General features: G+C 38.6%; 3 protein-coding genes across 4 annotated transcripts; all 3 read right to left on the bottom strand.

The window, feature by feature from the left end:
• Positions 1-32,486: 32,486 nt before the first annotated feature.
• Positions 32,487-86,698, bottom strand: cdh16 (cadherin 16, KSP-cadherin). The gene is made up of 18 exons (XM_079810886.1): positions 86,646-86,698; positions 84,873-84,931; positions 84,687-84,782; positions 74,258-74,392; positions 73,374-73,503; positions 70,518-70,676; positions 67,609-67,805; positions 59,871-59,996; positions 57,863-58,013; positions 57,556-57,768; positions 57,046-57,122; positions 51,486-51,677; positions 44,507-44,748; positions 43,855-43,985; positions 40,828-41,067; positions 35,338-35,454; positions 33,747-33,863; positions 32,487-33,639 (listed from the first exon to the last, which is right to left on the bottom strand). The coding sequence occupies exons 2-18, from the start codon at positions 84,927-84,929 to the stop codon at positions 33,539-33,541; spliced, it is 2,481 nt and encodes an 826-aa protein (XP_079667012.1). The 5' UTR covers positions 84,930-84,931; positions 86,646-86,698; the 3' UTR covers positions 32,487-33,538.
• Positions 86,699-86,901: 203 nt separating this feature from the next.
• rrad (Ras-related associated with diabetes) lies at positions 86,902-89,599 on the bottom strand. 2 transcript variants are annotated; one of them, XM_079810884.1, is made up of 5 exons: positions 89,461-89,599; positions 88,970-89,338; positions 88,553-88,626; positions 88,127-88,331; positions 86,902-87,923 (listed from the first exon to the last, which is right to left on the bottom strand). In XM_079810884.1, exons 2-5 carry the CDS (start codon positions 89,322-89,324, stop codon positions 87,646-87,648), a joined length of 912 nt encoding a protein of 303 aa, XP_079667010.1. In that variant the 5' UTR covers positions 89,325-89,338; positions 89,461-89,599; the 3' UTR covers positions 86,902-87,645. The 2 variants fall into 2 exon arrangements, with proteins under 2 accessions (XP_079667010.1, XP_079667011.1); XM_079810885.1 differs by having other exon boundaries at positions 88,970-89,334; positions 89,461-89,585.
• Positions 89,600-91,027: 1,428 nt separating this feature from the next.
• On the bottom strand, positions 91,028-101,297 carry ciao2b (cytosolic iron-sulfur assembly component 2B). Its single transcript, XM_079839395.1, has 5 exons — positions 101,037-101,297; positions 99,355-99,434; positions 99,034-99,159; positions 98,902-98,947; positions 91,028-92,156 (listed from the first exon to the last, which is right to left on the bottom strand). Exons 1-5 carry the CDS (start codon positions 101,161-101,163, stop codon positions 92,056-92,058), a joined length of 480 nt encoding a protein of 159 aa, XP_079695521.1. The 5' UTR covers positions 101,164-101,297; the 3' UTR covers positions 91,028-92,055.
• Positions 101,298-120,332: the final 19,035 nt, after the last annotated feature.

Here is a 120,332-nt window from a genome sequence, read left to right as displayed (position 1 = left end):
CTTCCATTTATTTGTTTTACTTGCATTGTATGGAGTTCACTTTTAGCTCTATCCTCATAGGTGCCACTGTCCATGTGTACAAGGACATTATATTTTTGTGAATTTCTCTGAATCCTGTAAAGAGCACATTCAGGGCTTTTCTCCTTGGTCTTTAAAAATGACTGAATTATCAAATTTAGCAGTCTTACGCAATTTTTTTGTAATAGTTTGTAATTATCATTTAAAAGTCTAATTTTCAAATGGTTTATTATAAATAAACATCTCAGGAAAATGTAATGGGGTTTCTAATCAAAATATTACTTTATGTTACAAAACAGGGCATTTATTTCATACATGTCCACTGTTTATCGGGCATTTTAGGAGACACAACAAGAGAATAGGGAAAGAAATTACATATCAACATTCCTATAAAATATATAATATTATTATAAAAATGTTGCCAACTATTACTCCCATTATTACCCTTCTTTTTTTTATTACATGTTGCTCCAAGAACACATTAATCTGCAAAGTAGAGACGGTGTATATACATGCATTGAACGGGAAAGTACAGCCATTTTACCCACATATTGCATAAAGTAAAATGGAAAATCAATGAATTCCGTTATACTGTATCTTTCATAACATAGTTGAGAATCTTCTTTAAACAAAGTTTGGTTAAATAAATCCTGAAACCTAAAATCTGATTTGTGAAAGAAAAACAAAAATCCCATTTATTTTTTGCCTATATCATTTCATTTCATGTATTTTTTCCTGGTGTCCACTTACGAGGACATAGCATAACATATGAATAAAATATCAAAATTAATCAAAAAAATTTTCTCCATTTGTTTATTATTCACTTAACAATGTAATGGCATGAAAAAAATACTAAATTTAAAAATATACATTCCTGGGTAATAAAGTGAATATAAAACATACTGCAACTACAACTGTAAGGTTACTGGTGTTTTTTGTTTTTGAAAAGAAAAGAAAAAACATTTTACTTTAAAGGTTAAAAACTAATTTGCACAACACTTCTTATTCCTGAAGGGTGTGTAATTATCATTAACCAGCAGATGGCAGCATATCCATAGCGAACATGTTTTAACCAAGCGCCATAAGAAGCTCTCAGTGCACGTCATTTTTACAACTGGAGACCTAGACTCAAATTACTTTTTTCATCAATCAGTAAAATTATCTCTATGCCATTCTAATGTACTATATTCCATTATTTAATTGCATTAATAAACAATGAACAAACCTGTGGATTGTCTATTTATAACACACCATCATACACGCTTCCTTTCTCCAAGGTCATGCATTTCCTGATGACATCATAGTATCTGATTCTTCACATGAAGTGATGATATCATGCTTTTGGTGGCTAAGTAATCCCAGGTGGAGTCATATCTCTGTTGTCTGTTGTCATTTGAGCAGTCTGATTCATGGAAATTTTTCTGTTTGTAGCTTCATTAAGAATTAATGAGGCTGGATGTCTAGTATATATTTAACATATTTGCAGAGATAGGATTCCCAGAATAGTCACTGTGCCGCTGTGTACAGATCAGTGATACCTGAGCAAGCACAAAATGTATGGCTGCAATCAATGTTGCATGTAATGTAAACTGCATCTGGATGTTGTAAAAATAGAAGCAAGCTGATATTTTTGGCAACATGGATATCAATAATACCAACCACTGTCTCAATATGAGATATAACCAATATCACCCAAGGGAAAGCAAAGCTGACTCTAGATAGAATCACTTGCTGTTGCTCCTTTGTTGATCATCAAATAAGAGACACGGTCGCAAAACAAAATTTAATGAAATGTTATGGTGGTTTTAGAAGCAGCCTCACGGTCCTGATCCTGTTTATTTGACAGGCTAAGAATACACCATCAGACAACCATACACTGACGATTAGTCATATAATAGCAGATTTTGTTTGTAATTCACAGCTATTTACAAAGCTTTATTTAGCTGCAATATAGCAAGACTGTGATAGGTTAATGTGATTTCACCAAGTAGAACATGTTTCTGGATCCACATCCTTGTTGATCCTGGGACAACATTCCAATCAACCAATCCAATTTGAGGGATAGTTTTTAAAATGTCAAGTTTAGGCTTACAACAAGGGTAAGGGGCTTCTACACCATTCTCATTCACATAATTTTCCTCTGATTTTAAGGATATATTATGGGAATGGTTGGGTTTAGGGAAAGGGTTAGGACTATGTTTTTGGACAGGAATATTGTTTCAGGATCAACAATAATAGATGTTGATCCAGGAACATTATCTTTCTTGGCAAAATCACAGCAACTAAATGTGATATCAAAAACTACTGTCAATCTGTCAATTTAGTTTAAATTTAAGGGGACTATTCACCCAAAAATGTAAATTCTGTCATCGTTTGCTCATCCTCATGTCAAACCTGTTTGACTTTCTGTCTTCCATGGAACATAAAAGGAGGATAGATACACTGCCCTGCAAACAAACAAAATAAAAAAAACTCTGTTTGGATTTCAATAGGCAAATGCTTAAAGGGGTACATCAGCACTGGGAAGATGAATGTGTATTTAAACTGGGTCATTTATGTAGTAGAAATGTGAAATTATTTTTGAATTTGGTGCCTTCTAGACCGAGAAAAGACAGAAAATGTATTTTTGTCTCGTGTTGATGAAAGACAACAACTTCCAGAATGCACTTGTTTCGCTGCTCAACGAGGCCATTCCCAAAGCCACGGCTACTGGTTATCACTTGCCCACTGCGGCACCGCCCCCACTGTTGTTTTGATTTTCATAGTAATAAAATAATTTTGTTCAGTTATAGACACTACAATTAAAAACTGAATGTGTCTTTTCAATAAAGTGTGAGTGAGCCGAACGAAAGTCACGTCACAGATGCAGCAGGAGTCAGATTTCATTCATCACGAGAGAAGAGCTGAGCAGAGCTGAGGTAAGTGCGGCAGTCATTCTCAGCGCGTGTCCAGTCTGGCGCGTTATCATATCATGCCTATGGAAGCTAAACTTTCATAGGAATTCATTGAAAAGTTGAAACACTCACTTTACTCCGCACCGCACTGTTATTAATACCCGAGCCGAGCGGCCGTACGCATTTACATTCTGTGAGTGAGATCCCTTGGTTGATCCCCCGGGTTGAAAACATGCGGCACTAGCTCCTGTAGTCTCTGGCCAAAAAATCCTCAGATGACGCAAAATGACGATATTTGCATCATCGGAGGATTTTTTCCAAAAACAAAATGCATAATTCTCTCGTCTCAGGGGGATATGAGGGGGAAAGTACGATAATTTGAATATACTACCGGGTTTCTACTAATACAAAGCTTAATGCTAAACCACTGAAGTAACCCTTTAAGAGTCAATGATTGGATCATGTTTATTATGTTTCTAGCATTTTATGTGTTTGGCATATATTTGGCAATCGATGGAGTGTGTAGCTTTTCATTCCTTAAATGACCATTATTTCAAATTGTGAAAGAATGGTTGGGAGGGAGCATGAAGAATCATTTTCACTCATGAATTGGCACCTCTGAGACCAGACCTTAAATTCATTGAAAGTCTTTGGGATGTGCTGGAGGAGACTTGACAGAGTGCTGGACTCTTGCATTGTCAATACAAGATCTGGACCAAAAATTGAAGCACCTCTTGATGGAAATAAGATCACAGCATTTATACTTTTGGAATTGTTTTTCAAAAGACCTTCAATGAAAGTGCCGATTCATGGTCTCTCTCAACCATTCTTTCACAATTTGAGCCTGATGAATTGTCATCCTGGAATATGGCCATGATGTCTCTACATGGTTGTTTAAGAAATGAAAAGCTACACACACACACACACCATCAATTAGGTTTAGAATAACTGTTGCCAAACAGCGACTAATCCTTTAAATCCAAACAGCGACTTTTTTATTTTTGGCTGGGCAGGATGGATGGATGGATGGATGGATGGATCAAAATTGGGATAAAACTACTGTATTGTCCTCATATAATAGGACACTTTCTGAAAAACTTTGTAGAAAATCCAACCAAAATCTGCTGTAGGCCTATTTAATCTTAAACCTGTGTTTAGAGTGTGTGTTTAAAAATACATACAATTATAAACTGTAAGAGACTAACTGTAACAAACCGATTATCTTCTTTTTCATCCAGCTTTTTGCAGGCTAGAGTGAAGAGATGCTACGTTTGAGTCTTTTAACTGCAGGGGGCAGCATGTAGGTCAGCTTAAATGCACAATACCACATCGCTTCACACGCGGATGTTGCCATGGTTACAAACAAACAGTCCCGCCACTTCACATCAATATACCTCTGAACAAGCAATCTTTTGTCTTTGTACATCAGAAAATAAAAGGACACAGACATATTTTCTCCGTTTCTGTGATGTGATGCTGCCACACATTTGTTTGCAAGTACACATCATGGAGAGACTGTTGAAATTCCCAATCCTTGAGACCAATGGGAGTTCTCTTCTCAACCTTGATCTTATTCATTGCCTGTCAAATCAGAGTTCATTGTGACAGTCACCATTAGTCACACCAGTGAAGCTACACACGCACGAAGCATGTATGATTACTATCAATAACTCATCATCGTGCTCCCTATGTTGGGGGTCAGGGACGATCCACGTATACTCTCAGACATGACTGACTGGGTCAGGTTACAGGCTTGACGGGGTTAATGCGAGTCTGTCCTGCTGAAATAGCAAAGCTGAGAAGTGAGAAGAGAATCTCAGCAGAACCACAGGCATGCCTGTTTCATGCACAGTAACATTGGCAGGGTTTCTAAGAGGGAGTGTTGATTCCCACACACAATCTTCATTGATGAGGATTACTTTATTACAGTCCTGGAAGCCATCATCGGTCATAAGATTCTGTCAGTCCGGTGGTTTTCCCAGTGATGATGAGGACGGTGAAATGGCTTGGCTGGCACATAGACCAAATGCTACTGATTCATAGTCGAGTCATTTGAATCAGCATCATCATAGCAACTCTGAACAGCAAAGCCGGTCATATTCCATGCATTGCGGTGTAGATACTGGCAAGGTGTAAGGGATATTTAAGGCTGTACTGTCATGGCATGGCTAGCAATATTTTGTAAAGGACACAACCAGGGTGTTCCCCAAGCCTTAGTGGGACATTTATACATTTGGAAAGATTTTTTTTTAATTTTTCAAATAATCTTATACCAGCACTAACCGGAAATATTCAAAGCCTTCTCACCATCCTCCCTTCTCTGTTCATTAGACAGGCAGTGTCATCTCACTTTTAAACCCACTGACTATATCTATATATATGATTTCCTCTCCCCCACACATTTGAAAATATCTGCATGTACAGTACATGTCATACACTGAGATAGAGAATATAGTTTATTTCTATAATTCTGTTGAATTCACTCATGCTGATCTAAAGATGCAGAATAAGTGACCACCATGTCTGCTTTCTGTCAGTTGAAAAGCCGCCCTCTTGAACATGCCATCACATTAACCTTTCTCCCAAAGAACAACACTCAGATGTGTCTCCCACCCGCACAGGTCACTTGTCCATTACACTCTGTGCTCACGTTCTCAACTGCTAATGAAACGTGTTTTGATGTTTTAAAGGTCACTAAGAGCTTCAACCTTGTGTGTCAAATATATAATGTCTTCCTGCAGATGAAACAGTAGAGCAACACCAAGGTCATGGGTTCAATTCCCAAGGAAAACTGATCAAATATATACCTTGAATGCAATGTAGGTCGCTTCGCAAGTGTCTGCCAATGTAAATTAGAAATACATTTTATAATTAAATATACAAAATAATTATTTAAATGGCTGGGCAATTAATTGCAGTTTATTAAGCAGTTATTAATTTATTATCAAGTAGTTGTTATTATTATAGTTCATCATGAAATATTGTACATTCATTGAGTATTGCTTCACCCTTTAGTGGTTTTATGTAATGTATTCAATTTAATACTTTTGGTAAATCGGGGCATTTTTATTTTATAAATAACTAATTATTGAGCATATTTTATGATATCTTGTCTAGTAAATCTATAAGCCTCACACTTCATCTTATAAATCCCAATGTACTCCAATGTAAGCCATTTTGGAAATATTACATTTAATAAATTACATGTAATAAATATCAATATAATTAAATGGCTGGGCAAATCATTAAATAATAAATAGTTATTATTATAGTTATATAATACTTTTAATAATAATTACTTTTAATCCTGATTATTTTAACTAAGCAAAAGGGGCCATCCTCTAATTTATAGATAACTAATTACTAAGCATATTTAAAGATATTTTGGCAATTAAATCAATAAGCATCACACCTCATATTAGAAATCCAGAAGACAATACCATATAAGTACACTGCCGTGGGTTAGTTAACTATAACTAAAATCATTAAGTTTTTATTGTTTTAGTTTTAGTTAACTTATATACAGTGCATATTCACAGCGCTTCACTTTTTCCAAAAAATTGAGCTCATGTGCATCCTGTTTCCACTGATCATCCTTGAGATGTTTCTACAACTTGGAGTCCACATGTGGTAAATTCAGTTGATTGGACATGATTCGTCTTATCTCTCAGGTAGGTCCTTCAGGGTGTCACGGAGAGGTGAAGTGTCTGAGTCACATCATCTAGCTACTGGAGTTCCCCAGGGCTCAGTGCTTGGACCACTTCTCTTCTCCATCTACATGTCATCACTAGGATCTGTCATTCAGAAACATGGCTTTTCCTATCACTGCTATGCCGACAACACTCAACTCTACTTCTCATTTCAACCAGATGATCCCACGGTTGGTGTTCGTATCGCTGCCTGCCTAACAGACATTTCTGCCTGGATGAAGGAACATCACCTGCAACTCAACCTTGCAAAGACAGAACTGCTTGTGGTCTCAGCCAACCCAGCACTTCACCACAATCTCTCCATTCAGCTAGGATCATCAACCATAACTCCGTCCAGGACAGCCAGAAACCTTGGAGTTTTTTTGATTGATTTAGTTGATTGATGATCAGCTAAAATTCACTGACCCCATTATTGCAACAACCCGGTCCTTCAGATTTGCGCTATACAACATTAGGAAGATTAGACCCTTCCTATCAGAGCAGGCCACACAACTCCTGGTCCAAGCTCTTGTTCTCTCCAGACTGGACTACTGTAATGCTCTTTTAGCGGGTCTTCCAGCATGCACTATCAAACCCTTGCAACTGATCCAGAATGCAGCGGCGAGGGTGGTCTTTAACGAGCCGAAGAGAGCGCACGTCACGCCTCTCTTCATCAGTCTGCACTGGCTACCAATAGCCGCTCGCATCAAATTCAAGGCACTGGTGCTCGCCTACAAAGCAACCACTGGCTCTGCACCAATATATCTAAATTCGCTTGTTCAGACTTACACACCCTCCAGGAGCTTACGTTCTGTGTTCTTATGTTACGCCTTGTGGTGCCATCCCAAAGAGGCATGAAATCACACTCACAGACCTTTTCCTGGACCGTTCCCACCTGGTGGAATGATCTCAATTCGAGCGGCCGAGTCTGTAGCCATTTTCAAGAAACATCTAAAAACACATATTTTCCAGAAGCACCTGACCTATCAAGAATAGCACTTATCACTCTATTCATTTTCTGTTTGCCAAATAAATACAAAATAAATAATGTGTTCTGTTCTAGATTATTTGAGACTTGTTACAGCACTTGCATATTGTTGCCCTTGACTGTCCTAGTTGCTTCTATTGCACTCATTTGTAAGTCGCTTTGGATAAAAGCGTCTGCTAAATGACTCAATGTAAATGTAAATGATTCGGAAAGGCACACACCTGTCTATATAAGGTTCCACAATTAAAATTGTATGTCAGAGCACAAACCAAGCCATGAAGTCCAAGGAATTGTCTGTAGACCTCCGAGACAGGATTGTATCGAGGTACAGATCTGGGGATGGATCCCGAAAAATTTCTGCAACAAAGGTCCCAATGAGAACAATGGCGTCCATCATCAGTAAATGGAAGAAGTTTGGAACCATCAGGACTCTTCTGGCCGTCCGGCCAAACTGAGCGATTGGGGAAGAAGGGCCTTAGTCAGGGAGGTGACCAAGAACCCAATGGTCACTCTGACAGAGCTCCAGCGTTTCTCTATGGAGAGAGGAGAACCTTTCAGAAGAACAACCATCTCTGCAGCACTCCACCAATCCGGCCTGTGTGGTAGAGTGGCCAGAAGGCACATGACGCCTTGAATTTGCCAAAAGGCACCTGAAGGACTCTCAGACCATATATCCGGTACTGCAAAGAAGTATGGGAGAAACTGCCCTAAAAAAGGGGTGCAAAGCTTGTCGTGTCATACTCAAAAAAAGCTTGAGGCTGGAATTGGTGTCAAAGGTGCTTCAACAAAGTATGGAGCAAAGGCTGTGAATACTTATGTACATGTGATTATTATTATTTTTTTGTTTAATAAATGTGCAAAGATTTCAATCAAACTTTTTTCACATTGTCATTATGGGATATTGTTTGTAGAATTCTGAGGAAAATAATGAATTTAATCCATTTTGGAATAAGGCTGTAACAAGAAAAAGTGGAAAAAGTGAAGCGCAGTGAATACTTTCTGGATGTACTGTATATACAAATGGTATTGTCTTTGGATTCTATGAGTTAATAAAAAATAAATAACCTATAAAATAACCTACATTAATCAAAAAATAAAAAGCCTTAAATACATTTAAAATATGAATTAAAAAATACTAAATAATACTTAAATAACACTGCCTTACAAGGGTGAAAGTCATTCTGTACAACAAAATATTTGTACCTTAAAAAATATATGTATGTATTTTTCCCATGAACTCGGTGGAAAGGAAACTCATGCTTGTCACTGTCATCTTACTTCTCATACTGAGCACTGTGAGGTTTTCCTTGAGGAACTCCACCGCAGGAGTCCATTACTGCAATAACATTTCTTCCTGGACGGCCTCCAGGACATACAGACTTTGACTGCTGTGTCACTCACTCTGCACTAAGCACTATCTCCCAAAAGCCCAGCCACACTCAGGCCATGGGGGTCAGTCATGCAACCATCACAAGTTTCCACCAGAAGACCGGTCAGTCAAAAAATAGACCCCTCTGCTTTTTATAAATCAAAGCATCCCTATAAAAAGCGTATAGCTGGTTGGTGGCGATGGTGGTGTGGCCCTATCTTTAGCTTTTTTTATGCACTAGTGTTGACAGTAGCACTTGCATGCTTTCCAGTCACCATTCAATGGGTCACATGTCTGCTAGGGCTTTGTCGCTGGAAAGCACCATCTTGAGAGAATAGCCTTTGCACGTGGGTTTCGCCAACAGTCGTAACCGTAACAGCACCATTTTTAACTTAACGACAAATCAGCTGCTCACATTCTTTCCATTCAAATACTGCTTACTTAAAAATGCAATGCAGATACAAAAACAATGTTGTATTGTTTGGACAAATAGTGGCAAACATTAGTAGTGTAGAATCTGAGTTATGTGGTTTATATACTAGAGTAAAATATGTGAATAAAAAAAAATACATCACTTAAAAATTCATATCACAGAGAGATCTATAAGGATAAATAATAAAATAATATAAAACCAAAATACAATCATTATAAATGTCAAACAAAGTGACACTAAGCTGTTTGTGAACTAGAGGAATGGATTCTGGTTGATTCCATCAGGCTCTCTCTATCAACTTTCGCTTTAGCTGTGTAGGCAACGCAATCCATTTTCAAGTTTCCAGAGAATTTTCTCAACAAAATGCCACCATCTTATCACCTGGTCATTTGGCAGCCGAGCTAACATGATACAGGAGTCCATGGCAATTTACAGCAGGTGAAATCAAGGGAACTGAGTAGGGTTACTCCTGGCTCTTATTCTGTTTTTCAACTCCAGTGTTTTCTTGGTAATGGCGGAAATAAACAGGTGACCTGAAACCAATATGCACAGGATGCAGGGTGGCCAATCAAAAGGTATTATACAGGATTGAGAAACAGCTGATCTTACAGAAGACAGACACGGCCTATAGTTTAACCTCCTGCAGAACCAGAAACAATATTATATTATAGTATATAACTTTGTATAAGGATGATTCTCAACTATGTTATGAATAACTGTTTTACTTTATGCAATATGTGTAAAAATGTCCATAACTGTTTTTCTCTATCCATCTTCAATGTTCTCGGTGCAATATGTGTTGGAAAAAGAAGTGTAAAATCTCATATTTCATAGGAGTAGAGTAGATTCACTTGTCCAAGTCCTGATATCTTCTAGAGAGGACATGTATGAAATTGATGTTCTGTTTCGTAACAGAAAGTCACATTCTTGAGATGTTTCTTTATGACAAGCGTTTAAAATTAGATAAAATATTCTCATATTTCCATATGCTAAATTTGATCATTCAGTCAATGTCAGTCGTTTTTTAAAGACCAAGGAGAGGGAATTGTCATAGTTAAACCTCCAAACATTTGGTATCTCTGAAGACTGTGACATGTTCTCAGAGAAATTTGCTAAAATATAATGTCATATACGAGGACAAAAGTGTATACTTGGGTCTCTGGAGGATTAGGGAGCAGTTTACCAATCATAATTATGAATCCACCGGAGCCTATTTGTGCTACTGAGTGATGAAACTGAACGGAAAAAAATGATCAAATCAACTGACAAATTAATATATTAAACCAGTCAAGTAATTATTAATGAACACGGATGAATAGATAAACAGTCAATAAAAACAAATACTTAAACAGAAAATTATTTTAGGAAATGTGTTGTTGTTGTTGTTTTTAAATATATATGAAGTTGAGTTTTCAATCATTTTTCTATTTTGACCTATTGATTTCCTACTGAACCATGAGGTGGCACTCAATCTGTGGCCCTTCATTTCTTTATAGATGTCATTGGTCAACACTTTTTAATGCCATGTGCTGTGGAATACAGAAGGCTATTTTACAAGTATTACAATAGTCTATATAACATTCTCTTTATTCATTATAATTTCTTTTTGGAATGAACTTATTTACAGTGGAAGTTTAGCTTCGGATTCAGCAACTAATACACCACCATTTGTTTTTTAAATATTGTATAATCTTAAAGGGATTTACACAATACATAGTGCAGTCCCTGAAGTTCATGTGTAGAAAATTTCACCGCTGTCCATGTGGATGAGCAACCCCATGTAGATGACAGCAGGACGTCTGCTGGTCTCCAGGCTTTAGGGGGGAACGGCAGGGGTCGGGCAGGCTTTCCAGGAGATCTAAGCTGAGCAGCTGTCCCACTGGCCTGTCTAAACTTTAATGCAGCCATATGGGGCTGTTGTTCCTGGAAGAGCACAGCAAGATTAAAACCACTGATAATTCTCTCACAGTGGGAGACAAAACAAAACTTTCAAATTGGGCTCTCTGCCATGCCTGCTCATAAAAGAAAGGGTCAGAGGTCAACTGTTTAAAGGGAGGGCCTGAGCAAATGGAAAAACTTCAAGCCCTCTACACATTTAAGAGCTATAAGGTTCAAGGCCTCTCATTGGGGACGGAGAGATGATCATTAACGGTCCCATGGCATGGCATTTTTCTATTATTTTATAATGTTTCCTGAGGTGTACTTATATTGTTAGTATGATTTTTACATCATAAAATGTCATAATTTAAAAATAAAAGGCATTTTTTCTCTACTGATGTTTGCCCTCTGGCTTGAGTGCTCTGATTCAAGGGGTGTGTCTGCTGTGAGACTTCAGTAAAAACGCCCACTGTTGTGATTGGCTGACATCTTTGCATTTGAAATGAGTATCAGATCTTGTAGCGGAGGGGGCGTGGTTTAACGAGGTCTATTAGGCACCCATGCACGAGCCTGCTGCTAGAGAGACGGATGGACCTGAGTTCACTTCTCATCAGTTTCTCTCAGCACGTCTCAGTGAATGAACCTTTATTGCCCCAAGGGGAATTTGTCTTGCACTCAGTGGAGCCACATTGAACATTTAAGCACAAACAACAATAAATAACAATAGATAAATAGTAAAGAAAAGACACAACAAACATCTAACCGCATTGAGGACGCCACACACTCCGGGCGGATAGAACATTAGATGGCTCTGGGAAGAGCAGAGGGGGTGGATTGTGCATTTATATTAACAAAGCTTGGTGCACAAACTCTGCTATTGTTGGGAGTCATTGTTCAGCTAACCTGGAGTTTCTCATGGTTAAATGTAGACCGTTTTATCTACCGCGGGAGTTCACCTCCACTATTATCACAGCAGCTTATATTCCACCCGATGCTGATGCCAAGCTTGCTATGAAAGAACTTCACGCAGCCATCAGTAAACAACAGACTGATCACCCGGAAGCTGCGTTTATTGTTGCAGGTGACTTTAATCACTCAAACTTAAAGTCAGTGCTACCCAAGTTTCACCAGCATGTTTCCTGCCACACCAGAGGAAACAAAACCTTAGACCATGTCTACACAAACATGGCCGGAGCTTACGTTGCGACACCCCTCCCCCACCTGGGACAGTCAGACCACCTCTCTTTGTTTCTCAGACCCAAATATTCACCCCTCATCAACCGCGTGAAGCCATCAATGAAAACCATCAAGGTGTGGCCTGCGGGGGCAGACTCCACACTCCAGGAAAGGTTTCTAAACACAGACTGGAGTATGTTTGCTTCTCAAGCCACCAGTGGCGCTCACACGGACATTGACTCCTACACCTCCTCAGTATTGGATCATATCAATACCACCATCGACAGTGTTACAACCCAGAAACAGATCACCACATACCCAAATCAGAAGCCTTGGATGAACAGGGAAGTACGACTCCTGCTGAAGTCACGCAATACTGCCTTCAGATCAGGAGATGCACAAGCCTACAGCGCATCCAGGGCAAACCTGAAGAGGGGCATCAAAAAGGCCAAGCACTGCTACAAGCTTAAGATTGAGGGTCACTTTTCCAACTCTGACCCTCGACGCATGTGGCAGGGCATCCAGGCCATCAGTGACTACAAACCCCCCCACTCCACCCCCGCAGCCACTGATGTCAACTTCCTGAATGAGCTAAATTACTTTTATGCTCGTTTTGAAAGAGACAACAGAGAAACTGCCACCAAGCTCAAACCCTCAGCTGACCACCCACCAATCACACTCTCCACCACAGATGTCTGCAAGGCACTGAGCCGGATCAGCGCGCACAAGGCTGCTGGACCAGACAACATCCCTGGACGTGTGCTCAGGGCATGTGCGGAGCAGCTCGCTGGGGTTTTTACAGACATTTTCAACCTGTCTCTCGTCCAAGCAGCTGTACCATCATGCTTTAAACGCACTTCCATTGTGCCAGTGCCGAAACACTCCAGCCCGAGGTGCCCTAATGACTACCGCCCTGTAGCACTCACACCCATCATTATGAAGTGCTTTGAGCGGCTGGTCCTGGAACACCTAAAAGACTCTATACCATCCACATTGGACTCACACCAGTTTGCCTACCGCAGCAATAGGAGCACAGAGGATGCCGTTTCCATGGCACTGCACTCTGTGCTCACCCATCTGGACAGTAAAAACACTTATGCACGCATGCTGTTTGTTGACTTCAGCTCAGCATTCAACACTGTCATCCCATCCAAGTTAATTGCCAAACTTGGAGACCTGGGCATCAACACTTCAATGTGTAACTGGATTTTGGACTTCCTAACTGACAGACCCCAGAATGTTCGATCAGGATCCACCTGCTCCACATCCATCACACTCAACACTGGTGTACCACAGGGCTGTGTGCTAAGTCCGTTTCTCTACTCCCTCTTCACCTCCGACTGCAAGCCTGTGTATGGAACTAATTCCATCGTCAAGTTTGCGGACGACACTACGGTGATTGGTCTCATCAGCAACAACGATGAGACTGCCTACAGGGAAGAGATCCAGCACCTGGCCACATGGTGCGCTGATAATAACCTGCTCCTCAACACCACCAAAACGAAGGAGCTCATCGTGGACTTCAGGAAGGAGTCAAGAGGCACACACGACACCATCCACATCAATGGAATGGCTGTTGAGCGTGTCTCCAGTTTCAAGTTCCTGGGGATCCACATCTCGGCGGACATGTCGTGGACGACCAACACCTCCAGCCTGGTCAAGAAGGCTCACCAGCGCCTCTTCTTCCTGAGGACACTGAGGAAGAATCAGCTCTCCTCGGCCATCCTGGTGAACTTCTACCGCTGCGCAATAGAAAGCATCCTGACCAACTGTGTGGCAGTGTGGTATGGGAGCTGCTCTGTTGCGGAGCGCAAGGCACTGCAGCGGGTGGTGAAAACTGCCCAGCGCATCACAGGGACTCCACTGCCTGCCATCGAACACATCCAGAGGAAACGCTGCCTGCATCGAGCTCGCAGCATCCTCAAGGACTCCTCTCACCCAGCCCACAGACTGTTTTCTCTCCTGCCCTCCGGCAGGCGTTTCAGGATCCTCCGGACCAGGACCAGCAGACTAAAGAACAGTTTTTTCCCCAGAGCTGTCTCTTTATTGAACTCAAACCCCCGTTGATCCACTTCCCTCATAAACTGATAACTCTCCTACCTCACATCTGCCTTCACTTTGTTATTTGCACTACTGACTGTTTATTACAGTAACAACTGTTTACTTATGCATTCTGCACCACCATACCGTAACTGGATAATGCTCATCTGCACTGCCGACTGTATTTACAGTAACAATGTTTACATTTGCATTTTGCACCGTACTTCTAACTGGAATATGCAACCACTTTCCACTGCACTTTTACACTTTCTTTCGGATAGCTCTGTCCATAATTTATTGTACTAACTTAATCCACTGCTATATTCCTCATATTAGCCTAACATATTATTGTATACCTCTAACTGTAAATTCTGTTCAAGTAATAACCGTCTGTATATTTATTCATAGTACATAGTCACCTGTAAATTCTGTTTATAGTAATAGCCATCTGTATATTTATTCATAGTACATATTCACCTGTAAATTCTGTTTATAGTAATAGCCATCTGTATATTTATTCACTGTATATATTCATCTGTAAATTCAGTTCTACTTATAGTAATAACCATCTCTCTACTTATACATATTTATATATATTCAGAACATTTTTATGTCCTGCACTTACGCAACCATTGTATATATCCTGCACTTGCTGCTATTGCACTTCTGGTTAGACCTAAACTGCATTTCGTTGCCTTGTACTTGTACTTGTGTAATGACAATAAAGTTGAATCTAATCTAATCTAATCTAAAGAATACAGAACATTGACATCAACAACAACAAGATCAACACAGTAATGACAGCGCATCAGTCCAGTAGCTAAAAATGCATAAAATTAAGTAAATAATAAATGGTAAAAGGTGCACATTTAAAATATCTATGTGCCTGAGCTTGATTTGTTCAGTAACTGTATGCTCCTTGGCACAAAAGATATAATGGCACGTTTGGTTTTAGTCCGGGGCATTCTGAATCTACGTCCAGAGGGCAGGGGGGAAAACTCTGAAAAAAGTGGGTGGGATGGATCATCCAGTATCCTCAGGGCTAGATTGAGGGTATATTGTTCGGTGAGAGTAGTTATGTTTTTTATTTCGGATCCAGTGATCTTCCTGCCCATCTTAGTCACCCTGTCCAGCATGTTTCTGTTTTGGACAGAAAGAGCACCCCCCCAGCACTGGATGGCGAAAGTCACCACACTCTGAATAAAAGTTAAATAAAACAATGTCAGAGTTGTGGTGTCTGCATTAAAACTGCGCAAGTTCCTTAAAAAATGAAGCCTTTGCTGTGCTTTTGAGTATCGTGCCAATGTGTTAGAAGACCAGGTGAGTTTGTGATCAATAATAGTGTCCAGATACTTATACTCCTCCACTGTCTCAATGAGTGTCCCATGAATAGTGATAGGTTGCAATGGACGGGGCCTTTTCCTAAAATCAATCACCATTTCTTTTGTTTTAGACACGTTTAAAATAAGTGAATTTTGATTGCACCAATCATGGAAATGGTCAACCTCAGACCTGTAGTCTTGATCACTGTCTGTTAAAAAACCAACTAGTGCAGCATCATCTGCAAACTTAATTAGTGAGCAGTTGGAGTTGTGGCTAACACAATCATTAGTATATAAAATAAATAACAATGGTGATAAAACACATCCTTGTGGCACACCCGTGTTTGTAATGATGGTTCTAGAATGACTGTAACCCGCCCTCACATACTGTTGTCTGCCTGTTAAAAAGTTCTGAATCCACTGCACCAAAATGAGGTTTACACCCATTTGGGTCAGCTTCTCTATCAACATGTGTGACTGAATGGTGTTGAAAGCTGAAGAGAAGTCTGCAAACAGAATGCGTACATGAGAGGCAGGTGTTTCCAGATGTTTATAAATTCCATTCAGGAGGGTTGTGACAGCATCTTCCACTCCCCTCCTCTCTCTGTACGCAAACTGTAATGTGTCCATGTGTGCATGAGTTTGTATTTTAAGACGTGTTAAAATGATCCGCTCAAAGCACTTCATGGCAACAGAAGTGAGTGCCACTGGTCTAAAGTCATTTAGTCCAACTGGTTTGGGTTTCTTAGGAAGTGGTACAATTTCCGCTGTTTTCCATATCACTGGTATTGTGTGCGTGTCAATTGATTTCTGAAACAGTCCTCTGAACACCGGGCTCAGTTGTTCTTTGCAGCTCTTTAGGATGATGCCTTCCAGCCTGTCAGGGCCGGCAGCTTTCCTTGTCCTTATATGGGAGAAGATCCGCCCCACTTCCTCACAGCTTACCGTGATTGGTGCGCTTGGAGCACTTCCACTAAGGCTGATTGGAGTGACTGGCTCGTCACTCTCCCATCTCGCAAAGTGATCATTCAGAGCATTCGCCTGCTCGACTGTATGTACCGGGGTGTTAGAGTGTTGATTTTGGCCGATAATAGTTTTAATACCCCTCCACGCCAAACGCGAGTTGTTTTCCTTGAGTTGTTGTTCAACTTTGTCTTTATATTGTCTCTTGCCCTGTTTGATTTTGGTCTGTATTTCCCGCTGAATCAGCTTCCCCCCACGTCTGTCATTTGCTTTAAATGCTCTTTCTTTATCCGCCAACAGTTTCTTAATGTCAGTCGTAATCCAAGGTTTAGAATTAGCAAACTGTTTTACACGTTTTGTCGGGATCACATTATCCACGCAGAAGTTAATATAAGACGTGATGACATCTGCATGGTAGTTGAGGTCCGCACAGTCAAAGACACTCCACTCCGTGCAGTCAAAACAGCCCTGCAGCGCTGTCATACTGTCATCCTCCCACACCCTCACTGATGTAGATTTTGGTTTTTCCCTTTTCAATTTTTGACGGTACGAGGGCAGTAAAAAGACAGTGTTGTGATCTGACCCGCCTATTGGTGGTTTGTTGATGGCTTTGTATGCGTTTTTTATGTTGCCATAACATAGATCAATTGTTTTTGATCCACGCGTGGCGCACTTCACATATTGCTGATAGTGGGGTAGTGCTGATGACAAGGAGCAGCCATTAAAGTCACCCAGAATAAGTTTGGGGGTGTCTGGGGACACCGCCTCAAGCTCTTGTATGTGGCGATAAATCTCATCTGCTGCCTCTTTGTAGTTTGCGTCTGGAGGAATATACACTAGACACACGAATAGTTGCCCAAACTCTCGTGGTAGATATGTGGGTCTAAGGGAAACCGACAGAAGTTCTAGGTGTGGGGAATTGAAGGTGTGTCTGATTATATAATGTTTACACCACTTGGTGTTAATGTACATGCAAAGTCCTCCACCAATCGATTTCCCGGTGGCTTGTCGTTCTCTGTCAAGTCTTAACGGTGTGCCAAAGCCAGGCAGGGAGAGGCTGTCATCGGTCACTGTTCGATTTAACCAAGTCTCACTGAAGCATAGCAGACAACTATCTCTGTATTCATACTGGTATTGCGTAGATGCATGAAGTTCATCTATCTTGTTCCTTAGCGATCTCACATTAGAGAGGACTATTGTTGGTAGTGGTGGTTTAGATCCCCTTGCCCGAACTCGGCGTTTAATTCCTCCTCTCGATCCACGCTTTCTCTTGATCCTGACAAGTCGCTGTTCAGTTGGACGTAGGCATTCCAAAGGAAAGTCTGTTGGAGGTGTCCACTGCAGCTGTGTTGTTAGGCCCAGCTGAAGTAGTTGATGTCTGCCGTAGGTTATCCTGGATGGCTCGGCGTTTGTCAGGAGTAGGGTGATCGCCAGACAGAGTTCCAGGTAAATCATGTTACAATCCATTGTTTGCATCCGATTGCTGACGTTTATATTCGAGACAAACAAAACGTGTGGACTAGACACTGGCACGTAATTAACAAACAGAAACGACGGATAGTAACTAACAAACACACTTTAAACAAACAGAGCTCCGCCGTGCGTGTCGGCCGCTGAGCAGCGCCACTTCCCCGGGTAATGTCAGTTCAGTGAACTGTTGAAGTTACTAGCATATACTTCAGGTTATTAGTTTATTTTTAGTCGGAGGGACTGTCACTCATGTCAGAAAGTTAGTAACTTTAGTCAAATGGATCAGCGCTGACTCGAGACGCGAACTGTTTAGAACGATTCAGTCCGATTTGGTGAACTGGTTCGATCGGTTCACTAAAAAGAACCGGTTCAAAAGAATGATTCGTTCGCAAACCGGACATCACGGACCAGAGACGGAGCGATTGCTAACAAAGTTATATTGTACAGTTGTGAAAGCGCTGTCAGCGCGAGTTTATTCTGTTTGTATCTGCGAGTTCTGAATAAACACGAGTCCCAGTCTCACCGAGCCCGTCTTCCTCCTTATTCTACCAACTTTGTAACACGTGTAATGTACCATTACAGCTGTCGAGATGAACGAGTTGCGGTCATTTTTGCAGTCATTTTCTCAAAGGCAGAGAAAGACACCCAGAACTCGGTTTATACTGATCAAAATGTCTAGCCACTTGGGGACAATATTCAGGCTAGGGGAACTCATATTAACGTTGGAAAACCTCATAAAATCAAAATGTAATGCCATGCGACCTTTAAAATTGTTGAATGGTGTTGTGGATATTAGTATTTATTAAAATTCTGAAATAGCTTAATCAGTTTTTTAAACTTATTCTTGTTTTTTTAAGTTTAAGTTTTTCATCTAATATTTATGTTCCATTTTATTTCAGCTGCATTTCAATTAAATGAAAATGATTAAATCGTTTTAGTTTCAGTTTTAGGTAAAGGCACAATATGTAAGATTTTTTTTATTAAAATATCCAAAAACCACAAGAACAATGTTATATATTTTGTTGACTTTTATAGTTACATTATCCCAAATGTTTCCAAGAATGTTTAAGTCCAGAGAAATAAGCGATTTTAACCAGGACACAGACCGTGTCCGTGCATTGCCTATTAATGACATCATACCCGCGTTACCCTCGATTTTTATTTTGTCGAAACCATGGTGTTACATATCTGTGTTTCTGTCGTGTTGTTTGCTTTGGTCACATGTTCCTTTGTCTATTTTCCCGCCACTTTCTCTGTTTCCTTGGTTACCCTCGTTAGTCTAGTTCTGTTCAGCTGTGTTATGTTATCCTCATCTGTATCACCTGTGCTCCTCGTTAGTCAGTCATCAGTGTTTGTATTTAGTTCCCTCTTGTTCATTCATTCCTTGTCTGGTCTCCGTTATGTTTACACATCATGTGTATGCAGTGTGGTGTTCTGTCTGATGTTGATTCTGAATAAACCTATCTTTGTGGAAGTCCCAACTCTCCTCTTCACTACTGCACTGTACTACCGTAACACATGGAAACACCAAAGACCCTTTAACTTGTCTTTTTATTAGACATGTGAGCAACTGTTTGGATACAGTCATTGACAGAAAACTAATCATTGTTATATACAGTGGTGTCCAAAATGATTAGAACACTTGGCATCTGGGAGTCGTCTTATTGGGCCTGGATTTATTTTCCAAGTGGACAATGACCGGAAACATTCTTCTAACTATTTCCGGAACTACCTGCGATGGAAGGAATCTGCTGGAACATTGAAAATGATGGACTGGCCCCCTCAAAGTCCGGACCTCAACCCCATCGAGCACATTTGGGGCGAGTTGAAAAATAAACTGGACAGAATATTTGTATATTCAAAGGAAAGCCTTTGGCTTCAGTTGCAGACGGCATGGGATAACATTAGTGTTGAAGTTCTCAGAAGAAATATATTGACACTATGCCAGAGAGATGTGCTGCTGTAATTGCTGCAAAAGTTGGACATACCAAATATTAAAGTTAAAAGTGGATACAAACAGCATGACTTACTTAAATCTGATATTTGATGGTCAGAGCAACCATCTGCATGTTTTGATTATGAAACATTATGAAACGAAATCATGTTTTGGAGGCAAAAAAAGGTCAATATTTTCAGATCTGTCAGGAGTAATAATTTTGGCCACCACTGTAGTCAACACTAGCCTGATGTTGTCATACTCAATTCTAGTCAGAATATGAGTCTGATGCTGCTCCATTGGGCTGTGATTATGGGGCGTGTTCCAACCAAACCAGGAAAGACCTCAATGGGATAGATCTACAACCAATCAGAGCAACGGAGCGACGCATAACGTTAGTTGTCAAATGTCAACAGAACTCAACTGCACACAGTGTTGCCAAGTTCACGGTTTTCCCGCAGCCTTTTTTTCAATGTCCGCGGGTTGAAGCGACCCCAATTATGTGATATTTAGACCCAGGAATGCGAATTTTAGCAGGCAACTCTGCCAAAAAAACACATATCCCCCCGGAAAGCTATTGGGCTTGTTTTGGGCTAGTTTTGAGTAGCAATTGGGCGGGTTTTGTTGTGAAAACTTGGCAAACCTGTCTGCACGCACGCTGGAAGAAGTAGAATTTTTACGATCTTTGCCAGTGTTGTAAAAAAGAATTTAAGGATACACAGAGTACTTACCAACACGATGATCATTTCTGAGAGAAATAGTGAAGGTGAATGCATATACGAACAAGTTCTCCGTTTAGGATTAGAACAAATTTAACCCAAGCGCTCAAGTGACGTGGATGATTATGTTGCTGTTTATCATCTGTCCATCATCGTCTAAAGCCCACCCTGACAATTTAATTGGTCTGAACAGCTTCTGTTCGAGCATAATTGCTCCACAACGGATCAAGTCCAGACCAAACTTCCCGACGTCAAATGTTATGGGCAGGGCTAAGTTCGGCTGGCATCCAGGCTAGCTCAACACAGTCTTATTGTTTAAATCTGGTTTTCTTGATTTACTGTGAGTATCATGTTTTACCATGCCTAATATCGATCTAGCTCACTACAGTGTGCAACAAGTGTATCATAGTAGCTGCTGAGCCAATGCACGGAGCATCATTATAACTTTCAACACACTCAAATACGATAAAACAGCGCTGCGTTACCCTACATACGCATGAGCTGAAGAAGCAGAAGCGGTCGTCTGTGGCATAATAAAAACTCAGCGAAATCAAGGCGTCAAGCTACGCCTTTGTTTTGAAGCGACCTCTAGCGGTGAAAAATTACATTTATGTGGCTTTAACAATAACAACAGCAACAACAGGATGTTAGAATTAAAGCAACAGTTCACCTGAAAAATACACATTATCTGATCATTTACTCATGATAATGTTATTTCAAACCTGACTTTATTCCTTCTTTGGAACACAAAAGAAGATATTATGAAGAATAAACTGTTTTTGTCAATACAATGAAAGTCTGTGGGGTCCAAAACAATATTAGTCCCCATTGATTTTCATTGTGGAGGGTGACACAAAGGTGAGTAAATTATACAGTTTTAAAGGTACAGTTTTGGGTGAACTATCCCTTAATGTTTTCTATAAGATATTCAGATGTATGCAGTATGGCATAATTAACTGTAAATGGACCGCTTTATACTGCTCAATTTTGAATAATTTAGAAAGCCAAATCACACAGAATAATAAAGAGTGAATCATTGTGGTGTTGGCACTCAATAGTCAGTGTGGAACATATCACAATGATAATGCACTTGGCCCACATGCATTCAGTGTAGTGGATGTAATCCCACACATAATGCCTACAAGTCTGCTCGTGATGGCCTGTGTTCACACCATCTAGTAAAGACTCAGACAGTGGGCGGCTCGTGTGGGCGACTGGGCATATGACTGTAGTAAGACTGAGCTCAGTGAGCTCCACTACCACCGGCAAGACAGAGCGGCCAGTATGTGTAGGCGGGTTATGCTGTCACTGGCTCGCTCAGGAAAGAGTGTTAAAAAAGAGATATAAAGTGACAAATACACATATTGATCTGAGCTGTATTTGTACTGAACATTTTGTCACAAGGTGCATGTAATAATTGAGCAGTGGCTCTTCATGTCTGGCCTTATCTGGAACAAATCTTTTCATTTTGCAGAAGGACACTTTGTGAGAGCACTGTCAAAGGTGTAGATAAACGCAGTTATTTAAGTGCTAGTTTTGCTCAGCAGGATATCGTCAACACAAAAGAGAATGACATACTAAATTGTATGTCGTTCAAAAGGGAAAAGAAAGAGAATCAATCTGAATTAAAGCCTCAGAATTGGGCTGTTTCTATGACAACCGAGACAATGCAGCGGATGTGCGCACTGAAAAATCAAACTTTCTATTCAAGGTACAGAAGAATAGCATAATTTCACTTGTATAACATTAAGATCACCCCTTGAGTTGGGGTATTCACTGTGCAGTACTGCCTATAAAAAGGGTGAAACTAAAATAATGTCTGCCTCCTAATGTGAAATACAACATGCAATGGTGTTTTTATGATTGGGCAGTGTTGTGTTCTCACATATATCCATGATTCACTTCTTCAGCCAGAATGTGAATCACAGCAAACCATTTCTCCAGCTGTGTGATCACGTCTCTATGTTAGAATCAAGCCAATCCCAACAGCCACACTGTCTTTGGCGCTTATGTCATCAATCTTAATAGAAAAAGAATAAACCGCTTTTAACTAAAGCTGAACGTCACTGAGCTAGAGTTCTGTGAAATATTTTTTACTTTGAATATCCATTAAAGAGTAACTCAGTCATATATTTTGATGATGCATTAGAGAGAAGACGCTTTAGTGCCATACCAGCATTGGCCATAAAGTTAAGGGTCACACTTTAGATTAGGGTCAAATTCTCAACTGACATACAAAATTCAATGCTATCTCACGACCAATTCGTATGTATTTGTACAAGATGGCTAATTCATACAAATTCGTACGACCTCACTGGTATGAATTTGTACGATTTGTCTACACTCCAGTGATGCCGTTTTAGGGTTGGGGTTAGGGGTAGGTAATTCCTAGGAAATCATACAAATTGACCAACTCGTTATTCGTATGAGTGTGGTCGTACAAATTTGTACAAATTGGCCACCTCGTAAAATATGTACAAATTGCTGTGAGATCGGGTTGACAAAATTATGTGTCGTTCAAAAGGGGAATGAAGACTATTAACTATGACTTTTGCCTCAGCAAACTCATAATCACTCTTTGTTAATAAACTGTAAAATCCAACAGCTGTTCTAACACATTTTTTAGTTAACTTTACTAAATGTCTTAACTCAATTGTAAAAATCTAGCAATCTGCACTATTCACATAATATGTTGTTTACTCAGAAAACCCAAGTTAAGATTAATTGTTTGGTTTAAGTGCCATTTTGTCTCCACTTCTGCAGTTGAAAAATCTGAGAAAACATCACATAAGCTTCATGAATTGATGCTGATTTTCCTAAAATGTTTTTGTTTGACCACCATTATGGTGATCAGTGTTTCCTTTGGTTGGGCACTTGGAACTTATATTCTTGTAATTATCTTTCTATTGATGCAGCGATACAACAAGAAATCACAGTTATTTGGTTTCAAAGGAAGGGAAGTAATACATAGGTTGCTTTAAAAAGGGGACTATATCATTAAAGGGATAGTTCACCCAAAAATGAAAATTCTGTCATCATTTTCTCACCCTCAAGTTGTTCCAAACCTGTATGAGCTTCTTTCTTCTGCTGAACACAAAGGAAGATATTTGGAAGAATGTTTGTAACCAAGCAGATCTTGGCAGTCAATGTCAATGACTGCCGAGATCTGCTTTGTTTTTGTTGTGCTACTACCGACACAAGACAGCAAATAAAATAGGCAAAAAAACAAACAAACCCGTAAAACAAAGTAATTGCATATTGCCGCAATGCACTCTGGGAGTCTGAGTACCTATACTCAGTCAAGAGTAAATCTAGTGTAAATGATCAAGTAATCTCTACAGTTATTTTGTTAGTTAGCCTACTAGAACTCCTTTGTAAGTGAACTATACTAACTATGCATTTGTCAGTACAACACACTATTCCTATTTCACTTTACTTAGTTTTTGCATGCTTTTTTAAAGTAAGTACATTTTACAGTGTAGTAAATAGAATTTGTTAAGTTTAGGTATTGGGTATGATTAAGCATGTAGAATGGTCATGCAGAAAAAGGCATTAATATGTGCTTTGTAAGTACCAAGTCAATATCCTAGTAATATGCATACTAATAAGCAACAAGTTAATAGTAAGAATTGGACTAAAGTGTTACCAAAGGGTTACTATATAAGGGATAATGTACATTCAGGTGGTCATTAACAGAAAAAAAACAAAGACAGACAGGGTGATCAGCAGTGTTATTTTAGTATGAGCGATCTGATATACAGCATTGTCATGGACAACAATGAATAAAAAAATATCTGACCGCTCAATGCCAAAACTGACCAATCAGAATAAAGTATTCCAGAGAGCTGTGTAATAAATGTAAACAACAATTTTCAAAGTCTGTATGAATGTTAGGTACTGTTGCTGCATAGGCGGGACTGATACAGTCAACCCTTCTGTTCAACATGCTGGCATTTAGAGATCTTGACAAAGACAGACCATCTGATATGTAAAGCATGTTGCATTCTCCACAGTGTAAAACTCACTTTAATGCAGTTAGCATGACCAGGCACCATTTTCACTGAGCAGCAACTAGCCAGCATCATAATGCAATAACAGAAAGGTCTATTCTATTAGCCCCAAGTCTGTAGCTTTCTTTGAGAGATAACTAGGGCCATTAGCTGGCAGGCATTTTTAAGCAACAGGACCTCTTTCTGAAAATAGCAAATCACGCGGCCACCTAAATCACAGTAAATGCCAACTACAATATGATCATTTTAATGACAAAGTCTGCCATGTTGTTATGACACAAATAATAATAGAGGTGCACATACTGAAGATCTGGCTGAAGAGACAAGAAAAAATTTCATTTTATTTTATTTTTTAAATAGGGAAAAGGAAATTACAAACTAATGCAGGGGTTCCTAGTCATGGCTCTTGTCCCATAATGTCCCTCAAACCCTCAGTTTATTCAAGCACTTGCACCTGTGGCTAAACAAATAATGGCTGAAGTGGCTCTGAAGTGAGTCTTTTTAACTGTAGTATATTAATAGCCACTGCTAAGGACCTCTATGCAATGACAGAAGTCAACACCCGATAGCTGCAACATCAAAACACACACACACACACACACACACACACACACACACACACACACACACACACACACACACACACACACACATGTTGGTGCAACAGCATTATGAGGACTCTCCATAGGCGTAATGGTTTTTATACTGTATAAACTGTATATTCTATCCCCCTACACTGCCCCTGCCCCTAAACCTAACCCTCACAGGAGACATTCTGCATTTTTACATTTTTAATAAAACATTGTTTAATATGTTTTTAAAGCGATTTGATTTACGGGGACATTTGAAATGTCCTCATAAACCACCTTGATGTTGTAATACCAGTGTAATACCCATGTCATTATACAAATTTGTGTCCTCATAAATCACATAAACAAGCACACACACACACACACACACACACACACACACACACACACACACACACACACACACTGAACACAACCACATATTAGTGTCACTGTCACTGGTAAAGTTCTGGGTAAGAATCTGTCAGCGATCAAAATATTGATTTTGAAAATGTTAGTTTTAAGATTTTGTTTGAGATGGTGAATATGAGCCAGGACAGTGATGATCAGGAGATGTTTATATTATCATGACAGGTAGAGATCCATCCGTGTTATGGGTTGCTAAAGACGCGGATATGTAATTATGATGGGAAAAACATTCACACATTTAAGGGTTAAGTGAATGATTCACTGACTCACTAATAAAGAGAGGCTTTGTCCAAAATTGTATACTAGGTACTTTATTTTTGCGCTTGCAAAGCAAATACTTATTCTGGAGTAGGGGAGCGTGGGGCACAACCTAACGCGGGGTTAGTTGTAACACACATGGTTTAAAACTTTCCACACATGTCAGGATGACCAAACTTAGTTTATTTATACTAGTTGCCATATCAACATTATTTAGAGAAAATTGCACCAAAATGTTAAAAATCTTTGGAAGATATCACTGAATATTTAACCATTGCAAAAGTACATTTCTTACTTAAGTTTATTTTGCATCTCTATTTTTTTGTGTTTATTTAAAATGAGACAAATCTGATATTATTTTAATCTTATATCTGTTATTTAACAGTTGAGAAAGTTATTTAATGCTGGTTTAACCAGCAGAATACACGAGCCGGGTTTAAATCTCAGTTGTGCAGGTGGGATGCTTTGTAACACTGCGTTACAATGAGCCCCTATAAGAACTACACTATTATATTCTATACTTTTATGAATTCTTTTGAGAAACCATGAGAAAAAGGGGAATAATGACTGAGAGTCAATGTTCTAAAATGATTCATTATTATGTTTTGAACTATGCCGCATAGCTGTATTTATATTTTAATGATTAAAAAATGCCATTATTTTATTTAAAAAAAGTGAATTTTATTGACAAAATATTTTAGTTTGTCTTGGATATTTTTTATATCTCAACATTTTAAGCTGTCCTTTGGTCATGTTACAATGTACTCCATAAATGGGGCATGTTGTCACATTTCACTTCCATTCCTTCAGAATACATTCTGATATGAGGATTTGATGCTCAAGAAACATTTATGATTATTATCCATGGTGAAAACAGCTGTGTACAATATTTTTAGGATTTTTTGAAAGCTTTCTATTTCAGAGAATTGCTGTTCTTTTGAACCTCCTATTCATCAAAGAATCCTGGGGAAAAGTGAGCATATTCAGCATAAGATACTACTTACATTTTTTTTTTAAGTACATATCCCAGTCTGAACTGTAGTACAGTAAGGCTTTGAATATTAACACCTGACCACTCCTGTGGGTTTGCTACTGTTACAATTAAAAACCGTATAAGGGTAAAACCATTACAGGCAGACATGATGAAAGCAACACAGCTACAACTACTAAAATTGATACTGGGTGTGCGAATTATCAAGAATTGACAATAGTCAATCGTATTGGTGGCACCGAGGGGCCCCCCCAAAAAATATGCTTAGGGCCCCATAAGGGCTTGGGACAGCCCTGTCTTCTAGCGTCAGTTGCATCGCAAATTCTCTCCATGGCCTTAATGGATAATAAAGTGAATGCACACTTCAGAATCTTGCCAGAAGTAGTAAGTCATCCGGGTACTTTTTGCCTACTCTTTTATGTGTACTGTGAATTCGGACATACATCTTTTGTATAGGAAAGCATGCGATTTCGGACACAGCCAAAGTTACCGTTCCTAAATGAATCAGTATTTTGTTTTATTGCAAATTGTGATTATATGACTCACTCACAGGTGTAATGATTAAAAAAACATTGAGGATCGTAACCGGTTGTTGCAAAATGAGTGTGACAGTTCCTAAATTATTAACATTTCTAGAATTGGTGTGACAGAGCTCTACATCTACACAAAACAAGTCCACTCTGGACTTGCAGAAAACTAAAGCCACATCAAAAGAATGTGATGTAAATTCCTCACTATACTTTATTATTTAAAAAAAAAAGGTGCTATAAGGCACTACAAGTGGTTCTTGGCCCGTACTCATCGGGGAACCACCTTTGGTGCTATATAGCACCATATCTTAACATGTTCTGTATATGGTAGCGGTGCTATATAGCACCTCAGTCATCCCAAAGAACCTGTAAAGAACCACTGAAGCACCATGATTGGTGCTATACATCACTTAAAGAGGTTCCCCTATGATTACTAGCCAAGAACCACTTTTAGTGCTATATAGCACCATTTTATTTTAGAGTGTATGGCAACAATCATAAAACCTGTGTACACATCACATGTAAGCTACTGACAATATTGTATTAAAAATGGTCACATTTCTGTGGTTGCCACGAAATGTCAATGATCATTCAGTGCAAGGTTAGAGCATTATGCGTAGTTCATCTGTATTGTAACACAATACAGGTCGACCCACATTTATTTTAAGGACCCAAAACTCCTAGTGAGCAAATGCCAGTAATCACAAGTTGTGTCACTACTCAAACTGCCCGGTAAGGTGGTTCAATTTAGATCTGGCATTCATGTAGTTGCTTAGTCTAAAAGTCTGGAAGCTTAAAGGTACACGCCTCACAAATGTGACAACGGATTGTATGGAGGCAACAGATGTAAGCACACAATGTGTTCCCAAAGAATGAAACTATTATTGGGTAATGAAAATGTAAATGTTGAAGAGGACAACTGGATGAATATGCCACGCTACAGGGTAGGGTGATCTGATTCTGAATCACTGACTAAATTGGATTTCATGCTTGTCCCTCTCCAAAAAGCTCCACAGGAGATTGCATCACTCAATGTGGTGAGATTAATTAAATATGCATCAGATAAAGTCAATTACAGGTTTTTCGGGTTGAAGAAGGCCTCTTTGATTTAGATGGCTAACCTTCACTCACCTTTTCCAATCTCAGCTGTGCTAAACAAGACAGGTCAACAGGAAGAAGTGGAGAGAGGCTAAGTGCCCGGGGTCCTATTAAATTAATCAGGCAGGCGAACACTTGGCTCATTTTGGATAGATTAAATAGGATTATAAATAGAAAGATGCAGAGCGTTGCTAATGTTGAATCCCGCCCAAGTGTGAACGCACGGCCTGTGTGGCTGCTGAAACTGGCAGGAGCAAGGATGCCCAATCTCTTATGCTGGCCTGCCCACTGTGGCATCGCTTTCAGGTCACCAGCCCCTGCCTCCACATGTGTAAACAGCAAACGATAAGGGCTGCCGATGCCCCGCGCACATTATGTTCTCTGGAAAAGCAGTGAAGAGTGAAGAGACAGTTAACAGAAAGAGGACAGTGTCCAGCTTTGGAAATGACGAATATTTTCCACAAAGTCATTTTCACTAAACCAACAGCATCATGGGTACTTCATCACCCTGAAACGTGTTTATATGTCACACACAGAGTTCACGGCTGCACTCTTCCTGGCCAAGAATAGAAACAGGACTTCATTCTGACTGAGACATTTGGCAAAAAAAAGAAAAGAAAAATACACACTACATGACTCTTACAGAAAGACAGATATTTTCAACCCAGGCTCATTGGGAAAACGTGCCTGTGGACATTTCTGCAGAATTATACAATACTTTATACAACTTTATTTGGACGGGTTCGTGTTAACCGCTAACATATAACGTTAATCTATTCACATGTTTTCTCTCTTAAAATGTAAGCGCATGTAGGCCTGTATGTCAGCATTATCATATACGTGTAAAGAATTAATGTCTGTTATGTAAAACAAGAGCGTATTGATGCAGTTCGGTCTGCCTGCTATTCTATCTTACTCCTGATTGGAGGCTTCCTTAAATATTTAGTATATATATAGATTTAACTAAGTTTAATGGTGCAACGCAAAAATATTTAGTAGTGCATAAGTTGTAACTTAGTGCCCATTTACGTCAAAACTAGGCTAGTTGTAACTTGCACACACAGCTGTTGCAACAGGTGTCCTGACAGGAAAGCTATCCGTTCCTTTATCGATACACGTGAAAAGCACCCCGGGGGCATTATAGGGATCTGTTATGTTTAATCTATTAAGTTTTGCCACGTACAAGTTTATGTCTTTTCAATTAAAGTGCGCAGTGAACTCTGTTGCCTTGAAACTCATGCTGGCACCGCCTGTTCCTGCCTGCCAAAATGGCGTCGTAAACAGAATGGCCCACGTGACCTTCGGAGCTCTATATAGGACCTAAATGGTTTTATAAATAACCTTTAAAAATAACAGTTTATTTTCATTAATACTACTAACCTTAATATTATGAGGATACTTATTTTAATGTTATTTTTTATATATTATTTAAATCTTATATCTTATTTAAAACTCTATCTTCCTGGTCTTATAATATCTTGTTGCCTCTATTTGGGTTTTAGGCCTACATAAAATAAAATAAAATCCCCAGCATGTTGTGTCAATTAATACATTTTGTAAAATTAAAATAGAAAGAAATAATTTACCTGTCAAGTGTGTTGACAGTCTGTAGTTGTAGAGCTGAGCTCCAGAAAATCACGTATGAGGTGGCTTTGACAGTTACAGATTTGAAAAACAAAAAGGTGGGAACAAAGAACCCTACAACACAAAAAACCTTTATACTTTATAAGTTTATACGTGTAAAGAACCAGATTTTTTTGGAGTGTATGCTAATTCTAATCAATATTTAAAGCTACACTGTGTGATATTTCCCCCCATCTAGCGTTGAAAAGGTATATGACCATCCAGTGAATATTAGTTTCTGTTCCTCTCAATTCCGATTTCGTTTAACTCCTACGGTGGCCGATTTAGTCCAAGATTAACATGGCTTCCAGCTCGACCTCGTCCACATTCGACACGGTGCCATCGAGTGTTAAAACGCGAAAGGCGAAGCTTGAATTTACCGGTATGTCCCTCTTTGGCTAATGTACTTTCAAGATGGAGGGGCAACATGGCGACCCGCATTCGAACCCCTCACCCGTATGTATTTTCAATGGCATATTATAAACTTACGAGAATACTTTATTACTTGAAAGAAGTAAATATACATTAATGAGCACATATATTTTTGAAAGAACTAAGTGTTTTTAGCTAAGAATAAACTGAAAAAGTTACACAGTGTAGCTTTAAAGCAAACAGGAGAAAAAACCCATTTGTTGAAGCCACCATGCCATTTAAGTTGACTTCTACTTCTACGTCTTTAAGCTTTTTATTTTTTAAATCATAACTGGTGTTTCAAAGGACCCCTTTCTGTGCATTCAGCACTGCAAGTGCAATGCTTTACCAGGTGCTTACTATAGTAAACATATTATTGTGCAAGGAACTACATGAAAATAAGTCTTTATTAACCAGTAATCTTCCCCTGTAATCATAATTTGTGTGAACAGGAAGTCGTTGCCGTTTTATTGCCACTAGTGGTCATTTTAGCTGGAAACTGTAGTGAATTTTATAGATATGTTTTTTTTGACCGAGTTTTGCAAAAATGTAGATCGTCTTTCCAATGAGCATTTATTTCCTCTTTTATAATACACAATGTACATAACATTGACAGAGGTTAAAAGCAAAAGCTCACGGTTACAGCTGGTTGATAGTTTAATCTGGCCTGTTAGCCAGCTGTACCAATCTGATCCTAAGAGAACTAAAACAAGGCCAGAGAATCTAAATATAGCTCCTGCCTTTCACAGTAGGCCTATTATTAGGCTTGACCTACGAATGGCTGGGGCTTTTTTGTAAATGTTCTTTTGGGCTGCTGCCATTCAAAAACACACATTATTTTGCTACAAGCAATCCCATGAGGGATATGAATGGTCATGATCGTGTTGACAGTTCCAAAAGCAATCCGTGTTTTGTAATATTTACGCAAATGCTTTATTTTAAGATTACATTAGGGAACGTCTTGAAAACGTCTGTATCGGGAACTCTACTTGGAGGTAAATAATCAGCATGTTGTTTTTGGACATTACGAGTCTCTCTTTCTATTTCAGAGGATGTACAACCCTGGAGGTGATATTATGATACGCTTTAATAACCGAATGAAAGAGAATACACTGTTCATCTGCTGCTTGTGAATTGCCGCAGGGCAAGAATCACAAGCAACATGACAGGAATTGCATGGGGCAATGTGACACGCTTACCGATATTTTGAAAAAGCAGCCTTGGCTGGGGACACGACAACAGTGTGTGCTATACATTCAATGCCAAACAGGGTTCATTTACAGTCGTAGCGGGAAGGCTGATGTTTGGCGTCACTCAGCGGCATGTCTATTTTGGCGCATTGAATGTCTATATATAGCATTCTTGTAAGGTCAGCTGGGTCACGTTCGCCAGTGTCATCTCACCATAAACAGGAGACGGCTGGCTAAAAGGGATTGTTGGTAATCTTCCTGTCTCACTAAATGCGAAACTGTTTAAGGCTGGTTATTATCCCAGGGGATGGGATTATTATTCTGCATCTCTAAAACAGCTTGGCCTGAAAACAAAACATGAATGAGGTTAAACTCTCTCTCTCTCTCGCTTTCTTGATGTCATTCTATCCTCTTCTCTATTTATATGAGTGACCAAACAAAGCTTGTTTATTTCAGTTGAACAAAATGAATCATACAGCTCAGGAGGGAAAAATATTTAATTATCAATCCAAATGTTTTATGCCCCACTACCGTATTTATGATTGCAAACAAGACATTCTAACTGGATTGTAACAGAAATATATAGAAAAGAGTTTTCAAGATTTATGAACCTGAATCTTTTTATGTACAGTCAAACCAAAATGTATTCAGACACCTTCAACATTTTCTCACAGTTTATTCGCTGTAGTTTGGAAAATGGTAATAAAATATCACAAGAACTCATAGTTCAACTGTGTCAGAACAAATTAATTTTGATAATGTCAGATAACTTTGATAGAAAGGCATGCAATGGATTACAATCAACCAATCAGCTGTTAAATTTAAGTACACAATTAGATAATACCAATTTAGGTCAACCAACCAATCACCAAGCAAAGCTTATTTTGGTTCAGTCTGTGGTGTAAAAGGTCGCATTAGCAATTAAAGAAAAAAAAAAAAACACTTAAGCAAAACATGGGCAGGTCAAAGTGTCTGAATATTTTTGATCAATTTTACTGATAGAATTTTTGGGTATACGTCACAGTTTACTTTATTTTGCTATCCTCTTACATAAATGAACTATAGTGTCCTGCACCCACTACTAAAAAATGATATCTGGTGTCTGAAAATTTTTTGGTTTGACTGTATATGAGTGACCAAACAGAAGTTGTTTTCAAATTGTCTTTATTTCAGTTCATTGACACACAACTCTGAGGGGAAACAAAATTAGTATTTACCAATCCAACATTTTTAATCACTACTAATTATAATAGATTACGATTGCTAAAAAGATAATGTAACTACATAGCATAAAAAAAAACTATATATAAAACAAATAAATAACATAGAAATATCTCACGTAGATAGAATTCTTGAACGATTCACAGTGGTACTAACATTTCTTTGTCTAATATTAATATTTTACTAAAAAAAATAAAGTATTGCATCAAAAGTAAGCAAATTGTACTTTAAAACAAAGAAATCCCTCAATGAGCTGATGTTAGTTTTAAGACTGTTGTGGCCAAATGACCGAATGGTCTCGAAAGCTCAGGAGTTACAGAGAGACTTTAAGTGGCACTCGTTCCTGGCAGCCTTTGTTTGGTGGTGTTGAATTCTGGTAGGACAGCCTCACAAATATAACAATAAGTATAACGCCTGTAAACAAGAACATAAAATGTGATTGCACAAACCGCAAATTGTGTTATCCTTTTCCGTTTCCAATCCTTTCAGGATGTTTTGAATGAGCTGTGTACGTGTCTCACCTATAAGTCCCAGAGTTCCAAGCAGGATGCCCACTGTTGACTGAATGGTGGGCATGCCCTGAAGCTGTTTTGGTGCAGTTCTACAGTTCCCCCTCACGTTGCATGGGCAAACCGTCACTGTGAGGGAGACAATGACCATTGAGTTCTTTTTAAATGCATTAGAAGGGCAATGGTTGCACAGAGGGAAATAGGACAATAGGTGAGGGTGATTGCATTGGTGAGGTCTTGTGGGAAACTAGCATGAGAGTCAGATAAGACATGACAGGGAGAGAGAGAGAGGGAGAGAGAGGTGCCATGCCCCTGTGGCCATGCCATGCATCATTGGAGACTGTGTGAACAAGATGTTTCATGAGAGATTCTATTAAACCAATGGATGACACAAAAACACAGCATTTGTTCTCAACCTTATTGACCAGAAGGCCACCCCAAATATAACTCCTCTTGTATTTCTGCTGTAATTATTATAATGCTGCTTGTATTTATTTATTTTTTATTCAAAGAACCAGGTAGTGTAGCTTAATTAGATTAATTTACCAATTTATTTTTCGTTTCTTTGATATTCAAGATTTCTTTTTCAATAAAAATAATAGTTATTGTGGGGAAATAACTATTAAAAGAAATATGATAATAAATCATAAATAATAAAATAATAATAAAAAATATTATTTCAGTTTGTCTTTTTTATTAACATTTTAATTAGTAAGTTTTTGCTTTTTTAAATAACAACACTGCATGTATTTAAAAATCGGGATACTTGGGAAGCTGGATATATTAGATTAATTTAACAATTTATTTTGAGATTCAAGATTCAGTTTTTCAATAAAAACAATAGTTGAGATAATTGTAGTAATTGAGGAGAAATAACTAATAACATAAATATGATAATAAATAACTATTGTGTCATTTATCAACCCAATTTCTGTAATTATTTTGTATATTTAGCATGTTATTTTTTTTAAATAAAAGCATTATTTCTTTTTATATAATACATTCTGTGGTTGAAAGTCATCCAGTGGCCCCTTAAGAACCAGAGTACTAGAGTATAAAAGTTTTTCTTCAAGTAAAATTAAATACAATTAATATGAATTAACCGTTATATTTCCTTTTTAAATAAATTAAATTAAGAAGTACAAATTGTACCCTCAACTGCATGTATATTGATTAGACAAGAAAAAAAAAAAGTCTCACCTATTCTCACATTAGGGAGCTTTATGAGCAAACAAGACTTAATTATTACAGATACTGACTACATTAGAGCTAAATTGTTTCACAAAAATTCTCTGACTGAACAGTAGTTAAGCTTATTTGTACATTTTAATAACATGAATGACGTGACACTGCTTGTTTATCATTGACATGCGGCTGAATTGCGTTTTTATGTGTCGGGGAAACATTATGAGAGATCTAAAATTAAATATGCCATTTGTGATCTCCAATGAATATTACAGTCTCCAGTGAGTCCATTAACATTGTGTTCAGACAGCTGATAAATGCAACGCATGAATGTAATCAAATGACGTACATGATTTCCCTCTTTATGCAAACATGCTCTCTTCAATCATTCGGTTTTATTTTCGTCCATGTATGTTACCTGGCAGATTGATGAATGTGCTTCTGGGAGGAGAGCTGCTGTCTGAGATGGTAAAAGGTACGATATACACCTCTGGAGGCAGGTATGGGACATTTAAAGACAGGTTGGTGTGAGTGTCTGTGGAAACAATGAAATTCCAGCTTACATTTCTACACGGTGACATTTTAGTGATAGTGACACAAAAGTCCACTTTAGACATTCATCCCCACAGCGCCCACATCACTCCAATTTTGAGGACCCTTCACTGGTTGCCTATTAAATTCAGAATTGATTTTAAAATCCTGCTATTTGTTTATAAATCCTCACATGATTTACCCCCATATATTTATCTGAATTGCTGCAACCTCATCCCACATTCCAGACTGAAATGCAGAGGGGATAGAGCGTTTTCTGTGGCTGGGCCTTGGTTGTGGAACAATTTGCCTCCAGAAATTAGGTTAGCCCCTTCCTTGACCACTTTTAAGTCTCTTCTAAAAACGCACCCATTTTCCATAGCTGTAATTAATTTTAAAAAGGCACACAATATTAATACAAATATTTTAGCTATAAAATAATAATATGTTTTTAATAATGTCTAAGTTAATACTTGTTCAAATCATTCACTTTATCAATGTTTGTACTATTTTTGTTTATTTTGATTAAAAAGATAAAAGATTTCATTTTTGTTCAGTAAATATACTGTCATTAAAATGTGTTAGTATAAAAATATATTTTAAAAATACAGAAAGTTATTTTAAAAAGTAAAGATTTTGAAAGCATTAAAGATCCCATAATAATTTAATATAGATTTACAGTAGTAACATTAAATCATATTTATTATATGATATGATTAATATAATATTTTTATAGTTTCATTATAAATATGGGTATTATCTCTAAGGTGGACACCCGGCTTAATATACAGTGGTGGTCAGAATTATTGGAACCCCTGGTAAATATGATCAAAAATAAATCTGCATTGTTTATCCTTTTGATCTATCATTCAAAAAATGTGCAAAAACCTAACCTTTCATTGAAGTAAAATAATGGAAAGTCGGCGGAAAATCACATTATGAAATAAATGTTTTTCTCCAAAACACATTGGCCACAATTATTGGCAGCCCTAGAATGTTTTAGAAGTAAAATATCTCTGAAGTATATTCCCATTACTATTTAGGTGTTTTGGCACACCAGGGTGACTAGGAGCATGAAATTGTCTAGGTATGACGTCTTGTTTCACAGGAGAATAAATATGAGGAAACACAAAAGGCCAAATTCCCTTAATCATCCATCACAATGAGTAAAACCAAAGAATATAGTTCTGATGAGCAGCAAAAGATTGTTGAGCTTCACAAAATAGAAAGTGGCTGTAAGAAAATAGCTAAAGCATTGAAAATCCCCATTTCCACCATCAGGGCAATAATAATAAATAATAATAATAATAATAAAAAAAGTTTGATTCAACTAAAGCGGTTACGAATCTGCCTAGAAGAGGATGTGTCTTTATCGTCCTAATGCACAGTAAGGAGGATAGTTTGAGTGGACAAAGACTCTCCAAGAATCACAGATGGAGAATTGCAGAATTAGTTGAGTCTTGGGGTCAGAAAGTAAAAAAAAAAAAAAAACCTACATCACCACATGTTGTTTGGGAGGGTTTCAATAAATATCCTTCTTGATTATCCAGAAACAAACTCTAGCATATTCAGTTGTCAGACACGACTGGAACTTCAAACTTGACCTGGTTCTGTGGTCAGATGAAACTATAAAAAGAGCTTTTTTTACAGCAAACCCATTGGATGGCTTTGGTGCAAACAGGGATACAAAGTACTCCATGTCCACGGTTAAATATACTCTTGGATCTTTAATGTTGATGGCTTATTTTTTTGCTGGAGGCCCTGAACATCTTGTTCAGATACATGGTATCATGGATTCTAGCAAATACCAACAGTTAAAAAATAAAAACCTGACGGCCTCTGCTAGAAATCTATTAATGGGCTGTGGTTGGATCTTCCATCAGGACAATGATCCATAACAAACATCAAAATCAACACACAAATGTGTCACTGAGCACAAAATGAAGTTTCTGCCATGGTCGTCCCAGTTCCTTGACCTGAACACTATAGAAAATGAGTGGTGTGAACTGAAGAGAAGAAGCACCAACATGGGGGAATCTGAAGGATCTGGAGAGATTCTGTATGGAGGAAGGGTCTCTGATCTCTTGTCAGGTGTTCTCAAAACTCATCAGGCATTATAGAAGAAGATTCAGAGCTGTTATCTTGGCAAAAGGAGGTTGCAAAACATTTAATAAAAGGGTGCCAATAATTATGGCCAACGTGTTTTGGAGAAAAGCATTTATTTTATAATGTATTTTATATTTATAATCCCCCCTACTTTCAATTGTTTAACTTCAATGAAAGCTTAGATTTTTTTGAATTATTAAAATAAAAGATCAAAAGGATAAACAATGCAGATTTATTTTTACTGCCATATTTGATCATATTTACCAGGGGTGATATTTACCATCTGAATCTAACCATGTAATGTCAACAAAAAAGTCAGCCAGATATTTATTATCATGTTTATTACTGTGCCTTTTGCCCCAACAGCAGGGGTGCCTTTTACCTCAAATACTATACTATACTATATTTTTCCGTTATTGAAAAACTGTTGCTTTAATTGCCTTAAACTAAATTGAAAATCATTAAGAAGACCTTTGTCTCAAAATACATTCAATAATTTTAGCGATTCTCATTTGCTAAAAGACATCAAATATTAGATCAAATTAGCACAGAATCAACTGCCCTGCGATCGCGTCAAGGAATTAGGTGGCCCAACATTAAGTCAAGTGGTAGAGTAATGCTGTTGAGTAACTCTTATGGAAAAACTCCTGACTGGGCCTAATCAGGATTTGGCCGTGTGACGCAGAAGCAAAAACTCAGTCCAGTAAACAAGGGGGTGTTATCAGTCTCTGCTCACTCTTATCAATGGTCCAAGAAGCCCGCTAGTGTCCTTTGACACCAGAGTCCTTTAATGTGCTAGTCAACAGGGTCATCAGCACTAAACTAATACAGGATTATCTCTCTTGTCAGAGGTGACAAATATGTTGCCCATGGCCTCCACATTAATGCATACTGATGGAACAACCTAAAGAAATGTATAGTTAATTCTACACAACAGACAGCTCAATACAACTATATATAAAACATCCATAGAACTGCGAAACAGGCCTGTCAAATTCAACTCTGTTTCGAACCATGAATATTTAGATGCCTTTCAAAATAAGAAAAACAAAGATATATGACCAAACTTCACATTTTGTGCAGTGGCTTAATGTACTAAGACAGTGATTTTAAAAGATCAAATTCAGTATACATCTTATTGATGATCAGGGGCGTTTCCTCCATGGAGGCAAGGCAAAAAAAGAAAAAATAATCATGAGAAAAAAAAAGCAAATATTACTAAATGTGGCATTAAAAAGTGCAAATCGCTTGTTTTTCTAAAGTAACACTGCCGAACAGTGACACCAGTAGATAAAGTTACAGTGGGTCGCCACGTCTTTCTTGCCTCCCCTGAGTCCATTGAGTTTTAACAGACCCCCTAAAGCGTGTGGTGGGTTTAGTGGGGGGTAATAGAGAATTAATGGGGAAAGTCATGTGAGAGAGGCAATGCCTCCATCTCGCTATGATTGGTTCACGCAATAAATCCCGCCTCTTGGTTTCGTGCATGTTCCGCGTTTGCAAATCAGTGAATGAACAAAATACTGGCATTAATGGGAAGACTAATGAAAAAAGTAAGTAAACAGCTCAACCACTGTAGATATCATGCTAAATTGCATGTTAAGAGTTTTATTTATAAGTTTTTGATGGGAAAATGCTTAATGTGAAACTTTCATATTTTGGTTTCATCTGCTTGCCTGCACATACAGTACATAGAGTAGTAGGCTATATTTTTGATCCTCCAATATCACTGTCTTAGTGCATTAAGCCACATTAATCATTTTCTTTATAATGGTTTTCTATGGGAGAATGCTTCACAATGCAATTTAACGCGTTACCTTCATATTCTAAGTATGTATATATTGTGCATCATGAATAGGGTGTATACTTTAATTTGGTCTTAGTACATTAGCACTTAGTACAAACCTGGTAAAAATAACTGGAGGAAAGCACTGCCCTCCAGGTGGGCGCCCAAGTGTCATAAAGAGAAAACTTTGAATAGACCTTCAAACTGAATTGCTTTTTAAAATCTTTAAAAAAATTTCCAATACAGTCCAGTTAAGCCAACATTCAAAGTTTGCCTATTGAAAAACTTGCTGTTCTATTAAAAATGTACAATTGAATAATGGATTTCTTAGAGTTCTAATTCATTTTCATTTCGAATCCTTTTTTTTTGGAATTGGAATTAAAAAAATATGTTCAGTTCTAAATGGTGCACAGCAAGGTTATATGTCTCCATGAGACATTAAAGCGGATGTGCTCATGTATCATGAGTGGATACACACATGCAGCACACACACAGACACACGCTCAGGGTGAAATATAAATTGAGTGCTACAGACGCCAAACTACGTCATTCCTCCCCATCATTCTCGACACGCTTTTATTATAGAGCAGGTAAAGCTGAACGAGTGAAAAGCGAGGCGAGGACAGAGAGAGAGAGAGAGAGGTGAGTGGGGAAAAAAAGGAAACTCACTGTTGGATGTCAAAAGATCAATTACATGAAAAGTCAATGGAAGTACACATTTAGCTTCTCAACCAACGACCCTAGCTGTGAGATCATATAAATTAAAGGCAACATAATTACTCCATGTTACTAGAGGGTGCCTTTTTATCCATTAACAATGAAGAAAGAAAAAAAATACTGAGACACAGACCAAGCAGAATAAATATATAGTGCTCGTGCAAAAAAACAACAAGTTAACAAAATCTATTTGATTCTGGTCCATGACTCAGACGCTGCAACTAAGTCAACCTGCTCACCGGCATCAGCTTGGCACATTAATGATGCCTAAAGCTATCAGGAAGAGAGCCATTACGCTTATTACATCCAAGGCGGATTCGTCTGAAGACACTAGACTTGGAGGGCAATTTCCTTCTTTTGTCAGTACACTCTTTTCCCCAGACCTGCACTGTGTGTGATTCAGCAGGTGGTAAGCATTTTACCCAATTCAGATGACGTCTCAATCTGACGCCACAGACTCTACAGCCACAGAACAGCAGTTTGTTTTTCATTTCAAATCTCTAATTTTATCCACATTGACGTCATTGCTAGAGGAGGTCAACATAACCGGGTATGTCAATGCTATTGTGATTATAGAACGTTTTAGAACATTATGGGGCCGATGAAGTGAGTGAAGCTCTGAAATGTATTTTTGAAATAACTGACAGACAAATTCAGGACGGGTTCTTCACGTAGTTCTTGGGCGACAGGGACAATTTGTCACTTCACATTCAACCCTAGTATTACTCAATAGATAGAGTGGCTGGAAGTGGGAGAGAGGAATAGACGAACCATTGATGGGAGTGAGCTTCCAGTTGCGACGAACGGTGGTGTCACTGCGGAGGGAGAAGTTGAGCCTTCCTCCATGCTGGGGCCCATCGCTGTCTCGAGAGGCCAGAACCAGAGCCTGATCCTCCCAGCGAGGTGTGCACAGGTACTTCCAGGAGTAATCGCCCACCAAAACTGGGCTGTTGTCATTTACATCCAGAATGTGTACTGTCACTAGCGTGGATGCAGACAAGGAGGAATTGCCTGAAGGAGAGAATAGGTGACAAAATATGAATCATTTTCATCTTTAGCTCTGTTTAGTGTGCATTTAATCTGTGTATTTCAGTATGTTCCTGTGTCACTCTTAAAGGGACAGTTCACCCAAAAGTGAAGAAGATATTTTCAACAATATTGGTAACCAAATAGTTTTGGTGATCACTGACTACCATTGTACGAACACTCCCATTGTTCACACACCACACCACATAATCTTTATTATACAGTATATCAAGGCATGCATTATTAATCTGCTATGTGTAAAGAGAGATGCAACTCCAGCCAGTGTTCAGTGGATTTAAGCTGGTTTGATAAAGCTGCTGCTTGCACCTAGACTGGGTAAACCCAGCCCGATCTGCCGGCGATTTTATTTCGCCCTGCAGCTCAGGCTGGAAGCCTGTACATTTTTCTATCCTGCTTCCGTTACAAATCTGCGGGGATCAATCACAAACTGGCTTATTGACCTATTAGTGGGTTTAACTAGACTGGGTAAACCCAGCCCGATCGGCCAGCGATTTGATTTCGCCCTGCAGCTGTATGTCACCCTGTATCATTGGTCGGATTGGTTGAAGGACTATCCAATTGCATACAGAGTCATTTGAACTATGCCAGTTGATCACGCCTCTTGTGCAGTAGAAAATAGAGAGCAGACTCCCCAGACTAATGTTCAGTCTTAAAAGATTGAGCCTGGTCAGGTGATAGCCAGACAAGCTTGCACCATTTCTTTGCTCTCTTCGCTGCAGTACACATTTAAAACAGATGTTTTAAAGCAGGCATTAACCTGAGGCTAAATATTGGTCCGGAGATACATTAAAGGCTGTGCAGATTCAGATTAATGCTACAAAGCTACAAGTCATGTTTTACAGAGAGATATATTATTATAAAACAATACAAACTGATTTTAAAAGGAATATACAACTTTATAATATTATATTTTATCTAGCAAAGAACAGCTCTTACTGCCTGAATCACATTAGATGAAAAAGTAGCCTACATACATCCGGCATGCAAGAGGGAGAAAAAAATATACCCAAAATAAATCAATAACAAAAATAAAGCTAATCTAATCTAAACTAATCCTAATCGTTTTAAAGGTCTTGAAATCATAACTCATTAGAAATAATATTTAATAAAATATTTAAATAATAAGAAACATAAAGTAAATACAATTTTCCCATATTTGCTCTGCCACCTGCATCTGAAATATTTATTTCAATATCACAGGTATTGACAAGGCTTGACTCTCATAGACAGTCGCTATATTTCCCTGTCCATTTTTCAAAGAAAGCCCTGAAATAGGGAATAACAATACACTCCAGCAAATATACTAATGCAACTCATTTCAGACAAACCTTCAATAATAATAATAATCAATAATAATCAATATTATATTTAACTTTATTTTAGCCTCTTAACTTTGGAAAAGGTTGAAGTCAACTTAAAATTGTATTTTTGTTAACATTTTGTAAACAGATATGAATATTTTACTAAAAATAGTTTAGATATAAAACAATGAATGAATGAGGCATTTATATAGAGCTTTCATATGTACTACTGTACACCCAAAGCGCTTTACAACTATGTCAGGGGTCTCTCCTCAACCACCACCAGTGTGCAGCATCCACTTGGATGGTGCCACGGCAGCCACAGTATAACGGCGCCTGTCCGCTAACCACACACCAGCTATTGGTGGAGAGGAAAGAGGGTGATAGAGCGAATTCAATGGATGGGGATTATTAGGAGGCCATGAATGGTAAGGGCCAATGGAGGGAATTTGGCCAGGACACCGGGGTTACACCCCTACTCTTTTACGAGAAGTGCCATGGGATTTTTAATGACCACAGAGAGTCAGGACCTCGGTTTAATGTCTCATCCGAAGGACGATTGGTGGACCAAGTTCCTTACAATAAATCCATCAAACAGCACACTTGAATTCATTGCTTTTTTGAAATATTCATACATATACATTTCTGAAAAGCATGTGACACAATTTACTTCCTACAGCTTTGTACCACTCTCTGTCCATTTTTAGACATCTCTTTGTGCAGAGTGCAATATAGTAAAATTCCTTGAAAGTCAGACGCTGTCATATACTAAGACGTGTATTATTTTTGCTTTGCATCTAGCTTCTTAATTCCTCTCTCCTCTTATGCCGTTCCTCTCATTTTCAACCCTGCTTCAACACTCAAGACCACACAGGACCGGGAGTTGTGAGTCAAATCTCTTGTTCTTGTCTCATTTCTCTCCTTTCTTTCTCCCTCATACAACATTTGTGACTGAGCATTCTGGACTGGACTGATTTCTCATCTGAGAGAGCATTGATGGGGAAGAAGGTAATTGGAGGGTGAACTGTGTGACCTTCACATCTCAAATCTTTCCTCCACTCAGGTGCGGAGGAACAATGTGGAATTCTGTACCACACACACATGCTGCAACATCTCAGCTGGTGACTCATTCATCACTAGTTACAATGTCTGAGATTTCTCTCACGGCATGTGGATGTGGCCCAGAATCTTCAATGAGATTTGATACTGAATAGAGCCTGTCACAGCATTTTGAAATGTCAAGTGTCTTGGCAGCACTGATGATTTTCAAAAAGAGAAAGTCGAGGGATGTTGATTTTCCCAGATGTCTTGCATTGATAGCCTCTTTTTATTGCACTTGCTCTGTATAATAACTCCAGTTTGATGGACATGTTTATTCAAACAAACAACATGAATTGACAGCCCTCCACAGTGAATGCACAGCACGAGGAGGGAGAAAAATATCTCTTACGTCCATCTTCAGCCACCACCTCCATGGTGTAGGTGCTGTTCTCCTCTCTGTCTAAAGCCTGGACTGTCTTGAGCTCTCCTGAGTACTTCCCAATGGAGAAATACTTCTTAGTGTCTCCTCTCAGAGAATATCTGAGGAACAAACAGTCAGAGTTTGAATCCCATAAATTCAAAATGTGATATTTGTGGTAACTGAGATTTATGTACATAATTATATAATTTTGTGAAACCTATGTATCCAAACAAAAATGCTGTAAATACTGAAATATTGAAAACAAAAACATCAGCCTCTATTACAATTTGTTAGGTATGCTTATAAAATCATTTCAAAATGTATAGTTTCCTGTGCATTCAAATCTATCACATGCCCTGACTTTTAACCCAACATATTCCCAAATACAATCACGATTTTATTATGAATATTATAACACTGTTTATTATATTGTCCTTTGTCTCTAATAAACTGTGAAAAGCAAGTGGAAATATTTAGATTAATCATTGAATTTTTGAGTGGCCCAAGGTTCTCTTTAGTTTACGAATGACTGCAAAATTTGTAAATTGATTCAGGGCATAAATCAGTGTATAAATACCTTTTGCATTGTGACTGGTGGTTATATTTACTGCTTATTTAAATGAGTGAAATATCACTTTACCTGATTGGATGTGAGTCAGGGTCATAACCTCTGATTGTGGCAATAACACGTCCTGGCTCTTCGCCTTCTCTGACAGTTACTTCATAGTGGCTTTGAGACAAAACGGGGCCTTCGTTGATGTCATCGATAAAAATGGTGACAGTGGCTGTGGATGCTGGTCCGTATCTGCCTCGCACCAGAGCAACTGGGTTCTGAGCGCTAAGTACCAGTATGTACTCATTCTCCCGCTCAAAGTCCAGCACCTACACGCAAGTGACAAATGAACACACTGTTAGTGCATCACATATATTTTTTTTTCCCATGTTTGGGAGGATGGTTTCCAGAGAAAATAATGCCACTCTGTAATTATAAAAAAGAAAAGAAAATGAACAAAAGGCAGTGCTCTGAATTTCACAAGCAGCTTTCTTAATCTGTACCAGCACACTGTAGTCCAGGACAAAATTATCACAAAATCAGAGAGTGTCTCACAAGTCATCATAATGTGTCACTATCAAACTGCATTTCTGAATAAAAAATGTTTTCAAATCAGTTTCTGAGTGACCCATTGTGTGCTGTGATGTCAATCATCAAACTGAAGGTCAGACATTTCTCTGGATGCGCACAACCTGCTGATGTCACTCTGACTGTATGTTATACACTGGGCTGTCTTCCAGGAAACATAGCTGTAATACGAAAGGTAAAAGATTGCAAAATAAATGTCAATTTGGGAGTGTGTGGTAATGACGTGATTACTGATGTCAAAACACCTTTTGGCAACACTTTAGAATAATGATCCGTCATTAGAAGTAACTATGCAGGAAGTAATGCAGGACTAATGAGTAGTACTACATAAGTAATATCAAATTTAGGACAAAGATAGTTCCTTATTAGGTAATCAATAATTACTGAAAGGGATTGGCATCACTAAGAACTAACAGGTAACTATGACAAATTATAAAGAATTACTAATTAATTATTAATCACAACATTAACGAGTCTGATATGTGAGAAATAGTTTTTTTTTAACTCTCAATGTGGTCATTTACATTTACATTTATGCATTTAGCAGACACTTTTATCCAAAGCGACTTACAACTGAGGAGTACAGGAAGCAATCCATCATGAGGGGGCAGCGAAACACAGAAAGTGCCTGAAGTACTAAGCTTTGGACATCGCACAGAGCATCACACACTAGGGCAGGGAAGAAGTAGAGGAAAATAGAGAAAAGGTTTTTTTTTGTTGTTTTTTTTTAAGATAAGGTTAAGTGCTCGCGGAAGAGGTGAGCTTTCAGCTGTCGTTTGAATGTTGTCAGCGATTCTGCAATTCGGATGGAGGTGGGAAGATCCTTCCACCAGCAGGGAACGGTGAATGTGAATGTTCTGGAGAGGGATTTTCTGCCTCTCTGTGATGGTACCACAAGCCATTGCTCCTTAGCTGAGTGAAGGCTTCTGGTGGGGGTGTAGACTTGTAGGAGCGAGTCAAAGTATTCAGGAGCTGAGCTTGTGGTGGATCTGTAAGCGAGCGTAAGCGCCTTGAACTTGATGCGAGCAGCGCAGAGAGATGAAGAGTGGTGTGACGTGGGCCCTTTTGGGCTCGTTGAAGACAAGACGTGCTGCTGCATTCTGGATAATTTGGAGCGTTTTGATCACACATGATGGAAGTCCAGCCAGAAGCGCATTGCAGTAGTCAAGCCTAGAAATGACCAGGGCCTGGATGAGAAGTTGTGTCGCATGCTCTGTTAGAAAAGGTCTGATCTTCCTGATGTTGTGGAGCGCAAGCCTGCATGAACGAGCTGTCTTTGAAAAGTGGTCTTTGAAGGACAGCTGGTCGTCAAAGATTACGCCAAGGTTTCTGATCGACCCTGAAGGGGTGATCAGAGATTAACCTAGCTGGATGGTGAAGTCATGTTGTATTGTCGGATTGGCCGGGAAGATGAACAGTTCAGTCTTTGCCAGGTTGAGCTGCAGGTGATGTTTTTTCATCCATGCCGAGATATCCGCCAGACAGCTGGAGATTCGTGCAGCTACTGTGGGGTCGTCTGGTAGGAATGAAAGGTAGAGCTGAGTGTCATCAGCATAGCAGTGGTATGAGAAGCCATGTGCCTGTATGATGGGTCCCAATGATGTAGTGTAAATGGAGAAGATGATAGGTCCAAGAACTGAGCCCTGAGGAACCCCTGTGGTCAGCTGATGTGCTTTGGATACCTCCCCTATCCAGGCAACCTTGAAAGACCTACCTGTGATGTAGGACTCAAACCAGTGGAGTGGAATCCCTGTGATGCCCAGTGATGAAAGGGTGGCCAGAAGAATCTGATGATTGACCGTGTCAAAGGCAGCAGATAGATCGAGGAGGACAAGGACTGATGATTTGGAATCAGCTTTAGCTATCCGCAGGGCTTCAGTGACCGACAGTAATGCAGTCTCTGTGGAGTCGCCCCTTTTGAAACCTGATTGGTTGATGTCCAACTGATTATTCTGTGAGAGGAAGGATGAAACCTGATTGAAAACAACTCGTTCAAGTGTTTTCGCTATGAATGGTAGGAGAGAGACAGGTCTGTAGTTATCTATGAGTGATGAGTTTAATGTGGATTTCTTAAGCAGTGGAGTTATCCGAGCCTGCTTGAATGTGGTAGGGAAGATGCCGGTGCTGAGAGATGTGTTGATGATGTGTGTGAGTGGTCATAAAATGCATCACTAATTACTCATGTGTTACCTAATAACTATGTAGGAACTACTAGTGACCTGAACCATTATTTTAAAGTGAAAACTATGTTTCATGAACTGGCTTTTTAATTTTTTTTTTACTGTTGTCTGACGTCAACTTATTGCGTCCGTGTTGTTTTTACATTCAAAAACATCATAATGAATAAGTAATAGGCTATTTTCTGCCCTGGTTTTGAGGCTCTCTGAAGAAACGCTCAGTTTTGATGAGCGTGCCGCACTGAAGACTTGGAAGTAGACGCCCACGGCTAGGATTGGATAAGATTTGCATATTTAATGAGCTTCTGCTCCCCCTGTCAGTGACAGCGTGTGGCAAACGGCAACCGGAATGAATCGCCCAGTCCACAGCCAGGGCTCGCAAAATGTCTTTATCAAACAAACACAATGATTCACCTCTCATCCACCCGCGATTGATTGGAATGATATTTTTTTATTAACGTTACTTGGCCTGCCCGATCGATTAATATAACCGCGACACACACACACACACACACGCGCACGCCCTTCAAATTGAGTCAAGAGAGCGAACAATGCACATCAAGACAGTAATGAACCAAGAACACCACAAATAAAGTATGCTCCAGCCTGTGACAGTGTGCTAAGGTAGGTTCTGTTAGACACGTACACATAATCCATAGATATCAAACGATCTGTAACAATGCAATACTATCACATATAAAAAACTTTTTTTTACTCACATTAGTGTGTTGCTTCATTCGTTCATGTAATCTCATCCTGTCTGCAAATCCAGCCTCTTGTTTACAAACGACTCCGTGGTTAAATGAACATACGTGCAATGTCTTCCCCACGTGAGCTGGATATTCATTAAAAATAAAGTTCATCCATGCATTCATAATATTGGAATCCGAATGCTTAAAAATCCGAATCCGAAAAGCTTATGTGGTATGTTTACTGCTTAGAAATTCGATGCTGTTTAGCTCAATGCTGCTCTTAGCTGTCAAGTTAGTGGCAGAAGTCGGTGGGCGGGGCTACATAATCAGGGATTGTTCTTCTTCTGTTGAGGCGGTGCTTCACTACACTCTCACGTCATAGCCGGCCACATTCTGAAATCGATCGTTTGCTGAGCCAGCTGTCAATAAAAGCTTTTCTTTGACTAACAAGGAAGTTTTCAGCTCTGAAATTTACAGGATATTCTTATATTACTATGACCTTTTATATATCAAAAGGTCAAGGGAAAGTTGATTTTTCAATTCATCATCCCTTTAAAATAATGGTCCAGATCACTAGTAGTCATTGAATATTGTCCTTCTTTACTCTGAATAAATTCCTAAAATGCATCACTAATTTCTCAAGTGATACCTAGTCACTTCAAGGACTACTAGTGATCTGGACCATTACTTTAAAGTGTAAAACCACTATTTTTTATGACTTTATTCAGAGTAAAAATGATGACTGATTACGTCTCAGACACACGATAATGTTCTTTATAATTTGTCAGTTAGTAATAGTTATTAATGAGGCTAATCTCAGTCAGCAATTATTGATAACCTAATAAGGAACTATCTCCTAATATTGATATTACTAACTGATAAGTTAAGCTTGTTTCTATATTTGTTAATAGAAGTGTTAATGTAGTACTACTCATTAGTCCTGCATTACTTCCTGCATAGTTACTTATTAATGACGGACCATTATTCTAATGTTTTACCTACCTTTTTTTATACAAACCAGTAATTTTGATCTTTACATTTTCATTAATCTTTTAACTTAATTCTCAACACTTCACCTCTAATGTGTGTTTGTTGAAAAATCAACAAAAACCGTCCTTACTATAATTGTCAGTGATGATGCTAATGTTAAATTAAATGTTAAATCTGTATGTATGTTCCCAGAAATAAGAAAAAGAGAGAGAATGTCAGACAGAGACAGAGAGAACTCTACAGAGAGAAAGACTAATGCTACTGACGGGAACAGCATTGCTGTTTTTTCCCCACTAGTAATATTACATCTAAATGTCACTTAATTTAATTCACTAAGTCACTTTATCCACTTGTATTTTAAAGAGCAGACATCATTCTGACCAGACCCCGCTGTTCTGTCATTCTTTGCCTATATTACATTTGTCATCCCAGCCACCACCATCAGTTGACCGGTGTACAACTAGGATTTACAAATAAAATGCAACCAAGACAGCCAGGAACCCGGTGGCAGTGTTAGATGACAAATACACAGTCTTGTATGTTCATGAAATCTGGAAAATCAGACCCTTCCTGTCTGAATAAAGTCCTTGCAAATCACAAAAATGAACAAAGTTATAAAATAAATACAAAATCTCTTTCCAGAAGCCTTGTTCTCTCTGTTCTTGTGTGGTGGAATGAATTTCAAACCTCCTCCCAAGCTACTCATCACTAATAGTTGTCTATTTTCTCAACTTTTCTGCATATCTGCTTCTGTTTATGCTTCTATGTTCCTTCATTGCTTGTGACGTTCCTCATCTGTAAGTCACTCTGGATAAAAGTGTCTGCTAAATGACTAAATGTCATAATAATTTTACCTTTTTTTTCCTAATGCACTTTGAGAAACTCTATTAACAATAATGAATTTCTAAAATTATTACATAAAGCTTTGTGCCCTTCCCATGCAATAATGAGTTGTCCTTTCTCTGCACTCAGAATACATGAGAGAGTTCTCCACACCTGTCACTATGGACAAGAAATTAGCTGTTCTCAAATCCTCAGCCAATCCCTGCATAAAATCGAACACAAAAACATTGTTTACAGCTCCTGACAACTATAAAAACACCAGCCAACTGCTCTAACATGCTTCAAGGCAACAGCAAATTTCATTTGTTACTGTTGTTTACTTAAAAACAGTCCTTCTATTGAAAAAATACAGAAAATACTTTTGTGGTCTCCCGCGTTGACTGTCCATGCTGCAAACATGGTATGCTGTAATTAGCGCTGACTAAGAATACAATACAATTACTTAATTGGGCACAGAACAACATCCGAGAGAGTACACAAGAACACAGGTAAACACAATGTGAAACAAACGGCTTATCTCCTTGACATACAAATCTCTATCAGTTGAAATGTCACCACCTCCCAGCTTGCAAATCTGATAAAAAGCTATTAGAACATGAATAAAAGATAATAGATCAAACTGGTTGTATATCACAGAGAGGGTGGACAGAGGTCAAGATCAAGGGAATCAGTGACACTAATCACGTGCTTGTGGTGACCCTTCTGTTGAACAACTGCATCACCTGAAGGGAATGTAGGTCACGGTGAGGATCAGGCCTTGAGCCCTGGCTCTATGGCCAGCTAAAGAATGACTTAACTGTTTGTTTTTATACAAAGCCCCACTTAAAAATGCATGAAATTCATTGCGCTACATCTTTTCATAATTTACTTCATTTTTCTGAGCCATTACTTTGAACCAACTGGGCCCAAAGGCATTTCTAGTTCACACAGGTACCAAGTTTTGTAATTTTGAAAAGTATATAGACAATTTGAAAACCAGAAAAACATATTTTCATGAAATATGTTGCTTGAAAAGTATTTGAAGAATTCAGATGCAAAAGCCTCTAAAAGCCACTTCGGTCAAAAATGAGATAACAATACTGAGTGAATGCTCCCTGCATATAGTATACGTTCATAAAATACTTAATTCACTTCAAACCCACTAAATCCCAGCCTCAGCCCATTCAGAAGTACCGGTACTTAGGTAGAAATCTATACATAGAAGCCTGACAAAAATACTTATTTTAAAGAAAAACGTCAGACTGACTTGGAGGCTTTTGCATCTGAAGTCTTCATTTGAACTCTTGGGGGTTGAGTGGTGAACAACTTAACACTTAAACTACATCCATGCACTTAACCTATAAAAATACCACCAAATATAAATGAAACTGTTCAGCAAAGGTAAACACAGAGATAATTATAGTAACTTAAGAGTATGAACAATCATACATTTTGACAATTTGACAATGAGCATCTGCAGTGTCAGTCCCATTCTGAATGTGGCTCGCTTGAATGTGTTTAGAACTTTCCGACAGAACATCAATTTCAGATCACAGATTAAAAGTTGGATAAACAAAGAACAACCACATTATGTCAGGGTGATAGCTCAACATTTTTTTCTAATTCAGTGAAAAAGAACAGACCAACAAAAGTTCTCTTTTTTTTAAAAAAAGTCCTTAGCTCCCCTCAACCCTCATTTCAAACACTGTTGAAAGGTATTGTACTTTAAAGCACATCCTTTAAAATAAGTGCAACACATCTATGAATGGCAATAGTATAACACGGCAGAGATGATACCTTATCAAGGATGAGTGCAGCTTCGTTGGTCTGTCTGTCTGTCACTAGAGTAAAAACCTCCTCCTCATTCCCAGATTCAAGTCTGTAGTCCACCTGCCAGCTGTCTCCACCCCACTCATCTGCGTCCCATGCAGACACTACAGTTACTGTGGTGCCCACTGAGGAGTCCTCAGCCAGATGGAAGGGTCCATACTAGAGAGACATAAACAAATCAAAGATTTCTAAGATACTATACACTTAAAAATAAAGGCTCTTTATTGGCATGGATGATTCCAACCTTTAACATCAGGGTTCCTCAAAAATCGATCCTGGAGTTCGATCCTAGCCCCAACCCTGATCAAACCCACCTGAGCCAGCTAATCAAGGTATTCAGTATCTCTAGAAAAATCACAGGTAGGTTAGTTTGATCAGGGTTGGAGCTAAACTCTGCAGGACAGTGGCAATCCAGGACAGAGTTTGAGGAACCCTGTTTAACATCAATGAAACCTTTACATTGCATAAACGGTTCTTTAGAGTGGAAAAAGGTTCTTCAGATTATTAAAGGGTTAGTTCACCCAAAAATGAAAATTCTGTGATTAATTACTTACCCTCATGTCGTTCGACACCTGTAAGACCTCCGTTCATCTTCGGAACACAAATGAAGATATTTTAGTTGAAATCCGATGGCTCTGAAAGGCCTCCATTGGCACAATGTACTTTACACTCTCAAGACCCATAAAAGATACTAAAGACGTCGTTACAAAGTCCATCTCACTACAGTGGTTCTACAATAATGTCATGAAGCGACGAGAATAGTTTTTGTGCGCAAAAAACCCCTAAACAACGACTTATATAGTGATGACCGATTTCAAAACACTGCATCATGAAGCTTCGAAGCGTTATGAATCAGCGAGTCGAATCATGATTCGGATCGCGTGTCAAACCGCCAAACTACTGAAATCACGTGACTTTGGCGCTCCAAACCGCTGAATCGACTCACTGATTCATAACGCTTCAAAGCTTCATGATGTAGTGTTTTGAAATCGGTCATCACTATATAGCCATCGGATTTCAACTAAAATATCTTCATTTGTGTTCCGAAGATGAACGGAGGTCTTATGGGTGTCGAACGACATGAGGGTAAGTAAATAATGACAGAATTAAAATTTTTGGGTGAACTAACCCTTTAAAATGCTTCTTTTATGAACTGTTTATTGAAAGTTTTTTGGGAAACCCCAATTGGTTCTTCTATGGAATCATGGCAAACCATTTGAAGTCTTTATTTTAAGTGTGTATTCAATTATGATAAAATTGAGAATAAACCATGAAGCTATGTGTGTGTTTAGAAAACAGATAGCAAGATAGTAAAGACTTTTATATTGTTACAATGGAGACTATTTTAATCATTTATATTGTTGTCAATGGAGAAAGATGCTTTCTGAAGTCATATTTTGTAGTTACAACATCGACCAACAGGAGCTAACAACACCATGCTGACAACCCTGACCACTTGCTATATTGCTGTTGACCTTCAGAGCTAATAAACTCCTAACATACAGACATGACCCTCTCAAAATTGTTTCCATCTCCAGAGAGAGAGAGAAAAATAGGAACAGAAGAACCAGAATATTAGCTGAATGTGTGGGCATTGATAGGAGAGTGCCTAGCAGAAGAGTAGAACATTTATGCGTGTTAATTTCTGCAAACAATCCTGTTCATTAATGTAAGTACAGCACAATTTTTCCAAACATCATCCATCTAAGAAGTTCTGGCTGCATCATAGTGACTAAAAGTCATTGTCAACGAAATGGGGGGGATACGTAATAAAATTGAAAAGGCACACAGCTAGTGAGGTGAGATTTATGGATGTTTCCAGAATGCAGAGCAGGGCTTATTTCAAAGAGGATCTATATATACTTCTTGAATTCAAGCCAGCACCGCTTTTTTACCCCTCCACTGCAGCTGCCCTCCATCTTTACACCAGCACTCTGTCTGCACCCACATGCATCTCCTGTATTATTCACAACACGTAGGCGTAAACATGCAGGGTGTTTTCCAGAAATCAGGGACCACTGCCTGCCTCCATCCTGCATCCGCTCATTGCTCATCTCTTCTAGCCATTTTAGTCAGCGATCATCATCTCACTGTTTATTATTCAACTCGGCCACATCAGTGAACAAGGATGATGACATAAGAAAGGTGCTCAAGGCTGTTCTGCATAAGTGAATGCGCTCATGTACCATAAATAGAAAGCGCTACAAATTAGTAAGTGGTCATATTTAGAACATCACCTAAGGATAAGAAATTCTTCCAAAAATAGCAGAATCAGACATGTTGAGTAAAAATGCTTTACATAAAGATCGCAGAATAATATACTACATTTGCTCAATGAGCATTTGTAATTATGGATGCACTAATATTAACATTCTGGCCCATACAGATAAGGTGATAATTTACTTTAATGTTCTGGTTGAAAACTGAAAAATAGCTCATATTAAAATTCTACAATAGTTTTTCATTTGTCTAAATAAAAAAATAAAATCTAAAATCAATCTTTTAAATGCTACAAGTGATTTTAGGCTTCAAAACATTACAAAGTACAGTCAAAAATGTATATTTATTTTGAGATGTCCTAAAGGCTACATTAAACAGTGCTATCAAATTAATACAGATGTATAGAACTAACACACACTTAATATAAATGTGTGTATAATCTCAAATATATGTATATACTCCTTTTGCTGCCAAAACCACCCTAACCCGTCGAAACATGGACTCCACTAGGCCCCTGAAGGTGTGCTGTGGTATCTGGCACCAAGATGTTAGCAGCAGATCCTTTAAGTCCTGTAAGTTGCAAGGTGGGGCCTCCATGGACTTGTTTGCTCAGCACATCCCACAGATGCTCGATTGGATTGAGATCTGGGGAATGTGGAGGCCAAGTCAACACCTCGTTTATGTAAAAGAAAACGTGATTCATCAGACCAGGCCACCTTCTTTGATTACTCCGTGGTCCAGTTTTGATGCTCACGTCCCCACTGTTGGCACATTCGGTGGTGGACAGTGGCTAGCATGGGCACCCTGACTGGTCTGCAGCTATGCAGCCCCATAAGCAACAAACTGCGATGTATTCTGACACCTTTCTATCAGAACCAGCATTAACTTCTTGAGCAATTTGAGCTACAGTAGCTTGTCTGTTTGATCGGACCCCACGGGCCAGCCTTCGCTCCCCACGTGCATCAATGAGCCTTGGCCGCCCATGACCCTGTCGCCAGTTCACCACTGTTCCTTCCTTGGACCACTTTTGATAGATACTGGCCACTGCAGTACCTGAATATACCTATAATTTCTGTCAGGACCACTTTCGTCAAAGATGATTGACAATTAGCATATAGTTTTGGATTGGCGGTATGGTTCTGTTCTGGGCAGGAACTCCCTGTGCATCCATGCAGCCTAGCGTGGATAAGAGCAGGGAGAGCAGCTATAACCCCCCCTCTTAGGGTAAACAGAACAGAAACAACATAAAAGTATTACAGATATCATTAATGTCAATTTTAATGTAATTCGGGAATTTAGTCTGATTCAAGGGGAATTGGAATGGCTAATCCTGATTGGATGAGAGGAGGAGCTGGGGATGAATGAGGGTAATTAGCTTGGGAGAAACACGATAGCTGCTGATAATACTGAAGGAGCTTATATATATATATATATATATATATATATATATATATATATATATATATATATATATATATATATATATATATATATATATATATATATATATATATATATATATATATATACACACTCACCTAAAGGATTATTAGGAACACCTGTTCAATTTCTCATTAATGGAATTATCTAATCAACCAATCACATGGCAGTTGCTTCAATGCATTTAGGGGTGTGGTCCTGGTAAAGACAATCTCCTGAACTCCAAACTGAATGTCAGAATGGGAAAGAAAGGTGATTTAAGCAATTTTGAGCGTGGCATGGTTGTTGGTGCCAGACGGGCCGCTCTGAGTATTTCACAATCTGCTCAGTTACAGGGATTTCCACGCACCATTTCTAGGGTTTACAAAGAATGGTGTGAAAAGGGGAAAACATCCAGTATGCGGCAGTCCTGTGGGCGAAAATGCCTTGTTGATGCTAGGGGTCAGAGGAGAATGGGCCGACTGATTCAAGCTGATAGAAGAGCAACTTTGACTGAAATAACCACTCGTTACCACCGAGGTATGCAGCAAAGCATTTGTGAAGCCACAACACGCACAACCTTGAGGCGAATGGGCTACAACAGCAGAAGACCCCACTGGGTACCACTCATCTCCACTACAAATAGTAAAAAGAGGCTACAATTTGCACGAGCTCACCAAAATTGGACAGTTGAAGACTGGAAAAATGTTGCCTGGTCTGATGAGTCTCGATTTCTGTTGAGACATTCAGATGGTAGAGTCAGAATTTGGCTAAAACAGAATGAGAACATGGATCCATCATGCCTTGTTACCACTGTGCAGGCTGGTGGTGGTGGTGTAATGGTGTGGGGGATGTTTTCTTGGCACACTTTAGGCCCCTTAGTGCCAATTGGGCATCGTTTAAATGCCCGGCCTACCTGAGCATTGTTTCTGACCATGTCCATCCCTTTATGACCACCATGTACCCATCCTCTGATGGCTACTTCCAGCAGGATAATGCACCATGTCACAAAGCTTGAATCATTTCAAATTGGTTTCTTGAACATGACAATGAGTTCACTGTACTAAAATGGCCCCCACAGTCACCAGATCTCAACCCAATAGAGCATCTTTGGGATGTGGTGGAACGGGAGCTTCATGCCCTGGATGTGCATCCCAAATATTTCCATCAATTGCAAGATGCTATCCAATCAATATGGGCCAACATTTCTAAAGAATGCTTTCAGCACCTTGTTGAATCAATGCCACGTAGAATTAAGGCAGTTCTGAAGGCGAAAGGGGGTCAAACACAGTATTAGTATGGTGTTCCTAATAATCCTTTAGGTGAGTGTATATATATATGCTGTGATAGACACCGTATTCCTATAGGTAGACGTAGATCAGCTGACAGTCAGCTGATGTGAGCTTGACTGACGTGACCTGTCAGAACTAATGCTACGCTTGATTACTGGTGAAATGCAGAATTAATGTGAATAAACGGTCCTAATTGGTGTCATCCAATTATGGCTATGAACACTGTCCATTTGCAGTGCTCAAAACTAAAAAAAGAAACACGCACAGCTAAATTATTACATGTCCATAAGCCCAAGATTAAAGCATGGATTCCCCCTGAAAGCTCTTCATCTCATCTGTCTCTGTAAATCACATTTTCTAGAACACAGGTCTAGTACACACACACTCTCTCTCTCTCTCTCTCTCTCTCTCTCTCTCTCTCTCTCTCTCTCACACACACAGAGAGAGAGAGAGAGAGAGAGAGAGAGAGAGAGAGAGAGAGAGAGAGAAGCTGACATCAACAACATCAAGTGTCCAAAAGAGAATTTATGTAATTCACAAAACTAAAAATAATATATAAAGGAGACATAGTAGTACCCAAAGTGCACAGCCCTTACCTCATGATGGGAGAAGATAGGTGGGTTGTTATTTTCATCCAGAACTTTGACTATGACAGTGCATGAGCTGTTCAGCCCTGAGGAACAAGTCAGAAAACATGAATTATCTATTTATAACAATATCACAGTATTGGTGACTGCCATTAATATCAAAGGTCAGAAAAAGTCTTGCAAGATCTCATGTTGCTGTCTGACAGCATATCAGATTCTACATGGCATATTATTTATGCTAGCTGACGGACTAATACTATGTATGTGGAAAGAAGTGACATTTTGGGAGCCATCAGTCGGGTCCATAAAGTGAATAAAACCGTGCTGCATAACTACGCTAATTACCTCAGGTGTTATAGGAAATTATGTTTGAGCGTCACAATGTGAAATCTGAAAAAAAGGTGTCTCTAATCATGCAAACCAATCAGAGAAAATTGCACAAAATGACACTTGTTTAATTACGTGGTGCCATTCTAACTAGACTAGTTTTGCATTGATCAGTGTTGGGAATGTGTCGACCTTTAGCGTCCTCTGCTGTGATGGTGAGTGTGTACTGTGGAGCAGTGCCCTCCATGCTGTCCGCCTGCACTGTGATCACTCCCGAGTCCCGGTCCACACGGAACAAATTTCGAGGAGTCTCAGGCATCTGGCTCACCAGCCGATAAAAAATCCTTACGTTATCGGTTTTCGGATCGTCATTATCTGCAGCTTGGACTGTGAGAATCTCTGTACCTGTGAGCATAAGATCATACCACTCATTAATTTGCTTTGTTTTAGTATTTACATAGGATTTAGCATTTATATTGTGCATGTATGTGTGTGTAACCTTTAGTCGCAAGCTCCTTAACCACAGTGTGGTACTGCATCTGTGGGAATGTAGGTCTATTGTCATTGGCGTCCCCCACCATCACTCTCAGCTCCACAGGCTTAGCAATCTCTCTGCCATCTGGCCTCTCCACCACTATGTCAATATGAAACTAAAAAGGAACAAAAAAAGAACATAGAAAGGAGTGGTAATCTAAATAATTCTTATGAATTCTCATTTGCAAAGAAATCAGAGCTGTATGTCATCTGTCTATTGATGTAATAGTCTGTGGCCTGGAGTACATCATGGCGAAAATAAATCATGCTCACTTAAATCCCAAATGTACTACAGATTGACTATAAACATTTATTAAAAATAAAATTAGAACGGGCTATTTGAACAAAATGTGTTTATTTCTGTCTAAAACACCTGTCACATACCTGTTATGACACTGTTGGCTAAAATTCACAGGCAACTGAACTTAGTTATACATTTAGAGATGTTCTATCAAAGTGGCTAGTTAGAGAGGTACATGCATAGACCTATTTACAGCAACATCATGAGACTTATGTTGCTATGTGAGTTACATACTGTACCTGGAGGAGAGAAGTCTTGTAACATCACTGTGTGATTAGTAAAAAATGATTGGGATTTCCCTGTACTACTGATGAAGACAGGTACAAAGTTTCAGCTTCGTTTGACTAAATGTAAAGGAATGGATGAATGCAAAAACCTCCACAGGCATATGTACCTCCAAATGGATACCGTAGCAATGCTGGCCTACTCTTATGTAATGAAATGCCATGGAATTGATGATATTTGGCTCTTGATTGAAAATGTTGAGAAAGTTTCATTATTCTATGGTCAATTGGACTTTATTTAGGACTTTTCATTCACCTAAGAATTCATTTGAGAGGAACTGATGAGGACTTTTTGGGCTTAACTTGCTGATTAGATAATGGCTTTATGTACACTACTACAATTCAAAAGTGTGAAGTTAGTAATATATTTTTTAAAAGGAATTAATAGTTTTATTCTGCAAGGATGCATTCTATTGATTAAAAGTTAATACAGTAAATGCATTTTTAATTCTATTTCAAATAAATGCTGTTCTTTTGAACTTTATATTCATCAAACACTCCTGAAAAAAATATCATCATGTTTCTACAAAAACATTAAAACAATTTTCAACATTTATAATACGAATTGGTTTTTGAGCAGCGAGTCAGCATATTAGAATGATTTCTGAAGGATCATGTGACACTGAAGACTTGAGTAATGATGCTGAAAATTCAGCTTTGCCATCACAGGAATAAATTGTAATAATATTTTGGAACAATTACTGTATTTTTGAACAAATAAATGCAGCCCTGGTGAGCATAAGAAACTCCTCTCAAAAACATTAAAACATCTTATCAATCCTAAATCCTTTTAATGGTAGTTTCACGAGTTTGTGTGCCCATATAATCTTAGTGAAAAAGTGGTAAACAGATTTGGCTTGCCCGAGCTCCGATTGCCCCCCTATAACAGGCAAAATTGTACAAAAAGGAGGAGCAGGGGAGGAGGAGGGATGCTGCAAGGACTAGCACCGGGAAGAGGTAAGCTGCTGGTTTTATACCTTGGTATCAATTGCAAGATTAGATGGGCGTACTCCTCCAGAAATGACGTTTAATAACTTCACATAAATTCACTAGTTCACATAATCCTCAAGCATGAGACTGATTTGGAGCTGTGTTCAAAACGGACTTGAGTGCAAAACTTTGCTCATGCTCGATCCCTGCTGGACTACTTGTTTAAAGAAAGAAACATAAATGGACAGAAAAACATCAGCAATAAATGTTATTGGGGTTAAAAATGGAGTTGGAGGAACGCCAGAGTGAGTTTTTACAGTTCTCACTTTTGTTCTCTTATTATTTAAATAATCAACAGCAAAACTGTTCATTCTGTTCTAATGAAATTCAGACCGGATTTACCACATTTAGCACTGAAGTAAATCTATAAAAGTATGACTGAATTGTTTGTCTTTCACCTGGTCCTGTGTTTCTCTGTCCAGAGGTGCATTCAGGTAAATGATTCCTTCCCTGTTGATAGTGAACAACATTTCTGGAAACTCTCCCTCAAGACTATATTCAACTGGACTGCCACTCCACTTCACCTGCAAAAAACACACACAAAATACACAACACAATCAATCAATACTATTGACGACATTAGTTAACTTGAGGCAAACTATATACCCAAAGGCTAATCTTCAAACCAAGACTGCTTTTTTATACAATGTTCACAAAGCACCTGTGAGGGCACCATCCAAATGGCTTGGACATCAGATTTAAACAACGATGAGATACAGTGTTTGAGGAAAACCCTGCATGTTTAGGCACCGCTGATAAGTGCGGTGAGGCCGGCACCTGCCAAAACAAACCAGCTGCCCTTGCAATGGAGGGATTTTCCACTGCGCTGCCACAAATGATGCAAACGGTCCTGGAAAGGGTGTGGAAACGCTCCGAAGAAGGAGAGGACCCTAGAGAGGGCAGAGCGAGGGGGACATGTGTATCTCCTCAATACCTCGCTCTCCAGCCGTTTGTTATGGAGATGGCTCTCCAAACTCAAGCACATTGTATACATCAGCGGGCCTCTCTAAAGATGACCTGCCCACACTGTTATGAACCGTCAAGGGAGCAGAGCTTTGAAGAGATTAGTGTCGTCCTGCTGTTCTAAAAATGGTGAGCACCAACTAAGGTGATGTCATCTATTTAGTTTCCATGGCCTGTTTTTGATAGACGTGATAGAATCCTCTTAGGACGAGTCTGTTCATGCCTTTGATGCTTAGTGCTGTGGATTGACAAGAGAGAGTGTTAACAGTTTGATGCTGAAAACGTATTCTTGTGATAAGGAGAATGATGCTTTAGCAGTCCATCCATGCTCAAGTTTCACTGAGGAGATGCGGGTTAATACGGGAGAGGCCATTATTATTTTCGTTCAGTTATGTTTTCTTGTTATCACGAGAGAAAACCCCCCACAATGTTTCTGATCAGCCAGAAATCATTTAATTGGCAATAGACCCTTGTCACATTTCCGGGTCGTCATAGTTGGGTTAAATCTTGTAGCGGTAAATGAGAGAATACATTTAATATATTTTTTTTGTGTGCCCATTTGCTCAAATAGCAAAAGAAAAAGGCCACAATAGGGATTTCACAACTTTCAAAAAGAGGGAAAAAATAGAGTGAGATTGATAACGGCAGTCAAAAGAGAGAAATATGTTAATTTTTACCATCACTCCCATAGACGCTGTATTAGAAACACTCTCACAGCAGCGGTAACTTGTTTTTTGTAATTTGATGCAAAAGTAATAAAATACAAAGTATTAGTGTTATAAATGTACATATATTAAAAAAAAAATTAAATACAAAAAACGTTGCAGGATTTACGATATTGATGACCTTTAAAACACATCAACACAGTCTGTGAAAAGGGTCTATAAAATTGACCACATTTAGAGTCACAATTGTGTAACTATAAGATAAAGTTGTAGCCTCCTCCTCTTCCTTAAGTATACTGATTTGGAAATGCGCCATCACTCATGAGTGAATCTCTAATCAAAGTAAAAAGATTATTTGCTCATCCATGATGCACCTTTTTATATTTATTGTGCTTATAAAATGTTAAAAAATTAGATAACTTTTACAGTAAGTTGAGATCTCGATAAACACATTTTTTTTTGTGTTGAGATTTGTCGTAATCCCAATAAAATAAGGCAAAAAAGAAGCATAAAAACAAAGAACGATAACTATAACTACTGTATAACTAAAGTTTTAATAGTCATTCTAATTCTATAAGAACACGGCGGTTCAGAATACAACTGTAACAACGACATCAGCGGAAAAATATTTTTGGAATCACTTTCAGAACTATTTTTTTTCCCAGAGCTAATCAACACAAACAATGACAGTCAATCAGTATCCACCCAACCATAAAGAGCTCAAGCATTTCAAAATGTCAAAAGGATCAACAATTTCACAACAAAATATTAAAACATTCAATTGGAAAGGGCTTGAACTTTGCGATAAAGCCCCTAAACTGGAGATGAGTAGGCGGTTCCTCACAGACAAATGTGATGACTGACAGGACAGAATGTCAGGCTTCTCCTGAACTTATGTTTAGAAATTTATTAAAATGCAGCGCAGTGAAATCCAAGAATCTGTAGAGCATTTACTGTTTATGCAAGACAAATTTTAATAATAGCACATCAGCATCTTGTAAAATTAACTATGGAGTGCACAGATCACAGATTTACTGGGACAATGTCAACTTTTTCAGCCTGAAAAAGATTTAAACGTGGCAATTTCAAATGCTTCGTCTTATACACACTCATTCACAAGCAGCAAATTGTAACTTTTGAGCTGTCATTTGTCATTTAGGGTCAATTTGAACAAAAAGTGTAGAGAAAAATCTGATTGCACTATTGTGGCATCAGCTAAATGTGGATGAAATGGGGATAAAGAATGGACAGCTGCCGAATTTAGCTGCTCTTCTGAATTGTGGCACCCCTGTACTTGGTGGATTTGAGTGAGAGCAAACAAACAAAGCTGACATCCTAAGCTCAAGTCATCCACTAAGCATTATGATCAAATAAAGCTCTTTATCTGAAATACCAAAAGTGTTTTGTAGGAACACATGAAGTTAAGAGGATTGAGATACATTTTTTTAGGTTTATATCTATGCCATTTTAAAAATAGAAAAATGGAGAAGGATGAAATGAGGAGTACTGTACTGCAGTGTTGCTATGAGAGACAGAGAGAAATGCATGACACACTCTGACTCTGAGTCCTTCATGACCATTAATCTGTTTCATAACCAGTGTAATTCCAGCCACCCACATACCCATCACAGCACACATGAGTGGGTGGGAAAAGGCTTTTCCCATAAAAAAAAGAATAGAAAAAAAATTCCAGACAGAACCAGCACACATAGCACATGTCTTATTGTTCTTAATCTGACTTCCTTACATCAAGAGTTCTTTGATGTGAATTCTTTTAAATATAATATGTCAATGCAATATCGATGCAATAATATATTATAGCATATTATTGTATTAATATAAAATATGAGAAATGTATTAACTTAATAAGGCTAAGTTATTTATTAAAATTATATTGCATATATCAAAACCAATACTATAATATAGAACAGTGTCTCAACCATTTCTGTCTTTTGTACCTCCTAACTTTGAAACAATTTTCATTTAGAAATTGCTAGCAAATTTCACAAAGAATCGCAAAGAAATACCAAGTTTATTAAATTACATATTAAGTTACGAAATAGAAAGACTGAAATAGTAGAGAGAGAGAACGATCAACTACTTTTTAAAGGGGTGGTTCCGTGGTTTTTTTCTAGGTTTGGTTGTGTTTATGGGGCGCAGTATAACATGTCTTAATACTTATTTTTTTTTAAACGCCGTATTTTTCTTATATTTTACCTTTATTCCACATCGCTGTCTCCACTGTCCTTTGAACGGCTCGTTTGCTTCCTGCTTCTATGAAACCCATCCCGCCGAAAAACGCAATAGTCTTAGATTGGTTAGATGGCCAAATGTAGTTTGTAGTTCTGCAACAGCTCTCTCTCTTTCGTAATGACTGCGACGTGGCCTCGCCCACTTTGTTGCGTGTTCGCGGGGCAGTGTTTATGTTAATAGCAAGGGTTTATGATGTCACCAACCCGGGAAGAATCTTGTTGTAGTCCAAACCGGCCGTTTTTGTAGGCAATAAACTGCCATAACTTTAAAAGACTATATCTCCGTTTGCATTGAACTTTCAGTGCTGTAACTTTGCAGATACTGTTTATGCTCAAGCAAATTACACACTAACTAAAGTTTAAAAAGTGAAATCGCATGCAACCACCCCTTTAATAAACAGGAACCATAACACTACATTTAGGAACACAATGTTAATGCAAGACAAATCACTGAGGAAAACAAAGGGCCGACTAATCGACAGACCGAGATGGAGGGATGTTTTCGGTGACCCGAGGCAGAGCCAGGGGATCCACTTGTCAAGCCAGAGCTGGAGACTGTAAGACCAGAGACAGATCCACACAGCAAAGTGGAGTAGAAAAAGGAGGAGCCAAGGAACTGAAGCAGGAGCCAGCGGAGGTGGGGCAGTGGAACCGGCTGTCTTAGTTAGAGGCAGCAGGAAAGGGAGGCTGGGTGGGACCATCAGAGATGCAGGAGACTTGGAGCTGGGCGGGACCAGCTGAAATGCAAGAGACTTGGAGCTGGACAGGACCAGCGGAGACGCAGGACACTTGGAGCTGAGCGGGACCAGAGGGGATAGGAGACAACAGGAAAAAATCTCTTCCATTTCGTCAAAAATACAGAGGCCAGGAAAAATCCACTCTCAGCGGTAGGAGTATGGGCAGGGCTCCAATCCATCCCTTCATATTCCACGAGCACATCGACTGTGACGGGCGATGTTGCTGGATTGTACCTGGTAAGAATTTCTGTTGGGCTTGGGCTCCGTCACAATGGTTGGCTCAGGTGTCCACTCTTGCATCGTATGGATCATATCGTCGCTGCCCGATGAAACTCACGTATGTCCAAAACGCTTACTTTTCAGGAAGTGAAAAAAACACTGTATTTCAAAAGCAGTTGAATATAGCGTTGTCATACTTGGTACGGCATCTTTACATGTAACCATATTCTTGCCAGTGTAATGATATAATCCACATTTGACCAAAATTTAGTTTAAATGGACATACGTGCATATTTTACAGTAACGGTGGTCGATACGTGTTCTTCCGATCATTAATTAGAATGGCCAAGTCACGTTTCATATTAACAGAGGAATACGTGCTGGACATTCTCAGCCTCTGGCCAGCGGTGATAGCAGTATGAGTGAGGCATGTTCTAGTGACAATCATGACAGTAGCATTACAGGCTATAATTTGATCAGTTTGACTAAGAAAAAAAAGGCTGAATCTTATCAATGAGACCGAGTTTATTTACATACTAGCAAGCAAACTAATCTGTGAAGAACTAGATTAGAACTAAACTGTGGAGAGCTTCAATGTCGTACTTTCGGCTATCCAGTGCTGAGCTTCGATGAAACAACTTCACGAGACCGGCGAGATGCTTCCACAGGGCGGGAGATACGCGGCGTGATTGACAGCTTTGAAACCAAATGGATATACGTGAAAATCAGATGACATGATTTCACAACTTTTCATTGGCCATTTAGATATGTGAAGCATACTGTATACAGAAATGAACCTGGACATTCAATCCGTCGAAAAATCTCAAAATCTGCAAAATGGACATACGTGGTTTTCATCGGACAGCGACGATATGCTCCGTGCAGGGTGTGAGAGGTGGCTGGCTGATCTCTGGTTCCGGAATAGGGATGATGAGTTGTTCACCAGCACCCACTCCACAAACGCAAACAAAATCCCCCTAAGAACAATTCACAGGTAGTCGTGCCTTGGACAAAAATAGTGCTGGGCAAATTAACACGGGCGATTCATTTTTTTAGTTTAACGCATTAAAAATATTTAACGCAATTAACGCAGCGTCCATTTTTGCCTAGCGTTACATTATATGATCATTCTCTTATTCATATAAATGCTTTTAAACCATCTGTGTGACAAAACAAAAGAGAACAGGCTGTATGTCAATGTCCTATCTGTGTGGGTCATATGTCAGCTCATTGAGGGACACCCTGACTCGCGCCAGTCTCGTGCACACATCGAGTTCTCTTTTGCTCTTGAACAAACAATAACAAAACAGAGAATTTTACCAAAATGCCAGTTTTATCAAGTATTCTCATATTAGGAGTCTTAAATTAGCTAAATAGCGTCTTAAATGAACTTGTGAGAAAATGAGATGAGTGGGACAGCGCGTCAGATCCGCGTCATGTTCGGCAGCGGCCGATCTTAAAGTGACAGTAGCACTGATGATCTCCGTCATTAATGTTAATCAAAGAACAACGGGAACAGAACATTTTTTAGCTTTAATGATGATTAATATATATTTAATTTATTATTCATGCAGTTAAGAAAGGTGTTTGATAACTATTAAATTTCTGTATAGGCTATGACAGGGAAGGCCATGGGTAAATATAACATTATAATGGGTTTATGTAGATTGTTTTAAGTTCACTTAAATTAAAAGTAATACATGTTGAAATTGGTAGCTTTCATTTACACTGTAATGTAATGTCATTGATGTTTCATAAATACATTAGTATCAGTGATGGCCATTCACAAAAAGATGCCATTGCAACAAATATTTAAAATATGCTGTCTTTAAATTGCTTCTACATTAATTTGGCGAGTAACTGAAATTATTACAATATCAAAATATTAAAAACTCCAATGTTTTTTATCGCAATTAATCATGATTAATTACAGAAAAAATGCAATTAATTAGTTAATTTTTTTAATTGATTCCCAGCACTAGACAAAAATATTCAAATATTGTGTGGTCCGCAAGTGAGCTAACTCCTTGCTCCAGCAACAGGAGATGCACAGCAGGTAAGTCCATTGTTGTATTTCACCAAAAATAAAAATCTATTCTAGATCTTGCGTTCTGTAACACTTACGTGTGTAGATAATCCACCAGAGAGAGAGAGAGAGAGAGAATGAACGAATGATCAAGTACTTTTTAATAAACAGGAACCATATAACAACGTTAAAGCAAGACAAAGCACTGAGGAGAACTAAGGGCTTAAATAAATCAGGAGGCTATTCAACAGAACTATAGACAGGTTTGTAACATAATCAGAAACCATGGAAACAAACAAGGCTCGGGAACACAGACAAACAGGAACAGAACAGAACAGAACCAAACAAAAGTACAGCAGCCTTTATCCAAATGAAAAAAAAAGCCCCTAAAAAAGCATATACCTTCTGCAACAAATGTCGCTCACACAAATGAATACAATTTGCACACATGTAATTTAATATGTTGCCTTTGTCTTAAAATATCACAACTATTTCTTGTAATCAATTGATAATCCAAAAACCTAAAATATAAAAAATGTTAGGGCTAAAAGGAAACATCAAAATCTTTCCACGCTACTTTAGTACCCCTGGGGTAGCCCTGGTTGTGAAAGAAAAGCATTTTTGTGATCCAGGAATTGAAGTGGGTGGAAATGTGCTGATGTGTGTAGGAGGCATCCATGAGAGTGAGAGGACGATCTTTTGCCACAAACCCACAAACAAGTTGTGATGGTAATAAATATTACTCTGCAAACAAACACACCTATGTATACTTTCCTCTACACAGAGCACATTTGTTCTCTGATCTCTGTTGGCTGTGTTCAAGCATTTTCTGATGTTACATGTTAATTGTCTAGCTAGATTTTACATTTCCTGTGGAGTTAAATGTAAAATAAACTAAAGATAAGTGCTAAGAGGTTGAAAGTACATGCCCCCATAGCACGATATCAGGTGTTTCAGAAACAGAGACTGTATGTTAAGATGGCAGTGAATCATGATTAATATTAAGTCTAAAGCAAAAGGTCATGTCATGATGAAAGTCATGTGCAATTGAGGATATATATATATATATATATATATATATATATATATATATATATATATATATATATATATATATATATATATATATATATATATATATATATATATATATATATATATATATCAATATCCTCAATTGCACATGACTTTAATCATGACATGACCTTTTGATATATATATATATACACATCTCATGCTGCCAGTGCACCTAGAGCCCTTTGCTTTCATCTTACCTGTGAAATTGGGATGGGATATGGTCCAGGCAGATTCTCCTGCAATCTCACAGGATCAGGTGAGGCCCACGCGTTCCCAGTCACCTCTACCAACACAGTTCCAGTCGAGAAGAAAGCATTGGCCTTGCCGGCCATGTCCTGCACCATCACAGAGAGCTTGTAGCGGCCACACATCTCTGGATCTAGTGTTGAGGCACCTGGACAGATCGACACATTTAAGAAAAATCCCACAAAAGGCTGATGTAAATATATCACACCAACAACCAGTGTTGGGCACGTTACTTTAAAAAAGTAATTAGTTATAGTTACTAGTTACTTCTTACAAATAGTAACTGAGTTAGTAACTGAGTTACATCATTATAAAAGTAACTAATTACCAGGGAAAGTAATTACTGCGTTACTTTTTTTTTTTCCCCAAATGTTCAAATATGTCAAATAACTTGGATGCCCCCAATATTAGATATGTTAAATGAATGAATTGGACACTAAATAGACTAAATTATTATTATAAAACATTGTACATTAATGTACACTATTGTAATGTTGCTGTGGGACAATGTGAGAGACACCTATCAAATTCAATACATTATTGTAAATATTATCAGTAGGCCTACTATAGTGTAAATATATTATCAGTACTATACTTTCCTTTGGTAGTGGAGCTCACGTTATCACCTGGGTTTTTAGCCACTAATGTTGTGGCATATGATGATGTGAGGCGCTTCAGAGTCACTTGCCACCGGCGTGGAGAGACTCTTTCCTCCTGGGCATAAGTTGAACGTTACATAAATATTCAACGAGGGAAAAGTAGCGCTTATACTTCCAGTTTGCGAAAGCTACCTTTGAAGTCGTTGGACCATCGCTGAATGTGCATATGCGTGTGCGTCATAGGTGTGTGTGTGTGTGTGTGTGTGTGTGTGTGTGTGTGTGTGTGTGTGAACCATAGACCGTGAAAAAAAATAGGTGTGAACTCAACCTATCAACTTCAACCTTGTCTCCCACCCACCAATCATCATCAGTTATGTGCACCACCGCACCCACCCCCAACACGCATGGCTGGTGCGCGCGCACGCACACACACACACACACACACACACACACACACACACACACGTTGCAGGTCCGACTGACAGAGAGCCTGTTCGGATGAAAAGCGCTTCAGTGAGCTCAATTATAGTAACGCGACTAACGCCTCTTTTTTTCCCCTCAGTAACGCTAACGGCGTTGTAACGGGAGGAACAGTAATTCGTTTGATTACTCGTTACTGAAAAAAATAATTCCGTTAGTAACGCCGTTTATCTGTAACGCCGTTATTCCCATCACTGCCAACAACAGCTAAAAAGTTAAACTATTTAGTGAAAGTATCTTATATGTAACATCTAAATTAAATACAAAGTTATGTCATGAGCTTGCTGTTCAAATCTAAATAGTTGGTTAGTGTTTGCTGTAGCAGTTTGCAGTGCGCTTTTTTGAGTTCCTCTGAAATGCTCCACCTTCCCCAGCTCCACCTGTATTGGACTGATACGGGTAATTTCATATGCTATTTTTGCAGTAGCATGTATGCTAACAGCAGTGTGTCTGTATGTATTGGCAGTAGCAGCAGCAGCGTAGCAGACATATTCTGCCAAGACCAAATACATTACCATTGTCATATTCATGCCATGCAAAACTTTAAAATTTAATTTACACTCCCATTCTAAAGTTCTAAGATTTTCAAATGTTCTTGAATGAAGTCTCTCGTGCTCACCAAGGCTGCATTTATTTAATCAAAATTACAGTAAAAACAGTAATATTGTGAAATATTATTACAGTTGAAAATTCTATTATGTCATTTATCCCTGTGATGGCAAAGCTGGATTTTCAGCAGCCATTACTCCAGTCTTCAGTGTCACATGATTCTTCAGAAATCATTTGAATATGCTGATTTGGTGCTCAAGAAACATTTATTATTATTATTATTATTATTATCAATGCTTAATATTTTTGTGGAAATAATTTTATTTTTCAGGATTCTTTGAATAGAAAGAAAAAAACGGCACTTATTACTTTTAATCAATTTAATGCATTCCTGCTAAATATAACATCTTACTTATCCAAAACGTTTAAATGACAGTATTGTAAATCAAATACATGTTTTGTTAATTCGACAAAATCAACCTAACTAGTAACACTAACAACATTAGATTACTCCACAAAGTAATCTATTGTATCTAATCTAATGTATCTAATATACTCCACAAAGTAATCTAATGTATCTAATGTATTGTTAACACAAGGCTTATCACCCTTGGAGCAACTCAAATGCAGCAGTAAAGACCAACATTGCAAAACCATCTATTGTCTGCACAGCCATATAAAAACACAGTGTACAAACTGTGAGCGTATTAAGCCTCTGTTTTCATCTCTCTCTCTGAGCTAATGCCAGGCTGCTCTCGTTGCATTTGAACCAGAATCGTCTGAGCTGACCTGACAGGCACGGGGTCTTGATGACTCATTCAAATTAACCATCTTGATTTCCTGGCTCTGTGAGGTTTGGCACTGGTTCAAAATCATTTTCATTTAGTGGTTTAAAAAAAACCAAGGGGCAATGTTGTTAACAGCAGAGTTAACAATGAAATAAGCAGAGCGTGTTGGACTGGCTGAGCGAAAGAGAAAGTTATTAGCTGATTTCATGGTGGAATTGGGCTGAGAGGAGTGACAAATGAGGAATGCAGTTTACACCAAGACACTTAAAAAAGCATGACTAGTCCAACATTTACAAGGAAAGAGGTATTATTCGTTTTTCAAGATTTGATTGGTCAATGCAATGACGTTGTGATTAGGACATGCACTGACTTATTCTTTACCAAATATATCAGTCAGACTAATCATTCAATTTTAGTCACAGATAAGCATCAGTAGTTTATTACCATCCTCTGTAAGAGACACTTCTCCGGTGATGGAATCGATGGAGAACATGTGGCTGGCAGGGATGCGTGGTATCTGGTCCAGAAGACTGAAGCGCAGGTCCGCGTGGGCGGTGTTTCGGTCGTCTCGGTCCAGCGCTTCCACCTGCATGAACGGGATTCCTGTGACAATGACACACACACACACACACACACACACACACACACACACACACACACACACACACACACACACACACACACACACACACACACACACACACACACACACACACACACACACACACACACACACACACACAATAATTATTTATCACAATTTATCACATTATTTATCACAATCTACATGAACTGACACATTTAGATTAATGAGCAAATGGTGGTTATTTGCATATTAACAGAACATAATTAAAAAAATAGCTATTTCTCGCAATTATATTTTTGGCCACTTTTTTAACTATGAGAGGAGACCGAAAATGACATGGAGAAGAGGGAGGAATTGGATTGGCCATATGGCAACATCTCAAAGCAAAGTCGTTGATTCCCACAGAAAATAATTCTCACAGGTTTTTACTAAATGGCGTACTCGTCAAAATCATTATTACAGTTGAGTATAGACCTTAATTTTGTTGAAACCGGAATACATTCAAATTTCTTTGATTGTTCTATTCTTAATGTTTGATTGCAATCAAGTGATTGTGAAACAGCTTTCAATCTCACAACTAGCCTGACATTCAACACAGGTTATTTCTCATTATTTGACATTATTTATATATTAACAGGTCATTATTTATGTTCTATATTAAATAATTGCAAATGCGTATTCAAGAGGATGACGTCACTGCACTGATAACAAACGTTGAATCAGTTTGTTCGTTTGTTTCTCAAGTGTGTTCATTTTCTTCCTCAGCATGAAGCCTCTGAGGTCAGCGTACATGAGTCTCTCTTTTCTGATGTCCTTATAATAAGAGAGATGAGTAATCTCTGAACGTTAATGAGAAAAAGCATTCTTCATGTTGGTCTTGTAATTCACTCTAATTTCTATTAGCTAACAAGCGTTTCTGAGAAAACAATAAAGAAATTCAACACACAAGTTTTAACACCAAGTACATTTGATCTATTATCTGTGATGAAGATGTCCAGTTAACCCTCTGGTGCTCTTCGATCATTTCTGATCGGAACATTTAAAAAAATCACTGCCTCATCGGAATGATATGAAACTTGGTGACTTTTCTAGCATTAGGTATGTAAACACACAAACAAATTGGGTTCATGATTCGAGCATGCTAATTGGTCGTAAAAAAAAAGTAGCATTCATTGTCTTCGGTCATAAATGACCGACCATAGGAAATTAATGGGAAATTGGCAAAAACACAAAAATTCTCCAAATATTTGTGTGTACAATCTACAAATCAGCCACGATGCTGAAAAAAAGTACACAGCAGTAAAGGGGTGACACTCTAAAACATCAATAGTGTGATATTGACACATCCACTCACACACACACAAGCACACACACACACACACACACACATATATATATGAAAAACTGAACCTATGAACCACATTTTGAATTTTTAAAAATCACAACTTCATCAGTATGATGAAACTTGGTGACTTTTCTAGCATTAGGTATTTAAAAACCAAAAAGGAGGGCATGATTCGAGCATGCTAAGTGGTCGTAAAAAAATACTCCCACTTGTGCTCTTCGGTCAAAAATGACCACCATAAGAAATGAATGGGAAATTCACAGAAAAAATCTATTTCTAACAAAAAAACAAACAAAAAAAAAATCTAAAACTTTATAATAAATAGTCTTTGAGATTTTTTAAATATATATTCAAATCCATCAAAAAAATAAATAATAATAATTAAATGTGTTCAAAAGAGAACTAGGGAATTCTCAAGCCTCTCCATAGAGACCTCTAGTGATTACACACATGGTTGCATGATTTCTTAAATAATTCCAAAAGAGGGCGCTAATCTGCCTTCAAAAAATATATATTTTGAAGGCCTAGTCTCTATTTTAACCTGAAATACTGCAATAATTAAAAAAATGGCAAAAATAGACCATAATTATTGCATAAATATTAAAAAGTACCATCAAATCATCTCAAAATACAAAATTAAAAAGAAAAAATATTATTGAAGAAAAATTAATTGCATTTGTTTTACTGGGGTGGAGGAAGTTTAATTTTTAGGTGTACGGTCACTTATGACCAGGAAGACAACCAATGCAACCCCTAAACGAAGAGCACCAGAGGGTTAAAAAAGCTTGTCTGCATGTCTAACATACAGTTGCAAGAAAAAGTATGTGAACCGCTTGCAGAATCTGTGAAAATGTGAATAATTTTAACAACATAAGAGGGATCATACAAAATACGTTACCGGTATGTTTACATATAGTCCACATCTCCACAAGACAAAAAAAAATTGCTGAATTTATTAAAATGACCCATTCAAAAGTTTATGTACCATTGATTCTCAGTGCTGTGTGTTGTTCCCATGCATTTTGTATGATCTCTCTTATTTAGTTAAAATTATTCACATTTTCACAGATTCTGCAAGCGGATCACATACTTTTTTCTTGCAACTGTACATAAAAAGCGTCTTATCAAAGTAAAAGGGAAAAAAACCTACCATTCAATTATGGCACAATAAGCTTTTTCTAAATTCACAACTGTGCTACTCTAATTTATGGTGTGGTGTAGGAAATGTGTGACATTCAGGCTAACAGTTTATCTCATTTAGCATCTCACGCCTGTAGAATTTAAGAAAAAGTCAAGGCAATTAGGAAAAGCATCAAGCAGAGGAAGTTCTCTGACGAGAACGCAGACCTGCTGAGCAATCCCCACCCACCTTTGAGAAGCCCCAGCTGCACGCTGCCTCTCATGCTCTCTACCAAGAACACCGGCACGTTGTCGTTCTTATCGATGACGCACACCTCGACAGTAAAGCTCTGAGTGTGCATGGACTTTGTGAAGGACACCTGGGAAAAAGCACTCAAGTCAAAACACTCAAGCAGCATGTCTTATTAGAGCTCAAACCTTTATGCTTCACGTTTCATTGGCCAGCAATTTTCGTCAGCATTTGTTATTTTGGGCTGCCTCCGGATGTATTGAACATGGATTTTTACATGCTAAAATTGTATCAAATTATCCAAGTGGTGTAGGTTTCAAACATTAGGGAGTCAAGAAGTCGTGTAGCAGTCAATGCAGTCAATTTACAGTCAAATAAAAAAGTATTATTTTTTTACTATTGGGAGCAGAACACTTTACTTAATTTATTTAGTAATTTATTAATAAAGTAAACTGTGACATATTATTCCCAAAAATTCTTCATACAGTGGACTATCAGTAAAATTGATAAATAATTGGGGACCAAAATTATTCAGACACTTTGACCTGACCATGTTTTGCTTAAGGGTTTTTTGAATTGCTAATGCGACCTTTTACGCCACAGAGTAGTTGCGCACTTAAATTGCGCACATCTAATTGCACACTTAAATTTAACAGCTGACAGCTGATTGGTTGATTGTAACTTATGCATTTTACAAAGAACTTCTGTAACAACAAATGTTAAAAAACAAATCTTCTTGAAATGGAATTGATATATATGTAAGTGTATCCTGATGTCTTAAACCTATATTTAATGCCATTTTTAGATTGATAGGTTGAAGACAAAGGAACATTACTTGTTGAATGATTTTTGAGAAAAAGGACATTTCCTTTATGATTTGTCACCTGCAAGGAGTAGGATGGCTGCTTCTCTCTGTCCAGAGGTTTAAGGGCATACAGGAAGCCTGCCTCCACCCCAAAAATCCCTTCATCATCACCACTCACAGTCAGATCAGAATAGGTCAGGGGGAGATCCAGCAACTGTAAAATCAAAATATGGTAAAAATATAAAAACATATAAACATATATCTATAATGGGAAACTGCTTGTTATCGAGAAAGTTGGGGATCAGATTTCAGTGTAATATAAATGCTATCTAGTCATAATATCACATATTCAAATCACACAAACCCTGCCCATTCCACCTTGGTTGTCACTCCTGAAACTTTGCAGTGTGTAGGTGACCTCTTGTCTTAGCAGCATGAAAAACATTTTTTTTTTTTTCAAATAGTTTATACATTCAACACAGGTCATTATTGATGTTTTATATTCAAATAATTACCAATGCATATCCCAGTATATATATATATATATATATATATATATATATATATATATATATATATATATATATATATATATATATATATATATATATATATATATATATATATATATATATATATATATATATATGCAGAATTAAACTGACACTGGGAAACTAGGTCACAGGAAAACAGAACTAAAACACACTGAACAGAACATAATCCTGTCATAACACCATGCTCTGAAAAGGCATGTCCTCACGCCGTACTAGGTCCAACTGAGGAGGGAGGATGGGGGCTCTGGAAGAGGACAGAAATAAAAACACACAAGGGCGAACACAACCGCCCATGTGTGTTTGGAGTATGGGTGGAGGCAGGAGCAGAAGGGGCCAGATGGTAACCCAGGCCACAGCCAGTGTGATGTTCCAAGGCAGAGTCACAGGAGGGAGGAAGCCATGGTGGAGCCATGGTGGAGGCCTGGGCGATGGAACAAGCAGTGTGTTCTCCTTTGGCGGAGCTGGCCGCGTTTGAGACCCAAAAGAAGCCGATGAGACACGAAGCCAGGGTGACACTGCAGGTCCGGAGGGCCAAGGCAGAGGGGGGGGGTCCGTAAGACTGCAGTAGAGTCAGTGTAACAGAGGACAATGGTGAAGCCGGCGGGAAGGCAGAGCCGAAGGGATGAAGGACAGAGGTGCAACCGGTAGCCAGGAATCCCGCGGTGGAGCCAAGGTGATGTCTGACTAAGGTGGAGACATGGGGACGAGGGAGCCTAGTGGAGATGGTGGGATGATGGGCCACGGTGGAACTGAGGGAGCATTTAGCCAAGGCAAAGCCGTTGGGTTGGAGGGCCGAGGCTGAGTCCAGGGCTCTGTGGCTGGAGGCAGAGACGGGCAGTCCTCATGCCAAAGCGAAGCAAACCTGAGGTGAATCCGCCACTCTGCAGGTGGCCAACTGTGGATAAGCCGAGTGACTGACAGGAACCAGCAAAGGAAGGGTTGATGAATTGGCAGGCTTAGGTAGATGAGGTGGGAGAGGGAGGCTGGGCGGGCACTCTGGAAACTCAGGAAACATTGGAGACATGGGGAACTCTGGAGACATAGGAGATGCATGAGACTTGAAGCTGGGCAGAACCAGCAGGGAAAGGAGATGTAAGGTTATTAACCTCCTCGAATAAATTTCCAACGGCCAGGGAAAACTCATTCGAGGTGGGTGTGTGGGCAGGGCTTCCGTCCATGCCCTCAAATTCCACAAGTATTCCCTCTGGGAAGGGCTTTGTTGCAGTCTCTTGCACCTGGTCAGATGTGTCGATGGGCACAGGCTCCAGGCCAGTATCTGGCTCAGCTATTTCTACTAGCACTTTCCCATTTCTGCAGTGGAGTTCTGCTGTATTCTGTTTAATGTGAACAACCCAAATACTGTAACTACAATTGAACTCAAAAAGATGAAAATTGTTCAAATCTATCACTTATTTATAATAGTATCAAATCTAAATGTCTAACAAAGTTATTAACATGCAAAATCTTTCATTATAATTTACTACAGGCTCGCTTTCTTAACGCATTACAAGTAATGTGAGTTACATAATCAGATTACTTTTTTCAAAAGTAAAGTAAAGTAACGCATTACTTTTAGGCCCAATCCCAATTCTATTTTATACCCCTTCGCCTACCCCTACTCCTAACAGAGTGGCAAGGCATAGGGGTGAAAATATTCCCCTAAGAAATGGGACACCGCCACTACAGCTTTACACGTCATCATATCCTGTTTCAACAGCAGTGAAGTGCGTGACAGAAATCAGGCGCGAGCACTTTAACAAATTACTCACTCCCAGCGTTGTTTTGCGCTGTATTTGGACCTAATAAAACGGTGCTCGTTTTCAGTTGAAAAACATATTAGCCTTCGAGTTACCTAAGACTATACAGAATGATACAGAACATACAAGACTGACGAAGCCGCTTTTCCATCAGGCCAAACTGTTCTCTTTGTTTGTTAACCGCTCCATCTGAGCCGGCCGGTACTGATATGGTTTCATTTTCTACTGAGGTGCTGCGATAACGGAGCTCTTTGCAATGGAATACAAACGAGTCAGTTGTTGCCTTGGTAACGCAAGCGTTTACGGCGTTATGAAGTTTACATACGTGATATAAATATTGACTGCGTTATGAAGAATGACCAGATATTTCTTTGAACTGTATTATTAATTTGTGTTTACAACACTCAAATAGAGCGTTTAGCAAGTTACAGAGAAACTGGCAGCCAGGCAACACATAAGTGATTGATCCCGAGTGGCAACAGCACGCATTCTAGCAGCTGCAGCACGGTAGTCTGTGTATGCAGCGAAATTCCTCATACCCCTTCGTTCGAAGTGTGGTCCTGAAAAAGGGCTATCTGGCCCTTCCCCTTACCACTCCAGCCAAAAGAGAATCGAGACACCCCTATCCCTTCACATGAAAGCGCAAAAGGAAGGAGTAGGGGAAAGGGAAGGGCTAAGGGGTAGAAATGGGATTGGGCCTTAAACTTACAACAAAATATCGTTACCTTTTCAAATAAGTAACACAATTTACTTTGTTTTCCCATTTATTGACTGCCACCTCACCTGTCCCCATGTTGAGAGAAATTGGGAGTAAGGTGCAGAGGCTTTGGGTTGGAGACCACTGGTCTACACGTTGGGCCTGTTTACACCTGGTAACTTCATGCGTTTTCACTGATTGGATAGCTATCCGATTGTAAAAAAAACAACTTCAGGAGGTGGTCTGGGCCGCATTCCAGTCAAAACTGAACAATGAATCTGGTTGTTGAAACCACATATGTAAATTATACTCCTCCCAATAATGCTAAAAAATAAACTTGTGAGAGCGTATTATAGGCTATATGACATGTTATAGTCAGATATGACAGTGCTACTGCAGAACGCATCGCCAGAGACGAGCAGCTCAGTATCTCTTCATCAAGCCAACGCACAAACTACCGCAAATAAAACCCAAAGTTGCAGATGCTCAACACACGATCATCCTACTGGTCTTGGATTTTGAAATGATGATCAATAAAATGCAGCTCATATCTGTTGTTTTCGGTGACGTGAACACCACTAAATCTGCATATAGCATGTGAATTGAAAATCGGATTTATATCTGTTTTACGGAGACACATTTATGTGACCAAGTGTAAATAGAATCGTTTTGATAAATCAGATCGCTATCTGATCAGTAAAAACGCATGGAGTGACCAGGTGTAAACAGGCCCTTTGTTATAATGAAAGGATTCATGAGTGTGCAGAAATTCAGCAGCACTGGACGAAAACTCTGGCTGTAAGCGGTGAGTGCATTCTACCTTAAACACCTCTGATTGGCCATTGCGTTCAATAAATTAACAGCTAAATAATTTAACCGCTGTAAAAACATGTTGTAAAAAGAAACCTTTGACACTCTCCAGAGAGCTCACAGATACACACTGGCTTAGGTTATATATCATTACCACGGTATAAAATGTTGACTGTAACAGATTTTTTTCAACCTGTGTATAACCGGTTATCTCGATATCGATTTGTCAAAGAGACATGGAGAAAGACAAAGAAATAAAATTTGGGTTGTTAATAACGTGATATTGTCAGAAAACTGCAAGAGCAGTGCAGCACCCGGACAGCAACAACAACAGTTAATATGAGCCATTCCACCGAATGGGTAACTTTTCTGTCCCCAGGACATTGTATGTTGATTTGCATGAAAATTAACTCTAAAATATTTTATTATTAAAGGCACAATACGTTTTTTTCCGCTGCTAGAGGTCGCGTATACAAAACAAAGGCGTAGCTTGATGACGCTGAGATTGAGTGTGGAATTTTGGGAGTTGTCGTCTTCACCTCTCAGCCGGTGGAAAAGAATCAGGACAGGACTCATGTTCATGGATGAGATTATTAATATTACTGTAGAATGAAGCAAAGCAGGAACGAGTGCTGTGGGAGCTGAACGAGGTCGCTGAAATGATTGCTAATGAGAGACGAGCGCGACACATGGCTCGACTAGGGGTGCACCGATCCGACTTTTTCAGTCCCGATACCGATACCGATGCCTGGGCTTTGTGTATCTGTCGATACCCGATACCGATCCGATATATTGTTGAATTAATAATAAACTGTATATCTTCCACCTTATACCTTCCTTGAAGAGACTAAAGGCACCAGACTTTACTAACTAAACATAACTAAGACAAAATAACAGATGTATGTAAGGTGTTGAATTCTTATTTATTTAAAAAACAATTGTGCATTCAAATCTAAAATAGAATGTAATCTAACTTCTTTAAATAAATAAAATGTAGCAGTGGAAACAAAAAACAGTGTATTGGTCAAACATACAATAGTAATCTGACAGTTACCAAAAATTTTTTACACTACAGATAATTGTTTTGGTATATAATCATATCAATATTAAAAAGTAGCATTACAAATTAACAAATAGTCTAATTTTCTGCCATATGCAATTTAACAAAAATTTTCAGCTAGCAAATAACAACTTTGTTCTGGTTTCACCTCACTCCAGATTAAATGATTGTAGGCTAGGCCTATTTATTTTACTACACATTGTCAACAGAAATAAGATGAAATACTGTTGATAATTAAAAATAATTCTTACTACCCACTCTTGCTAAATTGGGTAAGCACACTTGTGTTCTCATTTCAGTTGCGTTCTGAGTAAATTAATAAACTGATTCGTGAGTTCAGTGTCGGACAGATCAGTTGTTCTGGCCAGTCGTTAAAATGATTCGGTTCAAAGGAGTCATTAGGTCACGAATCGGACATTAGCAGACGCGTTGTGTGCGAATCCCGTCTGTTAGAACATCGCGAAAGATGTCAACACACAGAAAACACTTCATAACTGGATATAATTTGTCTCCCGCTTATTGAAAGTATGCTTTATGTCAGCTGGTCAGAGAAGAGTCAATGTTTTTTGAGCGCAATTCACACCCAGTGATAATTCAAGGACAAAATTGTCCGAATGTGTCACGTGCAACATGGTTTCGGTCTTCCGAGCTTTTGATTTGGATTAATATGTGAAATATGAGAGCGAACACTGATTATTTTGAAGACCCAGAGAGCGCGCGCGGGGGAGGAGCTCTCAGATCGGTCTCTCTGTCACTCAGTCACAAGCGCAGCATCTGTTCTACATCACTCGTAAATCACAATAACTCATCAAATTAGGCTTTGGCCGTCAAAAAAATGTCAATGCAGGAAAGACTCTGACTTTGCAGTAATACCCTCAAAACAGCGACAAACTAGTTGGCGTGGCAAGCGTGAAATATCTCCTCCACACAGCCGACTCTCTGGCTCGCTCCCTTCTAGCATGCGACACACGTGAAGCTGACGAATGACGTAGGTTCTGCTGCGACGGAAAAAAACACCTGGATCGGCTTGTGGATCTGTTCATTTTTCCGATCCCCGATCCAGCTATTTTGTCAGTATCGCGGCCGATATCCGATCCTAATATCGGATCGGTGCACCCCTAGGCTCGACAGCAGCGGAACTTTTATTATGTCACAGTCGCCGCTTCCATTTCTTCTGGTCAAGCATATGTGGGGTAAAGCAGCGCTGTTTTATTATATTGGATACATTTGAATGCGTTAAAAATTATATTATAACGTTACTCTGTGCATTCGCTCTGCGGCTGCATTAAGCTAGATCGATATTAGAATATCATAGAATATCAAAAAAACAATAAATGCTGGATTGCTTGTGTTGCTAAATGGCATGCAATTCATTTTAAAACAGTGTATGACTGAGAAAATGCTGTATTGCTGTTACAAAAAAATTAAGCTGCATCTGATTATTCTATGTTAGCTACTTGACAAAATTGTTTTTTTTTTTTAAATCTGAGGCATGGTAAAAACATGCAGTAGAAATCGAGGGCAAGGCAGGTATGACGTCACTGATAAGCGATGCATGAACACGGTCCGTGTCCTGGTTAAAATAGCTTATTTCTCTGGATTTACATTTTTGGGGAAAAATTTGAGATAATGTAAGTACACAAGTCAACAAAATATATAACACTGTTCAAGTGGTTTTTGGATATTTTAATCTAAAAATCTTACATATTGTGCCTTTGGGCTCGACATTAACGCTTGTCCGGGACAAGTAGATTTTTTGAAGGGGCAAGTGAAAGAGAATTTTATTTGCCCGACCGGACAAGTAGCCTGATAAAAACGTCATTAATAAAAAATAACTAGGGAATAACCAAAATGCAAGAATGTGCATTCTGCATTCATTTAGTGTAAGTGGCGATCGATAGTGGATAATAATATATAATGTATAATGAACTGACGGTAACTATAAGTTGCGCTGTTGACGCTCGTGCAGCCTCTCGAGGAGAAATCGAAACAAATGTGCACTGCTCACACAGACTGCCGTAAAAATTTAGAAATGTGGAGTTTATTTATATTTATAATATGATACGGTTGCTACTTCACATTACCAAGAGTGCTGTTTTCCTGAATAACATCAAGACTGAAAATGACACTGACAGTTCCATAAACAATTAATAACATTAAGTCACTTACATTTTAGATGCAATATTGAGTGTTTTTGTTCTATTTCAGCGAAAATAGTTCCAAAAGATCACAGCAGAATGCATGTTACCACAACAGTATGTTAGTGAATGATTCAGCGTTTTGAACAAATCGGTTGAATCAAAGATTCAATTACCTATTCGTAAACGACTGCCTCATTCTTGAATGAATCATCCGTTTGAACGAATCGACTCAATGACTTACTCATTCAGACGTTCACCTGCCGCCACCTACTGGTAGTTTTAGTTTCATGTTTAAACATTCTTTCCTACTTTTCTTATTTGTATTTTCCAAAAATATTTAAAACAATCTCATAACATTATTTAATGCAGTTGTAATTTTTCAGTGTAAATGATTTAATTTGATTGGTAACAGCCCTATAGTGTTTTCTTCTAATTTAATTTATTGATCAAATGTAAGAATATAAAAAGAAAGCTGAAGCATAGCCTATATTTAATAAGATTTGGGGAAAATGCCCTTTATAAAATATAAAAATATCACAAATATGCAGATTTAAATATGTCAAAGCTGATTGAACACTGGTGAGAATATTGCTTCTAAGGACAAGCACGTGAACAAGCTTAAAGGGTTAGTTCACCCAAAAATGAAAATTCTGTCATTAATTACTTACCCTCATGTCGTTCGACACCCGTAAGACCTCAGTGATGACGATTTCAAAACACGGCATCATGAAGCTTCGAAGCGTTATGAATCAGTGAGTCGATTCAGCAGTTTGGATCGCCAAATTTCAGCAGTTTGGCGGTTTGACACGCGATCCGAATCATGATTCGACTCACTGATTCATAACGCTTCGAAGCTTCATGATGCCGTGTTTTGAAATTGTCATCACTATATAAGTCGTTATTTAGGGTTTTTTTGCGCACAAAAACTATTCTCGCCGATTCATAAAGTTATTTTAGAACCACTGTAGTGCGATGGACTTTGTAACGACGTCTTTAGTACCTTTTAAGGGTCTTGAGAGTGAACCGTGCATTGTGCCAATGGAGGACTTTCAGAGCCATCAGATTTCAACTAAAATATCTTCATTTGTGTTCCGAAGATGAACGGAGGTCTTACGGGTGTCGAACGACATGAGGGTAAGTAATTAATGACAGAATTTTCATTTATGGGTGAACTAACCCTTTAATGTCGAGCCCTGCTTTAAGCAAAGTGTCCTGAACATCAATATAACTTAAAATGTAAAATATATAATTTATAACATTTATAAAACATTAATAAAAACTACTGATAACAATAAAAAAATAGTCCCCGGTATCTAAACTTTTTCAGGAAATATAGTCATTAAAATCTTTCAGAAATATATATATTTTTTTGCATTGTTGTGTGACTCCACATACCATCTATTTTTTTCATAAGAAATTCATAATATGTTATATAAAACACACATTTTAGCCGTGTTCCCAGGTTTTCACCACACAGCTGAATGTAGATTATAGATATATTACATTATCTAGTCTAGTGTTTTCAAGTTGACATGCTTGACGTCACAACTTGGCAACTAATGTATCATCTAGAATTCAGAATTTCCCACTTGTAAATACAACTCCGCTTGGTCCTTCATGAGCTCCACTTGAACACATTAATGCCTGTTAGTAAACAGGGCCACTGGTTGTGAAGTAGAAGCGGTCAGTGAGACTGATGTTTGGCTGACCCGTTCGCTAAATGTCTGTGAACGAATATTGCTACTGCTGTTGACAGCAGGTATGTGGCTCAGTGATTGACACCAGTTCACACAGAGATTCTGAATTAAGCATGAGGCTACACATTGTAAATCCTTGTGTTCAATACTGGCACATCCAATACTAGGTACAGGAAAAACCAGATTAGCCTGTGTCATACCAACAATTCCCATCTGCCTGGGCAGTGAATTTTAAATCTTTTGTTTGGTTCCTGGAATGCAACTCTGAATAGTGTTTTTCCATACTTGCCCTGCATATTTAGAACAGCATGCCAGAGAGTGTTTATTAGGAAAGGTAAAGATTGAGTGAAGCACTAATTGCACACAGCATGACTCGTGTGGCACTTTGTAGCTCGTCTTTCTCCTGCCTGTTCAATCTGATATGCTGCCTACGCACCGGCACAAGATATCCAGGGAACAGTCTTTTAAACCCATGCTTGCTTGTTTTGATTGACTGTGGTAAAAAAAAAAAAAGCTAGTGAAAAATTGATCAATTCCATCTAGGGACCTTGCAGCCAGTACACAACAATCAGCTGAGAGCTAAAAAAAATAAATACAAGTATGCGTCAGCCCTCATTTGTCACTTATTTTTTAAAGCCTAAACAAATATTATGTAGCCATCACTCTGTCCTTTCAGTGATCACACAGGGTGCGGGTAATTATCCACCCACTTACATGTTGGCCATTATACTTAATTTGGACAATGCACAGAGACTGTTTTGATAGCATGCCGTCAAACGCAGAAAATGGTGAGCAAGAAACACTAGTCCTTCAGAGATGTCACCAATTACAGTGTCTAAGCGAAAAGCTTTTTGGAAAGCAACCAGGCTACTACTAAACGGCATCTGGTAAAGATGTCTGACACAGGGCTTGAAGTAAGGCATTGTACAGGAGCTCCATATTTAGCTTGGCGATGACTGGTTGGTGCGTGAATGCCTGTTCATAATTACACCTTGAGTTTTGAGTGCTCTGGGAAGCGGGATGCAGGATTTATTGAATAGCATGTTCAATGTTCTGCTTTTTCAGTTCTTCATTGCTCTTAGAAGCATTCATAAATACATTCACAGAACTCTTTAGTCATTCGCAATACAGCACAAGGACAGTCCATTTTAACCAACTAAATCCAGTCTATAAATAACGTACAGAACTAGGCTATTTCCTTTACTCAGTAATCTTTGTGGTGTTTTAGTCACTAGCACTGACAATATGTTGCCTAGTATGTCAGAACTGCTTATTCAAATTCTTAGCCTACTAAAATGTTCAGAACCTTGGTGTTACATCTTCTCACATTTGAAGATTACATCAGTTATCTGGTCTAGACTGCAAAACACACTGCACACCTCTGCACCATACGCAATATGATAGTCTGACATTCTACTTGCATTCATAATTTCCCATCTTGATTACCGCAATGCCCTTTATATCAGCCTAGTCAATAAAACCATTGCTAGACAAATTGGCAACCTGTTTCATCCTGTATTAAGTGCAAAAATCTCCTATTAACCTCCACAGCTCTTTATGGCCCTTCCCCATCATTTGTTTGAGCTGCACTCTGTCTACACACACTTCTACAGGCAATTATTATTGTTACTATTACTATTATTATTATACATATTCAATGTATTATTTTCTTTTATACATTTATTTTTTACTCTGGACAAATATACCAAGCTAAAATATAAGCCAAGCTAAATCTTCTACTAATATGTAAACTTTCCAAAGACATTTTGGCGTCCTTACAGAAAGAACTCACCTTGGTGAGGTACCATGGGAAAATACCATCATAGTTTTCAGGAACACCAATTTTAAGATGAGCAGCCTCAGAAAGCAAAATGTTCTGAGTCAGCACCTAAAATAGAAAGCAATTAATTGTAGAAGTTAAATCATGGTGAGTGATAAACATGTATATATTACAGACAAAAAGGCCAAGAGAACTTACACTCAGTGCAATAAAGCAAGCACTCAGAGATTCCATCGAGCCAACCGCGGCCTTCATGCCTAACGCAAAAACAGCAACATAATTTGAGCAATTATGCTTATTTGCTTTAAAGTTCAAGCTTAAGTTTTGTTCAGAGAAGAGAAGAGATGAAGATAGAAATGGACTCTTCTGGGTTTGCTTTTACGGTGCACCTCAGTAGTTTGTGTTGATTTGTTTTAAATTGTAAGTTCACCCAAAAATGAAAATTATGTCATTTATTACTCACCCTCATGCCGTTCCACACCCGTGGAACCCAAGACCTCCGTTCATCTTCGGAACACAAAATAAGATATTTTTGTTGAAATCCGTTGGCTCAGTGATGCCTGCATAGCCAGTAATGACATTTCCTCTCTCAAGAATCAAGATCCATTAATGTTCTCAACACATAGTTAAATCAGTTCATGTGTGAGTACAGTGGTTCAATATTAATATTATAAAGCGGCGAGAATATTTTTAGTGCGCCAAAAAAACGACTTATATAGTAATAAAAACAGCTTCATGTAATAAAAAGTAATAAAAGTAATAAAAAGCTGCTTCATGATTCGGATCGAGTGTCAAACCGCCAAACTGCTGAAATCATGTGACTTTGGCGCTCCGAACTCGAACCGCTGATTCGATACGCTGATTCATAACGGTCCGAAGCTTCATGAAGCAGTGTTTTGAACTTGGTTATCACTATATTAGTCGTTATATAGTTTTTTTGGCGCACCAAAAATATTCTCGTCGCTTTATAATATTAATATTGAACCACTACTCACATGAACTGATTTAAATATGTTTTTTAGTACATGGATCTTGACAGAGGATATGTCATTGCTGGCTATGAAGGCCGCACTGAGCCATCGGATTTCAACAAAAATATCTTAATTTGTGTTCCGAAGATGAACGGAGGTCTTGGGTGTGGAACGGCATAAGGGTGTGTAATAAATTACATTATTTTCATTTCTGGGTGAACTAACCCTTTAACCAAGAGTATGTACGTTAGGCCTAACGTTAGCTCACGAGCCATAGGTTCCTGAACACATGTGAATGTATAATTGTAGAGTATTTCTCCAAACATAAAAAACCCGTAAACTAAACAGAGAGAGAGAGAAAAAAGAAAAAGAAAAACACTGGGTTCACCCTTGAGAGAATGTAGCTAATTGGCTGAGGGAAAGAAACGAATCAAGCGTGCCATCAGACAACTTTTTCTCCAGTTAAGTTAATGTTCAACTCGAGTAAAACTCATTAATGTAACATCACGTAAGTGTTGAGTTACTTCTGTACGTTTTTTTTTTTTCAGATACAGCTAATTACACGATTTAGGCTAAGATTTTTATTTTTATTTTTAAAATAGGCATTAAGACATAGAACATTATCCGGCAGGTACCCGTTTCGGAAAAGGATAAATCGTACCCAGCGATTGCATCAATGAAAGCAAACAAATTACAACCGGTAACGTTACTCAGCGATTACGTCGATAGAAAGAAACAGTAAGCCTATATATGGGGACATAAATATAATATATGAATTCAGGTCGATTGGGACACTTTTTGCCATTGAGATGACTGCCCCTACACATAACTAAATAGCTCTACTCACACTTGGTAAAACTAGGCCTAAATCAAATCACAATCCCACAAAAATCTCCGACTTAACGTCAGGGTGAACAGTGACAGATACAGCAAAATCTCATACGCGTCTCTTTGTTTCTGTTTATCTAACCATATGTTGTTTAATAAAAGCAGCTCTTACCTCCCGTCCACACTTCTGGTGAGCGAAATTGAGAATGGCTTAAAGCGTTAGAAGAGCATTGCATCTGCTTGGTATCTGATTAATGATTAGCTTTCTTAATTTGTCTGAGAAAACCTTTAACTACCTTGTTTCCTCCAATTATACATCCGACTAACAAGTCCTTGGCTTGCATATGTATGGGGGAATAAATTACATGGCATTACAGCCTCAAGTTTGAATCTGTATTTTGTGTTTGTAGAAAGAAAGCCATGTAAAATCAGATTGCGTTTTTTTATTTTATTATAAAACCAATTGTAAACATGTAACAAAATTAACAACTCAATAATATTAAATGCCATTAAGTGCAAATCAAACATTTTTAAAAACAGCTTACAACACATCATTTATTGCTTCTATGTCATTCATTTGCACATGGAGCATAGATGTCGAAGTATAGCCAGATCTTTTATATTGAAACTTCGTATTTATATTGCCTCTTGCCCTACCCTACCCTACCACAAAAAAAAAAAACGAAACCTTCTAGTTCAGTGTCTTGGCTGAGTTACGAACCTGCGCACTCAGTTTCAAGTAACATTAGATTCCATGTGATATTTCAACAAGAAAAAATGACTTGTGCTCATCCCCTAGAAATGCACACATGTACATTCCACATCTGATACAGCTGTAGTGCACATAAGGAAAGGAACCTTTTGCCTTCGTGCAAACGTAACCATAACCAAGGGAACATTGTGATTTGTGGATTTACCTCCTATTTACATGCGTAGAATCTGACAACTATACATTTTAAGGCAACGTAACAGAAAAAAAGTAACGTAACAATAAAAAGCCTCATGCTGGTCAACATAATCAACATGATTTTGTCAGTTTTGTTTCATATATAATCTCTTTTTCAGTTTACAAAACAAGTTCATATTTGTCTGTACAGCTAAATAGTCCTTATATTAGCATTAAAAACACAGCTTCTGGTCGTGGGTATCGGAGGGCACATTAGTCCAGTTGTTCAGAGCACTGACAGGTCGTGACAGGATTTGGACTTCTGTCTAAAGGCCATCTTCTTGTTCTTCCGGGCCACCATGCGGCCCAGGAAACGTTTGGCCTTTTTGCTGATGCTCTCGCGACGCTTGCAGTTGGCCATGCGGCGGGCGTTCTCTTCCTTGCTGTCCTTGCGAAGGCGAATTTGCCGTACGATGCCCTCGAAGAGGTCACGCACATTGTGATGCAAGGAGGCAGAGGTCTCAATGAACTTGCAGTCAAACACGACGGCGCAGGCACTGCCCTCTAGAGAGACGAGGAGAAAGAGATGCAGGTAAGCAATAACTCCATTACCTGAGGGATTGAGGCTACAGTGTCATCATTACTATATGCCTCCTGGCTGTTTCTCAAAGCTCAGGAGAGACGAGTACTTTATCCAAAACATTTACAACATGACTCCATCCAGAGGCTGCAAAGTCTGTGTTACATGCCATATAAGAATATCTTACCATCTACAGAAACTTCTCGGGACCGCACCAAGTCACTCTTGTTTCCCACCAGGATGATGGGGATGTTTTCCGACTGCCGAGCTCTGCGCAGCTGGATTCGTAACTCTGAAGCTTTCTCAAAGCTGGACTTGTCTGTCACCGAGTACACGATGATATAGGCATCTCCCATACGCATGCACTGATCTTTCAGCCACTGGCTGTTATCCTGTGAGAATAAATTGGATGGTTATACAGTGCAAAGTTTACGGTGATCATAAGTAGCCTAAAGATAATATTACATTTTTTTAATCTATTTTTATTTATCTTAATTCATTTTAAATATTGTATTATTTGTAATTATTTAATTTAATTCAAAATATTGTATTTATTTCAATTAATTTAAAATATATAAGTGAATAAATATTGCTCTCAATGTTCATTGCTTACCTGTTCCCATATATCATACAGAAGGATTGACGTCTCTTCATCATCAACCACAAGGGATCTGTCATATGTGTTTCCTGAAATGAAAGTGCAATACATAAGCACACGATAATATTACACACATCTCTAGTTTTTAGTCATCACTAAACCGAACCCTGAGTAATTTGAACCGATGCACCCTATATTTCTTAATGTTTTTGAAAGAAGTCTCAACAGTGCTGCATATTTAATCAGAAATAGCCTACAGTAAAATAGTATTATGAAATATTACAGTTTAAAATAACTGTTTTACTATATTTTAAAATGTAGGCTAATTTATTCCTGTAATGTCAAAGCTTTAAGACTGTGTGCTCAACTTTTCTGAAATGATTAGTCTGAAGGGTAAATCTTAATCCAAGCAGATGAAATCAAGACATTTACCCGTTTCCTCGCAGTCGCTGCTGTCTTCAACTCCACCAAATATCCTCGCCAAACTCGACTTCCCAACGCCGTGTTCGCCCAGGAGGACCACCTTGTAGACCTGGCTGTCTGAATCGCTGCCGGAGGAGATGACCGAGTCGGAGGAGTCGGAAACGCAGCTGTTCCTGTGCTGCTCTCCCGGACTGAAGCGCATGAGGCTGGACAGCTCGGTGGTCTGAGCCTCGGGCATCGAGTGCAGTTCTCGGTCGTCCACCGGCATGCTCCTTCTGTGCAAGTTCTGCAGGTGGAGGGGAAACGGCATGCTACCTCTCCTCTTATCCATGTTCCTCAACTTGTCTCCTTTGTTCAAAGTCATGACTCCAAACCTGTCTGTGTAGAACTATTATATTATAACGACTGTAGGCTACAATAACGACACTCTCTTATACACTTATAGACTAATAATAATAGTGCCATACTAAGATTTGAAAACATGTCAAAACGATACTTACATGTGAGTGCGGCTATAACGTCTTCCGTTCAATGTCAAAATTCCAGTTATTCCGTTTGAACGCCGTTATTCTTCCTCTGAGGGTTTCGCTTATAGGTCTCTGACGATACGGATCCCTTTATTTATGCGAGTGAGTTACGTCAGGCCGAGGGAGGGCTTGCCTCGGAGAATCACTCGTCTCTCTATAGTAGTAACATCATTTTGAGGGAGGGGCGAAATCCAGCGCGTGTGATTCACAATTTTGCGAGGGCGTCCAGCAGAGAGGGTCTTCCCTCCCCTGGCTGCGCGTGTAACGCGTGGAGTCATGGACGATGGGCTGAATCGGGTTCCGCCCAGCTTCACTACAGGCATGAAATGCGTTCTTCGCTGTAAATGCGTGTAGCCAGTCATCAGTGCTTTACGAAAAGAAATCACGGTATTCTTTCATTCTAAAAAAACAGACATCTTGCTGTTTTTTAACGTGGTTTGATTGTCTCCCAGCCAGGGCACAACTGCACTGTAAAAATCCTGAAATCCTGTAAAAATCCCAATTTTTATAGGATGTGAAAATGCTGTAAATGAGTGTACTGTAAGACGCCTAACCATATATGGTCACATATTTCAATTACATTATATGTCATTTCCCAGTCAAATGTTTTATAAGTAAAATTACAGGGGAAATGTATGATAGGCCTATATTCCACCACAACACAATAACAATATGCCTATATACAACTCACAGCAAAATTAAAATTATGTATGTTTAAAAAAAGGATATTAATCACCATAATATTTACAGAGAAGAGGTTTTCTCATAATTTTCTAAATTTAGAATGTATCAAATCTCTCTCTCTCTCTTACACTAGGGTGTTTTCTGTTGCATTTTCTGTTATTTAGTTAGTATTTATGGCATTATTTTTGTGTGTTATCCTGATGTTTTCTTGTTTTTGTGGCTAATTGTGCTATATATTGTTATTTTTGGTTCCAGCTGCTGGAAAGGTCCATTTCTAAGTCCTCACAATGCTTTTAATTGTACCACCTTTTTTTATCAAATTTCATTTTACAGAATTAAATGTTGGTACATTATTTCATGACATACAGTTACAAATTGTAAAGTTACTAACATGTAATCGTGTACGTCTTGAAACATCACTTTTTTTGTTGATATCCTGTCATTCTCAAGGGCAAAACTACCCTTTCATCACATTGCTGGAGTGCATTTATAGGTAGTCCAATGTTGCCATCTAGTGGCAAGTGGCAGGTACATGACAAATTCTTCATGTTTTATTCGATCCCTCACATATAGTGACTCTTGCATTTTTTTTACATTCTATGTTAGAGATTGACTCTCTTGACTCTAAATAATTTTGGCAAGTAGGCACTACTCAGTTCCTTTACCCACACTGAGCAAATGTCACACTTATTATGTGGAGGATGTTTATGCATTGCAATGACTTGCCAAAGTTATGGGATAAAATATAAATAAAAAAATCACCTTTTATGCCAAGGCCTGGAATATAAATGCTAAACTTTACAAAAAAAGGTTTTGGACATGAGCATACCCATAATAAGTGTAATAGATCACAGTTAGTTGATGTACTGTTTTATTCAGACAATATATGTATTCTCTTTTGTGCTGATGTGACCTGCCATATGTCCTTTCTACTTCTAGATGCACAATAACAAAAATTAATATTTGAAAGTTCGGTATTTCATGACTGGACCAAAAAAGACTTGCAACGTTAGCTAGTCTGGTATCTTATAAAAAGACTATTGAATAAGAATTCTATTACATGAAATGGTATCTATCATGCATTTTTAATGCATGCCAGAGAAAGCACTTTTTATGACTTGAAAGCCAAGCAAGTGTAATCTAAATAGACTCGGGAACCTATTGTGCTTTGCTTAGACGGACTATGGATTATCGTCCATCCTTTAGAAGACAACAAAAGTTTCAATTATAACTTAATTATAACACAGGTCTGTAACCTGCTAAATTGCAATAACAGAGCGTAAAGTCAATGGTCTGTGATGAAGGTTAACAATAGCTCATTCTGCAGAAGTTACCCTGCCTCTATTGTGAAGTGTCAGGGTAAGTGCTTTAACTTTTTCTTAAACTCACAAAATTGATTTTAAAATTGATTTTTTATTGGCAAGAGGTAAAAAACAAAGCAGTGCAAACAATTTCTGTTGTACTCATTCTTCATTTTGATCAATAAGACATTTCTTTGAAAAACGATTTCTTCTAAAATGATGCCATGTCAAAATGAGACTACTATTAAAAGTCTTTTTTGTACATATTCACAAATATATGACAGTTCTGTATCCACATAACAGAAAAACTAATAATTTTTCCACATATATTCAATATTACTGTTGTATTCCTGACATCTTTTTAACTTAACTTGGAGGTTTCTCTAACTTTAGAAGTAGTAACCAGTCTTCCTGATCTGGTACTGTTTGTTAAGTATAACACTATAGAACTATAAAAGAAGCAAAACAATAATGTTAAGGGTGCTCACATTATTATTATCATCACACAACTCTGGCTTGCCAGTAGGAGTTCAACCAAGATGACGTGTCAAAGGAGCGCACAAGAGAGGCAGGATTCTTCTGATCACATGCCTCTGGTGGACAGGCACTGGTTGACCACCTCCAGAAGCGGAGAGTTCTCCAGAGCTGCTGCCACTCGCTCTTTGTCAGCAAGCTGCTTATTGACTGGAGTAAAAAAAACGCAACATATTATCAAACTGAACAGGGTGTTGTGTAATAGAAATAATAAATGTTACATTAACTTATAAAGCCTACTGTACTTGCAGAAAAACCTGTTGCACACAATCTACTACATGCCTTCTGCACACTGATGGTTCAAGTAAAAGGCCTTTAGTATAATTGTAAGAAAGTCCAACTTCAGGTGGTAGTACATGTGTAAACATGTAGTACATGTGTAACTTTTATATTGTTGGTAATATTTAAAAATAAACATTTCCTGGACTGAAGGGGCTTTGAATTTGATTATGCATGCATCATAAAAAAAAAAATTAATATGCATGTATCAAACATGACATAAATCTTTGGGGAACGTTTATTTGTACATTTCTTAATCAGCAGTGCAGTGCATTGCATTATATGTTTTGCCCGGACAATTAAAACTATATATATATATATATATTCAAACCTTTAAAATTACATATATATATGTATGTATGTATGTATGTATATGTATGTGTGGGTGTGTGTGATTACATTAAAGTCATGATACAGATAGTAACTGTTCAGTTTTGGTAAATATTGTGCATGTAAAAGGTTTAAATTGTGCCTACAGGCTGAACACAGTGTTTGCAGGGCATTGCTGCGTGATTAATTTGGACTAAAGTGCCATTTCCACTTGATACAGTATTAGGCATCCTGGCTAATGTGGTCCTCCAAATTGTATGAAATGAAATCCTGTTTGCAGTTCCAGTAGTGTCTGACAACTGGAGTTTGTTTTTGGATGAGCGAGGAGGATTTTCCTTGAAACCCTTGTAAGATTACAAATGTATTAATGTTTGAAATATATTGTGGTACAGTTTAAGGTAAAGATTGACTACATTCTAACATGATTAAGTTAATCAGCCCATGGGTTAGAGACATTAAGTCTTCTGTCTTTATGCACTTCCTGACCATTTAGCACAAGCTCAGAACACAGATCAGAACACAATATCGTTTGGCTGATTGGGATTAGGATTGGTGATACTCTGTCTGAGCGGGTTTCCCAAAACCTGTATCTTCCCGGCAAGTTCCTGTTCTCTTCATTGTAAAAACAATAAAATGAGCACCATTTGTCTTTAAAGGTCCCATGGCATGGCATTTTTCTATTATTTTATAATGTTTCCTGAGGTGTACTTATATTGTTAGTATGACTTTTACATCATAAAATGTCATAATTTAGAAATAAAAGGCATTTTTTCTATACTGCTGTTTGCCATGTGGCTGACTGCCCTGCTTCAAGAGGCGTGTCTGCTGTGAGACTTCAGTAAAAACGCCCACTGTTGTGATTGGCTGACATCTTTGCATTTTAAATGAGCGGAGGGGGCGTGGTTTAACGAGGTCTACGAGGGACGAGCAGGCACGAGCTGCTGCCAGAGAGACGGATGGACCTGAGTTCACTTCACATCAGTTCTCAGCATGTCTGAACTGTTGTAGTTACAGCATATACTTCAGGTTATTAGTCTATTTCTAGTCGGAGGGACTGTCACTCATGTCAGAAAGTTAGTAACTTTAGTAAATTATGGATCAGCGCTGACTGGAGACGCGAACCCTTTAGAACGATTCAGTCCGATTTGGTGAACTGGTTCGGTTCACTAAAAAGAACCGATTCAAAAGAATGATTCGTTCGCGAACCGGACATCACGGAGACGGAGCGATTGCTAACAAAGTTATTTATAGTAACTACTGAGTTGTGAGAGCGCTGTCTGTCAGCGCGAGTTTATTGTGTTTGTATCTGAGAGTTCTGAATAAACACGAGTCCCAGTCACACCGAGTCCGTCTTCATCATTACCAACTTTGTAACACATGCAAAGTACCATTACAGCTGTCGAGATGAACGAGTTAAAAGTAAGTGTTGATAATAGCATTATTTTTTAAATAAAATAAAAGCGTCAGTGACGCGCGTTGAGTACACAGCGCAAACAAAGACACAACAGCAGTAATCGAATGTAATCCAGTTTATTGTGGGGAAAGCTGGCTAGCCCGGATATGCTCACGCTTACCCCCTTCTGCTTAATCGCAGTCCGCGTTTGGTGCCTCCGCTGTGGGCCAGATGCAGTACTGGGGGTCGGGGATGTTGAAGGCCGAGTCAGTGCAGCCCGAGCTTCGGCGTGTGTGAAGTTTATCTCTAAAGATCTGACTCTGCCGATGTTGAGCAGAAACTCCCGACTGTATGCACATTTTAGAACCGATAGATGCGACGAGGACGTACAAAAACACTGACTCACAAGATAGAAAACACCGTTCTGTCTGGAGAAAGAGAGCTGCGTGTGCAGGAATAATAAATAATTAGCTACACATCAGAAATCACTGATCACAGATCAGAAGGAACTGAAAAAAGACTTTTCATTTGTACATCCAAACACTGAGAAACTGCCAGCGTTCACTTGTTCACAAGTAATGATCTCTCGAGCGTTTGCATGGGCGTGCCAGATTCTCTGGGTGGAGGAAAGGGAGGAAACCGTTCCTGCTTGGACGTCAAACCAGGAGACTTCAGGATTGGCTCGTTTGGCCTGTCATTTTCTCGAAGGCAGAGAAAGACAGCCAGAACTCGGGTTTACACCGATCAACATTTCTATCCACTTGGGGACAATATTCAGGCTAGGGGAACTCATATTAATGTTGAAAAACCTCATAAAATGATAATTTAATGCCATGGGACCTTTAATGGCTCTTGGAGCCCTTGAGTGATTGGATTAGCATCTATGCATTTGAATGAATCTGGACGGGTGACCCAGTTATGTAGGGTGTGTCCTTTTACCTATACAACATTTGCTTTGTATTGTTCAGAGTGTCTCCTCCCCTGCTGTATAATCCCTTCCCCTGAAATGTAGATAAATTACAATGTACAACTCCTTTAGTAAGACTTGATGACTTCAGCGGAAAGACAGCACGTTTTTCTCAACAAAGAATCATGCTGAAAAACCTATCCAAGTTCTCCTGGTCTCTACTTCAAGAAACAAAAGAAGTTCACAACACCCTCCCAAACAACATGTGGTGATGTAGTGAAGTGACGTGTGGCCAAGTATGGTGACCCATACTTGGAATTTGTGCTCTGCATTTAACCCATCCAAGTGCACACACACACCGTGAACACACACACGAGAGCAGTGGGCAGCCATATTGCTGCGGCGCCCGGGGAGCAGTTGGGGGTTCGGTGCCTTTCTGACCCAAAGACTCAACAAATTTTTGCAATTCTCCATCTGTGATTTTTGGAGAGTCTAAAACTATCCTCCTCGCCTATTGAGGGTGGAGGAGGGCGCTGGTTATTCACTCCCCCCAACGACAATTCCTGCCAGACCTGAGACTCGAACCCGCAATCTTCGGTTTACAAGTCCGACTCTCTAACCATTAGGCCACGACTGCCCCCATGTAGGGGCGGTTTGATTTTTTTTTTACTTTCTGACCTCAAGACTCAACTAATTTCTGCAATTCTCCATCTGTGAATTTTGGAGAGTCTAAAACTATCCTCCTCGCCTTGCATTAGGACGATATAGACACATGTCCTCTTCTAGGCAGATTCATAACAGCTTAAGTTGAATCAAACTGCTTAATTATTGCCCTGATGGTGGAAATGGGGATTTTCAATGCTTTAGCTTTAGCTATTTTTCAGCAACTTTCTATTTTGTGAAGCTCAACAATCTTTTGCTGCACATCAGAACTATATGAATGAGAATATACTTCTCATTAAAATATGAGAAGTATATATATCATAAATCATAAATATATTTTACTCATAAGAATTTCTAGGGGTGCCAATAATTGTGGCTGATGTTTTTTTTGGAGAAAAACATTTATTTAATAATGTGATTTCACCCCCACTTTCAATTGTTTTACTTTCATGAAAGGTTCGATTTTTGCAATGCAATGCAATATCAAAAGGATTTATTTGTACAGCCATTTTGATCAATCACACACACACACACACACACACACACACACACACACACGCTTGTGTGTGTATATGAGGCTTGGGCTTGTGCACAATTTCAGAATTGGCCTCCATTCAATTCATGAATTTGAATTTGAATTGACCGCCCCACAGGAAGTTGATTTTTAATTGGAATGAAAGGAAGTGGAATTAAATTCATGGCAATTCAAAGAAATTCCACACAGTCAAACACAACAGAAAGAATGTGTTGAATCTCACATACATTCAGTGTTAGGAAGGTTACTTTGGGAAATGTTATTGCTTACTGTTATAAGTTAACCATTATAAATGTGTTTTGGATTACTCTATTTTGATTACTTTATCAATGCAAAGCAATTTCCTTTTAATTTGATTAGTAACTAATTGAATTACACATTTTACCACAGTAATACAACTAAATACAATTACATTAATTTAATGTAATTTAATAACATAATTTCATTACACGTAACTAGTCACTCCTCAACCCTGCATACATTTTGTTCTAAAATATAGATAATGATCAAATTCTTGAGATAAATTACCCCCTCAATGTTGTTTAATTAGTTTTGTTCCAATGCTATTTCCATTTCAAATGCATCAAATAACAAAAAGTTGTGGTAAATGCAGTTATCATTTATTCCAATGCAAAACTCACTGAGCAACACTGTTGCATATAATTCTCAATAGCTCCTCAAATGTTCCATCATGTTCCACAAAATTACAGTTACAATAAATCAAACTTAATTATTTATTCTGTGACTAGAGCTTTTAACATTCATTGCTGGGGGGAAAACATTTCCTGTTAATGTAATCTGTACAAGTAGTTAAAACTAATATTTATAGAATATGTAGTGCAATTATATCTGACATATACTGTAAAGTTTCTTAGTTAAACACTTCACTTAAAATATGTATATTAATTTATTTGAATTTTTATTGAATTTCAATTCTGCTTCCTTTACTTCAAATTCGAATAGTCATTCTAGATCCTGTTTTTGACATCAATTCAAATTCAAGAATTGAATTGGAATTCAGGAGTCATTCTCAATTAAATTCTGAATTGTGCACAAGCCTGGTATGTGTGTGTGTGTGTGTGTGTGTGTGTGTGTGTGTGTGTGTGTGTGTGTGTATGTATATATATATATGTATATATGTATATATGTATATATGTATATATATATGTATGTGCGTGTCAAGTCAAGGCCCGAAATTATTCATACCGCGGGCAAAGTTACTTTTATTCAACCAGCAAGTTTTTTTCTTGATTAGAAATGATACAGGCGTCTCCCAGAACATAATAAGACGATGTACAAGAGGCATCATTGTGGAAAAAATTATTACTCATCTTTTATTTACATTGGAACAATAAATGGCATGTCCAAACTTATTCATACCCTTTGCAAACCGTCACAGTCTATGGGAAAATCCAAAGTATAATATTCCAAATAGTCCAAGCTGTTCTAAAGCATCCTAATTACCCTGATTCATTGGGAACAGCTGTTTTAATCAACTCAACAGGTGAAAAACAGAAGCTCTCTGCTGTTGGTTTGTGGACAGCGACAGTCATGGTAAAGACAAAGGAGCTCACTGAGGACCTGCGGCTGTGCATTGTGGCTGCTCACAAGTTAGGAAAGGGCTATAAGACCATATCTAAATGTTTTGAAGGTCCAGTAGCTACAGTGCAAAGTATTATTAAAAAGTACAAGACGTTCCGCACTGTGAAAAATCTCAGAGGACGTGGTCGGAAGCCAAAAGTGACACCTGTGCTGGCCAGGAGGATAGTGAGAGAGGATCCAAGGATCACCACCAAGGCCATCCTGAAGAATCTGGGCACTGCTGGTGGCAACATCTCAAGGCAGACAGTCCAATGGACACTGCACACTGCTGGGTTCAACGGACGCAGACCCAGGAGGACACCACTTCTCCAGATAAGGCACACAAAAGTCTGCTTGGCCTTTGCAAATGCTCATCTGTACAAAGAAGAAGACTTCTGGTCTTCTGTTTTATGGTCAGATGAAACAAATGTAATTGTTTGGTCACAATGATGTAGCCTTCATTTGGTGTAAAAAGAGAAGCTTTCAACCCTAAGAACACCATCCCCACTGTCAAACATGGTGGTGGGAACCTAATGTTTTGGGGGTGTTTTTCAGCCAGTGGACCAGGGAACCTAAATCACAGTAAATAGTACCATGAAAAAGGAGCAATACATCAAAACTCTCAACAACATCAGGCAGTCTGCAGAGAAACTTGGCCTTGGGCATTTCAGCATGACAACGACCCAAAACACACAGCAAAAGTGGTGAAGAAATGGTTAGCAGACAAAAGTCCTGACTTAAATCCCATTGAGAATCTGTGGAGGGAGCTAAAGATCAGGGTGATGGCAAGGAGACCCTCCAACTTGAATGGAAGAGATGAATGGGCAAAAATACCAGTGGAAACATGCAAAAAGCTGGTCAGCAATTATAGCAAGCGTTTGATTGCTGTAATAACCAATAAAGGCTTTTCTATTGATTATTGAGAAGGGTATGAATAATTTTGGACATGCCACTTTTTTGTTCAAATGTAAATAAAAAGAGGAGTAATTTATTTTCTACAATGATGCCTCTTGTACATCGTCGTATTATCTTCTGGGAGACGCCTGTGTCATTTCTAATCAAGAAAAAACTTGCTGGTTGAATAAAAGTAACTTTAAGTCAGAATTTGCCAGGGGTATGAATAATTTTGGGCTTGACTATATTGGTCTAAAGGTGCAAAAAACATTTTCAGACTATTATTTCATGTCATTTTATAATAAACGTTTACCTGCATCCTCTGAGGCATGTGTGCCAGGTGTGATGTGAACGTCAATCTAACAACAAAAAGGCACAAATGAATGACTTGTATGGGAAACCCAAAGCTTAATGCAAACCTGTATTTGTCTGCTCAGTAATTTACCTTAAATCTGTCAGGCAGGGAGCGCAGAAGCTTGACTTTGATAGACAGGCCAATGAGTGTGGCCATACTGCAGTGTGGGATGGTCGGTGTGAACTCCACAGACACTGTGCTCCCTTGATCATTCACCTACTCAGAGAGAAAAACATGATGGATGGATGGATGGATGGATGGATGGATGGATGGATGGATGGATGGATGGATGGATGGATGGATGGATGGATGGATGGATGGATGGATGGATGGATGGATGGATGGATGGATGGATGGATGGATGGATGGATGGATGGATGGATAGATAGATGGATAGATAGATAGACTCACATTGACGCGAATTTGTTCCACGACATTCAGTTCTTCGAGGGACAGTGGGTGCTCAGGATCATTGATCGATCTGATTAGATGTATTCATTTAGTTAAGGTCTGACTCAAACACGGCCCCCAGCTGCCCCCCTAACTTTGATGATCCAAAAACTGTACTTAAATAAACAACCCGCCAGTATGTCCAATACATTTACCAAAAGGAAACCATTTAATTTCTAATTTTAAATGTATTAAAATTAAAATACATAAAATAGGACACGGAGACCAACAGACTAGACAGAGCAGGTTACTTATGATATAAAAAAAATCTCAGCTCTCAGATTCTGTCACTTTTTTGCGAAATTCAAACAATCCCTTGCTGCACGTGGACCGATCATCTCTACTAGCTAATAGTAAATAAACACGAATGAACAATGTTGAAAGAAACAGTAGCCTACAACTTGCCTAAATGTATATTCCTCATACATAATATCGACCAATCAATCTAACAAAGGGGTCAATAAAACTGGAGAACAATTATGTCACATAACATTTACCTCAGGAAAGCTATTTAATGACCAAAATAGGCTATAGCACATTAGTTGGCTAGAAAAAAAGAGCTATAGAGAGTTTTTTGCTAAATATGTGTAGTGTACCATATTACATATTTAATATATTTTTATTTATATCATTAAATAAAGTTGTTATTATAATAAAAAACACATATGTAATTTGAGTTATTTTTAACCTTAAATAACACTGCCAGCTGATGGGGCTCTCTGTATGTTTACAACATTAGGTGAGTTGTTTTTTCTTGAGATTAGGTACATCTTGTGTGCCTAATATTTATCCAAATGAGTCAATATTAAATCAAATCACAATAATTTAATTGAATTGAAATAACAAAATAGCGTAGCTTACCAGAAATTGTACCATGTAAACACTAATAAACTAATACAATTCAGTTGTTACTAAAATGTTAGTGACAATCACAATACACTTATTGTGATGCAATTATTATTATTTTTTAACATTTGATTTAGCTAAGCAGTCCTATTAAATCCAATTCCTCTCAGATATCACAGCAATGAAACCAGGTCACAGCTGGGGAAATAACAAATACAATAGGATTAAGTAGTCTAAACATAACTGGTGTGTGCATGTGATAAATCTTTCTGATTTTATATTTGTTATATAGGCTACTTATTAGCTACATGGCCCTACAGTGTAATGTAATACAAGGATAACCGAAGGTTTTCACATATTGACTTTTGCAGGCAAGAGTAGTTGAAGAAAGTAGCTGACGTATACAGTAGTATACTGTTTTGTTTTGTTTGAACACTGGGCTTATTCCTGATGTGAATTAAAAACCTTTGTAGTGTGTAAGGGCATGATTAAACAATGTAAAAGTGGTTTTGTGTTTGTTTTGTTAAAGCAATTCACATAAAGGGATTTCCATGTACCGTCTACCCCTGCCACCCTGCCAAGACCTCTTGCCACCCCTTTGCCCCCCCATGTAACATTTTCTAGATCCGCTACTGGACTCAAAGTATCCAAAATGCATTAAATCGAGGATTCTTGACTATAGCAGTTTGCTAAGAGAACGTTAACTGTCACCATGGCAGATAATTCAAAGAAACAAGCCTGACTTGAGACAGTAGCGAGAGCCAAACAATGTAAGTTAAAGTATTTTAAAAGGATATCGAAGATTTCTCTGTCGTCGATGGGGTCCGCTACATCCTCATCTTCATCAGTGGCAGTTAGGAGTCTTTCCCCTGATCGCTGAAATATCAGAGGATTGGCGTTTTCCAGTCGAGTTCCCCCTGACATTGTTACCAAACGTTACTCAACGAGAGAACGATAACCAACACGCTACGCTGTCAGACGTCAGATCACTTCGCAAGCTATGCGAAATGCACAGCTAAAACAAGTCAGCCGGAAGTCACATAACAAAACACGGAAACAGTATAAACGCTTTTTAAAATAAAAGTTTTAATTATAAAAGTCAGACAGTTTTCTTGCAATTTTTGCCTTCGTAGAGATAATAATAATAATAATAATAATAATAATAATAATAATAAATAAGGAGAATAAGGAAAAAAAAAAGTAGATTTCCATGCAGTGGTTTTAGCTATTTAAACTTGGGAGTTAAAATAGCCTACTAATCCCAAATTCTATCATTTGTACATGTTCAACAGATGCTTAAAAGTGGTTGATCTGATCAACTTCAACAACACAAATATATTTAATAGTTTCAGCATTTTTTCATTATATAGCCTACATCTGCAACATTTTACCTTAGATTTATGGCAACAATGACCTCAGATTTAATCTATTGTCATTGCACAGAATGACCTCATGGATCAGGACAATTTTCCAGTGCAAAGTGATTTTGTTTTTGCAAGAGAAAAATAACAATAATTTGTCTTTTAAAAAAGAGGGACAGTAGTGAATTTGAAGCAGTTTTAAATTTATGTGATGTACAGTAGGCTGCAGATACATAACTTACATACAGCTGAAGACTCTCCTCGCTACATGGGCATACTGTATTATGCATTTACACACACCCATCGCGCTAACTGTCGGTGCCGAGGTGACCACTGTCATCAGTACGCTCCAGCATAACATAAAGCAAAGCTCTATCTTCCCTTAACTAAAATAGTTAGTTTTTCAGGAATGCTCACATCAAACCTTGAAAGCATAACCTTGATTTAACAGTGATCAATGCTTATTCCAGTTATAAAGAGCATTTTTACCTAATTGTTTAGATCTTTAGTACCACAGACAGCACACAAGGCCTAGAAATCCTATAAACCAATACAATCACAGTGACAGAGTTTGGTATAAATCTTCTTTATTTCATTTAATGACAATAATCATTGTGAGACAGCCTGTACATTTAATTGCACACGAATAACTTCAGGTAGATACAGTAGATAATAGATACATTTAAATCAATCAATCAATCAATCAATCAAAAAAAAAAAAAAAAGGTTTGTGTATATCAATTAATTCTTTTAAAGAATCATCCCTAGCAATGAATTGAAAAACCCAGACTCTGGCTATATGTTTGCTCACACGTGCTATTTATTTTTACCCTCATTAAAAGTATTGTGCTGTGTCATATTAGTTATAGTGTTATTTTCTATTCTGAGATTGAAATATCTGCATTAGCTATAGAGATCTCATGTGTTAGCATTTCACATTTGCTCTGTCTCATAATAGCTTCTTGATATAAATTTGCTCTATACCATTCATAACATTTGCTTTCTTCTTAGACGCTCTGGGAATGCAATGTGTGCTTTATTAAATTACACAATGTTGGCTACTACTTCAGTGTTCAGTTCATAATGAGTCTCTTCCCGAGACTCACACAAAGGATTTATAGACAAAGAGATTATCAAGAGAGTCACATGTTATATTTAATGGACAAGGGCTTTTATTGCAGGCTCTTTTCCAACCAATGAGACTATAAATCTGGCATCACTGCTCTGCACTGGCCTGTTAAGAGATTACCATTCATCCGCTGACTGCTTTTATATGCTTATGTGAAGGTCAAAGGTTAACTGTATAGGGTGAGAATTTAAGTAACAGAGGAATTTGTGTGCCACAACCCCCGTCTCCTTTCCAATAGGACATTTGCGCATACCTAAAACCACAGAGCCTTTTGGTTGAAATGTTAATGGGTCAGCATTGCTTTCCCACATATTTGCATATGCACATTTACTTATATTTTCATTATTTCCCCCTTGATTGACTATTTAATAACTTTTAATAAGCACAATGTTTATAAATCCCTTGATCGGTTGGGTTTTTCAGGATCAACCTTAATTAATATTCCAACCAAACAACTAAATTTCCACCACATGCCTCTTATCACATTCTCCCACTTGGCTCAAAAACATATAAAAAATTTTATATATAAGCTGCACATTTTCTTTAAAGTCTCCATTAGGCCTGCTGTTAGTGCTCTCCTTTCTCTGCAATTTAACATCACACCTTTCTGCTAGTGTAATTTCACAGACAGGATAATCTTATGTCAAGTGGAAAACGTTGATGGCTAGAGCAGGGGAGGTATAAGAGGGGTGAGATGAAGCACAACAAACTGCAACACATATAGAGAGCTTCAACAGCGGAAGGTCTGCTATCATGTCTGAAGGACTTCAGTTGTCTCCAAATAGCAAATGACTCATTTTCTCCACAGTGAATGATTAAACAAAATGGCCACTCTTAATAATGTGAATCTCAAAGATATCTGTGGGAGGGTGTAAAAAAAGAGGCCTTTTGAGGCTGATTTAAATTTTATCTCACGGCAAAGCAACAACAGAAATGATTTGGCTGCCACTAGGGGGCAGTCTTAGCACATGCTTACATCTGCCTTTTATTCATTATGACAAAGACTGCAGTAATCTGCACTGGGTTAATACCAGTTGATAGGGAAAGCAGATAATCTCTGACATCGTTCTTTCGTTCTTCCCTCATTGGTTGAACACAAATAAGAGGATTATTTAAGGTGCTGTGCAAACAAACTCAATTTCTTTCCACAATACCAGAATCAGATCCACTTTCTTCCTATAAAAATATATTTCAGAAGTGAGATTACTTTTGTAAAAGACATAAAGAGTAATTTACTTTTCACCAATTTACATTTGGTCATGCAGAATTCACATGAAATGTTATGGATTGATGTGGAATATGGAATCATAAACCTACATGTACACACACTTAATACTATTATTTTATTATTTTCTCCACAGGATCTTCAGAAGGTCATTTGCAGATCCCGGCCCTCGTACACAGGCCAGGAATGACACTTGAATCTGGGCTAGCCTTGGTCCTGCTGAGTGCTTTTGACATTTTTCAGAGGTAGGTCTGTCATTCTGTTTATTAACAAAGGTCCCACAAAAAGCTTTGAGTGGCTGGTTGTGATGAATAAAGAATGAACATTGTGATATAACAGACCGACAGAGTAATGGGGGGCACATCCAGTTTTGAAACAAGGGCATAACAACGTAGGAAACAAGTCATAGATTACAATATCATTGTCAGGGTTGGTGAGCATGAGGGGATGTATATTAGTGTAGAAATGTGTGCCACACAGATATCATCCGACAGTAGTGACCTTAATGTGAACACCATAATGGCTTTCTCTGTAGCAGCCCTTCACGTTTAGTCAAGAAGTCAAATGCCTCTTAACTTATGTCACAGCTGTTCACAAGTTCACAGTTTTGTCTGGTATTTTATGTTTTTGCAAATGACTTTGACTGACAATATTTGGCGGGCTATGCTCTCTCAGAGTGCCAGGGTTAACCACAGGTTTTGCGGAGGGTATTACAGATATTCAGTCTTGCAGTCGATTCATTTGTTTATTCTGGATTTCAGCCACACTGCTGATTAAAGACTCAGATGGCTGGTGGGAAGCCAACTTGATACACACTCTTTGGAGCTCAGTAGACCTATGTATCTGATACATTTGTATCTGTTCTACTTGAAGAGGTATTCATTTATAATAAAGGACAGAATAATAACAAATTAACAGTTTAAAAATGGATAAAGTGATTGGTCATTATCACAAAATAAAGCCACAAAGGGTGATCAGGACACAGACACAGATTGGAGGCCAATCACTCAATAAATAAATATGTAGACATGAAATATATATTTTTTTGTTGATTATTTGATCATTTCACACGTATATTATCTTAAAGTGTCAACTAAGAGAGAGTGACAATAGAGTGATATAAGTATAGCGGTGGATATATACGGGCATATTATATCCCACTGATCTATATAAATTACTGGATTGCTCATGACTTCATAAAAATTGAAGCCACTGCGCCGCCATATTGGTATTCCCTATATTCCTTCACATTCTCTTGAATTAATAGGAAATCATCTGATTTTAATGAGAAAACATTACCTAATGAGTCAGCGTTTTTCTAGCTGAAGTCTCCCTGTACATTCTTACAATGCAAGCATCCTAAACATTTAAATGGTTATTGGTTTAAAGTCAGGAATTTCCCCTTTTTATTAAAAGTTACGCTTATCTTTATTGCAGTTCCAAATATCAGATCAGCTGACGGACGAGACACCTCAGGATTTATATTATAAATGGACCAAAGATTTAAGAATACAGATTTATGCTTTGTAAGACATTTGAGCTGACCTGTGGCTTTTTAACTGTTTTCAAGATCTCCAAGAGTGTGAAGTGGATGTTGGTCAACAAAAAGACACACACGCTTCACAACTTATTCAGAGAAATGATGCTAACTGTTTATGGATTTAAAGACATGAAGCTTTATTTCCAAGCATTTATACTGTCACTCCGAGCAAGATGTGGTGCATCTTTTTAATATAGGCTGTATACTGTATAGTGCAATCTAGTAATAAGGGTTTGAATGTATTGTACATAACATAGGCCTACATATTTGGATACATTTCTGCTAATAATCCCCAATATTATGTTCATGCTCAATATTTCCTGTATAAATGTGTGCATAAAAAAATCTATTTTGTAAAAGTTGAGTTACCTGTGTCGGCAGTGTGCAGTAGACACACCCATCTTAATGATATTTCGCTTATCCTGCCCGAAAAGGCCATACACATTACAGATAACATTCAAAATATCAATTAGTACATACATGTATCTTAAAAATGATAAATGTGTGACTGATACGCTGCATGTTGTTTTGGCTGTAAGTCATGAGGTCCTCTGTCTAGTGAATGGCTGAGATGTGTTTTGATGTAAGGGTTCTCAGGGACAGCGAAAATGCTGAGGGTGTTGGCATTGGGGATGTCACTGTGTTTTTGATTCTTTCTCCAGCGGGGTTGACAGGCTGAATCACTGGGTTGAAGCAGCTGCAGCCATTTTCTTCGGCAGTTCAGCTGACTGAGCACAGAGGGTGAAGAGAGCAGGCATTGCTTTCTGTCTCGTTTTCGTATTTTCAGAGTCAGACCAAACTGCCTTTGCTCTCGCTATCTTAATACGTAGGTTATCATAACCTTTAAAAGTGGCCTAAAATAAAGAGAAAAACAAGGAGAATCTCTACAAGGCTGTAACCAGTGAGGATAGTGAACAGTGAAGGCAATTCTAGGTCTAATTCTAGTTGGGGAAATATTCATTTTGAACTGTTCACAAATAATATTTGCATTAAAATATGCACATATGTACTTTTATTTGCATGCTTAAAATGTCAAAAACGTTTATTGTCTCGTCGCACTCAGTTAGGATCGCGAATCACATAAATTTCCAATTCAAAACAGCCATATTTGATAAGAAAGTTTAGCATTTATTTCGTAAAACAGTTTGCATTTGCAAACTATTTGCATCTTACCTCGCTCTCTTTCATTGTTAAACTGATGCTTCGTGCTGGGATTCATGCTCTGCTTCTGTAAACAGTAACTTTGATCAAGGAAAACATCTGGGAGTGCTGCTTGCTGGAAGTGGAAGGACCTTTGTTAAGTATTCTCAGAAGGTGCTCTTTGGTTGGGTTTCGAACGTGTATTTATAGAAAAAAAGATCCAAAGCACTTCTTCCAGTTCAAAAAGTTAAAAAGCCTTTACTCGAAGCAAGGCTCACTCTAGAAACATTAAAAATAGCTAGAACACTGCACGCTAATACATTTCAGCCATTCAGCCTTCCTCAGAGTGTGTCAGGTACAAAATGAGTCATAGGTGTAGATGTAATAGTTACTCTGTTGAAACGGGAGAAAACAAAAGGCCCATTAAAAAAATCTTAATATTATAGGTCCCCTTAGCCTAGAAATCTAAACGCACCCTAGCGGCAGAAAATGTATTTTGCCGCGAGTGTAGTCTAGCAACTTTCGGTAGACCTGAGAGCTGGAAAAAGCTAACTCTGGTCAGGCCAATGCGTGTGTAGAGTCGGTGGGAGGGCTTTACACAATGACAGCACGTCACAGCAGAGTTGCGGAGGTTCTGCATGCTACTCGTAAACAAAGAAGCTGGCGAACAGTGGTCTTTTGACTCGGCTTTGGCCGCAACTCTGGCAGACTTGAGAAAAGAACAAAGAACGGCACTGAAGTCATTCTTAAGAAAAGAAGATATGTTCGAAGATTTGCCTACCGGATACTGCGAAAGTCTATCAACTAACGTTAGCTCGGCATCACCTTCTTCTTATCTCTGGTTGGTTGTGGCGCTTATGGCGCTATCCAATTGACCTATCGGTAAGCCCCGCCCCCCTTAGTTACTGTTGCTAACTCGGACAAACAAACAGAGTTGCTATATCTTACAATGACAACTGTCAGTGTGAAAACCTTATCCCAAGATGTTTTTGGACACAGAATGTAGCGAATATCCCGTCTGAATGATGGCCAAACTTTACTGGTGGTTTATCAAGTTTATTATGTCCTTTTTCACTCCAAAAAAATAATCGTAAAAGCTGAACAAACAAAGCATAAGAAGTGCCACAAACTATCTCTCTCCGTTGCATTACCATTAACATACACAGCAAATTACACAAAAACACTCATACAACTAACAGTAAACAAACATATACACAGACCGTATGCCTTTTCGAGGGTGCAGTTAATAACTGGTAAACTTTGCATCTGCAAAACAACTCCGATAAACTGCATGCAAGCTCTTCCTTTCACTACGTTACCCGTAGACTATAATACCCATCAAAATAGGAGTCCTCCTTAGTAGGACTAAGTTTAAGTTTAAGTTTCATATAACCAGTTTAATATGGAGAGGCACTGAAATGTAGACCTTCGTGTTTTTGACCTACACCGTCACATGATGTGAGAACAGTTAGTTATTTCGGTTTGTATGTTAGCAGGGACTTTAATCGTCACTTAACGAAAGTATGACAAACAGAAAATCCTCTCAGGATACCTGGAATCAGTGTTACAGTACCTCAGGCACGACATTTTAGCATTTTTGTAGCATCAAACCGATGAGAGCTTCGGATTTTCCAATGTTTCTCTATGGTGCTGACACCTAAAGATGTCAGAGTTCCGGTCCCAGCGCAACTGATACTCAACTGCTATTGGCTCATCTGCTTTCGAAGGGAGGGGCTTACCGATAGGTCAATTGCGTGCAGAGGGAATTTGAAAGACAACCGTTTATCCCGCCCCTCGGATTGAGCCCTGTCAATGGTGAGTTTCCAGACCCAACATCTTGATGTGGGTCTAGCTTGTCAGGCTAAGGTCCCCCTGTAATCCTAATGGAGTGTAGCAGAGCACAATTGTTAAGATACAATTTGGCCATTTCTAATTATTGGCTGGGGGTGGGGCATTTTAATGGACATAAATATATTATGTATTAGATTAGATTAGATTATGTATAGTGGCACATTTTTTTTATTTGTTCCTTTATGTGGAATATGTATATATTTCAGTAATAAATGGTAGTAGGCTGTATATACATGTTATGAAATCTGGATTCTGCAGCAACTTCTATAAATGGCAGGCAACAGTGAAATTATGTTTGGTATGTTTTAAAGAGGTTTTCTGCAGGATAAATGGGATTCTACCTCAGGGAATCACGTTGAATAAACATGAAACATGAAAACATGAAAAAAACCCACTTCTTTCATAACCATTACGCACAAATTTAATTAGAAAGAATCAAAAAGCTCTGCTGCTTTATTGAGTGAGGACTACCCTCATGTCTCCTGCTACAAACTGTTTACAGTAATCACAACATGAAAACAAAACCAACACGGCACCAGGGAACTAACTAGGCTGTTGACGGTGTAGCCTTTGTTGCCCTCGTGCATCAATGAGCCTTGGGCGCCCAACACTCCATTGCCGTTTTGTGGTGTGTCCCTCCTTCTTACCACTGCTGACCGGGAGCAACCCACAAGAGATACTCTGACCCAGTCGCCTTGCCGTAACCATTTTTTTGTTAAAGTTTGTTAAAGTTGCTCAGATCTTTATTCCTGCCCATTTCTCCCGCATCCAACAAGTTGATTAGGTTACGAGAACAGATTTTTTTTTGCTCACCATCTATTTTACCCAGACCTTAATATGTGGCCTTGTTAGGAGATGATCAACAGTATTTGGTTCACCTGTGACTGGTAATACTGTTTGTGTATGTATGTGTGTGCGTGTGTGTATATATATATATATATATATATATATATATATATATATATATATATATATATATATATATATATATATATATATATATATATATATATATATATATATATATATATATATATACATATATACATATATACAGATCAGGCATAACATTATGTTATGTACATTATATAATATTGTGTTGGCCCCCCTTTTACTGCCAAAACACCCTGACCCATCGAGGCATGGACTCCACTAGACCCTTGAAGGTGTGCTGTGGTATCTGGCACCACGATTTTAGTAGCAGATCATTTAAGTCCTGTAGTCTGCGAGGTGGGGCCTCCATGGATCGGACTTGTTTGTTCAGCACATCCCACAGATGCTCAATTGCATTGAGATCTGGGGAATTTGGAGGCCAAGTCAACACCTCAAACTCGTTGTGCTTCTCAAACCATTCCTGAACCATTTTTGCATTGTGGCAGGGCGCATTATCCATTTGTGGGCCACACACATCATCCATTTCCTTGTGTGTGCAAGCACACTTGGCAATAAAGCTCTTTCTGATTCTGATCATCAAGGATGTCTCCTTTTAGAAAATTAACCATTATAAAAAATAAAAACAATTACTGTTATAAGCCTATTCCTCGAGTGGCGTAAATTACGGTTCGTAATTTCTTTCTTTGGAATCTAATGGCTACTTTTCTAAAATGAGGCAGAATCAATGACCTTCGGAGGGCACAGCCTTCGAAATTAGACACAGCTGTAGGCCTACATTCAGTCAGTAGTTTACTGGACCAGATCATGACTCGAAAACTATCGGCTCAGTCCAATTCACAAATGAATTGTTTGGTGCGATTTGCCAACTGATTCATATAGGTTCATTGAAGATTCAGCTCATTCATGAATAATCACATTTCAGAATATGTGCCTGTGTGTGATGATTTCTCCTATTTAAAATAAAGAATGAAATATTTTTTATGAAAGTAAATGGAGTAAATAGCACACTTACATATAATCAGATATATCGCATAAAATATGCATGAATAATAGAGAGAGAGAGAGGATTAGGGGTGGAGGAGGGATGCTGGAGGGTTGTGAAACAGAGGTAAGTTGGTTCTATATAAGCTTCCTCTCCGCTGATTGGGTAGATTATCTGAACGTGTTCCTTCTGAACTTTGTTCATATTTGGAAGTAAACGTTTAGCAAAATATAAAAATACCACTCAAATAAAATACAAATAGATACTTCAAAATGTAAGCTACTTCCTACAGTAATAAAGTAGAAATACATTGTTGAAGATGACTAAAAAAACAGCAAAAATATGACTTTATTGGTGTCATATTTGGTCAAATGGACACACAGAGATGACAGTGTCCCTGTCAGGCTGCTTTTGTGCATAAACAGACCGTCAAGAGGCATTTTTCTTTTGGCTGAGCTGACTAGACTTTTCAATTTCACTTACCCACACACATATTTTTGTAAAAATAAAATAATAATAAAAAGTTAATGACTTTCATGTGTTTTCACAAATGGAGAGTGCAAAAGTAAAGAGTATCTTGTTATAATCTCAGTGTTGCACAAACTGAAAATGATTATGTCATTTCTGCAGAAAGATTAACTTCTCAGTTGACTGAATTTGTATCTGTGGACATTGCAAATCTGAAACAGTGTTTTATTTACACTAACAGTCAAATGTTTGGACAGAACTACTCATTCTTTATTATTCTATTCTATGACTATTTTTCCTACTATACTACTATAATAGTATAAACAGCAATTTTGTCTAAGCAGTAATGATCTCTGTCAAATCAAAAGGGTGTTATATTTCTGTTCCTCATAGACAGATGCATCCGACTTGGAACTTCATTTGACAGAAATAGAAACTGTCACCAAACATTCCTGATTTCAGACAGGCATTTGCTGTGTTGGTCATGCAGAGTTGGACAGTGCTTGACTGATTGCGAGGAAGATGATACTGACAGTGGTGATGATTGGAAGTAATATCATAGTGACAATGCTGATGGAAAATTAAAACATAATTATAGGCACTTGTCTGAAGAGGTAAACAACATTAAAGTTGTGCATTTCAGTGCACTTGCCAAGAAGGCTTAAATTCAGAATACACTAGAAATAGATGAGTAACCTTGAAAAGTGTGGAAACTGCCCAATCAAAGAATGTCCTATAGTTTTCATTTATTTAATTGAATTTCACCTTTCAAAGGAAAAATGAGGAGTGACCTCATTAGCAGTAAAATTACACAAGGGCAGCTGTCAAGTCGGGGTGAGACCACTGTGTTACAAAAAATGAAACAAATAGAGAAATACTTTCTGATGTTAATGATGAATAATGAAAGGGGGCTTCAGTTAATGACAAACCTACATTCACATGAGAAAGTAATAAACTCTAAATGTCTTATTGTCATTGCGATGCTCTCAAAATGGTTGAAAGGGGTGGGTTGGGAATCCCACATGAACTCATTCTTTTTAATCGTCTGAACCAATTTTCTTTCATCTGGCAATGTTCACTTTAAATGTGTTTGTGTTCATTTGCTCTTGTGATGTTGCCTTGAGAAATACCGATAACAGGTGCTCTTGTGTTGTACACAGCAAAGTCCTACTAGCTAGCAAAGGAAATCTATCTTAGACAACAGAGATTACAGCAGCATGGGTGGAAACATCTTATCACTGGTGCGTGTACAGAATGTAGCAACCCACATGAACCAACATGGTTGCCATTATTCGCCCATGTGCAGACCATCTGTCCTGCACCTTTCGGAAAACCTCTCCACTGTATAGGACTCTGCTGACATTGATTAAATTGCACAGGGCGGCGGGCGACCCACCACATTCCTTGAACTGAACACTGAAGCCTGAACGCCTGAGCTTCTGCACATCTAAGGTTATCGTATTACAGAAAAAAAAAGTGACTGTCTGTGTTAGTTGGGCCTATTGCTGATGGTTTTTGTGAAAATGGGCCAGTTGGCCCCAAGAAAATAAAGTGTGAGAGTGACTAATTGTTAGGTGAACTATCAGTTGCATCATGGGCATATTAGTTGGTATGAGAAGCATATGGAGAAAGCTGCATACAGCACAACCAGGGACAAAACACAATGATTCTTCAGCCAGAAATCGCTTTTTGTGGAACAAAGCTGCCATTAGTGGCAAAGGGCTTTCACAACCCCCTAGACTATGGGCCTGATTTCCCTCTGCCGCTGTTAAATGCATGACAAAAATTGGAGCGAACTGATTAGATCAATCTAATAGCGAAGGCTAAATGAATTTTCAGAGGGCCACTTTAGGGAGCTGATGGAAATGACTCAGCTCCAAAGTCAGGTGGGAAAGAAATTGGAGGCGTGTCGTTTCACCGAGATCAAATTAAAGTATTTTGCAGCCTTTGCTGTCCTTTCTTCTTCTCCTTGATGCAATGCCCTGTAAGTTCTCATTTCACTGCATGCAAGAATGAAAGATGCATAATGCTTTTCTGATGTAGTTCAACTAGTGTCCTCCAAAATCTATTTGATTGTGTGTATTTAAAAAGGTGTTTTTGTATTATCGTTGCGATGGCTAACTGTTATCATCTTTCATGGAATTATAATGAAGGAACGTTACGGGAATGTGTGTGTGTGTGTGATTGTTTATATGATTTATGAGGACACACATTTGTATAATGACATGGGTATTACACTGGCATTATAGTTTATGAGGACATTTCCTGAGTCCTTGTAAATAAAATGGCTTAAAAAAACAATACTTTATTAAAAATTAAAAAATGCAGGTAAGGGGACAGAATATACAGTTTGTACAGCATATAAACCATTACGCCTATATGGAATAATATCTCATAATGATGGACCAACACAACAATCTCTCTCACTTTCTTTTTCTCTTTATATGTGTGTGTGTGTTTGTTTGTTTATTTATTTATTTATTTATTTATTTATATAAGAGTGCCTCAAGCATCCTTGCTATGTTTTATGCTAACGTCACTCCTTTTCATTGTTATTGTGTACACATGCAAATTGGTTTTCTTTTCATTTACTTATCCATGGGTGAAATTAATTATTGGTTTAATGGTACCTTTATCAGTCTAAAAGTCCCCTTTATCATAAATTGCCAAATTGCTCTGTTGAATGTATCATATGAGCTTTGAAAAATTCATTAATTTTCAAAATAAATGACAAAATATATATATGCATGCCACAATTTCTGGAACATATTTTCACCACAATATTTCAAGACATTTCAACATAATTTATTATATGATCCTTAAATACTTTAAACTTGAATTTAGCAAGTTCAGGTTGATTTTAGTGTTGGCATGAAAATAAAGTTGTGATAATTTTTTCTTCCCTATTGAGATCAAGTGAAACGTCTTCTCAAAGAAGAAAAAGTGTAGGATGGGACTTGATTTAGTCCATTGGGAATTGTTTGGATTGTTGTGGTTAGCTATTGCTGTGATCTCATGTGAATGACATAAACACATGCCTGTAAACACGTCACTGCAAAAAGGATGGGAACTAGTTTTGGTTAAAGATTAGGAGGGTACATGAATAAAATAATAATAATAATGAAGTGCACAATATTACATTACAAATAAGAAGTGTCAATTTTGAATAATCCATTAACTGCTGTGCATCTGACATAGACCTGTATAACTCCCTCCCTCCCTCTCTCTCTCTCTCTCTCTCTCTCTCTCTCTCTCTCTCTCTCTCTCTCTCTCTCTCTCTCTCTCTCTCTCTCTCTCTCTCTCTCTCTCTCTCTCTCTCTCTCTCTCTCTCTCTCTCTCTGTAAATCTATTACCCTGTTGATGGCTGTTCATCAGCGTGCTTTCTAGCCTTGAAGAACAGATCAGGTTGATAAAAGGATGTAAAAGGATTAGGGCTTCAGACAGCCAAGGAGTAAAGACAGAGGGAAAAATGGGATTACTGCTCTTCTCACTGTGGTCTCTGTACATACTTGGTAGTTTACTTCAATGAGAAATGTATTATAAATTATAAATGATCTAAGATCAAATGTTTTGATCTTTCATATTTTATTGTATTATATATTTTAGATTAATTTTTCACAAATAATTCTCAAATGCATTAATATTTTGAGCAGAAAGGACATGCAACAACCAGAGGGGATATTAAATAATGAAGCAAAATTTTGTTCACACACCTACCACAGAACAATGTCGAAATGGATAGAGGACATGTTTTTTAAGTAGTTCCCAACTTGTTCCTTGTCAATGAAACATGGTGATGCATTCCACAGAACAAATAGTGACTGAAAACAAATACAGTACTTTCATACTTGAAATTTTATAGTTATCATTGTTCCCTTTTGAGGGCACTCGCGCTGCGTGGACGACGCTTTGGGTACTCCCCTGTGTTAGTGCATCTGAAGCATGCAAGTCAACTAGTCCAATGGTGAGAGTTAACGTTACGGGCGGGTGACGTCATGACCAGGAAAGGATAAAAGCACATCCGGTTTGACCGGCGTTAGCTTCTGTGCCTCAGCAAGTGCTCTATGTTGAAACTGTCTGTTATATTTATTGTTGTCTGTTCTTAACACGATGGCGAACGAGACATTCAAGTTGTGTTTCTCCCTGCCCGCGTTATTTAACAGGTGGGGATACACATGACTTTTGTGTGTTGTGTTTGGGAGCGGAGCATGCTATGTTAGCCTTTGAGGGGGCTGACTGTCCACATTGTGAGAGGCTTCCTCTTCGTACGCTCCGCTCCCACCTATCACTTTTTGAGAAAAGTGTCCTGGCTCGCGATTCCTCAGGGTTATGGCCCCGCTGCTGCTGAGGCAGCATGTAGACGGAAATCTTGGGGATCGCAGATGGATCTCTCGGAGGGGATTGAGACGGGCCCCGCCCTTTCTCTTCCTTTACCTGGGGATCCAGCGTTCTCTCGCTGGTGTCGGAAGCCGCCCAACGGCTTCTTCTGCCCGGGGAGAGCCCAATGCATCAGTACTCTAGATGAGGAAATAGATGTGCTGAGCATTGAGGACAGAAATAAGGGTGAAGAGGATTCACCACCTCTTTCCCCAGCGTATGAGGAGCTGGTGGAGGTGATAACTTGTGCCGTGTCTAAATTAAATATAGACTGGCTGGCTGAGAAACGGGGCACATGTCCTAAAAGCAAGCGAGATGAGGGCTTCCTGTCCCCTAATGCATTTTCTCCCGATCTGCACAGTGAGCTATCCAGATTGTGGAATAAGCCGAATTATTCCCGTCTTTTCAGTCCCCAAGTGCATGTTTATTCAGATATTAAGGGACTGAAAGAATATGGCTATGGAGCGATGCCCAGGGAGTTTCTCCACACCTTGGTCATATGGAGGAAACTTTGGTTCCTGTCCCAGGGTCCAGTTTTGGGAGCTCTTTGCCATCGAGTTTCGCTCTCAACAGACGTTTCCCTCACTGGCTGGGGAACAGTAATGGAAGGTTTCTCAGCTCAGGGTCTGTGGAGGAGTCATCCTCTTTCGTGGCACATAAACTGCCTGGAGATTATGGCGGTCTTCAATGCGTTCAAGCACTTACTCCCAGACCTGAGGGGCCATCATGTGCTTGTACGATCAGACAACACATCAGTGGTCTCTTACATAAACCATCAAGGGGGTCTGCGCTCGCGTCCGCTATGCAAGGTGGCGCACCAGATCCTCCTGTGGTCCCTGGGGAAAATACTCTCTCCTTCTCTGTCCAATGCGAGCACTGAATACTTACATCCACAGATCTGGTTTGTGGAGGAAATCTGATGAGCTGTTTGTCTGCTTTGGAACGCCTAAGAAGGGTCTTCCAGCCTCCAAGCAGACAGTCAGCAAGAGGATAGTTCAGACTATATCTCTTCTCATTCTACCAGGGGTATGGCGGCCTCTAAAGCCTTAATTTTGGGGATTCCCCTTCAAGAGGTTTGTGATGCGGTGGGCTGGTCGTCCCTGCTCACATTTGTGAGATTCTACAGCCTGGACCTGGATGCTGCCCCAGGGTCTCAGGTGCTTACAACCTAGTTGCCGCAGTTTCACATACAGGCAATTGTAAGTACGGCGTTTGGGTATTATCGTTCTTAAAGCGGCATCGACGCAGTGCAAATTCCCTCGAAAGGGAACGTCTCAGGTTACGCCTGTAACCAGAGTTCCCTGATTAGGGAACGAGATTCTGCGATGCCTGGCCATACTTCCGGCATCCCTGTGATCGACTTGCTTCGGCTATTCGTAGCTAACGCCGGGCAAACCGGATGTGCTTTTATCCTTTCCTGGTCATGATGAGACGTGCCTGTGACGTTCACTCTCACCATTGGACTAGTTGACATATTTGCTTCAGACGCAATCACGCAGGGGCATTCCCAAAGCGTCATTGACACAGCGTCTCGCTCCCTTCTCAGGGAACTAGGGCTACAGACGTAACCCAAGACATTTTGCTGGGAAATTTCATATATCTATCTGTATCTAAGAGCTCAGTTTGTAATAGAAGCAAGAATTCACTGTCCATTTGGCGACAGCCATTGTCTTTGTTGATCTGGTGGCCATTTTCCTCATTTCCTCTTATTGAGCAGTCCTGGGGGCATGATATGATTTAAAGTAGACAGCAATTTCACTCGAAATGACTGGCACAAGACCTCCTGAACCCTTGCATTGGAACATGGCCATCGGGGACGTTTTCCCGTTTGTAATTTGCATATTTGTTGAAAGTCGCCCCTGGCTCTGGTGCACTCCAATTAAATATTTCATATTAGACTTGTCTATAGCTGTAAAATATAACTTATGATGTTATATTCTTTATTGCTTACTTGCACATGTTTTGTGAAAACATTATGTGTGTCAGGTAGGTTTGTTATTATGTGCAACACTTCTCTGACTTTTATTATCAGCCAGTTCAACTAAAGTAAAAATTAAACTCTTGTGCCTGATGCTAGACCTGGGGAAAAAAAAGGCTTTTTTAACGACTGGAAATTTCTGCCATCATAAAATCAATGACTGCTATGAAGTCCTTGGAGGGCTTTTCCTTGCAGGACTGACAGACCAATTATGGACTTTGGAATGTGCAATACTACGATAGCTAATGCCGCCCCAATCCCTGTCACAGCACAGAGACCAGATAAGATCCCATCAAAGACTGTGCACCTCATGCTCTTTGTGCCTGTGCAGCTGTGCACACTGTGCCCTAATGAAGAGAAATAACCCACTGAAATATCACTTACCTAGAGCAGCCTGAGACAGCGGGTTTAAATTAAAGCAGTTCTATCATTAGTTCACTGTGCATGCAGCAGACAGTGCACACTCAATCCCTCATGCACAGTGTCTGAAGAAACAACCATAGCTTAGCATGCTCTATTAGCGTATTAGTGAAAGACGAGCTTTGATCGGCTGTCAGAGGACCAGCGCTCTAGGGTGATTTTCCCAATTAAATAGAGCAGCAAGTGGCACAGGCCAGCTTGTGTGGAGGAAGTAGGGTAGGCAGGAGAAGTGATGTTTGAGAAGTTTACAATGGCCAGATGCGAAAGACAATCCCTGTGACTACTAAATGGCATATTAGCTTGCCACTGCAGAGATGTCAGCTATAATGCAAGTTATTGTGCCTCCATCTAAGAAGACTGAGATTGGATAAACTCTGTTTAGCTGTGTCTTTGTTTATAGCCTACTAACACATTCTGTTTTATCATGCATGAAACTTTGATCCACCTTTTGTTATGAATGACATATATTGCTACTGGAAGACACTATAAAAATAGGTCAACTGATTGGTGAGGAATAATTCTATCTGGCAGATGCACTTTTATTAGGTCTTCAATATTATATTTCCTTTACAGGAGAGTGAATTCATACAGTATTAATAAGTATGGCATAGGACATGCACACATATTTCTATCATGAAGGGGAATTTCTATTGGCTTTCTAATGGTTTTACATTGAGCTAATTATATTTTCTATTCCCAAAACCTAATCCTCACACAAATTTTTCTGCATTTTTACATGTTCACGAAAACATTGTTTAGCATGTTTATTCGTACAGCAGCAAATACATTACATATTCTGTATAGACTAGGCCTATTTGTTGCAATGACAAAATTATCTGTATTAAAATTTAAGCAAAAGTGGGTGGGGGACCGAAACTAAATAAAAAGACAATTTTTACATGCTAAATCTATTAAATTTAACCCTTAATGAATGTTTCGGCAATCGTTATTACATATGCGACTGGTCTTAGTGACTGTAGCGGCAGCCAGTATCCACTAAGAGGCTGAGATAGAGGGAGTAAAGTTTGATGCGTTTCAACTGCAAATCTTGGTGGTTTATTGTAATATTGAGGAGAATGATGACGGTAAAATGCTCCATGCTATCCACACGCAATATGCACCTATACCAAGTGAAAAATTTTTTTCAAAATAAAAGACATCAAATCGTACAGCGGCCTAAATCTATATCTAACACGGATGGATCTCTAACTGACGCAACAGTATAAAACTCTGCAGATATTTTAAGAACAAATACAAAAGAATAAAATGTTACCTTTTGAAACTTGAAAGGGTTCAATTTGAGCAGATGCTTTTTGCCAACATCACATTCAGCAACTGGCTCATATTCTATCATTTTCAAAATCAATATTTTGATTGCTGACAGCTTCTTTACCAGATCCACCATCAAGTGACAGTGACACTTATATTTAAGAGTCATATTAACACAGACTCACCATAGCATTGTAATTTCACATATGTTCATTAAAATATCCCTCTAATGAATCTGAAAAAGGTTTTATGCCTCGGCACAGCCCTATATATTAAGCTGTTTTCTTCATGTGCACTGTTGAATTTGTTCCACAATTATAAGTGATTTCAGGTGGGTCATTTGGTTGCCACAGTATTAGCAAAATCAGACCGACAGACACACAAATCCTGCATGACAGTTCATCATTTAAAGACTAAGTCCTAATTCGGTTTTATGGAGACAGAAAACATGTATACTGTGTCTAAATTAAATTAAAAGGGCCGTTTTTAAGCGCCTGCAGCCTGCCTGGGATTTTAATAAGCATATGAAAATGGAAACAAATTAATACCCTCTTAATATAATATCTCATTAAATGCTTAGGTGGGTGGTGTACAGCTCCCCTGACAATTTGCGACCAGAGACAGTTGCTGAGAAACCAGACGGGATTGAGAAAAGGAGTGAGCAAGGGAGGATGGATGGATCGGTACTAAATTCTAAAGCATCAAATCAGCATTAACCTGCCACAGGAAGATCAAATTGCCCCTTCAGTGGCTTGTGCAATATATTCTCTTTTAAAACTCTAAAACAAGACCAAATTCCTTTGACAGCTCGACAACTATGCTCATAAAGTCATATTGCCTGCATGAAGCTTTTATGATGTTATTATATAATGATTAGGTTCAGCACAAGCCACTTCTGGGGAAAAGGGGAAAATGTGCTTTATATTTTCTCCAGAGTAATATACTAATCGTTGATGGGGTGATGTTTTAGTAGCATGGTTCCAGTCAACTCTTCAGTAACCCATCCTGTCCAATACAGAACTGAGCTCAGTTAGTATGCAGATCAACCAGTTTAAGCCTTACACACTTGGCTCACATACTCACGGACTGATCAACAGTATCCACTCCAGCTGTTATCAAACATCTTGACAATTTGACAATACCATAAGTAGAATGATAACCAATTTAATCATGAGTCCAAGTAAGGAAGCTGTTCACTTTCAGTCCATGTTTTACAAAGCGCAGCTGGTGGTGTTCCGAGACTGTTGACTGATCCGTTCCTTGAAAGTGAAGGAGGTGGAAACAGATGTGCAGCTGTCATATCTCATGAGATGGAAGCTGTGTTATGAATGTAGCAATCTTGGACAAACAAAGTGCTGAAATGGGCAGAGCTAAAAAAGAGAAGATGGCAGTACAGCCTGGATAAAAAGATCCCTGTTGTTAGATGTGCATGTCCTTCGCTGGCGGAAAGGAGGACCTT

Source organism: Gobio gobio (assembly GCF_949357685.1).
Source record: "Gobio gobio genome assembly, chromosome: 2".
NCBI lineage: Eukaryota > Metazoa > Chordata > Actinopteri > Cypriniformes > Gobionidae > Gobio > Gobio gobio.
This window is presented reverse-complemented; position numbering and strand designations above follow the sequence as displayed.

Bases quoted from the DNA above. Each gene is read 5' to 3' on its own strand.
- cdh16 (XM_079810886.1), bottom strand. From the start codon at position 84,929: ATGAAGGCCGCGGTTGGCTCGATGGAATCTCTGAGTGCTTGCTTTATT. The intron at 57,769-57,862 runs GTTACACACACA...TTATGCTCACAG, and splicing joins TAAGGAGCTTGCGACTAAAG to GTACAGAGATTCTCACAGTC. The intron at 44,749-51,485 runs GTATCATCTCTG...ACTTGCGTGTAG, and splicing joins CTGCACTCATCCTTGATAAG to GTGCTGGACTTTGAGCGGGA.
- rrad (XM_079810885.1), bottom strand. The intron at 88,332-88,552 runs GTAAGCAATGAA...TTATTCTCACAG, and splicing joins TGTATGATATATGGGAACAG to GATAACAGCCAGTGGCTGAA. The intron at 87,924-88,126 runs GTAAGATATTCT...TCGTCTCTCTAG, and splicing joins CCGAGAAGTTTCTGTAGATG to AGGGCAGTGCCTGCGCCGTC.
- ciao2b (XM_079839395.1), bottom strand. From the start codon at position 101,163: ATGTCAGGGGGAACTCGACTGGAAAACGCCAATCCTCTGATATTTCAG. The intron at 99,435-101,036 runs ATATCCTTTTAA...CTAAATGAATAC, and splicing joins CGACGACAGAGAAATCTTCG to ATCTAATCAGATCGATCAAT. The intron at 99,160-99,354 runs GTGAGTCTATCT...CTCTCTGAGTAG, and splicing joins TGGAACAAATTCGCGTCAAT to GTGAATGATCAAGGGAGCAC.